The sequence below is a fragment of the Mirounga angustirostris genome, unplaced genomic scaffold, assembly GCF_029215605.1.
Source record: "Mirounga angustirostris isolate CCGP_5_RB_7025 unplaced genomic scaffold, mMirAng1.0.hap1 SCAF_8, whole genome shotgun sequence".
In the NCBI taxonomy this organism is placed as follows: Eukaryota; Metazoa; Chordata; class Mammalia; order Carnivora; family Phocidae; genus Mirounga; species Mirounga angustirostris.
This window is the reverse complement of record NW_026991716.1, coordinates 70,564,814-70,697,307: the sequence shown is the minus strand read 5'-3', so window position 1 is coordinate 70,697,307 and position 132,494 is coordinate 70,564,814. Positions and strand designations below refer to the sequence as shown.

The 132,494-nt window shown below is 35.8% G+C and overlaps 1 protein-coding gene across 6 annotated transcripts; it reads left to right on the top strand.

Moving 5' to 3' along the window:
- Window positions 1-19,705: 19,705 nt before the first annotated feature.
- IBTK (inhibitor of Bruton tyrosine kinase) lies at window positions 19,706-128,903 on the top strand. 6 transcript variants are annotated; one of them, XM_045867158.3, is made up of 29 exons: window positions 19,708-19,898; window positions 29,399-30,104; window positions 36,502-36,598; window positions 37,754-37,878; window positions 49,705-49,815; window positions 51,896-52,066; window positions 55,102-55,219; window positions 55,305-55,485; window positions 55,913-56,036; window positions 57,826-58,003; window positions 60,705-60,879; window positions 62,079-62,678; window positions 63,828-63,914; window positions 72,049-72,131; window positions 72,217-72,254; window positions 72,691-72,787; window positions 79,971-80,072; window positions 82,826-82,943; window positions 86,331-86,391; window positions 86,936-87,057; window positions 88,565-88,677; window positions 92,767-92,915; window positions 94,256-94,419; window positions 95,755-95,847; window positions 96,296-96,439; window positions 115,820-115,954; window positions 125,820-125,891; window positions 126,303-126,435; window positions 127,396-128,903. In XM_045867158.3, exons 2-29 carry the CDS (start codon window positions 29,784-29,786, stop codon window positions 127,525-127,527), a joined length of 4,044 nt encoding a protein of 1,347 aa, XP_045723114.1. In that variant the 5' UTR covers window positions 19,708-19,898; window positions 29,399-29,783; the 3' UTR covers window positions 127,528-128,903. The 6 variants fall into 6 exon arrangements, with proteins under 6 accessions (XP_064453877.1, XP_045723114.1, XP_045723111.1 ...); XM_045867155.3 differs by having other exon boundaries at window positions 60,702-60,879; XM_045867156.3 differs by lacking the exon at window positions 19,708-19,898 and adding an exon at window positions 23,639-24,060 and having other exon boundaries at window positions 60,702-60,879.
- The last annotated feature ends 3,591 nt before the right edge of the window (window positions 128,904-132,494 follow it).

Genomic DNA, 132,494 nt, shown 5'->3' with positions numbered 1-132,494 from the left:
ACAGCCAGACATGAGAAGACCCTCCTCAGAATGTGTCTGCTTATCTCTGTTCTGCTCTTGTTAATGACACGCAACTGCAACAGGCACAGATGCTGGGTGGTAGGCTTTGTGCCCTTACTCCGTTTCAAAATAAAAAAATAAAAATAAAAGCATATCTGTAGTGTCCAAACAGTATTTCCAGACTGTATAGATTTCCATTAAAATTTCATGGATTTTTATGGACATAGTTAAGAGGCAAAAGAACATTTCACCTAATGAGACAGAATTCTAAGGTTCAGAGAACTCTAAGGTGCCCATAATCCCTTATATTACAGTTCTCCTTATTTTTAGGGGGGTTTTTAATGCTTCAGGTACTAAAGAGAAAATGACATGGGGATGAACATAAACAGATATTTGTCTCTTCGCAATCTAGAATCCATGGTCTATAGTTACATTGTTGAGAAAGGCAATATAACTGTATGTTTTTTTAAAAAAAAGGGATAGGGTGATTCCTGTGTGTTAAGGTGAGAAGTGAGAGGAAGGTACATGGGCAGGAACTTGGAAGGGTAGATATTATGGGCTTCACTGGGAAAGAGATCAGAACCTGCTTGGATGCTGTGTTTTGCAAGGAGAGACCAGTGGGAAAGGCCGTGGAAGTGTTGCTGACAATCTGGGTGCTAGGGCTTTGGCACCAGGATTCTACATGAGGTGTCTGGGCTGAACACAGGTAATGGGGAGGGACTACCTGCTAGAAGACAGATTTGCATATCTACGAACCGAGTCATCTGCATTGCCTTTGATTATCTGCAAATTATAGGATGGTAAAATAGCTCAAGGACAATGAAAGGCCCAGTGACCCTATAGAATCAGCTGATTCACCTAGTTTTCCAGTGAAGTCATCCCGTAATCTTTTTTGGTCCATTTCAAAGTCTTCCATAATTTTTCCCTGCATTGGCAATCATGAAAACAAGAGATTGCTTTCAGATGCTGCACAAAATCCTATCCATCCCTAAATTTCTTCATAGATAACTGTAGGAGTTTTTTTCTGATCCTCTCAACTGATTGTGATCTCTCCTTTGTAGCTTCACTATGCCCTTGTCTCTTTCATGGTGGTATTTCACTTTGCTACTAGTGATAATATGTATCTATCTAATTTCCCATAGGGGGTTTTAAGTTGCTTTTTAAAAATCCCCTGCCCTAGCTATCAGAGTGCCTAAAATGTGTCATGTGCTCAATAGATATGTTTCATTGAATTTAATGTAATTCTTATATCCATTTAGCTAGTCCTGATTGGCTCTCTTATAGGTAAAAATGGCAGCTTCCTGCAAAGTGAGATCTTAGGAGCTGAGCTTTATATGGAATCATCTTCCACAGCATTAATATAAATTGAATAACTCCAGGCCATGCTTGCTTTAGATCCAGTCTATTCCCAAATCTTTCTCACAAACTACTAGGAGTGCCTACAAACACTCCCATCACTGGATTTATTAGTGAATTTGGTGAATTAAGACATCATCTCAAAAAGGCTATCTCAGTACTGAAAACCCCACTAGCCATTAGCTCCCACTAATAGATCAGCATAGAATAGTTTGTTAATCTGATAGGTCTCAAAAGAATGGTAAACAAAAGGAAGGGGGTTTCCCCCCCTTTCTTTTAAACAGTAAGTGAATAAATAGAACACCTGTGGTTGGGGATACACTGGATTTGCAATGACTGAAGATGAACAAAAGTCCTTCACAGTCATCCTTATGAGAACTTGCTATTCTTTTCTCCAGAGAAATTAAAAGTTTAGAAACAATATTTCCATGAAAAGTGTGAATGAACAATTTTAAAAACATTTCTAAGGATGCCTCTTATTTTTTGAAGTACAGGTTAGCTCATGATCATCAGCTAATATTTATAGGTTGGTATTACATTGAAATCTTTTTTATGACATTGGATATGTGAACAGATTGAGGGATTCTAAAATACTGCCTTCAAAACTAGAAATGATTGCATTGGGACCCAGAAACTGTTGGCCTCCTTGCATAAAAGACACTTGGTACCAATTATTTATGCACTAAATGTGTCTCGAGTTCCAGATTAAATTATCCACAGTTTTGATTCAATTAGCTTTTGATTCAGTGCCTATGTCTTTAATGACAAAGTTATTCCAGGAAAAGTTGAGCCCTGGAAAAGTTTTACCTAGCTAAGATTCCCCTGAAGGGAGGATGTGAGTCACATAGTACTTACATTGGCAAATAAAACCACAGTGCGTGTCTGCTCCCTGTGGATTTTAATTTGCAGCAACAATAAACTGCAAGTAATGGGCCTTGGGTTAAATGGTTAAATGTAAAGTTCAAATCAGAATTAAGAGATCTTGTCTTGAAAAGGTGAGGTAAATGTCATAGGCCAAATGATCTAAGAAGCCTTACAGAAATGCCTTCCCTCTCACATCTAGATAGTCGGGTTTTATCTCCCACCTCACATATCTTCATATGAATCTGCTCACTTTAATTAGTTCTTTCAACTCAGGTTGTACCTTGTACTCACAACCCCAGAGGAAGGGTCTAGTAATTATGACCAGGAGAAAATTTTTAAGTTGTCAAAGTATGAATTTCTCAGTCAATACCTCCCTTAGGGTATACTTACAGTGCTCAGGCTGCTCCCTCTTTATTTGTTCATTAATTTATTCTTTTATTTTTACATCATTCATGTTTATTAATTCCTTCAATAAACAAACACCTACTGAGAATCCGTGGTGTTTCTTAATGGAGATGATACAGACATTTGGGGCGAAATAGTCCTTTGAGATAATTCTTTGTACAGGATTATCTAATATATTGCAAAACATTTATTATCTCTGGGTCATATCCACAAAGCAGGTCTCAATCCTGAGCAACCTAACCCTACTCCCTCCTTCCATTTCCAAACATCACAGGAGAAGAACCCTGGGTATGACCCACTACCAGAGGATATCAGGATGAATAAAATAAGATTATGGACCTCAAGAAGTTGGTTGCCTTGTGGGAAAAACAAGTAAGCACATACAGTACAGTGTGGTACATGTTATGAGAGAAAGAAATACACAATAATGACACTCAGGGATATTCAAGAAGGTTTCTCAGAGAAGAAAATTCTTGAGCCAAGGCTTTAAGAACAAGTAAAAATTAACTAGATGAAGAAGGCTTCTAGGCATCAGAAGAGGTCCAAAGACCATGCCAACGTTCAGAAAAATGCTTTAGGAAAACTGCAAACAAATTTACCAAGAATATTGCTTGGCACTGGAGCTGGGGAGGTGGTGACTAATTGGACAGGAGGTGAGATTGTAAGAAGGGTGTCATAGGCCAGGCTAAAATATTTAGACTTTATTCTTAGGAATATAGGGAATTGGAAGTGACATGATCCTATTTGAGTTTCAGAAAGATCACCCTGGAAAGGATGCTAGAATGTTGATTAGAGGAAATAAGATGGGGGGACAGGGAAAACCATTTTGAGGATGTTGAAGTAACTCAGAAGAGAAATGAAGGATGTTTCAGTGGACTCCAGTGGCTGCAGTAAGGACTGCCAACACCTTCCAGCCAAAGACCACCAGAAACACACCTTTAGTTGACCACCTTGATTTTATTACTCAGTGCAAAGGTGGAGAACACTCACCATGAGAAACTGAGAGGTGTTTCAGTAAGAGAGTGTTAGAACCCTATTTATCAGATTTGAGCTTTAGTTGGGTAATTTTGGGGAGAGCCTAAGAAAATGGGGATTTACTCACTATCAAAAAGGGCAATTCTATGTCGAGATATATCAATAAATCTTACCTATAGGGAGGGCAGGCTAGAGGGAGGATTGGTAAAAAAAAAAAAAAAAAAAAAAGCAGTCACATTAGCTGGGAGAGGAGGTGTTTGATATTTTGTGGGTTTCAGTGGCCTTGTTTTTGTCTCACTTTATTAAGTTTTACATTGTGTGTAGACTTCATATACTTGGTTGTGAGGGGAGATAATCAAGGTAGTAGTTAAATCTCATTGGTTTGAGTGAGTTTTATTCTTTTTTGGTGAAGAGAGATACTTGATCAAGTTAAACTGAGAAAAAGCACTTAATAGAGTAATGTGAGGGAGGGATTAATGTAATAATCCTGCAGATGTTGGTGAGCACAGTTTTCATGTATGCATTCCATGTGTGGTTTTGGTTTCTTCTATTAACACCTATCAGCCAAGATAAAGGAAAATGCAGAACATGTTAGTTCTATAGTATCTATTTTCCTCTTTCCAGTAGCTACCAATTCCCACTGGGAACCCATATGATCCCAAGAAAATTGATTCCATTTCTAGCTCTAATATGGAACACAGAACTGAGTTTAAACTTTTCAGTCCCTTCAATTTACCTGGCTAGAGTGATTGTTTCATTGGTGGTACCTAACCTAGCACTTTATTGTGAATATTGGGACACATATTTGCTTTTCCTTGCTAGATATGAATGAAGAAGGATTATCTTGAAATTTTACAACCCTAAGTCTTCCAATGGGAAAAAAAATAGGTCACATACCAAGAACTGGGAACAAGAATGACATCAGAATTCTCAATAGCTCTACTGAAAACCACAAGGCAATGGAGCAATGCCTGGCCTGAGCATGAAGACAACTCTGAGGAAGGCAGAGTGAAAAGACAAAAAGAAAGTCAGTCTTGCTCACATCATTTGAGCTGCAAGATCAAGCCTCATTTGAAGGCCATTTTACCTTGGACTTTTCCATCCAAATAACCTTTATTACTTAAACAAGTATAAGTTAATCTTTCTGTTCTTTGTAACCTTGTCTCTAGCCTCACCAAAGTGAAGAGTGAAGAAAGCTGATCCAGGGTTATGACTGAGGTGAGATGTGCAACTAGGTCAAGACAATTAAATGTCTTGGCAAAAGAATGATTAGACTGATCATTCAGTGATTGACTCCATAGCCACAAATGTACCTGGTTGACCTCCACTAAAATTGTCCTTTTCTCTATCTTACTTTCCTAGGGCAAAGTCTGTATTTTCCATACTATTCTCTAATTAAACTCAAATAAAAAGTTATTTATAAGCATTGCATTGTGCTCAATTTTGTGAGAATACAAAAATCTAGGTTCTTGTTTCTATTATTTGTCTATATATCTGATCTTGCCTATTATCTAATATTTGTACTATATAATTTAGTACAAATACAACATTTGTACTAAATACAATGTACTATATAAGACACACACACTATTCACCCATACATTTATTCAACTCTTAGAAGCAAGACAAGGCAAAATATGAAGAAGAGCTCAAGTGAATTTTACAGATGGCAAGTGCAATGGGATTTGAGAGGAAGTAGAAGGCAATCTGTGCTTTTCAGCTAATGTGGGGTGATTAGAGGCAATTCCCCAGGGCTCTCTCTTCTCATTTAATTTAATCCCTTAGCGTTAGAAAGGGCAGCAGGCTGTTTCTGATATGAGCAATGAGGGATCTTTTTACTAGCTCTGTGACCTTGAGAAAGTCACTTAACCCCTTTGAGCATCATCTTTTTCATTTTAAACCTATCAATAAACCCTCCTTCTTTCTCGGGATTGTTGTAGAGAAGCAAAGTCATAATGGGAAACAAAGGATATCAAAATACCTTCTAAACTGGAAGACACCAAAGACAAGTAGGCAATAATAATGATTAATGGTGGAATGGTGGCCCTTGGCAGACTCAGAGCTACCAACTTCCCAGTTCTTTGGTTTTTTTATTTGTCTTGTTTTTTGTTAAAAATTTAAATAATGAATGGTAGTAATTTTAGAAGATGTAAAAGGAACAGTGACAAAGCTATGAAGAAGAAATTGTTATACACATCATAGCATGTGTACCTCTGATGATCCCATCATCTCCATTTGGGGGAGCCCCATTGGGCAATTACATTAGATTTTAGAAAGTGCTTATTTGGCTACATTTTACCCACAAATGTAAAATGGAGATGTAAAATAAAACTGGCTGTTTCTGTTTGAGACCAGATAAAAATTCCATTCAAATGGTTCTGCTCTTGTAAGCTTTATAAATTAACTTCTACAGATTATATCCTAAGTAAATGAGGTACAAAGTCCCAACACCAGCAAAGATCCAAACCTATATACACATTTGATACAAAGCAATAAAAAGGGGAAATTGTGACCATGAGGTCCTTAAAGATCCTGCCCTGGCTGTCTTCCTCCTTCTCCTTTTACTTAGGCCAGGATCATTTCTGTCAGTCTTACTCCTTTTTTTTCAGAACTCCATTTCTCATTGTTTTCTCTTGCTCTCTCCTCTGGTCCTTTGCCTGTCCTCTTGTCCATTCCTGACCTGCTTACAGTATAGGTTAATCGTAAAGCCCTCAACATCCCCTTTGCAGAGCCCTCACTTAAGGTGTGCTTAAAGCAGGAGGGTTTTCCAGGCAGAATTCCTTCCATCTAAGAACCAGTATGCGCCACTCGGGGGGTTTAAAGGGCCAGTGCTGCATATCATCAGTGAGCTATAGAAGAAAAATCTGTGTTCTGGACACAGAAGAACACACAGAGCTCTGGTTTCTTAGGGATTCCAGAACAACAAAAAAAACTCAGAAAGACAGGGTCATTAATAATTGCAAAGCTCCAGTTCTCTCTACTTCTAGGGGTAACCAAGCATCTATAATCAGGCTCATAACAAAGAAATTCTTGAGGAGAATCATATATCCATTTATTAATGTGTAGCCTGATAGTGATTTCTCAGTGGGCTCAGTGTGTAGAGATACATTTTAGCTTTATTTATCACTCCTTAAAATGCCTCAGAAAATTCAGATGCAGTTAGAGTCATTAGAATAAAAATCAAACAGTGTTCAAAGCTGTAAACAACAGAGCCTATATTGACTAGTTTAAGCAGAAAAGGAATGTATTAAGATGTTGGATACCTTACCAGTCTGGAAGAGGGCCTTATCATCAGGCTTACAGGCTACATGGTCTGCAAAAATTAGGCTACTGGGCTTTCTAGCGAAGGCTCTACGCCTCTTGCTTTCTGGATGAAGGAAGGAATCTTGGACTTTTTGCATTGTCAACACTGGATATGGGACTCAACTGCTAGTGCCTTCATCCTAGCTACCTTTGAAACCTGGATGCAAGGGGTGCTTGGCTGGCTCAGTCGGTAAGAGCATCTGACCCTTAACCTGGGGGTTGTGAATTTGAGCCTCACACTGGGTGTAGAGATTCCTTAAAAAAAATCTACATGCCTTTTTAAAAAACTTTATTTCCATTTCTTTACTTTTTAGAAAAACTTTATAATTTGTGATAGAGATTCCTCAGAAAGGCCCTTGTACCTTTTACTTAGTTTCCCTTAATAGTACATTTTACATAACTGTAGCACAAATTCAAATCAAGGAAGTTGATATTGGTACAGTCCATAGAACTTATCTAGATTTTTCCAGTTTTACATGAACTTAATCGTGTATATGTACGTGTATGTCTGTGTGTAGAGGGCTATGCAAATATATGGATTCATGTAACCACCATCACCATCCAGATATGAAACTGGTCCATTGTCACCAAGATCTCCTTTCTGCTACCCTTTTATAGTTATACCTACTTCCTCCTGTCCCTGACCCCTGGCAATCATTAATTTATCTCCGTCTCTATACTTGAGTCATTTCAAGAATGTTATATAAATGGAATCATATATGCTCTTCTGAGATTGGCATTTTTCACTCACTATATTCCCTTCAGATCCTTTCAGGTTATTATGTGTCATCGATAGTTAGTTCCGTTTCATTGTCAAATAGCATTCCCCCAAGGTACAGATAAACCATAGCTTGTTCAACTGTTCATCTATTGAAAGACATTCTCATTGCTTCTAGTTTGGGGCTACCGTAAATAAGGTTGCTATGAATATTCTAGTGTAGATTCTCTGGTCAACTTTTAAAACAATGTCTTCCTCAGGTGAGTTGACTTGATAAGCCCAGGCCAGAGTTTGTGCTCCAGCTTCTCAATAGATCTCCTTTTATCATCATTAGCCCCTACAGGTCATTTTCAGGACAATTTCTAAAATTTACAAAGTAGACAGTAGTATATAATGAACACCCATGTCCATCACTGAGCTTCAACGGTTATCAGCCGTCTGCCATTATTTCCATCCCTACCTCTGCCTACTCTTCCTACCAACACTTGATTATTTTGAAACAAATCCCAGATAATGTCATTTTATCTGTGAATATTTTAATATGTACCTCCAAAAATTAAGAACTCTTTAAAAAAAAAAGATAAAGAAAATGCCAGTATCCCAATGTCTTACTGTGGGTTCTTCCAAAAGCCGATACTGAAACAAAGGCTGGAAGGCAAAGAGTCTATTTCAGAGGGGAGACATTAATAGGGAAGTGAGAAAGAAAAGGGAAGGTTGTAAGTTAGATGTGGGCAGAAGGCTGCTCTGGAAAGCATGAACTCCTCAGCACTTGCAGGCACCCACATGAGCAGGCAGAGGTTTTAGCAGGCAAAGGCATGCAGGTGCTGCTAGCTGAATTCTGTGTAGCATGCACCCAAGGGTAAGGGTGAGGGACTATGGGGCCTAGGAACTGACAGCATATCCTACACAGGCCTAAAAGCAATGAACAAGTGGCAGTCAGTGTCCACATTTCCCCCAGGGTCTCGTAATATTTTATAGTTTATGTGTCCAAATTATGATCCAAATAAAGTCCAAAGAGTGTAATTGATTTATGTTTTTAAGTCTCTTTCCTCCAACTGTGAACAACTATATATCCATCAAGATTACAGCATCGACATTTTTATTATACTTCCTTTATCACTTATCTACCATCCATTCACCATTTTTCCCAAATAATATTACTTGATGTATTTTGTAGTAAATTGTAGGTATCAATTGACATTTAAACCCTTCAGCATAAAAATTATTGCTTGAGTTCATATTGTTTATTGGGTTTTTTTTTGAGATAAATTTTACAAATGCACAAATTTTAAGTGTACATTTGCGGAATTTTGATACTGCTTACACCTGTGTAACCCACACCCCTCTCAAGGTACAGAATATTTCTACCACCTCAGAAAGTCCACTCATATTCTTTCCCAGTCAATTCCCATCCCCAACTCTTCAAAGGCAACCCACTGCTCTGAATTTTTTAACCTAATGTTGTTTACAATGTTCTCTTATTTTTCCTTCTAATGTCGGTAGGATCTATAGCTATGACTACTTAAAACATTTTTTTATTTTAAGTTTTTATTTTAATTCCAGTTAGTTAACGTACAATGTTATATCAGTTTCAGGTGTACAATAGAGTAATTCCACACTTCCATACATCACCCAGTGCTCATCACAACAACTGCACTCCTTAGTCCCCATCACCTATCTCACCCATCCCCTCACCCCTCTTCCCTCTGGTAACCATCAGTTTGTTCTCTATAGTAGAGTCTCTTTCTTGATCTCTCTCTCTCTCTTTTTCCTTTGCTTGTTTGTTTAGTTTCTTAAACTCCACATATGAGTGAAATCATACGGTATTTGTCTTTCTCTGACTGATGTATTTCACTTAGCATTATACTCTCTAGTTCTATCCATGTCATTGCAAATGGCAAGATTTCATGCCATTTTTTATGACTGAATAATATTCCACCATATACATTTACCACTTCTTCTTTATCCATTCATCAGACACTTGGCCTGCTTCCGTATCTTGGCTATTATAAATAATGCTGCTAGGGGTGCATGCATCCCTTTGAATTAAGGTTCTTATGTTCTTGGGGTAGATATCTAGTAGTGCAATTGCTGGATCATAAGGTAGTCCTATTTTTAACTTTATGAGAAACCTCCATACTGTTTTCCACAATGGCTGTACCAGTTTGTGCTCCCACCAATAGAGCAAGAGGGTCCCCCTTTCTCCACATCTCACCAACACCTGTTGTTTCTTGTGTTGTTGATTTTAGATATCCTGACAGGTGTGAGGTGATATCTCCTTAGAGTTTTTTTTTTTTTTTTAAGATTTTATTTATTTATTTGACAGAGAGAGACACAGCGAGAGAGGGAACACAAGCAGGGGGAGTGGGAGAGGGAGAAGCAGGCTCCCCACAGAGCAGGGAGCCCGATGCGGGACTCGATCCCAGGACCCTGGGATCATGACCTGAGCTGAAGGCAGTCACTTAACCAACTGAGCCACCCAGGCGCCCCTCCTTAGAGTTTTGATTTGAATTCCCCTGGTGATAAGTGATGATGAGTATCTTTTCATGTGTCTGTTAGCCATTTGTATGTCTTCTTTGGAGAAATATCTGTTTATATCTTCTGCCTATTTTTTTATTGGGTTATTTGTTTTGTGGGTCTTGAGTTATATCAGTTCTTTATATATTTTGGATGCCAACCCTTTATCAGATATGTCATTTGCAGATATCTTTTCCCAGTCAGTAGGTTGCCTTTAGTTGTTGATTGTTTCCTTCACTATGAAGAAGCTTGTTATTTTGATGTAGTCCCAATAGTATATTTTTGCTTTTATTTCCCTTGCCTCAGGGGACATATCTAAAAGAAGTTGCTACTGGGTGCCTGGGTGGCTCAGTCGTTAAGCGTCTGCCTTCGGCTCAGGTCATGATCCCAGGGTCCTGGGATCGAGTCCAACATCGGGCTCCCTGCTCGGCGGGAAGCCTGCTTCTCCCTCTCCCACTCCCCCTGCTTGTGTTCCTGCTCTCGCTATCTCTCTCTCTGTCAAATAAATAAATAAAATCTTTAAAAAAATAAAATAAAAAAATAAAAAATAAAAGAAGTTGCTACAGCCAGTGTCAAAGAAGTGTGTATCATTCTTGAGGGCCTTTGGGGCCAAAAGGAAGTGATGCAAACATAAAGCTCATGCTGCTTGCTGCACCATGAGTAATAAAGTCCTATCTCTGACCCAGGAATCTCTGTTGGTTGACCAGCATCCATGAAACTGGCAGGCTAACTTGTTAGCTTTGCAAATAGGGTACAATCTCAAACCTTCAAAATTCTTGACAGGCCCCAATTTTCATTTTTTTCTTGACAACTAACTCTAGCGAGGAGTTTATGAATTTTGTTTATCTTTCCAAAGAACAACTTTCAGCTTTGTTGATCTTTCCAAAGAACAACTTCAGCTTTCTTTCCAAAGAACAACTTTCAGCTTTGTTGATCATTCCAAAGAACAACTTCAGCTTTCTTTCCAAAGAACAACTAGCTGATTTTCTCTATTTTTTTAATATTCAATTTAATTGATTTTTGCTCTTTATTTTTTCCTCCTTCTGCCCACTTTGAATTTACTTTGCTCTTTTTCTAGCTTCTTAGTGTGGAAGCTTAGGTCATTGATTTTTTTTTAATCTCTCCTTATTTACTAATATAAGTATTTAAAGCCATAAATTTCTGTATATAAGCACTGCTTTAGCTTCATCATAAAGATGTTGATATGTTATATTTTTATTTTCATTCAGCATGAAATACCTAACTTCCTTTGTGATTCCAATCCTTTAAATTTTATCAAGACTTATTTTAAGATTTACTATATGGTCTATCTTGTTGAATGGACCATGTACACTTGAAAAGAAGATGTATTCTCCAGTCATTGGATGTAGGGACCTATAAACATCAGTGAGGTATTTGTCAGTGTTCTCTAGAGAAACAGAGCCAATAGAACAGAAATATATATATATATAATTGTATATACATACTTATTTATTATAAGAAATTGGCCCGCATGATTACTGAGGATGATAATTCCCAACATCTGCAATTGGCAAGATGGAGACCCAGGAGAGTGAGTGGTGATCAATACAAACCTTGTTTTATGTATGTTTCTGTTTGAAGACTCTTTAATGTATATTGTTGATTCATCAACATTGAACTGGTGGCCAATAACACAACTCATACTTGAACAAAGTTTATTTAACACATGCATTGTTTCCAAAAAGGATATTACAGCCTTGGGCATAGGAACACTAGACTATATTTGAGGGCCATTTCAAAGAGTGAAATCATCAAGATAAGCACACAAATGCAAAAAACATGGCACTAAATAGACCAAGAAAAGATAGATACCTGTTTGCATGACAGCTGAAACAAGGAGGCAGAGCATTGTCTTGTATGAACTCAGCTGGGAACATGCTGGAAGTGTGTGCTGTAGGCGACTCAAGTTTTTCATTGTTCTGTTTATGTCCCTGAATGACTGAAAGCATTGTGAGTACTGACTTTGGAGTTACAAATAAATTTTAGCAAGGGGGCAAATCACAAATATGGAATCTGTGAATATAGGCATATGTTATTTTATTGTACTTTCTTTTACTGCACTTCGCAGACATTGTGTCTTTTACAAACTGAAGGTTTGTGGCAACCATGCAGGTCTATCGGCATCATTTTTTTCCCCAACAGAATTTGTTCACTTTGTGTCTCAGTGTCACATTTTGGTAATTCTTGCAATATTTCAGACTTTATTATTATTAATATGCTTGTTATGGTGATATGTAGTGATCTTTAATGTTATTCTAATAGTTGTTTTTGGACACCATGAACTATACCCATAAAAAATGGTGAAGTTAATTGGTAAATGTTGTGTGTTCTGACTGCTCCATCTGGTTATTCCCTGTAACCCTCTACTTCTTGGGCCTCCCTATTCCTAGAGACACAAATTATTGAAATTAAGCCTGTTAAGAACTCTGAAATGGCCTCTAAGTGTTTAAGTGAAAAGAAGAGTTGAATGCCTTCTCATTTTAAAACAAAGGCTAAAAATGATTAAGCTTAGTGAGAAAGGCAGAGATAGGCCAAACACTAGGTCTTTTGAACCAAAGAGTTAGCTAAGTTGTAAATTCAAAGGAAAAGTTCTTGAAGGAAATGAAAAGTGCTACTCCAGTGAACACACAAATGGTAAGAAGGTGAAACAGCCTTATTACTGGTATAGAGAAAGTCTTAGCGGTCTGGATAGAAGATCCAACCAGCCACAACATTCCCTTCAGCCAAAACGTAATCCAGAGCAAGGCCCTAACTCTCTTCGATTCCATGAAGGCTGAGAGAGGTGAGGAAGTTACAGAAGAAAAGTTTGATGCTAGCAGAGGTTGGTTGGCTCATGAAGTTTAAGGGAAGAAGCGGTCTCTGGAACATCAACGTGAAGGTGAAGCAACAGGTGCTGATGTGGAAGCTGCAGCAAGTTATCCCAAAGATCTAGCTAAGATCATTAATGTAGGCAGCTACACTAAACAAGATTTTCAATGTAGACAAACAGCTTTCTATTGGGAGAAGTCAGTGAGTGGCTTCACAGCTTCAAAGGACAGGCTGACTGTCTTGTTAGGGCTTAATGCAGTTGGTAACTTGAAGCTGAAGCCAGTGTTCATTCACTTAACCAAACTAAAAATCCTAGGGTTCTTAAGAATAATGCTAAATCTCCTCTGCCTGTGCTCTAAAACTGGAATGACGCCTGGATGACAGCACATCTGTTTACTGCATGGTTTACTGAATGTACGTTTTAAGCCCACTGTTGAGACCTAATTCTCAGAAAAATTGATTCTTTCAAAATGTTACTCATTATTAAATCATTAAAATGCTCATTGATAATGCACCTGGTCATCCAAGAGCTTTGATGGACATGTACAATGAGATTCATGTCATTTTCATGCCTGCTAACACAACATTTATTTTGTGGGCCATGGATCAAGGAGTCATTTTGACTTTCAAGTCTTATTATTTAAGAAATACATTTCATATGGCTATAGTTGTCATAGGTAGTGATTCCTCTTATGGATCTGGGTAAAATAAATTGAAAATCTTCTGGAAGGGATTCACCATTCCAGATGCCATGAACATTCATGATTCATGGAAAGAGGTCAAAATAACAACATTAACAGGAGTTTAGAAGAAGTCGATTCCAACCTTCATGGATGATTTTGAGGGGTTCAAGACTTCATTGGGGAAAGTGAACTCAGATGTGGTGGAAATAGCAAGGCAACTAGAATTAGAAGTGGATCCTGAAGATGGGCCTGAATTGCTACCATCTCATGATCAAACTTGATGGGCTGAGGAGTTGCTTTTTATGGATGAGCAAAGAGAGTGGTGTCTTGAGATGGAATCTACTCCTGGTGAAGATGCTGTGAAGTCTGTTCAAATGACAACAGAGGATTTAGAATAGTTTATAAACTTAGTTGATAAAGCAGTGGCAGAGTTTGAGAGGATTGACTTCAATTTTTGAAGAGGTTCTACTGTGGGTAAAATGCTATCAAATAGCATTGCATGCTACAGAGAAATCATTCATGAAAGGACGAGTCAGTTGATTTGGCAAACTTCACTGTTGACTTGTTTTAAGAAATTGCCATAGTCATTCTCACTTTCAGCAAGCACCACCCTGATCAGTCAGCAGCCATCAACACTGAAGCAAGACCATTAACCAGCAAAAAGATTGTGACTTGCTGAAAGATCAGATGATGGTTAGCATATTTTAGCAATAATGCATTTTTAATTTTTTTTTATTTTTTAAAGGAAGTTCTGTGCCCAACATGGGGCTTGAACTTATGACCATGAGATCAAGAGTTGCATGTGTTACCACCTGAGCCAGCCAGGCACCCCAATAAAGTATTTTTTAAATTAAGGTATGTATATAGTTTGTTTTTTTCAGACATAATTTCATTCTTAAAAGACTGCTGTATAGTGTAAAAGCAACTTCTATATGGTCTTGGAAACCAAAAAATTTATTTGACTCACTTTATTGTGATATTTACTTTACTGCAGTAGTCTAGAATTGCAACATCTCTGAGGTGTGCATGTAGTGGAGGTTGACTTTATTTCATCAGGTACTTTCCATTTCTCATATTCTTCCTTCTGCCATGAAATTTTGAGTTTCTATCTGCAGCATTCCCCTCAGACTGAAGAACTTTCTTTAGAAGTTCTGGTGGGGGCAGTTCTGATGGCTACTATTACTCTTAATTTTTCTTTCTCTGAGAATATCTTCATTTGCCTTCTATATTGTGGAAGATTTTCTGGGTTGACAGTTTCTTTCTTTTATTCTTTAAAGGTATTGAGCTATGGTCATCTTCACAGTTCCTGTGTGAACTTCATAGTGTTTTAAATCATTCTTCCTTTACGTAGTATTCCATTTTTCTCTAAATGCTTTCAGATTTCTCTTTATCTTTGGTTTTCAACAATTTGATTATGATGTTTCTAGGCATAGTTATTTTTGTATTTATTCTGCCTGGGGTTTGCGGAGCTTCTTGGATTTGTAAATTTATGTCTCTTAGGATGTTGGCTTTCCTCAAATATTTGGTAACTCTTGCTTTTGTGCTCATCTGTGTACTTGAGATTCTTTTTTTGTTTTGTTTATTTTTGTGCGGTGGCTTGTTGCACACTATCTCTGGTGGGGAGGATTAACACATGTGGCCACCGCCTGCCTTTTCTTTAGATGTATGAGGAAGGGGTGGGGCATGCTGCTGAACAGGAAGAGCTAAGAGCTGGTGTTCTGGGTTTAAGAGCTTCCTGATTGTTCCAGGTTTCACCAGCCACATGGATGCTGGCCTATCAAACTGAAGGTCCTGTATATTCTTCCTATGGATAGATACCCCTGTTGCCATCATGGGTTGGGGGATGGGGAACTTCATTGGCTCACCTGCTCCTGCTGTGAGACTCTAATTACTTTGTGGTTTTGTCTGGACTCCTTCCTGCTCCTGATGGTCACCTCTAGATGTGGAACACTTTTGGTGCTGCTATTACCTTTTGTAGCAGTTCTGTCTTGTTGTTTGGGGCTGTTAGTCCTTCTGTCCAATCGAGCTTCCTATCCATTTTTCAGGGAATTTTCATAAATTCCATCGACAGCTAACCTTCTTGTTTTCCAATGAATTTATGAATTCAATTTTTAAAAATATGTGTTTTCTGCCAGGTCTAGGGGTTTGTGGCATGAAGAGAAGGTTGTATTATGTGCCCACTCTGCCATTTTAAATCAAACTTGCTTTTCTTCTCCTTTTTAAAAAAGGAAGCTGTGGTGTCAACAGCTTGATTTAATTTTATAGTTAGGTAAAGGATGAACACAAGCAATTCCAAGAAAGGAACACTACAAATTCTTAGTCATTGTAAACAGGAGAGAGAGTTTAGGGAGTTCACATTGTCCTGGTTATGAAATGATGCTAAGCTTGCCAAATTCATAGGTTTGCTTTCTCACAGGTTTCCTTGTTTCATGTAGGTTTTGAATTTGTCTTGAATTGCCTTAAAGTTATAGATTCATTGGTGGATTCTTTCAAGCTTATACAGTTCTAAAGTTATATTCAAACACTACCATCTTGTGTGTCATTCCTTTTGTCTCCCCATCCCACCCTCAAATGCTCCCTCACACAAGTACAACCAGAAGGGTGGAGGTATGTCAACTTTTGTTAAGTGCTAAGAGGTCTCCTGAGAGCTTGACAGATATCTCATTTAAACTTCATAAAAACTTTATGCATCAACTATTATTAGTTACATGGTAGAGATGAGGAAACTGAGGCCTACACAGGTTATGTAACTTGCCTAAGGTCTCACATATGAAAAGGAGTAAAATTTTATATTCAGGCGGTATGCCTCTGGAGTCCCTGCTTTTACTGCATCCACACGTAAAATAATAAATTTAAGAATAATACAGTGTGACACAATAATATTAATAAGTTATCAAAGTTAAAGATGAGGGGATAACTGTTAGGAAGGGGCATCAGGGAAGTCTACACAGATTTTTAAGGAGGTAGCCTCCTCTACGTGAGGATTTGAAGGATGATCATTGCACAGGAAGAATGTAGCTGGGACCATATCCCCTGGATCTAATAGTAGAGAAACACCTTATTTGTCTGTTATTTTGCCTGCCCTGTACCCTGCATTCTTTGGGGGAGCTACTCATTACTCTGCTTCAAACATGACTCTCATAGAGGCTGTCAAGCTTTATAACCTTGACTCTGTGCCTAATCTGAGTCAATATGAACCCATCAGGGGCTCTGGAATTTTTGTGCTTAAGGCAGAGGGCACAGCACTGTGTTCCTAATGGAAAAGCTGAGGTGTGTGTCAGAAAGCTGCAGCGAGCCAAGTGTTTTCACATGGAAAATGGTCTGGAGCAGAAAACAGGGCCAAACCATAAGGTTCCAGTCATCTCTAGGCCAGCCGCACTGACCTTCCTACAGTAATAACTATTCTTGCAGAACCTCATTGGGTTTGGGTTTTGATCCAACCATACAAGTTCTAACATTCTTATATTACCAGCTAAAGTAGGGGCAGCACTGCCTATATACAACTTGAATGACAGCACAATATATCTTGATTATGAAGAATAGCACTGTTAATTTATTTTGGAAAAATGGCATTTGGGAGTATTTTAAGCTGTGTTGCTTAAAAACATTTCTGCAGTGCTCTATTCTGGCTTCATCTCAAACTTCCTTCCTGATGCCTGGACCATTCTCCTACTTCTCTCCATTTACATCATTGCAGTCTTCTAAAGCCATCTCTGGATGTATTTCTTACTTTAAGTCTACTTCAGAAATTCTAGTCAATTTTTCTTTTGTGGTAAATTTTGATTTTTTTAAATCAACATTTAATTATCGCAAAGAAAAATAAATTATAAAACTCAGAGATCGAAATTAAGAATCACCCCTAATTCCACCACACCAAGATAATCATTAGTATATTACTCTCTCTTCTTTCTTCTATGGTAAACACATACATGTTTAAAAGCCTCCCAAAATGGCTAATTATGATCTCTTCCTCCCCTAATATCATCTGCAATACATTTTTCATTTAATTGTATTTCATTTGCATTAATTCCTAATCATTTCAATAATTCTTGCAAATAACCAATATATTTGAAGGCATTCAGTTTTTTAGGGAAATTAGGAGCAATTCCACATCTTTTGGACTGGAATGTTCTTTCTTCCCTGTTTCATCTAGTTATTGCCTACTCATTCCTGGGATCATAGTTTGTGTCACTTCTTTGGGAAGTCGGATTAAATTGATAATATTCTTTGTAGTACTTGTATAGGTAGCAATCTATTCTTATGTTTGGGATTATCTGGGCTTGCCATTCTTGTTAAAATGAATGAATGACCGCTTGGAATAATTCCGCTACTATGGAAATACTTTTTTTTTTCTTTTAAGATTTTATTTGTAAGTAATCTCTACACCCAGCAGTAAGTAATCTCTACACTTTTCTGACTCAGCCAGCCAGGTGCTCCTGGAAATACCTTTTGACTTATAAAAGTAAGATTTTTTATTCATGAAGTGCTAGGCACTCCATGTGCTGTATACCTGTATATAATTTTTCACAAATGCAAATGCATCTGTGACCATAGAAGAAAGAAGAGAGAGTAATATACTAATGATTATCTTGGTGTGGTGGAATTAGGGGTGATTCTTAATTTTGATCTCTGAGTTTTATAATTTATTTTTCTTTGCGATAATTAAATGTTGATTTAAAAAATCAACTTACGCATTTTTGCTTCTAAAATACTTTATTGCTTCTATTTTACAAACGAGGAAAGTACATCTTCAGGAAAGCTAATCACTTGCCAAATAAAAGAGATCAATAAAAGATTTGAACTCAGGCCTATGCACTTATATACATTATTATCCTTACTTGCCATTACTGGTTTCTTTGTTCAGTAATATAAAAGTCATCATATATAGCTTATTTTCCAAATCACTTAATTTTTACATTACAAATTGGTTTTTGTTACATCAAAGTAGGCAACAGGGCACCTTGAAAAGGGGCAAAGAAAGAGACCACTGTATTGGGAAGGGCAGCAGGGGAGCTATTCTCCCTTTCCCTTTCCCTAACCAGCTGTATGGCTTTGCGCTTTTATAAAGAAGGCTACAAAGACAGTAAAGCTGAACTGGCGGCCCTTAAGAAGACAGGTATGGTGATTAACGTAACATAATAATAATAAAAAAATAAAAACTCTTTCTAATTGGGAAAAAAAAAAGACACGTAGTCCAACGCTTTCGTTTTATAGATGAGAGAGGCTAAGTGGCTTGTATAATTGACAACGTGGCCGAGTGTACAGCCAAATCCTAACGGCTAGCGTTGTTCTGAGTCAAACTACCCCTCCTTGAACATTTACTGAATGCCTACTGTATGAGGCATTTGGTTGCAGTGATACCCATTTGGTATACTAGTATCGATTTCCTCCTCCTCTTAATACTAATAAGTCCTCTCCCCCGTCCCCGCCCTTTTTTCTTCACTCCAGCACTTTTAAAACCGGCCTTGCATGCGGAGTTAAACGGGGAAAATCGTAGTGCAAGCCCGGCGTCAGACGCTGACTGACGTGACCCTGGTGGGCAGCAGGTCCCCGTAGCAATCTAGGAAGGCAGTGACGCCTTAGGACCAAGGGAGTGACTCTCAGACAACCCGGTGTACGAGCGGGAAGGGAAGGGCGATGCTGCCAACGGGAGAACTTTTCTGTGCAAGTTGCCTACGCATTTGGCTTCTGCTGTATGGTGACCCAAGGCACTCGGCCAGGTCTCCAGCGCTCTCTCTCTCCACCCGGGTTTATCCGGAATTCCAAGTCTGCAGCTGACGTTTCTACCTAGGCCACGGCTGACCCTGAAAGGGACATCTCCACCACCGCTGTTGGCTGAGAGACTTCAGCGGCTGCGTTTCCCCGCCCCCGGCTTGCGCCCGTGGTCAGAAGGCCGGCAGGGTCAAGTTCCCTCAAGGCTCCCGGGAAAGGCCACAGCTTAGGTGTTGCCACGCGAGGCCTCCTGGGCAGACACCAGCCAATCCTCGTGAGGCATACACGAGCCCCAGCCAATCAACGCCTGTCTTATTCCTGGGTTCCGCCCGCACCGGCCTTTTCTCCCTGCCCCCCTTCCCCGTGCCTGTAGTCGCGGCTGAATCTGCAGCCGCCTCCACAGCTGACCCGGGCCTGGGGACCGGCCTCTCCCTGGCACCGTTCGGTTTCTCCAGTTGTCTTCACTGAGGATGAGTCCCTGCGCAGCTGTGTGCTCGTCTCGCGGAGTACACCGGCGCACTTTCATCTAGCGACTGGTGAGGGAGTGCTTTGCGCGGCCTCAACGTGCGGAGTGGGCTGAGGCGACGGTGTCTCTTCAGCCGGGGGAGGGGGACGATGAGACAGTATTCAGTTTCTGGAGGGTGCGGGTGACCGGGACGCCAGTGGCGCGGATGGACCGCGGGGAGGGAACCCAGTGGCTCCGAGGCTGGCGCGCTTGGAGCGAGACGGCGCGTAGCGGGCCGACTGGCCGGGGTCCCGGCGTCCGCCGTCCTGCTGCCTCGCTCAGCTTATGAATGGTCTGTTCGGCGACGCGCTACGTTGCTGTCCTGCCCGACACGCCCTCCAGCGTTGTTGCCTTGCTAGTTTCAGTAGTTGCAGGTGTCACTTCACTTCGAGCTTTGAATTTGAAGCTGTTCGTTATCCCTTCGTTGGGGTCACATAGTTTTACTCCACTATGGGGATACTAACTCTGAAATTCTGTGTGAATTGACCAGTGTGTGAAAAGGGACCGGTTCTTTTTGGGGGTGGGGGGAACAGGATAGAGGCTTTTTAGTATTGTATCACGTTGTCTGGTTTTAAAAAGTTTTAGTTCGGGGCACCTGGGTGGCTCAGTCGTTAAGCGTCTGCCTTCGGCTCAGGTCAGGATCCCAGGGTCCTGGGATCGAGCCCCGCATCGGGCTCCCTGCTCGGCGGGAAGCCTGCTTCTCCCTCTCCCACTCCCCCTGTTTGTGTTCCCTCTCTCACTGTGTCTCTCTGTCAAATAAATAAATAAAATCTTTAAAAAAAAAAAAAAGTTTTAGTTCAACAGCGAAATAGCTAAGCCCGCACATCCTTGACTCCTGTTCTCCAACATAGTTAATAAAACTTCCAAGATATCAGGAAGCAGAAATTGATGTAGCACTCCCCTCGCCCCCCTTCCCCCCATGCTTCGAAGTAGGGCGTTTGAAATTGGAAATGTATTAGAATTACTGAAAGAATGTGACTTTTATGAGTGGTAGTGTTTCTCCACCCATAATGTACCAATTCACATCCTTGCATAGCTACTTCTTGATCTTCTCTTTTTTTCTTTTTTGAATTCCTTGATTTTTACTGGTTTTAGAAACAGATTAGATGAGGGCAGAAAGGTCTGCTTTCCAAAAAGAATTTGTTACAGATATTTGCAGAAACTTTAGTCAAAGCAGAGTTTACCTCAAGAAATTTAAAAAAAATGGCTGTTCCATTATTTAAATTAAAAAAAAAAAAACACTTGTATAGAGGGTTCTTAGGATGCTAAATTCTGTGAAGGAACTTATTACATTCTTTTACTTTCATTATGCTTTAGGACAACAATATAAAGTTCAGTAGACCATAAATGAACTTACCTATCACATAAAGGAGCTCAGTATTACTTGGTTTATTATTATAAATGATATCAAAGTCAGTTTACCATTATTAATAGGTCAGTAATTTTTTGCTACATGTAGAAATGTGCTTGCCCCCTAAAATTTGCGGAATTTTTCTATTGTGAAACTGGGTATTGCACCGATAAAGTATTGAAGTTTCTATCTTTTGTACCAAGAGAGTATTTGAGATAATGTTTGACTAAAATACAATATTGATAAAGCAAAATTACTAATTTCCTAAAGAAGTAAGTGCGTGTGTTTTAAAATTGTTATGTGAACTATTTTCAGGGTTTACAGAAGGAATTAAAAATTTTTTAAACTCAATTATGAGTTATAATTTGTAGCTTTGTGACAGTTAATATAGATACAAGTTTAAAAGGAAGGTATTTTGGTATTATTGCTTATACAAATAAATCTGCTTATGGAATATATATTATTTTGTGAGAAATATGAAGAAATATACATCCCTGTTCCCCCCCGCCCCGAGAACTTAAAATCTTTGTGTAGGCAGGGTACATACTAATGGGGCAAGTTATTATCATCAACTTTGCAGATGGTGAAATAGGATTAGGGAGATACTTGGCCAAGGTTTTAGGTAGTAGGAACCCAATTCTTATGACTACAAATAAGGGTAATTTTTTTATACTACACTATTCTACTTCTCATTTTGAGAGAGCAATTTGGGTAGAATAGAATAGATAGAATCTAGAGTACACTTTTCTGTATTTGTAATTTTGGATAGGCTGCTTAAACTTTCAAGTAAATTTCCTCATTGTAAAATGAAGGTACTCATATATAAAGGGGCAATATGAGGCTGAAATTTGTTGATTGTCCATATCAAAACTTAAATAATTTTTTTTAAAGATTTTATTTATTTATTACAGGGAGAGAGAGAGCATGAGAGGGGAGAGGGTCAGAGGGAGAAGCAGACTCCCTGCTCTGTGGGACTCCATCCCAGGACCCTGGGATCATGACCTGAGCCAAAGGCAGATGCTTAACCGACTGAGCCACCCAGGCGCCCTTTTTTTTTCTTTTAAAGAATTTTCATATCAAAATTTAAAAGATGATAGATACTCTATAACTAACTCATGGACACATTGGCAGTCTTATAAGGGTTTGGGTGAAAAGCATTCTAAACAGAAAGGACTCTAATAAAGTTATGCCTTTTTCTGACCTGTGTACTAATATACTCCTTTCTCTCTCTCTCTCTTTTTTTATACATTTGTTGGGTGCTTGCATACGAATGAACTGTCTCATTTATTTTCAGAACAACTCAGGATATAAATAGTTGTTTCCACTTTTTCTAAGTGAGAGAATTGAAGCTTAGGAAATTGTGATGTGCCTAGGATCATTTAGTTAGTGGTGTGCCTGGGTTCCTACCTCCGGTGTTCTGAATTTAAGAGTCTGAATTTTACATGCCACATGGTCTCCAGGCTTAATTGATATCCTCTTCCTGAAGTCACAGGCTAACCTTAACACATGAAATGTAGATGTTAGGCTTGGATTTGTCAGAGAATGGCACAATCAGATTTGTATTTTAGGAAGATACCTAAACTCCTACCAAGGGTAAGTGGAACAATTATGAGTCGATGTTGAGGGCTCAACCTCTACTGGCTAATGCCTTTGTGGTGGGCCAGTGCCCAAGGTTGAACAATTGCCTATACTGCTACCAGTCAGTTGCCCATCAGCATTTCATATTCATCACATATAAAACAACTTTTCACCTTTAATTTTTATTTGTTGCTTTTTTAAAAGTTTGTTTTGTTTTTCTAATTTCCCAAGTATTTACCCCCTACTCTACCTGTAATCAGGCTAGAAATTTGAGAGTTATCACCACATCTTTTGTCAATTCAAGAGCTTAAATATCTAAATGTGTCTCTGAATTGCTCACTTTCTTTATCCCTAAAGAAAGGCACAGAAAGCTGTTCATCATCTGGCCCATCCTTGTGTATATATTAGGCCTCGCTGTTTTCTTTCTTCTGAATTACTTGGAATTTTCAGAATAGACTAAAATGATTCTAATGCTTTTATTTATATTTATTGTTCGCTCTGCCTTGAATGCCCACCCACCCTGAATTTATCAGGCAAACATGTCCTCATCGTAATGTGGGAAATCTTCCGTATCTCTCTCTTGTCAACTCCCTATTCCTATGAGTCACTTGTTTTATCTTTACCATAGGTTTATAATCACGTTTTTATTACTTGCTTAAATAAAATCAGTCTCCTCTATCAAACTGTGACCCTTTGACGGTAGAGACCATAATAGATAATAAATATTGTTCATTGAATACAGATGTTAAAAGAGCTATAGTTTCACTTCATTATTATCCATGAATCTGTATTTTTATCATGTTATCTAAAATATTTATACCATATTTATTTTGTATTCCCAGTACCTTGTGACCTACTGTGGATGCACTGGAGAAGCGGTGTAGTATAGTAGAAATAGCTTGGACTTTGCTATTAAACAGATCTGTGCTTGAATTCTAACTCCTCTTTTATTGGTGCTATGATTACTTAACCTCTCTGTGATGTAAAATTTCCAGTATGTGTTAGGTGCTTAATAAATATTTCCTTTGCTTTCTTTGCTTTCGGTGAGCATTTGTTGAATGCATAAATAACATTTACACTGGTAATTGGAAATATGGGCCTGGAATTTAGGAAAGATGTGAGGGTAGAAGACGTATTTGGGGATTATGAGCATGTAGGTTACAGTTAAAAGCTAGAAAGAGATTGAAATTATCCAGGGAGAATATGAAGTGGAGAGGAAGAGAAGACTGAAGATGGAACATTGAGAGAACCCCAAAATTTGAAGGTAAGGGGAAGAGATAATGGCTTTGGAAGAAGGGGTGAGAGAGAGCCCATGCTTAAATGCTTCAGTAGTTCCCTATGCTTTCAGTATCCCTTCATAGATACCGTAGGAGAATGCGGTGTTAATGACTAAAAGCAGGGAAGTTAAGTAAGAACTGGAAGTATCTAAAAGTATTTGTAGGTTTGGAGGTCATTTTGGTAACCTTAGTATGTATGGTTTAATTGGAGAAATATGCATGGAAACCAGGTAGCAGAGACAATGAAACTCAAACATGAATTTTGAGATTAAATTTGTTACCCTTTTGTTACTGAAGAAATAATAGTAATAAAAGCTACTGTTTGTTGAATGCCTATTTTGTGCCAGGTACCAGGCTAAGCAATTTCATTTATCATTACAGTAACCCTGTGAAGTTGGTGACATTGTATCCGTTTTCAGATGAAGAAAAGAGAGATTATGTAATTTTTAAAGTTATGTAACTAGTAACAGCCGGCATTGCTATATTTGAATCCAAATATGTAAGACTCTAAGAAACACCAGCTCTTAGTCACTTCCGTATTTATGTTCATAGTATTCTGTATGTTTTTCATATATTATAGTATGCTACCATTTTTACATTCATATTACCCCTTTTTTCCATTTTAATTTTTTTTTTTTTTTTAAAGATTTTATTTATTTATTTATTAAAGAGCGAGCGAGAGAGAGCACATGAGAGGGGGGAGGGTCAGAGGGAGAAGCAGACTCCCTGCCGAGCAGGGAGCCCGATGCGGGACTCGATCCCAGGACTCCAGGATCATGACCTGAGCCGAAGGCAGTCGCTTAACCAACTGAGCCACCCAGGCGCCCCTCCATTTTAATTGTTTATGTATAGTAACAATTAGGGAATTTTCTTTGGTTATACCTTAATTCTTTCATGTAGTGTTTGAGTTATTTGCCAGTAAGTAGTTCTTTTCAGGTATTATGAATACACTGAAAATACAAAAGTGGAAAAATTTTAGAACCTCAAAAGAATGAAATTAACTACAGTTGACTATTTTGCCATGTATCTTGTTTTCCAGTTTTCACATTTTAAATTACTTGAGGCTTTGATACCTTTTTCTTTATGTCAGCTAACTAAGAAACACTTTGTTTTTTATACCAATCAACAGTTTAAGGTGGGGATGAATGTTATAAGGGTTATATCAAATTATAAAACATACAGACTAGTAGATACAACTGGAGCTAGAAAGGATTGGGAATCCTCTAATTCTGTGCTGTCACCTCTAGATGGGGAAGTCATAATAGTGAAGAACTAGTTAGATTTAGGACTTCTGACTCAGTGTGGTTTGAAATGGGAGTTGAAAGTGCAGATTTGCAATGTTTCATATCTATCTATGGTGCACAGAAGTTTCCCCTACACATATAGTGAACTCATATATGTCCCTCTAAGTAGCCGCCTCATAACTTTTTCTTTGTCATTCAAAGTATATATTTAAAACTAGAAATGAAGAAAGTATTTTAGGGAATTTAAGTTTTATTTTTTAAAATTTATTCAATTTATTTAAAACAAACAAACCAGTTCATCCATTTCTTCCCTCTCACCCCCAGTCTGATATAAGAGAGTCATATGCTGTTGGCTTTCCTCTGACTTACTTCACTTGGCATAATGCCCTTGAGGTTCATCTATGTTGTTGCAAATGGCAAGAGTTCATCCTTTTTAATGGCTGAATAATATTCCATTGTGTGTGTGTGTGTGTGTGTGTATGTGTGTATAATATATGTATATATAACTTTTTTATCCGTGTGTCCATTGATGGACACTTAGGTTGTTTCCATAACTTGGCTGTTATAAATAATGCTGCTGTGAATATGGGGGTGCATATATCTTTTCGAGTTAGTGTTTTGTTTTATTTGGATAAATACCTGGAAGTGGACTTGCTGGATCATATGGTAGTTCTATTTTTAATTTTTTGGGGAACCTCCATACTACTTTCCATAGTGGTTATATCAATTTACATTCCCACCAGTAATGTACAGGGGTTCCTTTTTCTCCACATCCTTGCCAACAGTAATTATTTCTTATTTTTTTGATAATAGCCATTCTAAAGGAGAAAGGCGATATATCATTGTGGTTTTGATTTGCATTTCCCTGATGATTAGTGATGTTGAACATTTTTTATGTACCTGTTGGGCATCTGTATGTCTTCTTTGGAAAATCTATGTAGATCTTTGGCCCATTTTTTTAATCAGATGGTTTATTTTTTTGCTCTTGAATTGTATGAATTCTTTGGATGTTTTATATAGGTTAGCCCTTTATTAGATGTATGATTTGCAAAAATTTTTCTCCCATTCTGTAGGTTGCTTTTTCATTTTGTTGATGGTTTCCTTTGCTGTCCAGAAGCTTTTTAATTTGATGTGGTACTACTTGTCTATTTTTGCTTTTGTTGCTTTTGATGTTGTTGTCAGATTAAAAAAATCATCTCCAAGACCTATATCAGGGAGCTTACTGCCTGTGTTTTCTTCTAGGAGTTTTATGGTTTCAGGTCTTACATTTAAGTCTTTAAACCATTTGAGTTAATTTTGGGGTATGGTTTAAGATAAGGGTCCAGTTTCATGCTTTTGCATGTGGCTGTCCAATTTTCCCAACACCATTTATTGAAGAGATTGTCCCCTTGCCATTGTATATTCTTGGTTCCTTTGTTATAAATCATATATGCATGGGTTTATTTCTGGGCTCTCTATTCTGTTCCATTGATCTAGGTGTTTCTTTGTATGCCAGTATCATACTGTTTTATTTACTACAGTTTTGTAATGTAGTTTGAAATCAGGGGGTGTGATGCTTCCACCTTTGTTCTACTTTCTCAAGATTGCTTTGGCTATTTGGGGTCTTTTGTGGTTTTAGGATTGTTTGTTCTATAAAGTATTTATGATCAATACCTTGGAGAAGAGAATTTACATAGAATTTCTATTATAAAAGCTTTAAAATCTAACCATTATGAAATGGATTGACTAGTTATTTAAAATCCAGAGGACTAAAATAAAATAGAATAAAATCCAGAGTACAAAAATATTGAAAGAAAAATAATTAGGAGATGATAAATAAAAAGATGATGGAGAAATAGTCCATCTAGACCACTCTAGATATAAAATTTCTAATATATAGGTGGTTAGTTCTCTAACAGGAAGTAAAAAACCTGAAGAATAGTAGTTTATCAAATAGTTGACAAATTGTATTTCATTTCTCCAGATCTGAACAGGGCAAAGCAGACAGGGTAGCATATTGGAAAAAAGGAAGTTAGAGGCTCTTATATGGTGGCTGAGTTTTCTATATTTTCCGACAGACTCTCTAATCAATATATTAGCATTTATTTATATTTTTTAGATATTTATTTTTGAATAGGTATTCATGCTCATGGTGAAGCATTCAAAAGTGGTTTGTAGTAAAATATAAGTAAGTATGCCTTCCATTTCTGTCTCCACTTATTGGTGCTCTTCTCCAGAGGAACCACTCTTAACCATTTTCTTATGTATTCTTTTAGATATCTTTCATGCATATTCAAGCACAAATGTGTAAATACATATACAATTTTTCCATAAATGGTATTATATATACATCTCATTTTAAAGGACATTGTACAGTGTATCTTGCAGATTATTTCATATCAGAAAAATATATAGCTGCTTCATTCTTTTTGATACATGAATAATATTCTGTTGCATGGACATAATTACTTCTAACTATTTAGTTTTTTTCCACGCTTTACTATTTAAAACAATGACTCATTGGATATTCTTGTACTTATGCCATTTCACACTGGATATGGTTTTCCAAGATAAATCCCTAGAAGTAAAATTGCTTGGGTCAGAAAAAAAAGGTGTATTTTACATTTTCACAACTATACTAAATTGCTCTCCAAAGAGATTGTATGAGTTTATATGCACCAGCAATGGAGTAGAGTATGTATTTTCTTACAATCTTGTCAATACATAGTAACGTCAACCTTTTTGATCTCTGCTATTTTGATAGATAAAAAAATGGTATCTCATTATAGTTTTTTTAAAGTTTTTATTTTAATTCCAGTTAGTTAACATACAGTTTTATTTAAGTTTCACGTGTACAATGTAGTGATTCAACAATTCCACGAATCACCCTTTGCTCATCACAGACAAGTGCACTCCTTAATCCCCATCACTTATTTAACCCATCCCCTCTGCCACCTCCCCTCTGTTTGTTCTCTATAATTAGGAGTCTGTTTCTTGATTTGTCTCTCTCTTTTTTCCCTTTGCTCATTTGTTTTTTTCTTAAATTCCACACATGAGTGAAATCATACGGTATTCGTCTTTCTGTGACTGGCTTCAGCATTATATTCTCTACCTCCATTCATGTTGTTGCATGGTATCTCATTATAATTTTAATTTACATTTCTTTTGAGTGAGGTGTGTCTCTTTTTAAAAATCTGTTTAAATTTCCTTTTTTTTTGAGAAATACCAAATTCTTTGAGTTTTATTCTGTTGGTCTCTTATTTGTAGAGACTATATGTTAAGGAAGCTTTTTCTCCTTTTTTGTCTTAAAATTTTTTTAATGTAGATTTTAAACTGATTAAATTTATTAATATTTTACAACTCTTGAATTTCAGATCATACTTAGAGAGGCCTTTTGTACTTTGAAATTATAAAAAAGAGTCTCCCATGCTCTCTTCTAGTGCTTTTATGGTATTATTTTTATGTTTGTCATTGACCCATCTGGAATTTATATTGGTGTAAGGTATAAAGTAAGTAAAGTACTATTTTTTTTTTTTTCAGGTTGATACCTAGTTGTTTTGATACTTGGTATTTAATTATCATCTCCTCCTATGGTCCTATGGTGAAGGACTTTCCAGGCACAGAGAACATTATCACAGTGCCTGGCTCTTAGTAAAAACTGAATGATGAGAGGGTTGGTTTTTGTGGTGGTGGTGATGAAATGATTTTAGGGGGTAAAGGTTTGAGATGGGATTGCTATAAAGATGGTAGACTTAAGTGTGCTTATATCTTGTGGGGACATAGCTAGTAGAGTGTAAAAATACAAGAGAGAAGGAATGAAGCTTTTGGAAAGAAAGAGGTGGACTCCAGAGTACAAATACAGAGGTTAACTTTAAGCAGAATGGAAAAAAGGAGGTGAAGATGATTAGTATAGTTCTAGGATACTGTGGATGTGAAGGTGAAAAGTTGACATACTTTTATTTATCTTTTTGAAATAGGAATTAGGAGAACTTTATTTATTTTTAGGGGCACTTAAATATAGAGGTAGTTGTAAAGCACTTGAGGAGAACAAGAGGTAGATTTTGTATTTTTTACTTTCTCTTTCTTTCCCTTTTTTTTATAGGTCACCCTTGCAATTATGGATATTTAAAAGGATCAGACAGTGTGGAGGGGGAGTTCCCCTCCTCACTCCCCCTTGGTGCTTGACTCCAGGAATAATTTATAAACTGTGGAAAGTTTTTTTTTTTTTTTTAATAGAGAACTTGCATTTGATATAAACTTTATAGAACTATTTATAATTTTTTGATTTATGTGCCAAAATAAATTGTACAAAGATATATAGTTTTATACTCTTGCCATTGAGGATTTAAATTATAATCCTAAACAGGTCATTTATTCTCTATAAATCTTTCTGAATAGCACCTTTTGTCCTGGCTTTTTTATTTTTAAAAATTAATCTTAACTGACTACTCCGAAGAACTAAACTAAGCAGTATAAAAACAATTAGGATGAATTCTTCCATCCCTGACTGCACATCAAAGTGTCGATCCCTGAAGCATGCTTTGGATGTCCTTTCTGTGGTAACAAAGGGGAATGAAAACCAGATTAAGGCCTTTCTCTCCAGTTATTGTTACAATGCTGCAACTATCAAAGATCCTTTTGGCAGAAATGCCCTCCACCTTGTTTCCTCCTGTGGAAAGAAAGGAGTGTTAGATTGGCTTATTGAGAAAGGAGTGGATCTACTGGTGAAAGACAAGGAATCAGGATGGACAGCTTTGCACAGAAGCATTTTTTATGGACATATTGATTGTGTTTGGTCTCTATTGAAGGTAAGTGTCATTTGTTTATTTAAAACTATTTGTTCTGGCATATGCTTTTCTTAGTCTTTTTCAGACACCCCATTTATTTTCCAAAGATTTGAGTTTGTTCTTAATCAGTTGTTTGATATCTTTTACTATTGTAACTGACTCGTCTTTAGAATTCAAATCCATATATATTTTAATTTAGACTTGTTATGATGTAGAATTTTAAACATATACCAAAGTTTACAATACATAATGGACTGTTGGCTAATTATGTGTTATATATATCCTCACTGCCTTTGTTTATCTCACACTATTTTGAAGTAAATCCCACACATTTTATCATTTAATCCGTATAACCTTTTAGTATTCTTAAGAAAAATGGTTTACTTTTCTTTAACTTTTATTAGCTACTTTAAAAGGGCACTAGTTACTGAAATACAACATTTAAGGACTGTTTTGGATAGTATGCTTATTTCTTGTTTGGCTAGGATAAAGTGTTTATAGTTGTAAAAATAGTAATTAGAATCAGTTTAATTTATTTGAAATTTCCCATCAAGTAGATTCAATCTAGGTTTGTTGTACTGTATAGTCAAATAATGAAATGTTTTGAGATATACCCCAATGTCATTTCACTAATGAATGCACATTAAAAACTCAGAATCAGAAGTCATGAGTTTTAAATTGAATTTTTTTTTTTTTTTTTGTACAGGCATTTTATCATGTTTGTAGAGGACACAGAAAAGAACAAAACACTTCCTGTCCTCAAGGAACTTATGGTCACATTAGGGAGCTTATCTTCAGTGTCTTCATCTATTTTTGAGTTTAAAAAAGTTTACTAATAGTACTGTTAATTCCTCTTACATCTAAAACATTTGATTTAGATGGTTTAATTCTTTACTGTAATCTATTTTATACAGAAAGTTAGGTTGGTAAGAGTTAAAGCATCTTATCAGCTCTACTCTTACCCTTTCCCACATCTAAAACCTCAGCTTTTTTCCAGTTTCTGCTAGAAATTTGGATGACTCCAGTCCTATAAAGCTGGAGAGCATCCTTGGATTTTCTGTTGTCATAGGAGTTGACATTCAGGTGTCAGGATTTGGGGCTTCAGTTTGAAATAGGATCTGATCTGAATTTTGGACCTTCCCTCCCTTTGGGGTTTCATTTCTCTTTAGAAATCCTCATTCTTTCCTCCTTGGATAAGAGAAGCCAGGAAATTTGTGCCTTCAGCCACCTTGCGCTTGACTTGACTGTCTTTTATTATCATCGGAGCCCTATTGATCAATGATAGATATCTAACAGTGGATGCATTGCACTGATAAAATTTTCCCACAAAAACCTTTTCCTATCCATTTAGTATTCATGTCTCAACATGGTATATCCTTTTTTCTTTTGACCTTTCAACATCATTTAATTGGAAGAGCTGCAGTGATTGGAGTGTGCATGTCAGTTCCACTTCTGGACAACTGTAGCATATAAGGTATTATGACAACTATAGCCCTTAAGGTATTATGGTTGGCAGAGAGAGACCATACACAAATATACATTTTATTTTTACTTTTTTAAGATTTTATTTATTTATTTGACAGAGAGAGAGACACAGCGAGAGAGGGAACACAAGCACGGGGGCTGGGAGAGGGGGAAGCAGGCTTCCCACAGAGCGGGGAGCCTGATGTGGGGCTTGATCCCAGGACCCTGGCATCATGACCCGAGCTGAAGGCAGACGCTTAATGACTGAGCCACCCAGGCGCCCCACAAATACACATTTTAAATAAATTGCATTTGATAACAACTTTATAGCTATAAGACTTTTTAATTGCCAAAACAAATTGTACAATAAATATACACCCGCACTGTCAGTTCCTGATTGCCAAAGATAAAAAAAAACAAAAAACAAAAAAACAAAAACACAAAACCTCAGCAGAAACTACTTGTCTACCAAAAGCTGGAGGAGAGACAGCCTATCTTATGCATATCTTCTTTGGCTCCTTGGTTCCATGACAAGATGAGTGGCTGGCAAAGACTGTTTATGCTTGTAGTGTCCTGCTGTTTGTTACTGCTATGCCGTTGTTTTTTCATACTGGTGGTTTACTTACTATTCTGGAAAAACTTGCTTTAATTTTCTTCATTTATAAATAGAACTAACTTAATCATAAGATTGCATGGATTAAATGCTAACCTATTTGTAAAGTATTTGGAACAATTTTTTTTTTTTTTTTTTTTGAGTGCCTGATGTGTGCCAAGCACTAATCTAGGTCCTAGGGATATGTAATGGACACGACAGACAGAATCCTCTTTTTTTGTTTGAGTTTTTATTTTAGTAGAAGGAGATAGACTGAAACCAAATAATTAAATAAACAAATAGGACAATAAATGTTGGTGTATTAGACTTCTTATTTCATAGAAACAGAAGCTAACTAAGGTTCCCCAAGCAAAAGCTATTTTATTAGAGGGATATCAGATACCTCACAGAATAGAACGAGTCATGAATAAGAGTAATACAATTAATTGTCAAATCATGAATAAGATAAATCTCCTCAAACTAAAATAGAAGAGTTATAAACTAAGTAGAACTGATCTGAAGTATCTCCCACCTCCCTGCCCCAGGATAATTAGATAGCCGGACCAGTTTATTAAAACTATTCCTAGTTTATAATGTTAAAACCATGTCATTTGAATATAAGAGAATGCTTATTTTTTTGTTTTCTCTAGTTATGAGGGCATCTAGCCAGTGTATCCAACAGTATTATCAAAGCTTTGAAGAATAGGCTTGAAAGAAGGAGAGTAGAATACATCCCGTCTTACCCCACTAGAAATTATTGTCTCAAGATAGTCTTTTTAAAAAACTTTTTTTATGATGTTAATCACCATACATTACATCATTAGTTTTTGATGTAGTGTTCATGATTCATTGTTTGCGTATAACACCCAGTGCTCCATTCAGTACGTGCCCTCTTTAATACCCATCACCAGGCTAACCCATCCCCCCACCGCCCACCCCTCTAGAACCCTCAGTTTGATGAACCACAAGAGACTATGGACTCTGAGAATCAAGATAGTCTTTTGATTCTGACTTTTTTGGCAGTATACGGGCAGCAATAGTGAGAGAGCCATATTAAACTCATTCAATTTAGCTCATAACCAGTTTGGAAAAATTAGTGTATCAGATACTTCTCTTGAACCACTTCATATAATTTTGGCCTCATCTCTTATTCTAGCCAGTTGTGTACAGGCTTCTAGCAGCTTTGTATAGGTATAAATCTGCAGCTTGTTTCTAGCATCTACTGCTTGCCTCTTTTATGTCCCAAAGCTTGGCATTCATGCATGACCAGCCAAAAGTACAGGAGAGTTAAATCCCTTTTAGAGCAACTCTTTGCTAATGAAGAATGGGAACTGGGGGTAAACCTTTACCCTTTTTATTCCTCAACTGGAGAATTACTCTGTGATATATTGTATAAGGTTCCCAGAATTTCCTGGCAGGATCGTGCACAAGCCTTAGCAATGGCCTACTTGATAACACATCCTTGTATTGGTTTTTCCTCCTTTTATTTACTCTTCTGGTCCTCACTTTCTAGGATCTCTTCCCAAGGAAATTACCTGCATGCCAGTCTTTATCTTACGCTTTGCTTTGGAGGAAGATAGTCAAAGCAAACAAAAACAGTTCTCTGTATTTGCAGACAGACCTATCCAGTAGTGTTATTAGTGGTTTGTAGTGGAATAGCTGTGTCTAAAGTGCATCTGCTCCTTGTTGTGGAGCATTCTCATGAAATGCTCAGGTTTATAAGCCTGGTAATACTTAGATGCTATTTAACAAGGTAATGACTTTACTATTTTGGGGATATGTAAAGAATTGATCTTTAAATAAATAGGATAGACTACACACTGGTCCTGCAACCTTAGACTTTAAGATGAGTATATTAGAAAATGTCAGAGTCTACCATATATCTAGGGAGCTCTAATGGCCAAACAAATGTAGTCTTACGCAGTTGGGGCTACTTAGGATGATGCAAATGTATGTGGTCTTACTTAATAGGGTCCAGTTGGTAAAGTTTAGGAAAATTTATAATTTATAAAAAATAAAAAAATTATAAAAAATTTATAAAACTGGCAAAATAAACTCTCTAGGGATCTCGGTTTCTGGGATCCCATTTGTCACCTTCATAGCTTGGAGCACTTTGTCCTGGAATCTGCCTTCATTTCTCTTAAAAGGTTAAACTCCTGGCTTCTCACATGGATTTATTATATCTAATTTTTTTAAAGTATTAGGTAACATATGACTTTAAATTTATCAAAATCTTAGATCACTTTTTTTTTTTTTTTTTTTTTTTACTGGTTAGCTCGTTTGAGTATTTTTTGCTCATTGACAATTCTTGTGAAATCAAGTATTATAACCATCTGGAACATAATGAACTTAGAATTGGTTTTAGTTTGTTAGGAATCCATTGTTACAAGGTAAGAGGAGATTCTTCTTTCCTAAGTAACCTAAAACAGAAGATTCCAACATGTCACACAGTTTAATAACTTCATAGTTCTCTGCCTGTAACTACCCAAGTGAACTGTGTACAGACAGGCAGTGATGACCTGCACAGATTAAAATAGAGGTAAGTCTAATTATTGAATGTCATATTAAACTATCAGCAAATACAAGAAGTTATTCTTTTTTTTAATTTAATTTTATTATGTTATGTTAATCACCATACATTACATCATTAGTTTTTGATGTAGTGTTCCATGATTCATTGTTTGCATATAACACCCAGTGCTCCATGCAGAACATGCCCTCTTTAATACCATCACCAGGCTAACCCATCCCCCCACCCCCCTCCCCTCTAGAACCCTCAGTTTGTTTCTTAGGGTCCATAGTCTCTCATGGTTCGTCTCCCCATCCGATTTCCCTCCTTCATTTTTCCCTTCCTACTATCTTCATTTTTTTTTTTTTAAAGCATATAATGTATTATTTGTTTCAGAGGTACAAGTCTGTGATTCATCAGTCTTACACAATTCATAGTGCTCATCATAGCACATACCCTCCTCACTGTCACTCAGCCACCCCATCCCTCCCACCCCCCCACCATTCCGGCAACCCTCAGTTTGTCTCCTGAGATTAAGAATTCCTCATATTAGTGAGATCATATGATACATTTCTTTCTCTGATTGACTTATTTCACTTAGCATAATACCCTCTAGTTCCATCCACCCGTTGCAAATGGCAAGATTTCACTTTTTTTTTGATGGCTGCATAATATTCCATCGTATATATTATACCACATCTTCTTTATCCATTCATCTGTTGATGGACATCTTGGCTCTTTCCATACTTTGGCTATAGTGGACACTCCTGCTATAAACGTTGGGGTGCATGTACCCCTTTGGATCACTACATTTGTATCTTTGGGGTAAATACCCAGTAGTGCAATTGCTGGGTCGTAGGGTAGTTCTATTTTCAACTTTTTGAGGAACTGCCATACTGTTTTCCAGAGTGGCTGCACCAGCTTGCATTCTCACCAACAGTGTAGGAGGGTTCCCCTTTCTCCGCATCCTGCCAACATCTGTTGTTTCCTGACTTGTTAATTTTAGCCATTCTGACTGGTGTGAGGTACCAAAAGTTATTCTTGAAAAGGAGAACGTTTTATATTTAAAAACTGTAGTTAAGTAATAACAATATGAATTGAACATTGCTCTCTGTCCCTCCTGCCCCCCTTCCATTATATTTTAAAAGATAGAAAAGTATGGTGATAGGGATAGGGTGTCTAACTGCCTTAAATAAGTGGGACAGAAAATATTCTGTTTCATGTTTGATTTTGAACTGTGAAGATAGATTACTTTAAATTCATCCCTAAAACACATAAACACACATTCTCAGGTTTTTTAAGGATACTATTATTTATATATGATTTATAAGAAGCCATAACTAAACAGTGCTATAAAAAATTTAAGTACAAAGATGAAAACTTATATCACACAAATAGAAATAAAGAACTATAATTGTCTTTAATGTAAATACTGGATATAACAAAGTTCAAGGCAAGAAGAGATGGGCCCTACGTGATCACATTATATTTATAAATACTAAATTCTAATATAAGGACTGCTGTGCCATTACCTTGAAGTTCTTATAGCCCTTAACTGAACTAGACATGGAGCATGGCTTTTTAAATATGTAAAGTGTAGTGCATGCACAGGCACAGACAGACCCAGAGCTAGGTCCTTCTAGGCAGCCAGACTTGCCTTACCATAGAAAATTTTCACATCTAGTTCATTTTGATTTTAAATGTTACTTACTTTATTTCCTCAGGTTTTCTGGTTCTTATTTTAAGAATTAGATATTTGATTTTTCTTAATTCTCTTGTGTGTGTGGAAAAAAATGTGGTGGGCATAGGAGGTAACTTAAAGACTTTTTTCGTATTTTTTTTTTTTTTTTTAGCATGGTGTTAGTCTGTATATTCAAGACAAAGAAGGCTTGTCAGCTTTGGATCTTGTAATGAAGGATAGACCAACTCATGTAGTATTCAAAACTACTGGTAAGAAAATTCCATAAATATATTCCATTAAAGTACAGCTTAGAAAATTTTAATGAAACTTTGTTCTTATTAAAATACCTGAGAAAATTGATTTGTGTGTGGATATCTGCAAAGAACTTTTACCTTGGTGTGTGTTACCTGATAATTTTGGGTTTTTATTCAGAACACTGGTTTATTTTGCATTTTCATTTTCAATCTATACTATGTAAGAGTAAAAACACACCCTAAGTGGGAAGACAGAACTGTAACTACTGTAAAGTAATTAATGTGTGTCCAGAAATTAACATCAATACTTGAGGTAGAGGGGGAAAGGAAGTGATTCTTCTACCCTCACATCCTTCTGATCTTACTTATTTCTCTAATTTGTTTGCCTTTGAACTTGGAAAATGGAAATTGGTGGAAAAGGAGAAGAGTTTTAAATGGGGCCACTCTATAATTTGCATTTAAGTAGTGAGCAAGCTAAGTAAGGACACATTTTTCATTTTTATTTCTACTTTGGATACTGTATTGCAAGTTATAATTATAATTCCATTCAGGGAATTTATATGCCTTCCAAAATAAAAATGAAGACTTAGATCATAACTTAGCTGTGATTAAGTTTTATCCCACTTTAAAATAGTTATTACCCTGATCACGAGTGTGATTTTTGCGTCTATCAGGAGCAAACTGTTGAAGTTAATGTTTCTGTAGGAACAGTAACTAATACCACATTTGTTTCATCTAGAACCCTTATATGTATGTATATAATATATAAATAATATTACTACATATATTATGTATCTCTTAGTAACATTCTGTATTTAAATAACTATAATTATTGTTTTCATGGAAACTAAGTGGATATGGCAGGTGGTATTTTACTCATTTGGCAGTTAAACTAGCTGCTAACGAAACAAGAAACAAGTGTTAGATTCCTAACATTGAGATAGCCCTGTGCTGATTTGGATTTTCTGGTTTCTGTTCCTAGAATTAGATAATATGTTAATAGTTTCATAATGTAAAAGATAATGTTGATATCATCTTTCTAAATATGCTGGTTAAATTAGTTCCTGTAAAGAGTCTGTGTTTGAGGTAAACTGATTAGTATATATATAATTGAATTCAACTGATATTTGTTTTAAAATATAAAAGTATAAAAATTAATTTACATTTTAGATCCTACAGATGTCTACACTTGGGGAGATAATACGAATTTTACCCTGGGTCATGGAAGCCAGAATAGCAAACATCATCCAGAGTTGGTGGATCTGTTCTCCCGGAGTGGGATTTATATCAAGCAGGTATTTTGAAGTACAGTCTGAGTACTTTTAGAGATTAAAAAGAACTTTTGTGTTTGATAGTTTATCTTTTCATGTGGATTATGTTAACTTTGTTGAAGGGATAATAACACTTAGAAATCAACAGAACTTCACGAATTCTGTATTAGATTTTGTGTTAGCTTTAATCATATTTACATTGTGTTAAATACCATAAAACTATGAGATGTTTGTGCAAGCAGTGTTAGAAATTAGAAAGCCCTATAGAGATACTACTTTTAAAGGTAGAGCTCGTATACATTTTCTAGCATTTGTTTTCATTTCACAAAAATTAGAGTTCTTCATATTGTTTCTCAAGTGAATTTGTTGTTGAAACTCAGTGTTACTAGTTTTAGGTGAGCGAACCTGAGTTCTTAAATATAAGTAATTATAAAATTCTAGTTGGTACAATTGAAAAGTTTTGGTCTTTGGTCTTAGTTCATTATGTTGGATGATGTCTTCCACTTCCATAGATTTTGCTACTGTTGACATACTCATCTTTTTCCATAATGCAGTGTGTGTGCGTGTGTGTGTGTGTGTTCATCTGAGCTTAACTAGGTCCTTAGAGTCCTTAAAATGCTCTTCCACCCATTAGCAGCCACTAACGATTGATCACAGTTGGGGCACTTACTTAGAGAAGATTCCTGTTTTCCTTCTCTGAGTTAATCCATGATCTAGTCAACTTTCATGAGCTGAGCTTTTTCAGGAGCAAGGATTTTTAAACAAAAGTGAAAGAATAAATGGTAGCATTGGTAAACCAGAGACGTATTATACCTTCTGGTCCTCAGATATATGTGCGGTAGAGGAAATGAGCATTTTCATCCTTGGTTAGGATGAAATAGTACACTTATGGAGAAAGCTACACTTAAGGCAAGGAAGTGAGAATATTTTGTGAACAGATTAAGGGTATAAGGAATTTTATTTACCACAGAGTGAGGGTTGAAGCAAGCACTGTGGATAGGTTAGGAAAGAAAACTGTAAATAACATTTGGAAAAGAGAAGGCAAGTTTTATGGGAATATTTACTGAGCACCAGTTATATAGAGAGCCCCATTAGTCACTGAAATGGGCTGATTCTATACTGCTATGCAGCAGAAATTATTAATCTCAGCATAATATATTCCAGAGAATTAAGATGAAAAGGCATAATCACTTATCTCCTTAAAAAATTGAGGTTTTAAGGTTGTAACACTTAAACTCTGCTATTGGTTGTTGAATATAAGTCAAATTATAGAATGGCATTCTAATATTGAATATAAAATTGAACAAAATGTATTATTTCTGGCTTCAAAAAATGATTTTTCCTTTACAGATTCTAAGTTTGTATTACAAATATGAATACAATTTTGGGTTTTATTTTTAGGTATTTGTGGTATAGTTAAGTGAGATAATGACTTTTTATATTACTTATGATAAGTATATGTAGTCACAGAACTTACCAAGTAGTTAAAGGATATGTGTAAGTAGAGCTTGTAATTCAGCTTCTAATTTTGTTTTCCATAAGAACTTGTCTTTCTGGAAAATAATTCTGAGATTTCTTTATTTTGTAATCATTTTTTATATTCAAAGTTAGAAATATTTATAGATGACATAAGAAATGTAAATGTACCTTTTTTTAAAAGTAAGAAAAGAGGATTTTTAAATAGTATTAAGATAAAATTAATATACTGAATATTAGATGCTTTGAAAAATAGCAGTGTGGTGTAGAGGTTAAGTATGTACGTACATGCAAACAGGCATACTTTGATTTATTGCACTTCCCTTTATTGGACTTCATAGACACTGTATTTATTACAAATTGAAGGTTTATGTCAGTCCTGCACTGAGTAGGTATTTCATTGCCATTTTTCCAATAGGATTTCCTTACTTTGTAACTCTGTAATTCTCTCAATATTTCAAACTTTTTCATTAGTATTATATAGTTGACCCTTGAAGAAAATGGGGTTTGGGGCACTTGACCCCTCCATGCAGTCAAAAATCCTTGCATAACTTCTGACTCTCCAAAAAATTAACTACTGTTGACTGGAAGTCTTACTGAGAACATAGTCAATTAGCACATACTTATGTGCATTATACACTGTATTCTTAGAATAAGGTAAACCAGAGAAAAGAAAATGTTATTAAGAAAGTTATAGAGAAAAGAGAATACATTTAAAGTATTATACTGTATTTACTGGAAAAAATCTGCATATAAGTGGATGCGCACTAAAGTTCAAACACGTGTTTTTCAGGAGTTAACTGTATTTCTTCTGGTGATCTGTAATCAGTGATCTTTGATATTACTATTGTAATTGTTTTTGGGTACCACAAACTACATCCAATATGAACTTAACTGATAAATGTGTGTGTTCTCACTGCTCCACTGGCCATTGTTCCCCTATCTCTCTACCTCTTCTTGGGCCTCCTTAATTCCTTGAGACACAAATTATTGAAATTAGGCCTGTTAAGAACTCTGAAATGGCCTCTAAGTGTTTAAGTGAAAGGAAGAGTTGAATGCCTCCTCATTTTAAATTAAAAGCTAAAAATGATTAAGCCTAGTGAGAAAGGCAGAGATAGGCCAAACACTAGGTCTTTTGAACCAAAGAGTTAGCTAAGTTGTAAATTCAAAGGAAAAGTTCTTGAAGGAAATGAAAGTGCTACTCCAGTGAACACACAAATGGTAAGAAGGTGAAACAGCCTTATTACTGGTATAGAGAAAGTCTTAGCGGTCTGGATAGAAGATCCAACCAGCCACAACATTCCCTTCAGCCAAAACGTAATCCAGAGCCAGGCCCTAACTCTCTTCGATTCCATGAAGGCTGAGAGAGGTGAGGAAGTTACAGAAGAAAAGTTTGACGCCAGCAGAGGTTGGTTGGCTCATGAAGTTTAAGGGAAGAAGCGGTCTCTGGAACATCAACGTGAAGGTGAAGCAACAGGTGCTGATGTGGAAGCTGCAGCAAGTTATCCCAAAGATCTAGCTAAGATCATTAATGTAGGCAGCTACACTAAACAAGATTTTCAATGTAGACAAACAGCTTTCTATTGGGAGAAGTCAGTGAGTGGCTTCACAGCTTCAAAGGACAGGCTGACTGTCTTGTTAGGGCTTAATGCAGTTGGTAACTTGAAGCTGAAGCCAGTGTTCATTCACTTAACCAAACTAAAAATCCTAGGGTTCTTAAGAATAATGCTAAATCTCCTCTGCCTGTGCTCTAAAACTAGAACAACACCTGGATGACAGCACATCTGTTTACTGCATGGTTTACTGAATATATGTTTTAAGCCCACTGTTGAGACCTAGTGCTCAGAAAAATTGATTCTTTCAAAATGTTACTGCTCATTGATAATGCACCTGGTCACCCAAGAGCTTTGATAGACAGGTACAATGAAATTCATGTTATTTTCATGCCTGCTAACACATTTATTTTGTGGGCCATGGATCAAGGAGTCATTTTAACTTTCAAGTCTTATTATTTAAGAAATACATTTCATATGGCTATAGTTGTCATAGGTAGTGATTCCTCTTATGGATCTGGGCAAAATAAATTGAAAATCTTCTGGAAGGGATTCACCATTCCAGATGCCATGAACATTCATGATTCATGGAAAGAGGTCAAAATAGCAACATTAACAGGAGTTTAGAAGAAGTCGATTCCAGAGGAGCAAGATGGCAGAGGAGTAGGAGACCTAAATTTCATCTGGTCCCAGGAATTCAGCTAGATAGGGATCAAACCATGCTAAACACCTATGAACTCAACAGGAGATCGAAGAAAAGAATAGCGGCAACTCTCTGAACAGAAAAGCGACCACTTTCTGGAAGCAGGGACCCAACAAGCGGCAGATCAGGGGAGACTCCCCTTCCTGCCCCAGGAGGAGGGGCGTGGGAGCGCACCACAGGAATCTGCTGCGTTTGGAGACCATACAGGGTCGTGAGCCAGAGATAGAAATGTTCGGTCACAGACCTGGTGAGCATGGAGTGCGGCCGGAGACTGGGGAGACGGGAGTGATTGCTTTTCTCTGGGGGGTGCACTGAGGAGTAGGGCCCCGAGTTCTTGGCTCCTCCAGGGTGGAGATTGGGAGGCCGCCATTTTCACTCTCGTCTTCCAAAGCTGTACGGAAAGCTTGTAGGGAACAAAAGCTCCCGAGAGCAAACCCGAGCAGATTACTTAGCCCGCCCCGACAAGGGTGGGGCAATTCTGCCTCCGGCAAAGACATTTGAAAACCAGTGCAACAGGCCTCTCCCCCAGAAGATCAGCAGGAATAGCCAGCCAAGACCAAGTTTACCGATCAATGAGAACTGCAGAACTCCAGCACTAGGGGAATACTGCACATAGAATTCATGGCTTTTTCCCATGATCCTTTAGTCCTTCAAAGATAATTTTTAAAATTTTCTTTTTCTTTTTTTTTTTTTGAATTTTTCTTTTACCCTTTTTCAGCCAACATCTTATCCCTTTTTTAAAAAATCTTTTTTATTTTCCATTTCTAGAGTCATATTTTATCCCTTCATAGTAGTTAACTTTATTTTTGGTGTGTATATATATATATATGTTTGGTGTGTATATATATATATGTTATTCTCTCTTTAAAATTTTGGGATACAGTTTCTTCCAACAGACCAAAATATACCCTAAATCTCTAGTGTATGGCTTTGTTCTAGTCTCCTGCCTGATCACATTCTCTTCCTTTTTTTTCTTAAATCCACTTCTTTATTTTTTCAACCAACTTCTTATCTATTCCTTTTGTAAAGTCTTTTATAATTTTCATCTTTACAGTCATATTCCATCCCTTCATCATATTTACCCTTATTTTTGTACATATATAAGTTTTCTTTCTTTAAAATTTTGGGAGGCACTTTCTTCTAACAGACCAAAATATGCCCAAAATCTAGTGTGTGGCACTGATCTATGCACCAGCCTGATCATATTTGATCATATTCTTTTGTTTGTTTTTTTTTTTAACTTTTTCTTTTTCTTTTTTCTTTCTTTCCTCCCCCCTGGTTTCAGGTCTCTTCTGATTTGTTTAGTGTATATTTTTCGGGGGCCGTTGTTACCGTGTTAATATTATGTTCTTTCATTCATCTATTCTCCTCTGGACAAAATGACAAGATGGGAAAAATCACCTCAAAAAAAAGAATGAGGCAGTACCGACTGCCAGGGACCTAATCAATATGGACATTAGTAAGATGTCGGAACTAGAGTTCAGAATGACAATTTTAAAGATACTAGATGGGCTTGAAAAAAGCATGGAAGATATTAGAGAAACCTTTGCTGGAGAAATAAAAGAACTAATCTAACCAAGCTGAAATCAAAAAGGCTACTAAGGAGGTGCAATAAAAAATGGAGGCTCCAACTGCTAGGATAAATAAGGCAGAAGAGAGAATTAGTGATATGGAAGACCAAATGATGGAAAATAAAGAAGCTGAGAAAAAGAGAGATAAACAACTACTGGACCATGAAGGCAGAATTCGAGAGATGAGTGATATCATCAGATGAAACAACATTAGAATAATTGGGATTCCAGAAGAAGAAGAAAGAGAAGGGCAGAAGGTATATTGGAGCAAATTATAGCAGAGAACTTCCCTAATTTGGGGAAGGAAACAGGCATCAAAATCCAGGAGGCACAGATCACCCCCCTCAAAATCAATAAAAGTAGGTCACCAACCCGACATCTAGTAGTAAAACTTACGAGTCTTCAGAGACAAAGAGAAAATCCTGAAAGCAGCTCGGGAGAAGAGATATGTAACCTACAATGGTAGAAACATTAGATTGGCAACAGACCTATCCACAGAGACCTGGCAGGCCAGAAAGGACTGGCAGGATATATTCAGAGCACTAAATGAGAAAAATATGCAACCAAGAATACTATAACCAGCTAGGCTGTCATTGAAAATAGAAGGAGAGATAAAAAACTACCAGGACAAACAAAAACTAAAGGAATTTGCAAACACGAAACCAGCCCTACAAGAAATACTGAAAGGGGTCCTCTAAGCAAAGAGAGAGCCTAAGAGTAACATGAACCAGAAAGGAACACAGACAGTATACAGTAATAGTCACCTAACAGGCCATACAATGGCACTAAATTCATATCTTTCAATAGTTACCCTGAATGTAAATGGACTAAATGCCCCATTCAAAGACACAGGCTATCAGATATGCCAGATAAAAAAACAAGACCCATCGATAATGCTGTCTGCAAGAGACTCATTTTAGACCCAAAGACACCCCCAGATTGAACGTGAGGGGGTGGAAAACCATTGACCATGCTAATGGACACCAAAAGAAAGCTGGGCCGGCAATCCTTATATCAGACAAATTAGATTTTAAACCAAAGACTGTAATAAGAGATGAGGAAGGACACTATATCCTACTTAAAGGGTCTATCCAACAAGAAGATCTAACAATTGTAAATATCTACGCCCCTAACATGGGAGCAGCCAGTTATATAAGGCAATTAATAACAAAAGCAAAGAAACACATTGACAAGAATATAATAATAGTGGGGGACTTTAACACCCCCCTCACTGAAATGGACAGATCATCTAAGCAAAAGATCAACAAGGAAATAAAGACTTTAAATGACACACTGGACCAAATGGACTTCACAGACATATTCAGAATATTTCCACCCCAAAGCAATGGAATACACATTCTTCTCTAGTGCCCATGGAACATTCTCTAGAATAGATCACATCCTAGGTCACAAATCAGGTCTTAACCGGTACCAAAAGATTGGGATCATTCCCTGCCTGTTTTCAGACCACAGTGCTTTAAAACTAGAACTCAGTCACAAGAGGAAAGTCGGAAAGAACTCAAAAACATGGAGGCTAAAGAGCATCCTACTGAAGAATGAATGAGTCAACCTGGAAATTAAAGAAGAATTAAAAAAAATCCAAGGAAACCAATGAAAATGAAAACACAACTATTCAAAATCTTTGGGATGCAGCAAAGGCAGTCCTAAGAGGAAAGTATATAGCAATACAAGCCTTTCTTAAGATCGAGAAAGGTCTCAAATACACAACCTAACCCTACACTAAAGGAGCTGGAGAAAGAACAGCAAATAAAGCCTAAACCCAGCAGGAGAAGAGAAATCATAAAGATCAGAGCAGAAATCAATGAAATAGAAACCGAAAGAAAGTAGAACAGATCAATGAAACTAGGAGCTGGTTCTTTGAAAGAATCAACAAGATTGATAAACCCCTGGCCACACTTATCAAAAAGAAAAGAGAAAGGACCCAAATAAATAAAATCATGAATGAAAGAGGAGAGATCACAACCAACACCAAAGAAATACAAACAATTAGAACGTATTATGAGCAACTCTATGCCAGCAAATTAGATAATCTGGAAGAAATGGATGCATTCCTAGAGATGTATCAACTACCAAAACTGAACCAGGAAGAAATAGAAAACCTGAACAGACCTATAACCACTAAGGAAATTGAAGCAGTCATCAAAAATCTCCCAACAAACAAAAGCCCAGGGCCAGATGGCTTCCCAGGGGAATTCTACCAAACATTTCAAGAAGAATTAATACCTATTCTTCTGAAACTGCTCCAAAAAATAGAAATGGAAGGAAAACTTCCAAACTCATTTTATGAGGCCACCATTACCTTGATCCCCAAACCAGACAAAGACCCCATCAAAAAGGAGAATTACAGACCAATATCCTTGATGAACATGGATGCAAATATTCTCACCAAAATACTCGCCAATAGGATCCAACAGTACATTAAAAGGATTATTCACCACAACCAAGTGGGATTTATCCCTGGGCTGCAAGTTTGGTTCAACATCTGCAAATAAATCAATCTGATACAATACATTAATAAAAGAAAGAACAAGAACCATATGATCCTCTCAATAGATGCAGAAAAAGCATTTGACAAAGTACAGCATCCTTTCTTGATCAAAACTCTTCAGAGTATAGGGATAGAGGGTACATACCTCAATATCATAAAAGCCATCTATGAAAAACCCACAGCAAATATCATTCTCAATGGGGAAAAACTGAGAGCTTTTCCCCTAAGGTCAGGAACACGGCAGGGATGTCCACTATCATCACTGCTATTCAACATAGTATTAGAAGTGCTAGCCACAGCAATCAGACAACAGAAAGAAAGAGAAGGCATCCAAATCGGCAAAGAAGAAGTCAAACTCTCACTCTTTGCAGATGACATGGTACTTTATGTGGAAAACCCAAAAGACTCCACTCCATAACTGCTAGAACTCATACAGGAATTCAGTAAAGTGGCAGGATATAAAATCAATGTACAGAAATCAGTGGCATTCCTATATACCAACAACAAGACAGAAGAAAGAGAAATTAAGGAGTCGATCCCATTTACAATTGCACCCAAAACCACAAGATACCTAGGAATAAATCTAACCTTTGCCAAAGAGGCAAAGGATCTGTACTCAGAAAACTATAAAATACTCATGAAAGAAATTGAGGAAGACACAAAGAAATGGAACAACTTTCTATGCTCATGGATTGGAAGAACAAATACTGTGAAGATGTCAACGCTATCTAGAGCAATCTACACATTTAATGCAATCCTGATCGAAATACCATCCACTTTTTTCAAAGTAATGGAACAAATAATCCTAAAATTTGTATGGAACCAGAAGAGACCCTGAATAGCCAGAGGAATGTTGGAAAAAAAAAAAAAAAGCAAAGCTGGTGGCATCACAATTCCGGACTTCAAGCTCTATTACGAAGCTGTCATCATCAAGAGAGTATGGAACTGGCACAAAAACAGACACATAGATCAATGGAACAGAATAGAGAGCCCAGAAATGGACCCTCAACTCTATGGTCTACTCATCTTTGACAAAGCAGGAAAGAATGTCCAGTGGAAGAAAGACAGTCTCTTCAACAAATGGTGTTGGGAAAATTGGACAGCCACATGCAGAAGAATGAAACTCCTTACACCACACACAAAAATAGACTCCAAATGGTTGAAAGACCTCATCGTGAGACAGGAGTCCATCAAAATCCTAAAGGAGAACACAGGCAGCAACCTCTTCGACCTCAGCCACAGCAACTTCTTCCTAGAAAGATCACCAAAGGCAAGGGGAGCAAGGGCAAAAATGAACTATTGGGACTTCATCAAGATAAAAAGCTTTTGCACAGCAAAAGAAATAGTCAACAAAACCAAAAGACAACTGACAGAATAGGAGAAGATATTTGCAAATGACATATCAGATAAAGGGCTAGTATCCAAAATCTATAAAGAACTCATCAAACTCAACACCCAGAGAACAAAGAATCCTATCAAGAAATGGGCAGAAGACATGAACAGACATTTCTGCAAAGAAGACATCCAAATGGCCAACAGACACATGAAAAAGTGCTCAACATTGCTCGGCATCAGGGAAATCCAAATCAAAACCTCAGTGAGATACCACCTCACACCAGTCAGAATGGCTAAAATTAACAAGTCAGGAAACCACAGGTGTTGGCGGGGATGCGGAGAAAGGGGAACCCTCCTACACTGTTGGTGGGAGCTGGTGCAGCCACTCTGGAAAACAGTATGGAGGTTCCTCAAAAAGTTGAAAATAGAGCTACCATATGATCCAGCAATGGCACTACTGGGTATTTACCCCAAAGATACAAAAGTAGGGATCCGAAAGGGTACGTGCACCCCGATGTTTATAGCAGCAATGTCCACAATAGTCAAACTATGGAAGGAGCCAAGATGTCCTTCAATAGATGAATGGATAAAGAAGATGTGTATATATACAATGGAATATTATACAGCCATCAAAAGGAATGAAATCTTGCCATTTGCAACAATGTGGGTGGAACTAAAGGGTATTATGCTGAGCAAAATAGGTCAATCAGAGAAAGATATGTATCATGATCTCACTGATACGAGGAATTCTTAATCTCAGGAAACAAACTGAGGGTTGCTGGAGTGGTGGGGTTTGTAGGGATGGGGTGGTTGGGTGATAGACATTGGGGATGTTATGTGCTATGGTGAGCACTGTGAATTGTGTAAGACTGTTGAATCACAGACCTGTAGCTCTGAAACAAGTAATACATTATATGTTAAAAAAATATATATATATAGCAGGAAGGGAAAAATGAAGGGGGGGAAATCGGAGGGGGAGATGAACCATGAGAGACTATGGGCTCTGAGAAACAAACTTAGGGTTGTAGAGGGGAGGGGCGTGGGGGGATGGGTTAGCCTAGTGATGGGTATTAAGGAGGCACGTACTGAATGGAGCACTGGGTGTTATATGCAAACAATGAATCATGGAACAGTACCATCAAAAACTAATGATGCAATGTATGGTGATTAACATAATAAAATTTAAACAATTAAAAAAGTGGATTCCAACCTTCATGGATGATTTTGAGGGGTTCAAGACTTCATTGGGGAAAGTGAGTGCAGATGTGGTGGAAATAGCAGGGCAACTAGAATTAGAAGTGGAGCCTGAAGTGGGCCTGAATTGCTACCATCTCATGATCAAACTTGATGGGCTGAGGAGTTGTTTTTCATGGATGAGCAAAGAGAATGGTGTCTTGAGATGGAATCTACTCCTGGTGAACATGCTGTGAAGTCTGTTCAAATGACAACAGAGGATTTAGAATAGTTTATAAACTTAGTTGATAAAGCAGTGGCAGGGTTTGAGAGGATTGATTGCAGTTTTTGAAGAGGTTCTGCTGTGGGTAAAATGCTATTAAATAGCATTGCATGCTACAGAGAAATCATTCATGAAAGGACGAGTCAGTTGATTTGGCAAACTTCACCATTGACTTGTTTTAAGAAATTGCCATAGCCATCCTCACTTTCTGCAAGCATCACCCTGATCAGTCAGCAGCCATCAACACTGAAGCAAGACCATTAACCAGCAAAAAGATTGTGACTTGCTGAAAGATCAGATGATGGTTGGCACTTTCTAGCAATAAAATATTTTAAAAATTAAGATATGTAAATCATTTTTTTTTAAAAGACACAGTGCTATTGCATACTTAACAGACTACAGTATAATTTAAACATAACTTTTATATGCTCTTGGAAACCAAAAATTTATTTGACTCACTTTACTGGGAAATTTCCCCTATTTTAGTGATCTAGAACCAAACCCACATTATCTCTGAGCTATGCCTGTATTTAAAACTGCTGTTGATTTTCTGTTACTTCTTTTTGATGAAGTTCAGTCATTTAAGTACCCTTATCTTTTGGTAAGAGTCTGTGAACATGTAATTCTGTGTCAAGAGGGCATGGAGGGTGTTGGAAAGATGGCAGGTAGAAAAGGAAATGGGAGGAGAGTAAAACTTGAAAACAGAGAATTATTTAAAGTCATGTAATGATATTAGAGATATATTAGACAAAATCAGAGATATTAAAAGGACATATTATCTAGCCATCAATCCCTGTATAGGGGATGTTGTTTTTTTTAAAATACACTTAAGCCATTTCCATTATTTTCTTAAATAACATATATCAGTATTTGTTAATATTTGTGCTTCGTGTTGCACTGCCCAGTTCTTGTTTGGGATTCTATAAAGTTGGAAAACAGCTGGCTACTGCTTTTTGTAGTTGAACATTTGAGATTTTCATGTCCTTTGTTTAGTCTCTTTTGTGGGTAACATATTTCTAATTTCTTTTTTGTTCTTATTCCCATTTGTCAATGTTTGTAGACATGGTTTTAAAATAAAGCGTATATATTTTTAATTTTTATTATAGAACATGTTCAAATTAGAACATATAATAAATCCCCACTTACCCATCATCCAGCTTAAATAGTTAGCAGTAATTTATTTTTTTTATAAAATAAAGGATATTTTATTCAGAGAAATTTAACAATATTCTTTTGTTTTTTCTTAGGTGGTGCTTTGTAAATTTCATTCAGTGTTTCTGTCTCAGAAAGGGCAGGTTTATACCTGTGGTCATGGTCCCGGAGGACGTTTAGGCCATGGAGATGAACAGACATGCTTGGTAATTGAAATGTCATTACACATTTTAGGTAACTTCAGTAAAATTTCCATAACACGGAAACTTCAGTTAATTAAAAAAATATTATTTTTAATCTACTGTAAGCGGAGAGTAATATAACAATTGATAGTAGAGTTAAATAAATTAGTTGGGTCACTTGGGTGGCTTAGTCAGTTAAGCCTCTGACTCTTGGTTTCAGCTCAGGTCCTGCTCTCCGGGTCAGGGAATAGAGCCATGTTATGGGCTCACTGCTCAGCAGGGGCAGTAGGTGAGGGGAAGCAGACTCCCTGTACACTCTCTTTTTCCGTCTCTCTGAAATAAATAAATAAATCTTTTTAAAAAAATCAGTTTCTTGGTATATCATGTTCAAATTAAAGGATTTAGATATACCGAATTCTAAAGCATCAAAGGAAAATTATATTTTGTATTTGGCAAATACTGGGACAGGAGAGCATATAAATAAGCCTTAAAATATTTCCATAGTTGAAATTTTAAAAGTCAGACTATTGTTTTTTTTTTTTAAGATTTATTTATTTGATGGAGAGAGAGAACGCATGTGAGCACAAGTAAGGGGAGTGGCAGAGGGAGAGGGAGAAGCAGACTCCCCATGCAGGGAGCTCAACATGGCTTGATCCCAGGATCCCAAGATTATGACCTGAGCTGAAGGCAGCCACTTAACTGAGTCACCCAGGTGCCCCATAAGTCAGACTAATTACAAAACCCTGGTGTTTTTTTGTTTTTTTTTTTAACTTCTCATCAAAGTATTTGTGGTCTAAAAGTTGAGCCAGGGGACGCCTGAGTGACTCAGTCAGTTAAGCCTCTGAATCTTGGTTTCAGCTCAGGTCATGATCTCACGGATTGTGAGATTTAGCCCTGTGTAGGGCTCTGCACTCAGTGGGGAGTCTGCTTGAAGATTCTTTCCCTCTGCCCCTCCCCCTTCTTGCGTGTGTGTGCTCTCTCTAAATAAATAAATCTTAAAAAAAAATTTAAAAAGTTGAGCCCGTATTTTCATTGTATAATCACAAAATTGAGTCTTACGGCACTGAAACTTAGTGCTAATTGGAAGAAACCTAATAATTAGTGCATTCAGTAAAGTTGCCTCAGTAGGTTTTTTTTAAGGTAAATTTTTTTTGACAGGATTACTGGTATATTTATCTATTAAAGGGTGCTTTAAAAAGAAGGGACAGCTATGACAACACCCATTTCTCATGGGTTCATTATGTTCTAGGCATCAGTGATGCTTTTCAAGCAGTATCATTACCTTGACTTAAGCCTCACAGCAACCCTTTGAGATTATAGACATTATTTTCATTTTATGCAGTGTCAGACTGTTGTTTTTTATACTTACCAACTCATTTACTCCTCACACCTGTATTTTCCTGTATTTTTATTTATTTTTTTCAATACATCAGTGAATACTTTGGCTGAAGAGCTCCCTTTATTTATACCAACCAAATTTGCACTTGGTGTATGATAAGGGCTCAAAAATCACTTGTTGGATTGAATTATTTTACTGAAATGTCCATACTGGGGTTTTGTATTTTACTCATAAACTAATGTCCATATCCTGTTAAACTCACTTATCCCTTGCTAAATTGTAGAGTTTACCCATGATAGATCAGCCATTTATTAGTCATGTCATTTGGATATAGTATCACCAGACTCTATTTGTATTTTTATATAAATGGTTAATATATTATAGGATGTGAGGGTGATCTGGTTGCGACATCTGTCACTCCATTGATCGCCAGGGTTGATTCAGCTGATCTGGCTGGCTAGGCAGGTGTCCCCTTCCTCCCTCACCTCTCCATGTGCGTCCCTCCCGAAGCTGCGCGCTCCGTTGAAGAGGACGGCCGTCCCTGATAGAGGAGGACCATTCTTGGGTCAGGGGTATACGAATAGCTGCGCTCCCCTGTGAGAACCTCCAAACAAGCTCTCAAGTCCATTTGTAGGAGAATGCAGGGTAGTCAAGTTTCCAAGACTCCAGACACATCCAGATGAGGCACTGCACGTGGTAGTCTGCCTTTCTTTAAGAAGAAAAAAAAAAAAGAAAAAATATATTAAAGTTAATTTTATTTTGTAGATCCCTAGGCTTGTGGAAGGACTGAGTGGTCATAATTGTTCCCAAGTGGCAGCTGCTAAGGATCATACTGTTGTACTGACTGAAGATGGATGTGTTTATACTTTTGGTCTGAATATTTTTCATCAATTAGGAATTATTCCTCCACCTTCCAGTTGTAATGTACCCAGACAGGTAAGCTTCCTTTTTAAAACAAGGTGACTATTTGCTATAAAACCTGTATGGACAAAAAGATGGAAGGTATTGATATGCAATTTATTTTACTTATATTTGATGGTATATACTTTATTTTTCACAGGAGACATTAAGCATTGTACAAATTAGCATTTGTTTGGAGTAAAAGAGAAGGCACTTAGGAAATTAGGCCCCAAAGTGCTTTAGTTTCAGCTTTTTAAGTATTTATAAGCAGAGGGGGATCCACATTTTTGCGGTTTGAAACAAATAATTTTGAGTCCCTCCTTAAGAAAAAATATGAAGTTATAAATGCAAAATGGCCATGGAAGTGAGTTACCCAGAACACTAAGCTTGCTGGCCTCATGGAAAATCTTCCTCTGCACCGAAAATATACATGGCAAGTTTATGTCAGGGGACATGGGCCCAAAAGCCACTGTTTATTCTAATTTCCCCCTCCCATTTGCACAGCCACTACCAGAAGGTACTCTTTACTCAAGAGTACTTCACAGACCTAGTTCAAAGAACTAGGACTGGTGCTCTAAATTAATATGTTGCTAGAATCATCACTCAATAACAAATGAGTTTTCAGCTCATAAAATTTTGTATTTCAGAGGTGAAGTTTCTTTACTGGTTTAATCTCCTGGATTTAAGATTATTACTAGATATACATTTTTTATTAATAAACTTTTAAATCTAATGCTTTTCCATTCTGGATGACTAATGAATCAATAGGAATTACTGAGAAGTTGTTAGAGGTAATCTCCAATCTGTGGTACTTTTTGGTTGGAAGATCCATTTTCTACAGACGTGGACTTCGTGGATATTTAATCATAGATTTCTTTACAAATGATAGATTTTATTCCTGTATTTATTCTTATTGTGTGGCTATCTTGGAGCTTTAGGTTGATATGGACATATTCAGTATTCTCAGTTACTTTTGCATCCCCAGGAGCCATTTGGCAATGTGCAGAGACATTTTTAGTTGTCACAACTGGGGGTGGGAGCGGAAATCGTGCTACTGACATCTAGTAGGTAGAGTCCAGGGATGCTGCTAAAACTACAGTTTACAGGGTAGTCCCCTACAACAAGGATTCATCTGGCTGAAAATGTCAGTAGTGCCACTGTTGGGAGACCCTGAATATGTCCAGTATTTTTTCTTTTCTTTCTTTTTTTTTCATTTTCTTTTATTTTTTTAATCCCCATCACTTGTTTCATTCATTCCCCAACCTACCTCCCCTGTGGTGACCATTAGTTTGTTCTCTACAGTTAAGGGTCTCTTTCTTGATTTGTTTTTGTCGCTCTCTTTTTTTCCTTTGCTCTTTTTTTTTATTAAATTCCACATATGAGTGAGATCATATGGTATTTGTCTTTCTCTGACTTTTTTTTTTTTTTCCCTCGGCATTGTACTCTAGCTCCATCCATGTTGTTGCAAATGACAAGATTTCATTCTTTTTTATGGCTGAATAATATTCCATTGGGGTGTGTGTGTGTGTGTGTGTGTGTGTTTGTGTGTACACACATCTTTATCCATTCATTTATTGATTGGCACTTGGCTGTTTCCATAGTTTGGTTATTGTAAATAATGCTACAATAAACATAGGGGTGCATGTATACCTTTAAATTAGTGTTTTTGTGTTTTCTGGGTAAATACCCAGTAGTATAATTCCTAGCTCATAGGCTAGTTCTATTTTTAATTTTTTGAGAAACCTCAACACTGTTTTCCACAGTAGCTGCAATAGTTTGCATTCCTGCCAGCAGTGCAGGAGGGTTCCCCTTTCTCCACATCTTTGCCCGCACTTGTTGTGTTTTTTATTTTAGCCATTCTGTCAGGTGTGAGGTAGGTATCTTATTATAGTTTTGATTTGTATTTCCCTGATGATGAACATCTTTTTATGTGTCTCTTGGCCATCTGTATGTCTTCTTTGGAGATATGTCTGTTCATGTCTTCTGCCCATATTTTAATTGGATTATTTGTTTTTTGGGTATTAAGTTGTATGAGGTCTTTATATATTTTGGATACTACACCTTTATTGGATATGTCATTTGCAAATATCTTCTTCCATTCCATAGGTTGCCCTTTAGTTTTGTTAATTGTTTCCTTCGCTGTGTAGAAACTTTTTGTTTTGATGTGGTTTATTTCTGCTTTTGTTTCCCTTGCCTCAGGAAACATATCGAGAAAAAAGTTGCTACAGCCAGTGTCAGATACTTTACTGCCTGTGTTCTCTTCAAGGATCTTTGTGGTTTCAGGTCTCACATTTAGGTCTTTAATCCATTTTGAATTTATTTTGTGTATGGTGAGAGAAAGTGGTCCAGTTTCTTTCTTTTGTATGTTGCTGTCCAGTTTTCCCAGTACCATTCATTGAAGAGACTGTCTTTTTCCCATTGTAAACATTCATTCCTCCTTTGTTGAAGATTAATTAACCATGTAATTGTGGGTTTATTTCTGGATTTTCTGTTCTGTTCCATTGATCTATGTATCTGTTTTTGTGCTAATACCATACTGTTCTCATTATTACTGTTTTATAATATAACGATATCTGGAATTATGATAACTCCAGTTTTGGTTTTCTTTTTTGAGATTGCTTTGGCTATTCCTGGGGTGCAAGGGTGGTTCAATATTACTACAAGAATCAGTGTGATATGTTATATCAATAGGAGTCATCTGGCTGAAAATGTCAATAGTGCCACTGTTGAGAGACCCTGAATATGTCAAATTTAAAAGTACTGTATTTTCTGATAGAATGAGAATGCCGGGCTTTACATATTGCTTGTTGACAGGTTGGATGATTTGGTTTTTCTATCAGGTCAATTTTTTATATGTTAAATCTGCTGATTTAAAGTGGCTACATCAAAGTATCTTGTGTTCTGAGAAGAGTTGGATTCTCAGTGTTAGTGCTAAGATCTATTAGTGAATTCTGCCCTTACTGGTAGTTAGTATGTGATATATTTGCTACTCTGGTCTACTGGATCTTTTAAAAATTGTACAAGTTCTTAATAATATAATAAACTGCTGTCTTGCTTGTCTTTTTGAATAGATGCAGGCAAAATATCTGAAAGGAAGGACAATCATTGGAGTAGCAGCAGGCAGGTTTCATACGGTGCTGTGGACTAGAGAAGCTGTTTACACTATGGGGCTAAATGGTGGACAACTGGGTAAGAAATCTTGATGACAATATCTGAAAAATAAATTGAATTTTTAAGATGGATATTTTGTGATTTATTTGTGTAATTTTTTTAGGTTATTTGCCAGATCCCAATGGAGAAAAGTATGTAACTGCTCCTCGTCAAGTCTCTGCCCTTCATCATAAGGATATCACTTTGTCTTTGGTTGCTGCAAGTGATGGGGCCACAGTCTGTGTTACCACAAGGGGAGATATTTACTTACTTACAGACTATCAGTGCAAGAAGATGGCTTCTAAGTATGTGTATTTTTGTAAAGAAATACAACCTTAATAATAATTCAGTTCTTCCAGCAAAACTGAGTATCAGCTTTATGCTATGCTCTGGAGTGTCAGATGGAGAAAACTGGGCAGAGAAAATTTAAAACTGAAAGGGAAAGTCAAAAGTAGAGTAAACGTGTGCATTCTTAAGTGGGGCTTTAGGTGTCGCAAGTGTGTATATGTATGGGTAGTGGCATTTGGGAGGGAAGGACTTGCTATAAAAAGAAACAGCCATTATATAAGGGAAACTTACAGAAAGGAGGGACTAAGGTTATCAAAGGCCAAATCGTCTTACTTCACCTTTCACATATATCACCCTAGATTATTGTTTGATTAGTAATTTCTTTAAAATTGAGCATGTGTATTTTAGAAAACATATTAATGAAGAATTTTCTTTTTGACCTAGACAACTAAACTTGAAAAAAGTTCTTGTTTCTGGGGGGCGTATGGAATACAAGGTTGATCCTGAAAATTTGAAAGAAAATGGAGGTCAAAAAATTTGCATTCTTGCAATGGATGGAGCTGGAAGGGTGAGTGTATATTTATGTAGAAGTATATTAAAGTAATTTTGTTGTGAGTTGATAGCTATAAGGGACCTGATAATGTGAACATGTGTTACTATGATAATGATTCCTATTGACTTTGTTTCTCTACTTATTTTTGACATCCAGTACTAATTAGTATGGAGCTGGTATTTCAAAGAAAGTTTGATGACATTTAACTAATGTTGCACAGTACAGCTTTGTTAAACTGTAGCTTAAAATTTCATTTACTGTGCTTAAAATGGAAATAAGGGATTTTGATATATTATTTGATATGTATACTGAGTACTGATGAAGATATCGAATTGCATAGATAGGAGATATTTTATATAACTGCTACTTAAAAAAATAAAAAGCTAAACAGGCGATATTAAAAATTTGTTGCGTAATTAGAAAATTTTTCCCAGATTTAGTTTTAAACAAATGTAGACATAATGTGTATTTTTAGAGACTATAGCTGCATTCCTAGATCACTGTAGGAAGAATCTCTAATCTCTTTCCATTTAAGTAGAGTTCAATTTTGTTCCCTATGCAAATATATCAGTACATTTCTCTAATGAAATTGTTAAATTAAAAATATAACTTAGTAACACAAAGAGTTTTACACTGTAGCTAGAAAAACACAGATTGCCTTCTGCTTTTTGCTTGTCAAATAGGAACATACAACGAGATTGTTTTCTGAGGTTTATAAAGTGCTATAAAATTTGACATTTTGGAAATTGAAGAATTAATCATAAAGCTCCACCTACTGGTACTTAACAGGTATAAATCTGTAGTCAATCATTTTAATATGGGGAACTATATTAGAATTAGAACTCTAATTTTGTACTAATGGAAGGAAGCAGTGGCATGGGATTACATAAAATAGTATAAAAAACATTTGACTCTAGGATGTGTTTCATTTATATTAATATGGATCTAGTGTATACCTCTGGATCATTACTTTCTGGAAAATTAGAATCTTACTATGAAAACCAGTCTCTGAAGGAATCAATCAGTATAGTCTTTTTTTTTTTTTTTATGTAACTTTTGAGTGATCTTGGCAGATACCATTTTGTGTTTTAGTTTTCTTAAATATGAGGGGAATTGAACTTTTAAAAATCATCAGTGTTAATTTTTCAAATGAAATCTTTCTTGGAATGCAAATATATGAAGCAGACAAGAGTTACTGTTCTGGATAAAACTGGATTGGGAAACTCAACACCATACCTCTCATTCTCTCCATCCCTGAGCAGCAGGTTCTAAGTCATTTCTCAGGAATTCTAAGATTTGCAGAAGCACTTGGAAGCCATTGAACTCTATTAAGATTTTTCTGTCTGTAAGATTTTGTTTTAGTTATATAATTGGGTTATTCATACATCTCTTTTTTTTTTCTTGAGAGTTAAAGTTTGGATTTTCAATAGGGTGATTTTTCATTCTTCTTGCAAACAGATGGTATTACAAGTCTGATATCTAAGTTTTAGCTTTCATATTTTTGTTTTCCTTTAGCATTGTAGCAGATAGATTTGAGAAAAACAAGTAATATTGAATATTACTTCTTAAGAGGAATGTCTTTGAAATATTTTTAATGCTTCATATTTGCTTGATGTACTTTTAATGAAAGATACAGTTCTTTAAAAATAAATTGATTTTTATAGTATCTTTTCCTGTGAAAGAATGAACATGGAAACATTAATCAGAGCTTTTGTTTTAGAGATATTATCTTGCAATTTCCCTTTTTGGTTGTTCAGATGATGTATGGGAATATATATTCTAATGTAATTTGGGCTTATTTTAGGTATTTTGTTGGAGATCAGTCAGCAGTTCTGTGAAGCAGTGTCGATGGGCCTATCCACGCCAGGTCTTCATTTCTGACATTGCTTTAAATAGAAAAGACATTTTATTTGTCACACAAGATGGGGAAGGATTTAGAGGGAAATGGTTTGAAGAAAAAAAAAAGAATTCTGAAAAGAAAGGTGAGTTCATATATGTGAATAGTGCATAAAGTACTTTTCAGTTAACCTTTAATTTCACAAGTGTTTCTCATTAGGTTTGACAAGTGTTGGTAGGTTTTTACCCTTAAGTCTCCTATTTTGATTTTGGTTTGCGTGTGTGCGCGGGTAAACAGTGATTTCAATTCACTTAAGTTTGGTTTTCAAACATTTATCTGTCTCAGTATATCCTGAGGTCATGGTGCATTCCTATCAGTAATAGTAGATGACTACTTGGCTCTAGGGCCAGGGAAGTATAAAGTTTAAAGAAAAACTTCCCAGATGCTTTTAAACCATCTTCCAAGCTCTATTTTTTCTCTTCTTCCCTAAATTGAGAATTAAGTGGCTTATACTATATATATATATTTTCCCGCCACTTGTATGTTTAAAATTAAAGTTTTAAAAGGTACATTTCATGGCTTAAAGGGAAATTACGGGAAGAATGAAGTTTTTATATTAATGAGAATTTTAAAAAATAAAAGTAGTTGAATTAAGCGGTTGCTAAATAGAGATGTTTTATTTCATTACTTGATGAATATAAAGGATAGCTTTAATTAAGGTGCCACCATTGAAAATAGAAGTTATTCATTATATAGTTCATTCTTAATTTTATCTGATTATAAATTTATACATTTTTGAATTACTTGAATTGTTTTTTAACTTAGGTTACCAACTTTTTTCTTTCATCCATAATTATTATCTGTTGATTTTTCTTCTGGAAAAACTAGAATTCATTTACCTATTCATAGTTCATTGGTCCCACCCTAGCCCTACTCACATGGACTACCGCAAAAAATAAGTTTTCCTTATTTGTACTCTTCTTATCTGTTCTTAATGGATTATCAGAATGATCTTTTCAGATCAGATTCTAATATTCCTGTGTTTAAAACTCTTTAATGGTTTCCTCACTTCCTGAACATTGTCCTGAAAGCTCCTGCTCTGACCCTTGTCTGTGTCTCTGAACTCCCTTTCATTTACCACTCTCCAGTCACATTGACCTTCAGGTTTTCAATTTTGTTTAGTAGTCCCAGGGCTTTTCCTAATTTTTCACATCTGAGCTTTATCTATACTTCATCAGAGATATTTTCACAGATCCCTCAATCTAAATTGAAGTACCCTGTTTCACTTTTCATATTCCCTTTGTATTTTCATGATGCAAGTCATTTTTGCTTGTTTTTATGGATTTATCTTTGTGATTAATTTTTCTAATGCTTATCTCCTATCAGACTCTAAGATGGCAAGGACCTTGACTGTTTCACTGTATCCTTAGCATTCAGTATATTTCCTGACACATAGTAGTCCCTCATTAAGTCATCTGTTAAATGAATAAATCAGTTATTGTATGCTAAGACATATATAAGGAACATTTATAATTATTCAGAAAATTATAAACATATTCTTCAAAATCATAAAGCCACAGCGAAGTGATTAATGATTTGTTGTATTTTTTCTTTCTTCTAGATTATGCAAGTTGTGTAAACATTTAAAGTAGATTTACTAGGTGTCAGATAATAGGGCTACGCTTTATTGATAGCAACATATATGTAAGATAGGCCCGTTTTCAGACATTCGTAAGTTTGTAGGGACAATAGACATATACATAACTATTTACAGTTTACAAATACTAATATGCATATGTTAGGTTTTTTGAGAGTGTAGAAATTGCAATAACTGAGTGTTTGGGGGAAGATTAGTGAAGCCCCATAAGACTGAAATACAGTGAATTTTAGAGAGTAAACAAAATGCAGGTTTGACTTGTAAATGTTGGAAGTTTTGGAATAGTATCTTAATCATATTTAGTGGTCTAAAACTGAATTCATGATCTCATGCTCCCACATTTGCTTTTTAATGTTTCCTATCTAAGTAAATGGTTACCTTTGACACCTCACATCCCCCCACCCCTACAGCTGATCAGTCACCAAGTTTTGTCACTTCTATCTCCCGATATTTCTGAAATCTTTCCACTTTTCTCCACTTTTATTGCTACAACTTCAGTGTATATTATTTATTCTTTTTTTGGACTCTTATTAAAGTTTCCTAAATGAGCTCTTTGTCTTTATTTTTAATTACTTTCAACATTCTTCCTGTTGCAGCCACAATCATTTCTTTGCATGCAAATTTCATACTTTTGTTTCATAGCCTTAATCCAACTTGTAATGATATAATCATTTGTTTAAATGTCTGTCTTCTCTGCTAGATTGTGTACTCCGAGATGGTAGGGACATGCCTGTCTTGTTCACTACTGTATCATTAGGGACAGACTGATGATCACTGTATCACAGTAGGACAGTGTGGTCACTCAGATATTTGGAAACAAATGAACATGCAAATTATGAAAATGCCCAAATTTACATATTTTTAATGCAAGCTGAGGAATTTTAGAAGCCAGTATAACACTGATTTGCTTTTTAGAAAGAACTTTGGTTGCAGTGTGGAAGATGGTTTGTTGAAAGGGATAAAATCATGGATAATTGAGAATTGACTAACCAGAATTTCCTGTATAATAAATACCTGTACATAGGGTGCAAAATATGTTGAAGAGAGAGAGGATATAGTTCTTCAAAAGGACTTATATATGAAAGATATTTCCGTGTTTTAATTGTTTTTCTATTTTCTTTACTACTAAACCATTTTAAGAGTTTCAGTAAAGCCTCCATTAATGGAAGTTTATTTTTCTTTTTAGCAGAGATTTTATCAAATCTTCATAATTCCTCATCAGATGTGTCTTGTGTCTCTGATATAAATAGTGTATATGAAAGAATTCGACTTGAGAAACTTACTTTTGCCCATAGAGCTGTTAGTGTCAGCACAGATCCAAGTGGATGCAACTTTGCAATCCTGCAGTCAGATCCTAAAACAAGGTACACTTGTGTATATTAAATTTCATTTTTGGAAGGAATAATCACTGGGCTTTCTTTTGTTTTCAGTAGCTTCTGGAGCAAATTTAATTGAAATGCTTTTGCCAAGACTTGTAGAGGCTTTAGACATAAAATAATGTTACCTGGATAACTCAAAGGTGGAATTTGTTATAGTGGGAATAATAAGTGTTTCTCTTAGTTTGTAAACTGATATTTATTGAAAACATTGAAGATATATATGCACAAAATTTATATCTTAGTACTTTATGATGTACTCTAGGTTCTCAGATTCTGAGAAATATAAATATTAAATAGTTTGCAAAAACTTCTAACACTTGAAATTAACAAAAGAAGAGATAGTATAGAGTGATCTGTAGGGTAGTGTGAATCTCAGTGCCAATCTTCTCTAAGTCACATTAGTAGAGAGATGACAGGTTAAGATAAATATCATGGGTTCTATTAGAAAGAAGTCCCAGAAGTAGGCTGACCATCCCTACTGGTTTGCCTAGGTCTGTCCCATATTTAGCACCCAAACTCTCATCTGCTGGGAAGGCTCTCAATCCAGGGCAAACTAGGAGGATTGTTTTCGGTACCTGGAAGGGTGAATGTGGATTGGGAAGGTGTGATAACCATCTAAGAGTACTGAAAGAACCAGTGTTACGGACTGATTGTATGTCTGTATTTGTATTTATCTTTATTTTACTTCCTGAGTTTCTAACCTATTCTGGTATTTGACCTGAAGTATATTTGGTTTGGAAGTTCTTTGTATATTTGGTTTTCTTCACTTAAAGTAAAAGGATAAAGGATAAAATAAAAGGATACAAAAAGGTTGAGAACTGTACTCTTTTTTTGGATGTTTTTAGTTTTATAGTCATTTCTGTTTAGTCATTTAAAAAATTTCTATGAAATGGTCATTTGAATTCATATTCTAGTGTTTCCTTGTAGAAATAAAAAACACTGCTTTCAAAGGAAAACTTAAATCTTGTCATTTTAGTTTAGGAGAAAAATATAAAAAGGAATAAAAACATTTTGAAGTATGATACCGTATCTAAGACTTTGCAATATTCTTATATTTTAGGAAACGCCAGGTTTAAAATCTAATAAGTTTAATAACTAAAAAAGAAATTGTACTTTAAAAGGAGAATTGACTAGGGATGCTTTTTTTTTCATGAAAGTAAAAATGATTTTTGTTTCATTTCTAGCCTTTATGAAATTCCAGCTGTATCGTCATCATCCTTTTTTGAAGAGTTTGGCAAACTCTTAAGGGAAACAGATGAAACGGACAATATACATGATGTGACATTTCAAGTTGGCAATAGAATTTTCCCTGCACATAAATATATTTTGGCAGTGCATTCTGACTTTTTTCAGAAATTGTTTCTTTCAGATGGGACCTCTTTAGACTTTACAGATGTTTACCGGAAAGATGAAGATTCTGCAGGATGCCATCTCTTTGTGGTAGAGAAGGTTCATCCTGACTTGTTTGAGTACCTTTTACAATTTATATACACAGATACTTGTGATTTTTTAATTCATGGCTTCACACCAAGAATAAACTTTAACAAAAAGCCAGAAGAATATCAGGGCACTATGAATTCTCATTCAAATAAAATGAATTGCCATGAAGATAATCAGAAGTCAGCATTTGAAGTTTACAGAAGTAATCAAGCTCAAACAGTTAATGAAAAGCAGAAAAGCAAACCAAAATCTTCCAATAAAAGGAAAAGTATTGGGGAAGATGATCCTGTAAGAATGTTGCAAAATGTTGCAAAGAAATTTGGTTTCAGTAATTTGAGTAGTAGGTATGGCTCCTCCTTAATATCTATTCTTGAACCTCATTATGTCCTTTTAAAAATTTTTCTCTTTTTCTTTGCTAATCCTCTTCTCCCCTCCCTCAACTCCTTCCTTTTTGGATATGTTTTTTCTCCAATTTCTGCTAAAACTATCTCTGTAGGACTCCCTGGATTAAAACTGTGGAGGCTGTTAGTGGGTTTGAACTCTCCATGGTGTTTGTGTAACAGGGATCTGGAGTGGTAGGCAGTGTGGTATACTGGAAAGAGTACTGTCTTTGAAGTTAGACCTATATATGCCTCTTAGCTCTACAATGACTAGCTGGGGCAGATTTCTTAAGTTTCTTTGAGCTTCAGTTTCTCAGTATATAAAAGGGAGGGATAATAGTGATCTCAGATTGTTGGTGTAGTTCTGCCATATAGCATGTGTAAAGTGCCTAAGACAGATTTGTCATATAAACCAGAATCTTTGGAATTCTCTCTTTTTTTAAGGTATGTATGTTGCTTGTGGCGGTATAACCTAATATGTGGGTTAGGAGCAGAGGAGGAGCATGTATCAGGTTTCCTATTAAAAACACTGAGGGGCTTTGTGCTATGGCTTTGATATGTTTTTTGTCAGTAATTATATTTAATGTGCAGTTGACCCTTGAAAAACATGGATTTGAACTGTGCAGATTCACTTGTATTAAGATTGTTTTGTGATAAATTCAGTACAGTACTGTAAAAGTATTTTCTTTTCTTTATGATTTTAATAACATTTTCTTTAGCTTCTTTTATTGTAAAAACACAATATATAATGCATATAACATACAAAGTGTAAGCATACAGATCTACTATTTTATGTTATTGGGAAGGCTTCCAGTCAACAGTGGGGTATTAGTTAAGTTTTGGGGGAGTCAAAATTATATGCAGATTTCAATTCTGGGGGGGTGGCCAGGGCGTAGTGGTGTCTCTAACTCCTGCACTGTTCAAGGATCAACTGTACTTTGAAGTAAAATTGAAGGAGAATATATGGTACTCCTTTAACACAGAGTAGAGTTTGTTGAGATACTTTCCTAGGCGATATAAATTATATAATTATGTTCAGATGTAAGGTAATTTGTTGGATTTCTGTTGTTTGTTTTGGTCCATCAACTGCTAATTTTTATCTATTCTTTGTAGGTTAGATGGAGTCAAATTTGAAAATGGAAAAATTAATGTTATTGAGAAGAAACCTGGTACTAAATCAAAACTAAATCAGAAAAAATGGTAAGTTAGAAATGAAGCTAAACTTCTCATCTCTAGATTTTGAGACCTAAGTGTGAAAACAGAGCTCTTCTTACTGACATATGAAGCAAAATATATGAATTGATACCCTTTTATCTTTACTAGTCATCATTTCTAGAAATGTTGGAGAGATGTTGAGGTAAATGGATGAAATATTAACTGCTCAATGAGACATTGAAACAGTTCGTTTTTAAATTATTTTCTAATGAGGGGGCGGAGCAAGATGGCAGAGGAGTAGGAGACCTGAATCTCGTCTCCTCTCAGGAATTTAGCTGGATAGGGATCAAACCATTCTGAACACCTACAAACTCAACAGGAGATCGAAGAAAAGAATAGCAACAACTCTCTCATCAGAAAAGCGACCACTTTCTGGAAGGTAGGACGTGCGGAGAAGTGAATCCGAGGCGATATTCGGGAGGATAGACGGCGGGGGAGGGGCCTCCGTCGGCCGCTTCTGGCAAATGATAGAGCCATGGAGCACAAAATCGGAACTTCTAAAAGTCTGCTCTGCTGAGGGACGTCACTCTGGTGGCTAAGCAGGGGGTGGAACCCTCCGGGACAGTGTGGTCTCAGGACCCTCAGGGTCACAGAAAGACCGGGGGTGCCTGAGTGTGGCAGAGCTCCCAGGTAACGGAGCAGGGAAGCCGGCTGCAGAGGCGGAGCCCAGGCGCGGGCTCTCAGCTCGGGGTTGCCATAAACCGTGATCCACGGCACAGTCGGGCCCCTGCTCCTCCAGCAGGGACCCAACAAGCGGCAGATCCGGGGAGACTCACCTTCCTCCCCCAGGAGGAGCCGCGCGGGAGTGCACCGCAGGGATCTGCTGGGTTTGGAGACTCCACCCGGGGTCGGGTGCCAGAGATAGAAACGCGTGGTCACAGGCCAGGTGAGCACGGAGTGCGGCCAGAGACCGGAGAGATGGGAGTGACTGACGGCTTTTCTCTGGGGGCTCACTGAGGAGCAGGGCCCGAGTTCTCGGCTCCTCCGGGGCAGAGATTGGGAGGCTGCCATTTTCACTCTCCGCCTCCAAAGCTGTACGGAAAGCTCGCAGGGAACAAAAGCTCCGGAGAGCAAACCTGAGCAGATTACTTAGCTGGGAGGGGGCAAGGGCGGGGCAATTCCGCCTCCGGCAAAGACATTTGGAAACCACTGCAACAGGCCCCTCCCCCAGAAGATCAGCGAGAACAGCCAGCCAAGACCAAGTTTACCGATCAATGAGAACGGCAGAACTCCAGCGCTGGGGGAGTACTGCACATAGAGTTCATGGCTTTTTTTACCATGATTCTTTAGTCTTTCAAAGTTAATTTTTTTTAACTGTCTTTTTTTCTTTTGAATTTTTTTTTCTCTTTTTCAACCAACATCTTATCAGTCCCTTTTTTTGAAAAACATTTTTATTTTTCATTTTTAGAGTCATATTCTATCCCTTCATAGTAGTTACCCGTATTTTTGGCATATATATATAAGTTGTTCTCTCTTTAAAATTTTGAGATAGTTTCTTCTAACAGATTAAAATATACCCTAAATCTCTAGTATATGGTTTTTTCTACTCCCCTGCCTGATCACATTCTCTCCCTTTTTTTTTTCTTTTTTCTTTTTTTAAATCCTCTTCTTTCTTTTTTCAAACAACTTCTTATCAATTCCTTTTATAAAATTTTTTTTATAATTTCCATCTTTACAATCATATTCCATCCCTTCATCATATCAACCCTTATTTTTGTACATATATAAGTTTTTCCTTCTTTAAAATTTTGGGAGGCACTTTCTTCTAAAAGACCAAAATACACCCCAAATCTAGTGTGTGGCACTGATCTATATACCAGCCTGATCATATTTGATCACATTCTGGTTTTTTGTTGTTGTTGTTGTTTTGTTTTGTTTGTTTTTATCTTTATCTTTTTCTTTTTCTTTTTTTTCTGTTTCTTTTTTCTCTTTCCGTTTCTTTTTCCACCGCTTCAGGTCTTTTCTGATTTGTTTAGAGTATATTTTCTGGGGACGTTACTCTGCTAGCATTTTGTTCTCTCATTAATCTATTCTCCTCTGCACAAAATGACAAGATGGAAAAAATCACCTCAACAAAAAGAACCAAGAGGTAGTACCGACTGCCAGGGACCTACTCAATACGGACATTAGTACGATGTCAGATCTAGAGTTCAGAATCATCATTTTAAAGATACTAGCTGGGCTTGAAAAAAATATGGAAGTTATTAGAGAAACCCTTTCTGGAGAAGTAAAAGAACTAAAATCTAACCAAGTAGAAATCAAAAAGGCTATTAATGAGGTGCAATCAAAAATGGGGGCGCTAACTGCTAGGATAAATGAGGCAGAAGAGAGAATCAGTGATATAGAAGACCAAATGATGGAAAATAAAGAAGCTGAGAAAAAGAGAGAGAAACAACTACTGGATCAGGAGGGCAGAATTCGAGAGATAAACGATACCATAAGACGAAACAACATTAGAATAATTGGGATCCCAGAAGAAGAAGAAAGAGAGAGAGGGGCAGAAGGTATAATGGAGCAAATTATAGCAGAGAACTTCCCTAATTTGGGGAAGGAAACAGACATCAAAATCCAGGAAGCACAGAGAACCCCTCTCAAAATCAATAAAAATAGGTCAACACCCCGACATCTAATAGTAAAATTTACGAGTCTCAGAGATAAAGAGAAAATCCTGAAAGCAGCTCGGGAGAAGAGATCTGTAACCTACAATGGTAGAAACATTAGATTGGCAACAGACCTATCCACAGAGACCTGGCAGGCCAGAAAGGACTGGCAGGATATATTCAGAGCACTAAATGAGAAAAATATGCAGCCAAGAATACTACATGCAGCTAGGCTGTCATTGAAAATTGAAGGAGAGATAAAAAGCTTCCAGGACAAACAAAAACTAAAGGAATTTGCGAACACAAAACCAGCCGTACAAGAAATCTTGAAAGGGGTCCTCTAAGCAAAGAGAGACCCTAAAAGCAACATAGACCAGAAAGGAACACAGACAATATACGGTAACAGTCACCTAACAGCCAATACAATGGCACTAAATTCCTATCTTTCAATAGTTACCCTGAATGTAAATGGGCTCAATGCCCCAATCAAAAGACACAGGCTATCAGACTGGATTAAAAAACAAGACCCATCGATATGCTGTCTGCAAGAGACTCATTTTAGACCCAAAGACACCCCCAGATTGAAAGTGAGGGGGTGGAAAACCATTGACCATGCTAATGGACACCAAAAGAAAGCTGGGCCGGCAGTCCTTATATCAGACAAATTAGATTTTAAACCAAAGACTGTATAAGAGATGAGGAAGGACACTATATCCTACTTAAAGGGTCTATCCAACAAGAACATCTAACAATTGTAAATATCTATGCCCCTAACATGGGAGCTGCCAATTATATAAGCCAATTAATAACAAAAGCAAAGAAACACATCAACAACAATACAATAATAGTGGGGGACTTTAACACCCCCCTCACTGAAATGGACAGATCGTCTAAGCAAAAGATCAACAAAGAAAGAAAGACTTTAAATGACACACTGGACCAAATGGACTTCACAGACATATTCAGAACATTCCATCCCAAAGCAACGGAATACACATTCTTCTCTAGTGCCCATGGAACATTTTCCAGAATCGATTACATCCTAGGTCATAAATCAGGTCTCAACCGGTACCAAAAGATTGGGATCATTCCCTGCCTATTTTCAGACCACAATGCTTTGAAACTAGAACTCAGTCACAAGAGGAAAGTCGGAAAGAACTCAAAAACATGGAGGCTAAAGAGCATCCTACTGAAGAATGAATGGGTCAACCAGGAAATTAAAGAAGAATTAAAAAAAATACATGGAAACCAATGAAAATGAAAACACAACTATTCAAAATCTTTGGGATGCAGCAAAGGCAGTCCTAAGAGGAAAGTATATAGCAATACAAGCCTTTCTCAAGAAACAAGAAAGGTCTCAAGTACACAACCTAACCCTCCACCTAAAGGAGCTGGAGAAAGAACAGCAAATAAAGCCTAAACCCAGCAGGAGAAGAGAAATCATAAAGATCAGAGCAGAAATCAGTGAAATAGAAACCGAAAGAACAGTAGAACAGATCAACGAAACTAGGAGCTGGTTCTTTGAAAGAATTAACAAGATTGATAAACCCCTGGCCAGACTTATCAAAAAGAAAAGAGAAATGACCCAAATCAACAAAATCATGAATGAAAGAGGAGAGATCACAACCAACACCAAAGAAATACAAACAATTATAAGAACATATTATGAGCAACTCTATGCCAGCAAATTAGATAACCTGGAAGAGATGGATGCATTCCTAGAGATGTATCAACTACCAAAACTGAACCAGGAAGAAATAGAAAACCTGAACAGACCTATAACCACTAAGGAAATTGAAGCAGTCATCAAAAATCTCCCAACAAACAAAAGCCCAGGGCCAGATGGCTTCCCAGGGGAATTCTACCAAACATTTCAAGAAGAATTAATACCTATTCTTCTGAAACTGCTCCAAAAAATAGAAATGGAAGGAAAACTTCCAAACTCATTTTATGAGGCCACCGTTACCTTGATCCCAAAACCAGACAAAGACCCCATCCAAAAGGAGAATTACAGACCAATAACCCTGATGAACATGGATGCAAAAATTCTCACCAAAATACTCGCCAATAGGATCCAACAGTACATTAAAAGGATTATTCACCACAACCAAGTGGGATTTATCCCTGGCCTGCAAGGTTGGTTCAACATCCGCAAATCAATCAATGTGATACAATACATTAACAAAAGAAAGAACAAGAACCATATGATCCTCTCAATACATGCAGAAAAAGCTTTTGACAAAGTACAGCATCCTTTCTTGATCAAAACTCTTCAGAGTATAGGCATAGAGTGTACATACCTCAATATCATAAAAGCCATCTATGAAAAACCTACAGCGAATATCATTCTCAATGGGGAAAAACTGAGAGCTTTCCCCCTAAGGTCAGGAATGCGGTAGGGATGTCCACTGTCACCACTGCTATTCAACATAGTATTGGAAGTTCTAGCCACAGCAATCAGACAACAAAAAGAAAGAGAAGGCATCCAAATCGGCAGAGAAGAAGTCAAACTCTCACTCTTTGCAGATGATATGATACTTTATGTGGAAAACCCCAAAGACGCCACTCCATAACTGCTAGAACTCATACAGGAATTCAGTAAAGTGGCAGGATATAAAATCAATGTACAGAAATCAGTGGCATTCCTATACACCAACAACAGGACAGAAGAAAGAGAAATTAAGAAGTCGATCCCATTTACAATTGCACCCAAAACCATAACATACCTAGGAATAATTCTAACCAAAGAGACAAAGGATCTGTACTCAGAAAACTATAAAATACTCATGAAAGAAATTGAGGAAGACACAAAGAAATGGAAAAACGTTCCATGCTCATGGATTGGAAGAACAAATATTGTGAAGATGTCAATGCTACCTAGAGCAGTCTACACATTCAATGCAATCCCCATCAAAATACCACCCACTGTTTTCAAAGAAATGGAACAAATCATCCTAAAATTTGTATGGAACCAGAAAAGACCCTGCATAGCCAGAAGAATGTTGAAAAAGAAAAGCTAAGCTGGCGGCATCACAGTTCCGGACTTCCAGCTCTATTACAAAGCTGTCATCATCAAGACTGTATGGTACCGGCACAAAAACAGACACATAGATCAATGGAACACAATAGAGAGCCCAGAAACGGACCCTCAACTCTATGGTCAACTCATCTTTGACAAAGCAGGAAAGAATGACCAATGGAACAAAGACAGTCTCTTCAACAAATGGTGTTGGGAAAATTGGATAGCCACATTCAGAAGAATGAAACTGGACCATTTCCTTACACCACACACAAAAATAGACTCCAAATGGTTGAAAGACCTCAATGTGAGACAGGAGTGCATCAAAATCCTAAAGGAGAACACAGGCAGCAACCTCTTCGACCTCAGCCAAAGCAACTTCTTCCTAGAAACATGGCCAAAGGCAAGGGAAGCAAGGACAAAAATGAACTATTGGGACTTCATCAAGATAAAAACTTTTGCAAAGCAAAGGAAACAGTCAACAAAACCAAAAGACAACCGACAGAATGGGAGAAGATATTTGCAAATGACGTATCACATAAAGGGCTAGTATCCAAAATCTATAAAGAACTCATCAAACTCAACACCCAAAGAACAAAGAATCCAATCAAGAAATGGGCAGAAGACATGAACAGACATTTTTCCAAAGACATCCAAATGGCCAACAGACACTTGAAAAAGTGCTCAGTATTGCTCGGCATCAGGGAAATCCAAATCAAAACCTCAATGAGATACCACCTCACACCAGTCAGAATGGCTAAAATTAACAAGTCAGGAAATGACAGGTGTTGGCGGGGATTCGGAGAAAGGGGAACCCTCCTATACTGTTGGTGGGATTGCAAGCTGGTGCAGCCACTCTGGAAAACAGTATGGAGGTTCCTCAAAAAGTTGAAAATAGAGCTACCATATGATCCAGCAATGGCACTACTGGGTATTTACCCCAAAGATACAAAAGTAGGGATCCAAAAGGGTACGTGCACCCTGATGTTTATAGCAGCAATGTGCACAATAGCCAAACTGTGGAAAGAGCCAAGATGTCCATCGACAGATGAATGGATAAAGAAGAGGTGGTATATATATACAATGGAATATTATACAGCCATCAAAAGGAACAAGATCTTGCCATTTGCAACAACGTGGATAGATCTGGAGGGTATTATGTTGAGCGAAATAAGTCAAACAGAGAAAGACATGTATCATATGATCTCACTGATACGAGGAATTCTTAATCGCAGGAAAGAAACTGAGGGTTGCTGGATTGGGGGGTGGGGTGGGAGGGATGGGATGACTGGGTGATAGACACTGGGGAGGGTATGTGCTCTGGTAAGTGCTGTGAATTGTGCAAGACTGTTGAATCTCAGATCTGTACCTCTGAAACAAATAATGCAATATATGTTAAGAAAAAAAAAAAGAAGAAGAAGAAGAAGATAGCAGGAGGGGAAGAATGAAGCGGGGGAAATTGGAGGGTTAGATGAACCATGAGAGATGATGGACTCTGAAAAACAAACTGAGGGTTCTAGAGGGGAGGAGGGTGGGAGGATGGGTTAGCCTGGTGGTGGGTATTGAGGAGGGCACATTCTGCATGGAGCACTGGGTGTTATGCACAAACAATGAATCATGGAACACTACATCTAAAACTAATGATATAATGTATGGGGATTAACATAAGAATAAAAAAATAAATTATTTTCTAATGAAATAAATTTTTTTTTTTTAAAGATTTTATTTATTTTACAGAGAGAGAGATAGCTAGAGAAGGAACACAAGCAGGGGGAGTGGGAGAGGAAGAGGCAGGCTTCCTGCTGAGCAGGGAGCCCGATATTGGACTCGATCGCAGGACCCTGGGATCATGACGTGAGCTGAAGGCAGATGCCCAACGACTGAGCCACCCAGGCGCCCCTAATGAAAAAATTTTTAATTTTTATTTTTCCTTGCCCAAATTTTGTATTTTTCAATATGTAGGAAATGATGTTAACCCAAAACCAAACTAATTATGCCTCTTCATCATTATGATGATTTCCTTTAATATAAGCTTTTTCAGTAATAAATATACTATTCTAAATATGTCATTAAAAATTTTTGGTTTTAGGTGGGGAAAAGTTTTGGAGAAAGAAACTGGAGATATCTAGACTTGTGCTTTAGCAAAGAATAGGTTGTAAAAAGAAGTAAATTAAAGACCTTTGACTATGATGTCACTTAGTATTATATTATTAACACCTGGTCTGTAATGCAAAAGGAAAATTAGAAGAAAGACTTTTTTTGAATATTTATCTGTATTCAATTCCTTTTAAATATTATCTTTATTGTAAGGCCCTTACTATCTTTCCTCAAGTGGAAGGAGATGAAGTATTTTATTTGTATGTTTACTCTCAAGTTGTTTGTTCTCTGCTCTCTTTAAGAGAAAATCAACTTAAGCCAAATCCTATAATAAATTTTCTATTTGCTAAATATGTAAAGAAATCACTCTCACTTCAATTAAAAAAAAAAATTTTTTTTTCAGTTCATTTCTATGTGATGTGACCATGAAATCAGTGGACGGAAAGGAATTTCCTTGTCATAAGTGTGTTCTTTGTGCTAGACTTGGTAGGTATACTTTTTATTAGTTGCTGATTTATTTGTTTTAGTATTGTTTCACTGTTCTAATGAATTGTACTTTTTCTTCTTCCAGAATATTTTCATAGTATGCTGAGTAGCTCATGGATTGAGGTAAGATTTAAGTTGAAGCCACATGGCTGGTAATCACACTTTTTTTATTTTTGGGAAATTACATACTAAAGAAATCAGAATGGGAACCTGATATTTTAACTCCGTTTTATTTTTGTTTTAAACTTTATTTATGCTCTAGCCTTCTGGAAAATAGCAACATTTAGAAAATTGTTACAGAAAAGCTTCTTAGGTCAGAATTTCCCTTTTATTATTGGGATATGTGTTTGGAATACCAGTGTGATTGGTTTTTGTTTCAATTTTTCTTGATTCTCCATGTTATAAGGCATTTTAAAATTAAATGTATGTCATTTTAGATTTGTGTTTAATAAATGTTCTTTTGCATTTGATGTGATTCCTATTCAGAGTTTTCTATTCCAGTCAGAATGCAGTAGTTTTTTGTAGTTTAAAATTAATTATTTTACTTTATTTTATTTAGGCTTCCACTTGTACAGCTCTGGAAATGCCAATACATTCTGACATACTGAAAGTTATTTTGGACTACCTCTATAGTGATGAAGCTGTGGTGATAAAAGGTATTAATAAGAGGACGTTTTAGATATTTAAGATATAATTGAGTAATGGCAAAATCAACATGAATCATAATATCTACTCTAATTGAAATAAGCCATCAACAGAGGCTTAATTTAGAATCAGCAATAGGGATGTTTACTAATATTAAAGGAGTGGAAAAAAAATCTTCAATACCTATGTGAAAATGAACTCTGTAAGGATTATATATCATGGTTGAGATTAGATTTAACAGTTTCATACCCAGCTATTTCTGTGATTGAGATGAGGAACTGACAATAGGGAATAGTTTTGACAAATACTTTACAAAAGTCTTTTTCTTGTTTGTTTTCCCCTTTGTGATAGTATCTCTGAAGTAAAAGAAAGACTAAGAATTGGATCAAAATTTATGGAGAGATTGCATTTATATACTTTTTCAAGTAATACACCAATGTTTTAATTACAAATTGTCTTCAGTCAGGCCTGGTGGGCTACTGTGTTTAATTGTATGTGTATACTACATTCTTTTTATCCATTCATCCATCAGTGGACATTTAGGCTGTTCTATATCCTCACTGTTGTTAATTATGCTTCAGTGAACATGGGAGTACAGGTATGTCTTCAAGATCCTGATTTCAGTTCCTTTGGCTAAATATCCAGAAGTGGGATTGCTATATCATATGGTAGTTCTATTTTAATTTTTGGAGGAACCTCCATACTGTTTTCCATAGTGGCTATAGCATTTTACACTCCCACCAACAGTGCACACAAATGTTCCCTTTTCTGCACATCCTTGCTAACACTTACCTTTTGTATTATTAATAATAGCTCTTCTTACAGGTGTAAGGTGACATCTCATTGTGGTATTGATTTGCATTTTCCTGGTAATTAATTACATTGAGCACCTTTTCATGTACCTGTTGGCCATTTGTATGTCTTTTCTGGAGAAATATCTATTTAGCTCTTTTGCCCATTTTTTAGTTGAGTTATTTGTTTTCTTTGCTATTGATTTATAGGAATTCCTTATATATTTTGGATATTAATCTCTTATCTAATGTGGTTTGTAAATATTTTCTCCCATTCCAAAGTTTGCCTTTTCGTTTTGTTGTTTCCCTTTGCTTTGCAGAAACTTTGTAGTTTCATGTAATCCCACTTGCTTATTTTGCTTTTTGTTGCATGTGGTTTTGATGTCATTCAAAAAATCATTGGCAAGGCTAGAATCTTTACCCTGTTTTCTTCTAGGAGTTGTACAGTTTCAGGTCTTTTGTTGACATCTTTAATCCATTTTGAGTTGACTTTAGTATATAGTGTAGATCCAGTTTCATTTTCTTGCATGAGGATGTTCAGTTTTCCTAACACTCTTTATTGAAGAGGCCATCCTTTCCCTATTTTGTATTCTTTATACCCTTGTTGAAGATTAATTGACTGTAAAATGAGGGTTTATGTCTGGGCTTTCTATTCAGTTCCATTGGTATATATGTCTGCTTTTAATGGCAATACGTTAATGTTTGATTACTGTAGCTTTGTAACATAATTTGAAGTCAGGAAGTGTGATGTTTATAGCCTTGTTCTTCTTTCTCAAGATTACTGTGGCTATTTAGGGTTTTTTTGGTTCCATATAAATTTTAGGATTGCTCTTTCTATTTCTGTGTAAAATGCCATTGGAATTTAGATGGGATTTTATTGAATCTGTAGATTGTTTTGGGTAGAGTGGACATTTTAACAGTATTCCTTTAATCCATGAACATGAGATATCTTTCCATTTATTTTTGTCTTCAATTTCTTTCATCAGTGTTTTATAGTTTTTAGAGTACAGATCTTTTATCTCCTTGGTTAAATTTATTCCTGAGTGTTTTATTCTTTTTGATATAATTGTGAAAGAGATTGTTTTCTTAATTACTTTTTGGATAGCTCATTGCTTGTGCCTAGAAAAGCAACTGATTTTTATGTTGATTTTGTATCCTGCAACTTTACTGAATTTGTATATTACTTCTAATAGATTTTTGATGGTGCATTTAGGGTTTCCTAGAATAAGATCTTGTCATCTGCAGAGACCGTTTTACTTCTTCCTTTTCTATTTGGATGACTTTTCTTTCTTTCTTTCTTTCTTTTTTTTTTTTTTTTGCCTCATTACTCTTGCTAGGACTTCCAGTACTATGTTGAGTAGGAGTGGCATGAGTGGGCATCCTTGTCTCGTTTCTGATCTTAAACAAATAACTTTCAGGTTTTTACTGTTGAATATGGTGTTAGTTTTGGACTTGTCATAGATGGCCTTTATTATGTTGAGGTACATTCCTTCTCTACCTAATTTGTTGAAAGTTTTTATCATGAATGGATGTTGAATTTTGTCTTACGCATTTTCTGCATGTACCAAAATAATCATATGATTTTTGTTCTTTATTCTGTTAAGATAGTATCACATTCGTTGATTTGCATGTATTGACCTTGCATCCAGGCATAAATCCCACTTGATCATGGTGTATGATCTTCTTAACATGCTATTGAATTTAGTTTATTAGTATTTTATTAAGGATTTTTGCAGGTATGTTCATCAGGGATATTGTACTGTAATTTTCTTTTCTGATAGTGTCCTTGACTCCTTTTGATATCAGGATAATCATGGCCTCATAAAATAAGTTTGGAAGTGTTCCCTCTTCTTCAGTTTTTTTTTGGACAAGTTTGAGGAGGATTGATGTTAATTCTTCTTTAAATGTTTGGTAGAATTCATCCATGAAGCCATCTGGTCTAGGGCTTTTCTTTTTTGGGAGATTTTTGATTATGGATTCAGTCTCCTTACTCTTATTGGTCTATTCAGACTTTGTTTCCTCATGATTTAGTCTTGGTAGATCATGTTTTTAGGAATTCATCTCTTTCTTTTAGTTTATCCAATTTGTCAGCTTACAGTTATTGATAGTAGTCTCTTATAATTTGCATTTCTCTGATATCACTTGCAATGTCTCCTCTTTCATTTAGAATTTTATTTTGGGGGGATCTTTTTTCTTATTCTACTTAGGGGTTTGTTAATTTTATCTTTTCAAACAACCAACTCCTAGTTTTGTAGACCTTTTTTGCTTTTTCTAGTGTCTCTAGGTCATATGTTTCTGCTCAGTCTTTTTTTTTTTTTTAAAGATTTTATTTATTTGAGAGAGAAAGAGAGCATGAGTGGGGGGGGGGGGCAGGGGCAGAGGGAGAGGGACAAGCAGACTCCCTGCTGAGTGCAGAGCCCAATGCAGGCTTCAGTCCCAGGACTTTGGATCATGACCTGAGCTGAAGTCAGATGCTTAACCAGCTGAGCCACCCAGGCTCCCCCCTCTGCTCAATCTTTATTATTTTCTTCCTTCTGCTGACTTTGGGCTTTGTTTCTTCTTCTTCTTTTTTTTTTTTTTAAAGATTTTATTTATTTATTTGACAGAGAGAGAGATAGTGAGAGCAGGAACACAAGCAGGGGGAATGGGAGAGGGAGAAGCAGGCTTCTTGCCGAGCAGGGAGCCCGATGTGGGACTCGATCCCAGGACCCTGGGATCATGACCTGAGCCGAAGGCAGACGCTTAACAACTAAGCCACCCAGGCGCCCTGTTTCTTCTTTTTGTAGTTCCTTGTTGTGTAAAAACCCTCAGTTGTTCTTTCAAGGTCTTTCTTTTTTGTTAAGGCATTTATCAGTATTTACTTCTTGTTAGAAGTTCTTTTGCTGCATCCCATAGGTTTTGGTATATTGTATTTCCATTTTCATTTGTCTCAAGATATTTTTTGCTTTCTCTTTGATTTCTTCTTTGACTTACTGTATTAATTTCCACATATTTACACTTTTTCCTATTTTCGTCCTGTTATTCTAGTTTTATGCCACTGTAGTTGGAGAAGATACTTGGTATCATTCAGTCTTAAGTTGTTAAGGCTTGTTTTGTGGCCTCATATATATCTATCCTGAGGAATGTTTTATGTGCGCTGAGAAGAATATATATTTTGCTGTTGTGAATGGAATGTTCGGTATATATGTTAGGTTCATTTGGTTTGTAGTGTTGGTCAAGTCTGATGTTTCCTGGTTGATTTTCTGTCTCCATGGTCTGTCCATATTTGAACATGAATATCCATATTCAAGTTCTCTTATTACTGTACTGATGACTATTTCTGCCTTCAGTTTATATATTTTATGTATTTAGGTGCTTCAGTGTTGTATGCTTGTTGTATGTATATGTACAACTGTTATGTCCTATTGATGTATTGACCCCTTTATTATAATGACCTCTTTGTCTCTTCTATTTCTTACTGAAGCCTATTTTGTCTGATAGAAGTATAGCCACTCCACCTCTCCTTCAGTTACCATTTGCATGGAATATTTTTTTCCGTCCTTTCACTTTCAGCCTATGTGTTTTCTTAAAGGTAAAATGAGTCTCTTGTAGGCAGTATATAATTGAATCTTGTTTCTTTATCCATTCAGCCACTTTGTCTTCCGATTAGAGAATTTAATCCATTTAATTATTGATAGGTAAGGACTTAATGCCATTTTGTCCGTCGTTTTCTGACTTTTATAGTACCTTCTTTCTCTCTTATTGTCTTCCTTTGTGATTGAATGATGTTTTGGTAGTGATATGCTTTGATTCCTTTCTCTGTATCTTTTGTGTATTTACTGCAGGTTTTTCCTTTGTGGTTACCATGAGGCTTACATATAACATATGTAACAGTGTGCATATAACAGTCTGTTTTATTTATTTATTTTTTTAAAGATTTTATTTATTTATTTGAGAGAGAGAGAATGAGAGAGAGCAAGCACATGAGAGGGGGGAGGGTCAGAGGGAGAAGCAGACTCCCTGCCGAGCAGGGAGCCCGATGTGGGACTGGATCCCGGGACTCCAGGATCACGACCTGAGCCGAAGGCAGTCGCTTAACCAACTGAGCCACCCAGGCGCCCCAATATAACAGTCTGTTTTAAACTAATCACGACTTAATTTCCATTGCATACAAAACCTCTACATTTTACTTCTCCCCACTCTGCCATTATTTCTTAAAATGTTCTTTATGCCCTTTTTTTCTTTTCTCCTGCAACTCCCATATGTATCTTGATACGCTAGATGGTGATCCATCGGTCTCTTAAGCCCTGTTAATTTGTATTCATTGTTTTTTCTTTCTGTTCTTTAGGTTGGATAGTTTCAATTGACCTATAATTTCTGTGTCTTCATTGATGTTCTTGATTTCAAGAGACATTATCCTCATACTTTCTTTTAAATTTAAGACATGATTTCCTTTAATTCTTTGGACATATTTAAAATAGCTGATTTAAACTCTAATAGTTCAACATCTTGGCTTCCTCAGGGACAGTTTCTCTTAGTTGCTTTTTTCCTATATATGGGCCATACTTACATGTTTTTTTCATCTTTCATAATTTTTCATATATTTTAAATAATATAATGTGGTAACTCTTGAAATCAGATTCTCCTCCCTCCCCAGGGTTTATTGTTTGTGCTATTTGTTTATTGACTTTTCTGAACTAATTAATTCTGTAAAATCTCTATTCTTTGTCTTGTGTGACCACTAAAGTTTCTGCTGGGTTAGCTTAGTGGTCAGCTAATAATTAGAAATTTCCTTAAATGCCTAAAATCAATAGATTCCCAGCCTTTGCCATAGAGTTCTTTGTGTATGTTGGGGCATGCCTTCATTTCTCAAGCAGGCAATTTATGACTCTGCTTTAGCTCTTACTGTCTGCTTTAGTACAGCCTCATGTCCAGCCAAAGGTAAAAATTTAGGACCTTAAGTTTTTCCTTGGCATGTATATAGTTGTCTATATGCACGTGGCCTTCTAGATTCACAACAGTGTGTTGGAACTTTTCAGAACCCCCTATGGACATCCATATTAGTCAGCTGGAACTGCCATAACAAAATACTGTAGATTAGGTGGCTTAAAGAACAGAAATTCATTTTTTCATAGTTCTGGAGGTTAGAAGTCTCAGATTAGGGTTTGACAAGGTTGGTTTCTGGTGAGGACTTTCTTTTTGGCTTATACATGCATGCCTTCTTGTTATGTCCTCACATGACCTTTCCTCTATGCGTGTGTGCATGTGTGTGTGTGTGTTTAGGGAGCGGGGAGGAGGGAGGGAAATAGACAGATACCTTTTTGATACCTCTTTTCTTAGAAGGACCCTAATCGTATTGGACCAGGGCTCTACCCTTCTATAACTTCATTTATCCTTAATTACTTCCTGAGAGGCCCTATCTCCAAATACAGCCACACTGGAAATTAGGGCTTCAACATGTGAATTTTCAGGGAACACAAACATCCAGTCATAACATCTCTTTTCCTACCTTTTTGAAATTTTTATTTATTTATTTTTAAGAGATTGTATTTATTTGAGAGAGAGAGGGCACAAGCAGGGGGAGTGGCAGGCAGAGGGAGAGAGAAAAGCAGGCACCCCACTGAGCAGGGAGCCTGATATGGGGCTTGATCTCAGGACCCCAGGATCATGACCTGAGCTGAATGAGATGCTTAACCGACTGAGCCACACAGGTGCCCCCTACCTTTTTTTTTTAAAAAAACTGTTTTGATCTGCTTGTTTGCTCCATCTGTTATTATTGTCTTAGTCAGCTTCAATGTTAAACAGTTGCTATTGATTGTTTTTAATAAATGCCCTGAGAGAAGAGGCTATTCAGACCAGTAAAGCTTTGAGTCAGGTCAAAATAAAGACAAGCCCTGCTAGTGGGATTTCCAGGGAACTGCTAGGCAGGTCAAATAATGACAGTTCTTTGATAATGTTGCTTCATAACTCTCTGCCTCCTTCAATGGCTGTAGTTGTTCGTTTCCACTGTGACGGCAGGGTTATTGGTTTTTAAGACTACTGTGGAGGAGGGAAGAGGAGGATTTAAATAGAAAAAGCTACAGTGTCCCGTTACTCACTGTTCCTAGTAAGATTCAGCCATTTTTCTTGAGTCAACATTCCTCAAATTATTGCAAGCCTTTGGCTATTTTCTCGAATTTTGAAAAAGTTGATTTTGACAATTTTATGTCCTAGTGTGAACCAGGACATTTTGATGTGTTTCTTTCCAGCTTTCTACTTAAAATAAAGGTAGAAAATTCTCACGTTATTACTATTTATCATAGTTGCCATTGCAGCATTTAGAAAATAGTCATAATTATCTTTCTTTGTTTCTTAATTACTTAGAACTTTTTTCATAGGTATAATGTTTACAAAGTAATAGTTTTGCTTGTTTTCTTTTTTTTAGAATCTCAAAATGTGGATTTTGTGTGTAGTGTTCTTGTGGTGGCTGATCAGCTTCTTATAACTCGATTGAAAGGGATTTGTGAAGTAGCATTAACTGAGAAACGTGAGTATTTTTGAATTTGAATATTACAGTGTTTTCAGGTTGGTACAGGATTATTCATTGATTTTATTATTCCATTTGTGGTAAAATGCACCATTGTTTTTCTGAATCATGAAAAATGTTAAAACATTTAAGCTATTTTGTGTCATTGTAAGCACATTTCTTATGTCACATGTGTTAATATGTGAAAATATGTACATCTTATAATCGAAATATGTTAAGTTTTTGAAATGTAAAACGAATAATGAAGATGATAGGAAATTTATTTTGAAATTTCAAAGATGAGTGTTTGAAAGAAATTTTTTTCCTTTTGCCCTGGTCTTGGCTAGAAGTCTGTGTTTAGCTACCTGTTACTGCTGGAATTTTTATATAATTGTCTCATTTATGTATTTGATCAAAACACATCTCTTTTCTCTTAAACTCTTCTTTCTCTGTTCATTATTTCATTTAATGAATACTTCATTTTTTTTTTTTAAGATTTTATTTATTTATTTGTCAGAGAGCGAGAGAGAGCACAAGCAGGGGGAGCAGCAGGCTCCCCACTGAGCAGAGAGCCCATTGTGGGACTTGATCCCAGGACCCTAGGATCATGACCTGAGCTGAAGGCAGACACTTAACCGACTGAGGCACCCAGGCATCCCTGAATACTTCATTATTTCAGTTAATTGCATTGCTTTCTTTTTGAACATTCAACTTTTGAAACCCAAAGCTATCTTTTATGTTGTTTTGTTCTTTACATCCACATTCTTTCAGTTGCCAGAACTGATGCATCTTAACTACATTTCCCCCTCCTTTTTATTGTCACTATGCTAGTTGAGGTCACTGATATCTGTCCCTTCTGTGTAGTGTCACAGGAATCTTAAGTCCTCTTTCTCTCTACTTCTCTTTTTTTAATCTTTCTGTTGGAAGTAATTATGTCTTCCTCTCTTGAGGTATTTTTAATTGCTTACTCTAGGGTAAAGATTAAGTTTTCTTAGCCTGATATAAAAGATTCTTATTTTATCTTTGTTCATCTTCATTGTCACATTTCCACTTTAGGAAGTATGAAGGGATTTCCTGTCAGAATTTTCTAATTTGTACTTGCTGATAGTTTGTCTTAGCTATAGTGTCTTATTTACTTACTTTTCTTGAGCTTTATGGGATATCTTTTTGGTTATCAAAAAGAACAACAGTTCTAATCTTTTAAGCTAGAAAATGGAAATGTTTGTTGCATCCTTTATTTTAATATAACAGGAGTAAAGTATACATATTGGAGATATTTTCAGCTGCTCAACTGACTTTTCCTGGCACTGCTTGTATATTCTTTTTTGGCCCATGCTGCACAACTGTCCTATAAATGAATATCTTGATCATCCTAGAACCTAGCAAGAGAAGGGTTCAACAGAAGTCTGGTCTCTCAGTATTGGGCAGTCCTTGTTCTCAGCTGAACAACTCTTAAAATTTTTGTATGATCCATTTTTGTGAAATGGGAGACTTTGGTTTCATAATTAGTTGAAACTTTAGGTTTGGTTAGGAGTGGGACAAAGACCACTCTTGACTGCAGTTATACCTTTTGACAGAGTTACAAGGAAGAAAGAAAAACAAATGTGGAGTAAGCCAGATATAGAAAACAGTTGTGTCCCTCTCTTGGTTAGAACTCACAGTAAATCAAGAATGGAGGGGTTTGGGAAGCCAAAGTTATAAGCTAGGTAGGTAGAATATTCTGAGATGGTCTCTAGCAAAATAGGACACTTCATATATAAAGCTACTAGGATTGTAATAAAATCCAGAATCTTTTATACAGTATGCCAGATTCTGCACCGGCATGAATAATAATACAGTCATATTTAAATGTAATTATGTTCCAAATATATAGTGTGTGTATTTGTTTATATAAATATACTCACATAAATTCTGATGGATTACTCAATGTAAATATACTCAAATATATTTTATAGACTGATTTCATCAGTTTCTCTTAGTCTTTTTTTAAAATTACCCTTAACATTACCCTTGACTTTTTAAAATTTATTTTTAAGCATATTTTATTTTTTAATTTTTTTAAGTTATCTCTATTCCCAACATGAGGCTCAGTGCCACCCCAAGATCAAGAATTGCAGGCACTACTGACTGAGCCAGCCAGGTGCCCCTAGTTTCTCTTAGTCTTAAGATCTTTTTAGTTTTGTAGAAGAGAGAATAACTATTCTGTGCTATATAACTGAAAAGGAAAGTTGTTTATCGATGGAAGTTAAAACTATTCTAAAAATGTTAGGTGGAAGATTGTCAATTCTTACATATTTGCTTTTAGATGACACTATAACACATCATCTGTATTTTCTTTTGGTGTGCTTATTTCTCCTCATAACCAATCATTTAAAATTACTTTGGCACCGTGGGAGGAAAATAGCATTCTAAATTTGCCTTAGTATAAGTTATTTTGGCAAGAAACTACTTTCAGTTTTCCTTGTTCTTTTTTTTTTTTAAAGATTTTATTTATTTATTTGACAGAGATAGCGAGAGCAGGAACACAAGCAGGGGGAGTGGGAGAGGGAGAAGCAGGCCTCCCGCTGAGCAGGGAGCCCGATGTGGGACTCGATCCCAGGAATCTGGGATCATGACCTGAGCCGAAGGCAGACGCTTAACGACTGAGCCACCCAGGCGCCCCCCTCAGTTTTCCTTGTTCTTAATGTTCAAAGCCGACAACTTTAAAAATAAGTATATTGTATTTGCTGTAGTAACATGACTTTCATCTCATTTTGAGTATCTTTTCTTTGTAGTTACCCTTAAGAATGCTGCTATGGTACTGGAATTTGCAGCAATGTATAATGCTGAACAATTGAAACTGTCTTGTTTACAGTTTATAGGACTGAATATGGCCTCTTTACTTGAAGCAAGGTAGGTTGGGTGCATACATTATATGACTGTTGCAAAAGCAATTACTTATGTATAATAGCAGATCTGTTAGTAATTTAAAAAGGCATAATGATAAATTACAGCTTTGTAGAAAATAAAAATGTAAGGGGATTCAGTCATTCTATCAGTATTTGAGTGCCTAATATATGTCAGCCACTGCTAAGATACAACAGTGAACAAAACAGACAAAATCCTTGACCTTAGTGGAGAGCTTCCATTCTTGGAAATTTGTGGGAAAATGTTATTACAAGTATTTTCTTTATATGTATGCATATCTCTTTGCTTGTTTAGGCTGATTTACAGTTATAATTGTTACCTAGGCTTTTGGAAACTATAATACTAATTAAGATAGCACATAATTATTTCACATGTAAGCATGTGAAAAATTTGTTACTAGTTGATTTCCTTTTCTCTTTGTATTTTTCTCTTTGAATATTTCTTATATGACATATTGCTTCTTTAGTCAAACTTAGGCTGCAGCTGATGGCCTGAAAAATTTAGTTGGTTTAGTTTGTTGCAAGCTGGTGTGAATATTCAAGTCTTACTATGTTGAAATCAATGAGTAATGATTCTTAGAAAAATGACACTTTATATAAAACAATTGGCTAAACATATACACCCTATTTTATAAGCTAGTATTTCATACTGTTGATGTTTACTTGGATTGAAAAAATTTGATAAATGGTAATAACTTAGAAATCGTAGGTATTTTAGAATTAGAGGGGGTGTTTTTTTTTTTTTTAAAGATTTTATTTATTTATTTCAGAGAGAGAGAATGAGAGAGAGCACATGAGAGGGGGGAGGGTCAGAGGGAGAAGCAGACTCCCCGCTGAGCAGGGAGCCCGATGTGGGACTCGATTCAGGGACTCCAGGATCATGACCTGAGCCGAAGGCAGTCGCTTAACCAACTGAGCCACCCAGGCGCCCGAGGGAGTGTTTTCAACTGTCTCAGTGGAATCGTTTAATGAAATAAATTTACAGACTTATTTTTTAATATAAGGTCAAATTTTTATTACTATAAAGTCAGTGGTGAGAAAAATGAGTGTTTTGGTGAACACAAGTTTTAGATGAGAGTTCTTCATGTCACTTGGCATTTTTGAAGCTTCAGTATTATTTATTTCTGTATTTTGTTTTAGTCATAATAATGATAACTAATACTATGTGCCAGGGAGCATTCTAAAAGTGTTATGCAGATCTCAATTGATTTTCATGGAAACCTTCTGATGAAGTAGATTCTTTTTATATCCTCATATTACAGATGAGAAAACCCAGGAACCCTTTTTTTGCAAAGAATCAAAATCTTGATCCATATAATTTATTATAAATGGTAACAGATTTTTGCTGTCTCACCTTTCAAAGTCAGGATAATCTTTAATGAAACTAATTCTAAAATATGATTGAAATAAAAGTGTTCTGATTTTTAGAGGTGAATCACTAACAGATTATTAATAATTGCTACATAGGGTTCAATTCAGAGGAAATTCTTTTGGCAATATAATGCTTTGTTATTTTGTGAAAATGCTTTTCAAATGCAAATTAATATGGGATATTAGACGATGTGATTTTATTTTATTTCTTTTCAAAAAGATCTTATTTATTTATTTGAGAGAGAGAGAGCGCGCACGCACACAAGTGGGGGGAGGAGCAGAGGGAGAAGCAGACTCCCCGCTGATCAGGGAGCCTGACATGGGTCTCAATCCCAGGACCCTGAGATCATGACCTGAGCCAGAGGCAGAGGCTTAACCAACTGAGCCACCCAGGCACCCTTAGACAATGTGATTTAAAATGCCTCTGATATTTTAGTATCAGAACCTGGCTAGGGTTTCAGAATAAATTTCTTTGCTGATGTTACATTAATAATTGTAATCAAAGCAGTTTTGTTTTTGTTTTTGTTTTTGTTTTTTACTTTGCTTTGCCAAATTAAGCTCATTCAGTTTGTCAGATAAGAATCAACCAAAATGCAAAACAAGCACCAAATCTAAAATATGATATTGGAAAATGATGTGTCTTAGTACCATTGTTCAGTTGTTATGTTGTGACAAGTGTATCATGTGAATCATTAAAAATGGCACGTGCTGTGGTGATGTCTACTTGTATAATTTTACATGAGCAGGTATGCGTAACTTGCATTAAAACAAAGATTTGTACAAATTTAACCATTCCTTATCAAATATGTTTCCTAGGAGTGTAAATAAATATGTACAGAGATGTTAAAAAAGGAGAGCTGCACCAAAACTGATATAACATCACAGGTTAATTATCATCAAAATGTTAAAAACTGGTATGGTACAGATTTGAATAGGCAAGTTGTTTTGCATTTGTAAAAATAGTTTAAAATATATTTTAGAATGTAAGCTTTGATTTAAGTTTTCACTGATGCCTTAAAAGTATCTCTTTGGAACTTGAGAGTTCCTTGAAATTTACTTTGAATACATCTGATCTAGTCCAAACCATTATTTTATGCGTCATGAACATATTAAAGTCCAGAGAGGTAAAGTGAGTTGCTCAAAGTCATGCAGCTAACTGGTAGCATTGATAGTTCTAGATAGAATTAAGGTATTGTGATAGGCCATTGTTCTATCAATATAGTGCTCCTTCTGTAGCTAAAGATTGGAAAGTTGGAAAATGAATACATGGTCCCTGATTTACCATGGTTTGACTTAGGATTTTTCAACTTTATAGTGGTGTGAAAGTGATACACATTTAGTACAAACTGTACATCGAATTTTGAATTTTGATCTTTTCCCCATGCTAGTGATAAATAGTACGATACTCTCTGATGATCCTGGGCAGTGGCAGTAAGCCACAGTTCCCAGTGACATACAGGAACACAAGGGTGTAAACAACTGACACACTTGTTTTTTACTTTCAATACAGTAATTAATAAATTACATAAGATATTCAACACTTTATTATAAAATAGGCTTTGTATTAGATGATTTTTCCCAACTGTAGGCTAATGTATGTGTTCTGAGCATGTTTAAGGTAGTTTAGGCTAAGCTGTGATGTTCAGTAAGTGGGTATATTTAAATATATTTTTGACTTAAGAGATTTTTAACTTTTGATGGATTTATTGGGATGTCAAGGAAGAACTTTAGTTGCTATTTTGCTACAATATAAATAAGTGATAGAAAAATCTTTTTTAAGAGTTGAGTTTTATTGAAGATGTTTGTCTATATATATTGCTGTTTATTTGAAATATACAACTATACATACTTCCAAAAAGAATTTGTAGCAGCCGGCATATTAATGATTTAAAAAATAACTGTTACTTATTCAGCAATGTAAAATGTCTCTACATATTTGAAAATCTTGATGAGTATTAAGTTACTTAAGTCTTAAGATGGAATTTTGTATCTTGATTTTTAGGTCTCTTGATGTTTTAAGTGATGGTGTTTTGAAGGATCTTTCTGTGTTTTATAGAAAAATGGTAAGGTTTATGTTTTTTTTAATAATATGATCAAACTAAAGTAGTACTGTTAGGTCAGACTTCTCAATGGAATAATTTCCTATTGAATTCTAATATATTAGGATCTTTTAAAAATGAGGATGTAAATTTTTTTACAGATCCCAGATTAGTATGATAATCAAAATTGAAAATATTTAATGATAAAATTATCTAATTCCTTTATAAATGAAAGTTATTGAAAGCTTTTTGAGTCTTTCATTACCAAAGGTCAGGACAGTACAAAAACATGGATTCATATGATCCCTAAGAAATGGATTAATTTGTATTTGATAATAAAGTAGAGCTTTTTTTAAAAGTTTTTTTTTGACAGTTTTTTAGAATAAATGAATGAATCTAATTAGTTTTTCCCATTGGTGTAAACTTAGGAAGTCATTAGGCATTCTAGACTTTTCCTTGTTAACGTCACCACATACCAATATAAACAAGTGGGATATACCTATTTTTTTTAAAAGTCTTTACACATTTTGTATTTAACAAGGGACACCTTTTTTTTTTTTTTTAATAGATTCCAGCAATGGATAGAAGAGTCATTACACCATATCAAGATGGACCAGATATTAGCTATTTGGAAGTAGAAGATGGAGATATCTTTTTGAAAGAAGAAATAAATTTGGAACAAAATTATTCGTAAGCATTGTTTCTCTTTTTTTTAAATTTTATTTATTTATTTGACAGAGAGAGACAGCAAGAGAGGGAACACAAGCAGGGGGAGTGGGAGAGGGAGAAGCAGGCTTCCTGCTGAGCAGCGAGCCCAACGTGGGGCTCGATCCCAGGGCCCTGGGATCATGACCTGAGCTGAGGGCAGATGCTTAACCATCTGAGCCACCCAGGGGCCCCTCTTTTTTTTTCTTTCCTTCCCTCCTCCCCTTCTGTCCCCCTCCCCAATCTTTTACACTATTAACAGTTTTATGCTGAAAGAGAAAAATTGGAGAATCCTGACATAAGAAGTATGTACTTATGTTTATTCTTAGCCTTATTATAAGAGGGTAAGTGCATAATTATTTGCAGATGTAACAAAATTAACTGTAAATATAAAAGGAACACAACCTTTAAATTAACATGTGTGGTTGAATTTATCTTAGCTACCTTCCCAAACCCTGCTGAAATTATAATAAATAAGAAAGGCATATTGCAGTAGAGAGAACAGGAAAGGAGAAAACAGCAGTTCGGAGATGTACAGTTTTGGAAGTTGGAAAGCGGTTACGGAGAGTAATGACTTAGAAAAAAACTAAAACAGAATTCCAGAAAGCCTTAAGAATTAGAGATAGCAAGTTTCAGAGTGAGTGGTTAGATTTGGAAAAGAGCATTTTTAAATATTCTTTCAAAGAGCACTGACCTCTTTCTGAACCACATTCACCCAGATGATTGCCCCTCCCATCCATCTTGACAGAAAGATTTGCCCTCTGGAGAGTTTGAACTTAAGAGGAGTGCATCGCCACTGTGGATTTTTTTCTGTAGAGAACCTGACTGGTTCAAGAGATAGGACCTATAGTGACTGACATTGGAGAATCCCGCAACAAAATATCCCAAGTTCTCCATTATCTCCCTTTGTGTGGCCAACCATTTAGCAAGCCCTGTTTAGAATTTCCAGTCTGTGTCTTAGGCTCACTTATCAACTGGTTACAGAATTACTTTCCTTCTACTTGATAAATGACTTGTTAAAATCTTTGGGCATTCAAGTAATTTACTATATATATATATATATATATATATACACACACACACACACATACATACATACACATATACACATACATACTATGTATACTAACTGTGTAGCTCACTGAGAAACTGGTCTTGGGTTCCAGAGGTTTTTTTAACGCCTTTTCTAGAGTTTGTTAGCATTTAGGTTACTTGAAGTTTCTGATATCTGATTATTTTACTTTTCAAAGTATTTTCCTATATATTATCTTATTTCTAACTTTCACAGAAATAGTAGAGTTAGAACAAGTTGAATTTCAGTGAAACGGAGTAATTTGCTCTGGGCCACATAGATAAATGCAACTAGAGCATGTGTATTTTTTGTGTTCTCTGACTAAAATGCTATATATATTCTTTTGCTCAAAATACATAGTTCTGTTGTTAATCTGTAACTTATTTCTAAAAAATCAATTTTATATTTGCTTTTTCCTAGGGAAAGTATGTTCAAGAAGGCAAAAACAAAAGCAAAAAAGAAGTCACGTAAGCGTTCAGATAGTTCTGGAGGTTATAACCTTTCAGATGTTATTCAGAGTCCACCATCTACAGGTTAGTGAAAGTGTCTTAGGATATATTTCCTGATCTAATCTTTCATGTCTCTGTTCTCTAATTGATTTAACATGTATTAAATACTATTGTATGCCACTTGCGAGGCCTACTGTAATAGAAAATAGTCTTTGTCTTAGGAGGCTACAGAAAATGATAGTATATTGTAATAAATATTCTAATTGAAATTTGCTTTGGGAGCACAAAAGAAGAGCCCATATTAGTCTGAGAAGATCAGGGAAGACTTTTAGAGGAAAATAATACATGAGTTGCATCTTGAAGAATGAGGGAGGAGTTGGCCAGTATGCTCCCAAGACTAGAGGCACTAGAAAGAACTGCACATTTTTTATGCCTATGGTTCTGCATGACTCAGCCATATAGGGTATGTGCAGATAGGTGGTAGTTGAAAACTGGTCAGATTTTGGAGGCATTTTATGACAAACTAAGGAATTTGAATTTTATTCTGAAGGCTATGGTAGTTGATGGATATATAATTTTTTTGAGGGAGAGATGGGGGAGGGGCAGAGGGAGAGGGAGAGAGAGAATCCCAAGCCGACTCCACGGCCAGCATGAAGATTGACAACGGGGTTTGATCTCACCCTGAGATCATGACCTGAGCTGAAATCAAGAGTCAGACACTCCACCAGCTGAGCCACCCATGCACCCTAGTTGATGGATATTTAAGGCGTATGATGTGAGTGGATAAAATTTATGTTTTTAGAAAGACCACTCTGTCTAGTGGCATAGAGGATTAGAGATATACAAAATATGACAGAGATACTGTTATCACATGGATTCGTTTCATTTATATCAGTAATCCAATGCACATGCCATTCATGTGCATTAGGACGTTATAATCCAGTAAAATACTACAATACATTTCATCTCTCTGCATTATGTGAGCTGTTTGAAAGTAAAGGTTAGGGGCGCCTGGATGGCTCAGTCGTTAAGCATCTGCCTCGGTTCAGGTCACGATTCCAGGGTCCCGGGGTCAAGCCCCTATCAGGCTCTCTGCTCAGCAGGAAGCCTGCTTCTCCCTCTCCCACTCCCGCTGCTTGTATTCCCTTTCTCCCTGTCTTTCTCTCTGTCAAATAAATAAATAAAATCTTTAAAAAAAAAGAAAAAGAAAGTAAAGGTTATGTAGTTTTTCTAAAATTTTTTGTTTAATTTGAAAATCTTTTACTGAAAAGATGAAGAAAAATGAAAATCTGTATTCCCTTCTTTCAGATTTACTGTTAACCTCTTACCACATTTACTTTTTCATACAGACTTTCTGTTGCATGCTCTCTTCCCTCATCCTCCAAACATTCTATATATTTTTTATAGATCCACTTGGAAGTTGTAGGCATGACATTTTAATGTGAATTAATATTAATATGAATCTCCTAAGAATAAGGATATTCTTCTACATAACCACAGTATCGTTATCACATCTACAATATCATCACATCTAAGACATTAATTCACTAATATTATCTAGTATTATAGTCTCTATCCATATTTCCCTGATTGTCCAAGAATGTTTTTATAGGCTTTTGTGTTTTAACCTTAAAAAAGACCTAGTATCCTATGAAGATAGACATTACCTTTGTTTATTAATGTCTCCTTAGTCTCTTTTAACTAGAGTAGCACCTTTCACACCTTTTTGTTTTGTTTCCAAAAGTTCAGGCCAGTGGTATAGACTGTTCCACATTTATCTGATTAGATCCAGATTAAACTATCTAAATTTTAGTAGTTTCTTGCAGTGAAAATATGGAAATGTGACCATAAAATAATGAGACTACAGTATGGCTTTAAGAAATTTTATGTGTGTCTATAGCAGTAAGACAAACAGGTGCAATTTCTGTCAGCAGTATTTTCATACAAGTGCACACTGTTTGTGTCCCTGTTGGAGGGGGGAGTTGTCTGTCATTCAGGGTAAAGAATGTCTTTTTATGTTTAACACAATCTACAAATTAGGTACTTGATGTGTTTGGTAATGCTCAAAGGATAAATCATGTCAAGAATAGTTACTTTAGATAATACAAAGATATATAAAAGATAATATACCTAAATTGATTGATGAAGCACTAAAGATAGGTCTTTCACATTTACTACACCTCTTGATTCCTGTTTTAGGATCTTTCAAAATTTAAAATTCTGTGATTTTGTGTTCTCTGTGTTACATGAGTTACCTCTAGTCCTTAGAAGGACACATGGAAAGATGAATAAACGGATAGACAGTCATGAAACTAGTGATTTCCCAGTCGCCTAAAAGACTTAGGGAAAAAGCAAATATTTGGTTTTATTTATTTATTTGAGAGACCATGAGTGGGGATGGGGGAGCGTGAAACAGAGGGAGAAGAACAAACAGACTCTATGCTGAGCACGGAGCCTGACGTGGGGCTGGATATGAGGACCCTGAGATCATGACCTGAGCTGAAACTGAGAGTCTTACGGCTTGACCAACTGAGCCACCCAGGCACCCTTATTTGGTTTGCTTTAAGTAGTGGTATTATTAGCACATGTGTTAGAATCTTAGCATTTCATAGCTGGAAGAGACAATAATGAGCTAGTTTATGTCTCTTCTTTTAAACCTGAGGAAACAAGCTCAGAAAACTTCAGTGATTTGAGGTAGTGCCAGACAGAAATAGAATTTATTTTTTCAATTCCAGTTCTGTGTTCTTTGTGCTGTACCACTCTTTTTGTGGCCAAAGCAGATAATGATTTAAAGGTCAAATTTAAACTGGGGACCAAAAAGACCTGTTTTGGAAGTAAATTTATTTTTGTTGATCCTTAACATTAGACAAAAGACATTCTGTGAAAATGATTTATACTAAAAATAATTGTTGGCCACTTTAAAGATTGTCTTTATTCATTAGATTTATTTCTAATTGACTTTTGGGAGCATTCTGGCATTAAATATACTTAGATAAAAATTTGCTGGGTGCCTGGGTGGCAGAGTCCGTTAAGCATCTGATTCTTAGTTTCCGCTCAGGTTGTGATCTTGGGATCATGAGATCCAGCCCTGCGTCCTGCTCCATGCTCAGTGTGGAGTCTGCTTGGGATTCTCTCCCTGTGCTCCTCCCGCTCATGTTCTCACTCTTTCTAAAATGAATAAATAAATCTTCAAAAAAAAATTTGCTGCTCTTAAAAATATTTAAAAGATTGCGGGGGTGCTGAATGTTGTTCCCAAACTATTTTAGCAGTGACAGCAACAAAAGAGGCATATATCTTGTCAAAGTGATTTACTTTAAAGAAAACACACTTCTTTATATGAGAGATGGTATTTTTTTTTATTTTTAAGTCATTTGTAAAACTTTTAGTTACAGCTCATATATGTGGGGGTTTTTTGCTACCTCATTTAGATTCTACTAAAATTGAAATATGTGAAAATAAACACATGAACTTAAAAGTTTATTGTTTTCTCTATATTTGAAATGATTCTGATGTACTAATGAATATGGATACCAGGTATGGCAGGGAGACAGGTATTTAGGTTGCCTAGGAGAAGAAATGGTATGTACATTTCTAACAACCCTTTTGCTTTAGGTGGTAAGCTAATTAAAATAGCTTTCAATCCACAGATTTTTTTTTTTTTTTGCAGAAGTATAAACCCTCACACAGGCCACAGTTGGCTTTAGCATAGCCTCTGCTACTGGGCCAGTCTGTTGACTGGAGTAGAAAGGCTATAATGTTAATCCCACACAGAATGGGGCCAGTCCCCCTGTGCATGGGTGCAGAGAACTTGGTACAGAGAGATGAGAAAGGGGAGGGTCTGAAGTTTTTTAATTTTTTCTTTTTTATGGAGAGGAAGTTCTGAATCACTTCTTAAAGCAGATCCAAAGAAGTGTCTTCCTTAGGTTCATTGCATAATTGCTGTGTAATCGAAATGGCTAAAACTGTTGTTTTAAAGTCTCCTCCATTTCATTTTTTTACTTTGATTTTTTCATCAGTTAACTTGAATTGTCAAGATTTGATACAGTCAGTATAATATAAATGTTTTTAAGTCTCTGGATAAATGGAAGTTTTTAGCTCTATTTAGTTCACTGAATGTAATACACATGTTTAATGTATATGTGTTTAAATATTTTTAAAAATTTTACCTTTCAGGACTGTTAAAGTCTGGTAAGACCAATTCTGTGGAATCTCTTCCAGAACTGTTGACATCAGACTCTGAAGGAAGCTATGCAGGAGTGGGTAGTCCTAGAGATTTACAGTCCCCTGATTTCACAGCAGGATTTCAGTCAGATAAACTTGAGGTTTGTTTTTATTTATTAATGAACTGTTTTCTTCAAATTTTAGATCTATAGACAATTTATCTTTAGTTTTTTATTTTTTTTTTGCTCTAACTTTAAAATACTCTCCTGGCTGGTTTATAAAAAAAATATAATAATATGTGTAGTATTAGTTTTCTCAAATTTGCATTATGTTTCTAGTTTTAAAGATTTTAATGGCAGTTTGAGCCTTTTATGACATATTTCTAATCCTCTTTCTGCAATTGAAATATAATGGTGATGTAAAATATAGCAACACTGTATAGACATATGGAGAAATATATTTATAGCTAAATTACTTGAAATTTATTTTGCAAAATGTCAGTTAACACCAGCTAAAAACTGTCAAAGGAAACTGATTTTGAAAGTAAGCCTAACTTCAAATTCTGCATAGTCTCTTTCCTCTATCATGTTACTAGGAGCAATACAATCTAGAATGGAGTTCTCCTATTCTAGCACAATTGACATTAAGCTACAGAATTTCTAGTCTGGTTAAACTCTGGGGAGGCCATTTTTTAGACATGTCTTATTCCATAATTGTTAATCTATAGGAAAGGAAAGTGTCTAACTTATTAGATACTGTCATTTTTCTCTAACTCCTAGTCCTCCACAGAACTATTAGAACTTTGAGAAATTCATGAGACAATGGAAAATTTACCCATTCTTCTTGGTCTTCTAGGCCTCAAGGATTTTTTTTAATGCGGTTCTATAAAATTTATTTTTATTATTTTTTTTATGTAGGATAGAAATTTGGGGGCAATTCATATTAGCCTCAGGTGGGTGTAGAAGACAACTGAGGTTAAAAAGGAAGATTAAGGGCATGCTGTGAATGTCTGGCAATAAGAATCTATCCTGGCTATGGAAATAGCCATTTTAATAACTTCTTTGATCTATTGTAATGGCAATTGTTTTAGGGTTCCTTTTGAACTGTCAATATTATTTAACTTTAATTTTATTCAGAGTGAATTATATGACATTAAAACAAAAAGTCTGGCATAAACAAAAGTCATGGACATTAATTTTAAAGTTATTGATTCATATCTCATTTGAACAACTTTATTAACATTTTTAATACTCATGTTAATAGGGATTTAATATGCAAACTTATTCCCCTAAAAATTATTCCCGAAGTTCATGATAATTGGGTTATAAGTTCTGAGAATTGGTTAAGGCACTAAACTAGAAAAATGCTGGATGATTATTGTTATAAGATTTTATGCTTTAATATATTTAACCAATGTTAAGTACCAACTATACGTCAGCTACTATGCCAGGTGCCTATTACTCATTTTTTAATTTTTTCTTTTTTTTTTTTTAATCTCCAGGGGAAAATTAAACCATATGTTAATGGTACACCTCCTACATATTCTAGGGAAGATTTAAAACCATGGGAAAAATCACCAGTACTTAACATATCTGTTCCACAGACCATTCCCAGTAACAGAATTGATACTACAAGCTCTTCCACTTGGGTTGCTGGCTCTTTCAGGTAGGATTTTCATTTTGTTCTGTACCTATTCGAGAAATATTATTCATTTTCAGTCCAATGGAAATTTTTAATGAAGCACATTTAAAAAGTATTAATGTAAATTTCTAATACATAGAAAATTACCTAAATGCATACAGATTAGTAGCCAGCTAAAATAAGCACTTTTTTTCCCCAGACAGAATTTAGTTCCCTTTGTACTGTCATTTGTGAAAATTGGTAAATACTATATAACACACACATACCTATATCTAGATATGTATTGACTTAATAGCTATTTTTTTGATGGTATATATTAATTAAAACTCCCATTCAGGAAGACTATTTTGTCAGTTGTAAGCTTACTTTTTGTTTTTAGCACATTAAAGGGTATTTAAGATTTCACAAAATGTATTGTTATTCAGTTATTTTTCAGAGGACATTCATTTAATGTTACACTGTGCTTTGATTTGCCTGTATTAAATCCATATTTTTCTTTTGTTTAGAAAAGTCCATTTTTAAGTGGAAGGAGTAGATATAATCAGAATGCAGTACTTTTAGAGTGTTTATTGAGCTTGTGTTTCATCTTTATATACCTACTATGGTTTATCATAGGCTAAAACTGCTGACTTACCAATTATATTTATGTAATTATTTATTTTGAAATGTGCTGTATTTTGCAAAGTTGGGAGACCAGATTATGATGTGCCAGTTTATGTTGCTTCATATTCTAAAAGTAGTTTAGAAATCCGTCTCAAATTTTTTGCCTTTTTAAGTCAACATGTTTGTGGGAATACTGAGAAGCATCTTCTAATCACTAGATTATTTTATTAAATGTGTTTTAAGAATAATTCGCTTGGTGTAAAGTCAGCAAAATAGATTGGCTATTTCTAAAGATTGTAGAATTTTTTTTCTCATTATTGTGTAACCCCCCAGGTAGGTTTCTAATATTATCGAGCACTCCCAAGCTTTACTGTTAAATTTTTGTTGTTAACATTAGACAGTAGTAAGAATTTTGTTAAAAATAGAATATAATTTGCAAGTTCTATTCATCTTAAAGGATAAAAATTTAAGCAGAACTTTGATTACTTCTGCCTGAGTTAGAAAAGAATCATTTTATTGCTTGGCTTTTTTTTTGAGAGCTTCAGTTATGACTTTGGATGCATTTTAGTTGTTTTATGTATATATAAAAGTAGCCTTCATTCAGAGTATCCTTTTTGAATTTGGCCATAGCTGACAAACCTTAAATTAGCCTCTCATTATCAATCTTATATATAGTTTACAGTTTCAGTGAAGTTTGGGGGTTGGACTTTATGGATCAATAACTGTGTTGTAAAGTACCTTTTATATGTATTTTAGTCTTGTCAGCCCTCCGGTCATGGATCTCAGAACCATCATGCAAATTGAAGAAAGCAGACAAAAATGTGGAGCTACACCAAAGACAAATTTGGGGTCGGTTAAAAAATCATAAAAAAGGAAAGATGGTGTTGTTTTATAGTTCTGTTCTAAAGAATTGGAAAGGCCTACTGGACTTTGTTTTTCTACATTTGATATTAAATTCAAATTATAAGCTCTTTCCTTGGTACTCTAGCCTTCCTAACATTTCTTAAATATATGCTAAAGATTGAGTTGGGTTGGTAGTCCAGCTCTTGTGGAATATGGTGTTGTCAGAAATTGGCCTCTAAAATGATCATTGTGGACTATTTCTGATGCAAGTGTCATGTAAATATATTAGGCTCATTTGTAGCTATTATTTGATCATTGATAGTGTAAACTGTTATTGTCACTGTTGAATCTTGTGGCCATTTTGATCCAAAGTAGTAAAATCATATCAAATAAACAGCAATATAATTACCTGTAACCTTCATTAGAAATTAATGCTAATTCATTTAATTTCTAGCAAAATGATTTCTCATGGCGTTAAACTTTCTCAGAAGCAACGAAAAATGATTGCAATGACTACCAAAGAAAACAATTCAGGAACGAATAGCATGGAAACAGCTTTAACTGCTCCTTCAAAAACTCCAAAACCAGCGAATGCATGGTATGCTTTAAATTTTATTAAAATAAACAGAGATCTGTGCATTAGCTTTTAAGGTAGTTCTTGGCTTCTGGGTCCCCCTCCCATCTTTTCAAATATTTCATTCCTCTCTTCGCTTTTAAGTTAAAAACTAGACCTTGTGAAGTAATTTTTTTTTTATTTTGACATTTACATCATGGTTTCCAAAATTTTTTGTACATAGATACAATTTCTTCTTGGTAGTCTTTCCTTTTTTTTCTTCTTTTAAAGATTTTTATTTGGGAAAGAGTGAGAGAGCACAAGCCAGGGGAGGGGCAGAGGGAGAAGCAGACTTCACTGAACAGGGAGCCTGATGTGGGGCTTGATCATACCTGAGCCGAAGGCAGATGCTTAACCAACTGAGCCACCAAGGCGCCCCACTTCTTGGATTCTAATTAGTGTGTATTGCTAAAGTAATTTAAGCAAACAGTCTTTTTTTTTTTTTTTTTTACCACCTTACTTTGTCCTTTTGGATACATCATTAATATGTTGTTATAATCATGGCTTTCATTGTCACTTTTAAGCAGGGGTATTTACTTGCTGTAAGTTTTCTCCATTAGATTTTACCTAAAATGGCAGCATTAATAGGAACAATCTCTAAAAAGGTCACCTAGCAATTTGAGGTATATAAAATAGGTTGTACTTCCTGCTTCCCTTCTAGCCTCCCTTTTCTTTGTAGTTTATATCATAATAACTAAAAAGCAATTCTAGAGGAAAAGTATATGGATAGTGTGAAGGGCAAGAAAGAGATTCATTGAACTCCATTTTCTCAGAAGGACTGAAGAGGGTCTTGGAGGCTACCCTTTGTTGGAGGGAATCCTTTCATTGCTTCTTTTATTATTATTATTTTTCTTTTTTTTTGAGGGTGGGGAGGGGCAGAAGGAGAGGGAGAAAGAAATTTTTTTTTTTTTTTTAAGGATTATATTTATTTGAGAGAGAGAGAGAGAGCACATGAGAGGAGGGAGGGTCAGAGGGAGAAGCAGACTCATGCGGGACTCGATCCAGGGACTCCAGGATCATGACCTGAGCCGAAGGCAGTCGCTTAACCAACTGAGCCACCAGGCGCCCGGGAGAAAGAGAATCTTAAGCTCCAGACACAGGACTCAATCTCATAACCCTGAGATCATGACCTGAGCTGAAATCAAAAGTTGGATGCTTACCCCAGTGAGCCACCCAGGTGCCCCCCCCCTTATTGCTTCTAATGCCACATTTCCTACTTGTAAGAGAATAGTTTTCCCAATTAAAATGTAAATTATTTTGAAGCTAGTGGCAACTCATTTTGAGTGCTGAGGGGACTAAATTAATGTCTGTCAGAGCTACTTGTCACAGAAAACAAAGTAGAGGTGGGAAAACCCAGATAAAAAAGATAAAATTTGAGAGAATTAGTTTAGTAGAATGTTTTAATTCATCAGTATTTGTTGCATACCTTGTATATATGAGATAGTGTTTGGTAGACTGATTTGGTCATTGCCTCTGTAGGGTTTGTGAGATAGCTGTTTCAACATTAAATTGTGTTTTCCCTAAAGAAAAGTATGGAGGAGACACAAAAAAGTTCTTGGATCAGCTCTCAAGATGCTAAATATACTGCAATTTCAGAGAATTAACAAGCCTATGAGGAAGCTTTGGGCTTAGTAGTATAGTTTTAGCCATGCCATTAATCAGTTTCATTATTTAAAAACAAAAAGTAGAGGAGGATCCCAGGGAAGAAGGTGGATTAGGAGGACTCTAAGCTCACTTTGTCCCATGATGCAACACACACATCATTGTAAATAACCCAGAAAATTATCCAGAGACTGGCAGAACAAACTCTACAACTAAATTTAGAGAAGAGGCCACATCAAAGAGTGTAAGAAAGCCAGAGATAATGGGGAGCTTAAATGGACTTCACTGGAGGGAGGGACTTGAGGGTGCAGAGAGGGGAGACAGACTGTCACACCAAGGAGCCTGCATGGGGAAAACGAATCCCCATAACATTTGGCTTTGAAAACTAGAGGGATGGAATTTTGTAAGTTCTTACAACCACCAAGACTTAAAACATGGAGTTTTAAAAATCAGCGGGCTTGGTTCTGGGAGAGCCTTTAGGGCTATAGGAAAAAGAGTATGTGTACTTAAAGAGACAGCACAACAAACAGCCCACTGACCTACAGCATAGAAACAGCAGTTTGAAAAACCCCTGGAGCATATGGAAGGGAGAATAATTTACTAATCTCAGAGCATATTCCAGAGGGACAGAGATCATTGGGAGACTCCTCCAGGAACAGAGGAGCTGGCAGGTGCCATTTCCCCAGCCCACTTCTGTGCCTCGGGGATCTGCCCCCTCCAGCCACGCTTGCCTTAGTCCGGCACTGCAGGTTTCCACCCCCCAAAAGACCAGCAAAGCCTTGCCAATACCACATCTCCTGACAGTGCACTTTGCAGGGCCTTTCTTGCAGAAGACCAGCAGGCACCTTGTTAAAACTGTGCATCCCACCCCTTCATGCATTGCAGACAGGCCCAGCTGGCCTTCCTTGTGTTGGAGGCACATCCCCCTAGCAGGGGACTGGCATGCAAAACTTGTAGGCACTGTGTGCCCTGTTCACTCACACTTGCAGATTGGCCCTGGCCAACTTTGGTCAGCGACAGCCCATCCCCTCTAGCAGAGGACTGGTATGCATTTGTTAAAACTGCACCCAGCCCACGTATTTTGTTGATCAGCCCAGATGGCCATGGTCCTTGCAGAGGCTCATCCCTTCTCCCAGAGGACCTACTGCATGCCCCACCCCTGATCATGTTGTAGATCCACCCCCACCAATACACTTTTGGCCGGAGCCCATTCAGACCAGGGCCACAAGCTTGGCATTGTGCAAGCAGCCCTGACAGGGGCCAACACCACTCCAAAGTGACTTCTACCCTAGGGAGAGGAAAAGATAACCACACAAACCAATTAAACTATAGCCCCAACAGTGGGCTAGGGGCAGACAGCTGGTCTGATAGCAGGCCCCTCCCACCAACAAAAGCATCTCAGGGGACAACACAGGGAAAGTGTAGTTTGGTGCTACTGCATCTCGGGCAAAAGCCTGGTTTGACTCAATTCAAGCCCAACATGGCCCCAGACTGGTCCAGTAGCACCACAGGGATCAAACATTGCTCACAGTAGGCAAAGTGAGGCACTGCAGATAACTGGACTGAAGCAAAAAGTAGTTGGGCCACAATAGCAGGGCACATGCAACACACATAGAAAACACCCCTGAAGCGCCACATTCTGGTAAACAGGTGACACTGCCGGGCACTACATGGCATCTTCTTCATAAGGTTACTTCTTTCAAGAGTAGATGTAGCCAACTTTTCCTGAGGCATAGAAACACAGAAAGCTAGATAAAATGAGAAAGAGGAATATGTTCCATATGAAAGAACCAAGACAAAACCATAGCAAGAGACCTAAGCAAAAGAGATAAATAATATGCCTGATAGAGAATTTAAAGTAATCATCATAATCATTGTACTTGAAAGAGTGGAGGACATCAGTGAGACCCTTAACAAAGAGATTAAAAAGAAGAACCAGTCAGAGATGAAGAACACAATAAATGAAATTAAAAATACACTAGATGGAATAAAGAGCAGATTAAAGGAAGCGGAACGAATCAGTGACCTGGAGGACAAAGTTACATAAAGTAATAAAGCTGAGCAGGTAAGAGAAAGAAAATTACGCAAAATGAGAACAAACTTAGGTAACTCCATGACTCCATCAAGCGTAATAACATTCACATTATAGGGATCCCTGAAGAATAGAGGGAAAACAGGCAGAAAATTTATGTGAAGAAATAACATCTGAAAACTTCCCAAATCTGGGGAAGGAAACAAATTCAGATCCAGTAGGTACAGAGAGCCCCCAACAAAATCAACTCAAGGAAGTCCATACCAAGACACATAGTAATAAAAATGGCAAAAAGCAGTGATAAAGAACTTTAAAAGCAGTAAGAAAAAAGAAGACAGTTACATACAAGGGAAACCCCATAAGGCTATCAGTGGATTTTTTAGCAGAAACTTTACAGGCCAGAAGGGATTGGCATGATACATTCAAAGTGCTGAAAGGAAAAGAACTGCAGCCAGGAATACTCTATCCAATAAGGCTTTCATTCAGAATAGGAGAGAGAAAAAGTTTCCCAAACACAAGTTAAAGAAGTTCATGACTACTAAACCAGCCCTACAAGAAATGTTAAAGGGGACTCTTTGAGTGGAAAGACCCTAAGTAAGAAAAGTAAGAAGCACAAAAGCAGTAAAAATAAGTGTACCTGTAAAAAAAAACAACAACAAAAAACAAACAGTGAAGGGACTCACAAAATAAAAGTATGTAAAGTAGGACACCATACACCTAAATTGTGATGGGAAGAGGAGTTAAATGGGTTCAACTTAAGTGACCATCAAGTTCATATAGACTGGTATATGCAGAAGATATATACAAACCTAATGGTAACCGCAAATTAAAAACCAGTAATAGACATTATATGTTAAAAAAAAAAAAGAAGCTAGCAGAAACGGAAAAATGAAGCGGGGGGGAGATCGGAGGGGGAGACGAACCATGAGAGACTATGGACTCAGAAACAAACTGAGAGTTTTAGAGGGGAGGGGGATGGGCTAGCCTGGTGATGGGTATTAAAGAGGGCACATACTGAATGGAGCACTAGGTGTTATATGCAAAAAATGAATCGTGGAACACTGCATCAAAAACTAATGATGTATGGTGATTAACATAAAATAAAAAAATAAAAAACAGTAATAGATATGCAAAAAAACAAAGAGAAAGGAATCCAAAAAATCACAGAAGAAAGCCAACTTATGGTGAAAGAAGAGAGCAATGGAAGAAAGAAACAGAAAACTATAAAAACAACCACAAAAGAAGTAACAAAAAGGCAATAAATACATACCTATCGAAAATCACTTTGAATGTAAATGTACTAAATGCTCCAATCAAAAGACATAGTGTGAAAGAATGGATTAAAAAAACAAGACCCATCCATATGCCTTTAAGAGACTCCATTTCAGACCTAAAGACACCCGCAGACTGAAAGTGAGGGGATGGAGACACATACAAATGAATGTGAATAGAAAGCCGGGGTAGGAATACTTAATACTGGACAAAATAGACTTTAAAACAAAGGTTGTAACAACAGACAAAGAAAGATGCTCTAGAGTCATAAAGGGGATGATCCAACAAGAGGATATAACAATTGTAAATATCTATGCACCCAACATTGGGACACTGAAATACATTAAACAGTTAATAGCAAACATAAAGGAACTACTCGATAGTAATACAATAATAGGGAACTTTAACACCCCACTTACATCAATCAGATCATCTAAACAAAATCAACCAGGAAACAGTGGCTTTGAATGACACGTTGGACCAGATGGATTTAATACATATATTCAGAACATTCCATTCTAAAATACACATTCTTTTCAAATGCACATGGGACATTTTCCAAAATAGATCACATATTAGACCACAAAACAGGTCTCAACAAACTCAGAAAGATTGAAGTCATACTATGCATTTTTTCTGACCACAATGCTATGAAACTAGGAATCAACCACAATAAAAAAATCTGGAGGGTGCCTGGGTGGCACAGTCAGATAAGTATCTGACTCTTGGTTTCGGTTCAGGTTATGATCTCAGGGTTGTGAGATCGAGCCCCATCTCGCTGAGGGCGGAGTCTGCTTAAGACTCTTCTCCCTCTGCCCCTCTCCCCTGCTTGTGTTCTCTCTCAAATCTTTAAAGAAAAAAAAAATCTGGAAAGAGGACAAATACATGGAGGTTAAATAATATGCTAGTAAACAATGAATGGGTTAACTCAAGAAATCAAAGAAGGCATCAAAAAACACATGGGGACAAATAAAAATGAAAACATAATGGTCCAAAATCTTTGGGCTGCAGCAGAAGCAGTTCTAAGAGAAGTTTATAGCAATACAGGCCTACGTTATGAAGCAAGAAATGTCTCAAACTACCTAACCTCACACCTGAAGGAGCTAGAAAGAGAAGAACAAACAAAACCCCAAACCTACTGTAGAAGGCAGGAAATAATAGAGATTAGAGCAGAAATAAATGATAAACTAAAAAACAATAGAACAGGTCAATGAAACCAGGAGCTGGTTCTTTGTAAAGATCAAAAAAATTAATAAATTTGTAGCCAGACTGATCCTCCCCATCCCCCCCAAAAGAGAGAGAGGACTCAAACAAAATCAAATGAAAGAGGAGGAATAACAACTGACACCACAGAAATACAAAGAATTGTAAGAGAATATTATGAAAGATTATATGCCAACAAATTAGACAACCTAAAAGAAATGGATAAATTCCTAGAAACGTATAACCTATCAAAACTGAATCAGGAAGAAATAGAATATATGAACTGATCGACTACTAGCAATGAAATTGAATCAGTAATCAAAAACTCCCAATGAAAAAGTCCAGAACCAGATGGCTTCACATGTGAATTCTACCAAATATTTAAAGAAGAGTTAATATCTATTCTTTTCAAACTTTTCCAAAAAAATAGAGGAGGAAGAAATCTCCAAATTCATTCTATGAGGCCAGCATTACCCTGATACCAAAATCAGATAAAGACAGAACCCCCCCCTCCAAAAAAAACCCCAAAAAACTTCAGGCCAGTATCTCTGATGAACAGAGATTCAAAAATCCTCAACAAAATATTGGCAAACTGAATCCCAACAATACAGTAAGAATATCATTCACCAAGATCAAGTGGGATTTATTCCTGGGATGCAAGGGTGGTTCAGTATTCACAAATCAATCAATGTGATACATTACATTAACAAGAGAAAGGAAAAAAAAAACCCATATGATCATTTCAGTAGATACAGAACAAGCATTTGACAAAGTACAACTACCATTCATAATAAAAACCCTCAACAAAGTAGATTTAGAGGGAACATACCTCAACTTAATGAAGTCCACATATGAAAAACCCACAGCTAACATCATACTCAATGATGAAAAACTGAGAGCTTTTCCCCTAAGATAAGGAACAAGACAAAGGTGTCCACTCTCACCATTTTCATTCAATATAGTACTGGAAGTCCTGGCTACAGCAATCAGATAAGAAAAAGAAATAAAAGGCATCCAAATTGGAAAAGTAAAACTGTCACTATTTGAGGACATGATACTATATATAGAAAACCCTAAAGACTCCACCAAAAACTATTAGAATAAATAAGTTACATACAAAATTAATATACAGAAATTTGTCACCTTTCTATACACTAATAATGAACTGTCAGAAAATTTAAGAACATGATACTCTCTACAATTGCATTGAAAAGAATAAAACACCTAGAAATAAATTTAACCAAGTAGGTGAAAGAACTGAAAACTATAACTGATGAAGTAAATTGAAGATAACACAAACAGAAAGGTACACCGTGCTTATGGATTGGAAGAATTAGTATTTTTATTTATTTATTTTTAAAGATTTTATTTATTTGACAGACACAGCAAGAGAGGGAACACAAGCAGGGGGAGTGCAAGAGGGAGAAGCAGGCTTCCCGCGGAGCAGGGAGCCCGATGGGGGGCTCGATCCTGGGACCCTGGGATCATGACCTGAGCCGAAGGCAGACGCTTAACAACTGAGCCACCCAGGCGCCCGAATTAGTATTTTTTAAATGTCCATATTACTAAGAATAATGTACAGATTCAGTGCTATCCCTATCAAAATAATAAGGGCATTTTTCACAGGACTAGAGCAAATACTCCTAAAAGTTTATATGAAACCACAAAATACCCTGAAGAGCCAAAGCAATCTTGAGAAAGAACAAAGATAGAGGTATCACACTCCCTGATTTCAAACTATTACAAAGCTATAATAATCAAAACAGTATGGTACTGGCACAAAAACAGACACATAGATGAATGTAACAGAATAGATTCCATAAATCTATGTTTATATGGTCAATCTTTGACAAAGGAGGCAAGAGCATATAATGGGGAAAGAACATGTTTCTTCAATAAATGGTATTGGGAAAACTGGGTCATTATACCACATACAAAAAAAGCCCTCAAAATGGGTTAAAAATTTAAATTTAAGACCAGAAATCATAAAACTACTAGAAGAAAACATAGGTGGTAAGCTCTTGGATATTGGCCTGAGCAACTTTTTTTTTTTTTTTTTTTTTTAAGATTTATTTGAGAGAGAGTGTGTGCACGCACACAAGTCAGGGGAGGGGCAAAGGGAGAGGGAGAGAATCTCAAGCAGACTCTGCTGCTCTGAGCACAGAGCCGAACACAGGGCTTAATCTTACGACCTTGAGATCATGACCTGAGCTGAAACCAAGAGTCAGACACTCAACCAACTGAGCCACCCAGGGACCCCTGAGCAACATATTTTTTTGAAATGTCTCCTCTGACAAGGGCATCAAAAGCAAAAATAAACAAATGAGACTACGTTAAACTAATAAGCCTTTGCAGAGTAAAGAAAACCAACAGAACAAAAAGGCAACCTACCAACTGGGAACAGATATTTGCAAATGATGTGATTGATAAGGATTTAATATCCAAATTATATAAAGAACTCATACAACTCAATGTCAAACAAAAAACCCCAACCCAATTTAAAAAATGGTCTGGGGACCCGAATATACATTTTTCCAAAGAAGACATAGAGGTAGCCAACAGACACATGAAAAGATGTTCAGCATCACTAATCATCTGAGAAATGCGAATTAAAACCACAATGAGCTATCACCACACACCTGTCAGAGTGGCTGTTGTCAAAAAGACAATAATAACGTGTTGGTGAGGATATAGAGAAAAGGGAACTCTCATGCACTTGGTGGAATGCCAAATGATGCAGCCATTATGAAAAACGGTATGGAGGTTTCTCACAAAATTAGAAATAGAGCTACCATATGATCCTGCAATTCTACTTCTGGTATTTATATGGAGAAAATGAAACACTAATTTGAAAAGATAAATATAGAATATGTTCATTGCAGCTTTATTTATAATAGCCACGATATAGATGCAACTAAGTACCATTGATGGATGAAAGGATAAAGATGTGGTATATATACATACAGTGGAATAGGAGCCATTAAAAAGAATGAAATATTAAAAAAAAAAAGTAAAAGAATGAAATCTTGCCATTTGCAGTAAGATCGATGAACCTAGACGGTATTATGCTAGGTGAAATAAGGAAGAGAAAGACAAATACTGTAGGATTTTCCTTATATGTAGAATCTGAAAAACAAATGAACAAAACAGAAACAGACTCATACATACAAAGAACAGTCTGGTAGTTACCAGAGGGGAGAAGGGGAAGGGGATTAAAAAGTCAGAAGAACACCCTTCTGGTCATAAAATAAATAAGACACATAGATATAACGTGTAGCATAGAGAATATAGTTAATAATGTGTAACAGCTTTGGGGACAGACGGTAGCTAGATTTATGGTGGGTGATCAATTCACAATGTATATAAATGTTGAGTCACTATGTTGCATACCTGAAACTAATATAATGTATGGCAGCTATACTTTAGTAAAATTAAAAAATACAAACTAATCAATAGTGGTTTTATGTATCTTAGGACACCAAGTAAATTTAATTATAATTTTATTCTGAATTATCAAAGTGAGTTGTAAAATTATTTATGTCCTTATGATTTCTTGGTAGTATTTTTGGTATCTGAAGGATCTTTAAAAGTGCATTTCTGCTAAATTCTCCTGCTATATATACTTCTATTTGTACTCATGAAACAGTGGGCTGAGGTAACTTAGTAAAATATATGTAGTGCCAGTGTGTATATAAAAATAATTATATATATATATAAAATAAGGATATAAAATATTTACTATACTTTGGTTATGGAAATTTTATGTTAATGGCACAAATCAAGGTATTTGTTAGAAATCTTTAAAACATGTTTATATAAAATGGTTGATGTTTGGAATTCATGAATTTTGACCCATATTTAGTGTAAATGGAAATAATCATTTGATTCTTGAATACTTTTTACACATAGGGTATAAATACATGCAGTATATGCTTGAAGAAATTAAAAAATGGAATAGATTTATTTTCCTGAAAATATCCCATGTAAATGTTGGTCTAAAGAAAGTTGGTAGAATTTAAACTTTACTATTCTATGAATAAATTAGAAAATTAAGATTAAATTAGCATTTTAATCTGATTTACAAATTGTATGTATAGAGTATATTCAATACTGTAGTGATTTAAGTTTTTAAAGCTATTTCCCAAAGGTGCATCTTCATCATTCTGAAGAATCCTCTAACACAATTTTATTTCCGTAGAAGATGTTTTTATGCTATGTTTATCTTAATATTAAGGTTAAGATACAGCTCATTAGGAAATCACAAATTAGCTCTATAAGTCTCCTTCCGATTGTGGGAAGGATTTTCACTAGTTTGTTTGCAGATTCACTCACCTAGTTTATATGACTCATAATACATAGTTGTACTCCTGCTGTCTACAGTTAAATGTGGCAGTGTGTATTAAAGAGAATTGGTTCTTGCATTAGAATGAAGTTCTGATCAGCTGAACTTAAATCTAATGTGAAACACCGAGTGTATATGGAATTTGGTCACTATTCATTATCACCTGTTTTAATTGGAGAAATAATACATTTCTCACCAGTCATCTTGAGTGGAAGAATGCACAATCTTTGTGGCCTGGCTTGATGTATGAATATAAATTCTTCCAAATTCCATGTAGAGGTAACCTATAAATTATATACTAATTCAATTATTTAACTTTTTAGAGCTGGACATTTTATTTATTAAAGCTAAAATTCCAGGGCTGCTTTAGCTGAGAAACAAAATCTCAATTAATTTTTTATGTGGTTACAAATGTCTACAAATGCTTCTTCATAAAGCTACTGTGGTTTCTAAGATGCTAAGATGCCAGAGTCTGAGTTTAGAAAGCAAAATCATGGGAAATCAGACACTTTCAAATTATGGCATGATCAGTAGAAAGAATAGAACTCATTTAAAGAAATCTGGTAAGTCATTTTATAGGTAACCACTGTGCATGATTAATGAACATGTGAGTTTAAGGTATTTTATTTATTCCTAAGAAGATTATCAGTAGCTTTTTAAAAAAGTTTTGAGTTTTACCACATCTAGAAGTATCATTTACTATATCTCAGTGTCCCTAAATTATTACTAGGATCAATCTGACAGCTTGTGCTTTACAGATCATTGTGAAATTTCTGTATTTAGAAACATGAATACTTACAGAGACATTGAATGGATTCTCAGGCAAGAACATTTGCCAGCAGTGTTCTCAAATTGCTAATGTTATACTGTACACCATAGTTACCTTGTTTGCTAATAGAAACCTTTAGGCATGTGTGCTTTTGGGAAGAGGAAGGAGTTGTTAAGGAAATGGGGAATGATTCTTCTGTATATGTGTTTAACTTTTTATGTATGTATGTGTTTTGGGAAAAATTTTGTGGTCAAGTCCTAGGTAAGTTCCTTTTGAAGAAATATTTTTAGCATGAATACCTAGGTAGGTCATATTTCTGATAGAAATCTATAAGGAAAATTGCTCTGATATAAGGTTTTACTTAGAGCAAATGACTTTATGTGGACAGCAGTATATACTGTGATTAACCCAGGGTTCTGGAGTGAGCCTTGTTTGAGTTTAAATCATGGATCTGTTACTTGGTAGCAATATAAACTTAGATCAGTTATTTAATCTTTCTCTTACTTTCCTTATCCATAAATAGAGCTAAAAACAGTACCTATTTCACAGGGGTATTATGAAGCTGAAACGGAGTTAAAGCATGAAACATTTAGCACAGCACCTTCAACATTGTCTAATCAAATATATAATGATAGGCATTTATATTTTAATAAATTGTAACTTGATTTGTAATACGGCCACATGATTAACTCATTTCCTTAACATGTATTAAATTTTTGGTGAACTTTTCTTTTTTCTTAGAAAAATCTTATGTGAGATGTTTTGTATTGATTGATCTAATCTTTACTGAGCGAGTAGAAATTTGGTAAAAATTTTTTGTTTTGTTATGAATTTTTTGTTTTGTTTTGCTTAGCTCATAACAAGACATACTGTGAATCATCAGTATCTTCTTCCTATTTGTGTTATCTTTAGCACTTCATAAGAAGTGTCGTGATTTCTTACTGAAGGCAGTGGTATACTAGATAAAGGATGAGTTCTGTGATCATTAAGAACTGGATTTGGATCCCAGTTCTGCCTTCTCTCTGGTGATCCCTGAACTTTGGTTTTACTCTTCTTTTAAACAAAAGGAGATGATAAAAATACTTATCTTTTAGGATTGTTACTGTAAGAATTAAATGACGTGATGCCTGTTAAAGTGTTTTGCAGATATGGTTTGGTAATTAGGTCAGCGTTAGGTACAAATGAGCTATTCAGACAAAATCCAGGATTTTAGAAAGCCTTGCTCTTTTATGGGATATCTCAAGTAATTTATGAATGTAATTTAGGTATGGACTTCATGATTTCTTGCCAGTATGAATGTAACTTTTTGGGGAATTATCCTGTTAGCATTTGTGTTCACTTAGTAACATGACCACTTTGTTCTCTGAGTAAAGAAAAATAGAAAAAAAAAAAGGCATGGAAATTATTTACATATTATTATTGCTTATAATTCTGATTCTCTAATGTTAAGGATTCTGAAAATGATGCTAAGGATATGGTGCAGATCTAGTGTATTAAATAACTAATAACTAAAGGTTATCTTTTAAAATTACTTTTTCTGGGGACGCCTGGGTGGCTCAGTTGGTTGAGCATCTGCTTTCGGCTCAGGTCATGATCCCAGGGTCCTGGGATCAAGTCCCGCATCGGGCTCCCTACTCAGCGAGGAGCCTGCTTCTCTCTCTCCCTCTGCTGCTCCTCCTGCTTGTGCTCTCTCTCTTTCTCTCTGATAAATAGAAAAATTAATTTTATTTTTTTTAAATATTTTAAGACTTTAGAAGGAAAGAGATACTAAGCCTTTTATAACTGATTATATGTCTTCATGTCAGAACTTTTGTTCTCATTGTCTTTTTTTCTCTTAAATCACAATAAGTTTTGTTAAATGCTATGAAAATCATGGATAGTAAGACTTAACATAGCATTTCTCTGTATTGGGTACTATTTTAAGTATTCTTTCATAAATTAACATTTGATCCTCATAACAACCATGATGATGCAGATGGTATTAGTATCCTGTTATTGATGAGGAAACTGAAACACAAAGGTTAACTTCTCACGGTCAGCTAAAATTTGAACCCAGTCAGTCTAGCAACAGAGCTTATGTGCCTAACCCTATTATCCTACAAATTGTTTTTGCATTGATTGTAAAATAAAACATTGTTGAATTAAGAGATTGATATCATAAAATCTGAATATGAAATCTTTGAAAGCTAAATTAGTCTGAATAGATGATTTTTAATTGTTTGCCTGTTTTTTCGTATTAGTCTAAAATACATTCTACTTTTAACTAAACCTATGTTGGGTGTGATTAATTTTGTGTATTTAGATCAACCTAATTTTTATTTCCTCTGTTTTATCAATGTAAAATTAGGTTTACATTTTAAGTAACTTTTTATTAAAACAATATACACTTAGAAGTACAGTTATCAGGGGCGCCTGGGTGGCTCAGTCGTTAAGCATCTGCCTTTGGCTCAGGTCATGATCCCAGGGTCCTGGGATCGAGCCCCACATCGGGCTCCCTGCTCAGCGGGAAGCCTGCTTCTCCCTCTCCCCCTCCCTCTGCTTGTGTTCCCTCTCTTGCTGTGTCTCTCTCTGTCAAATAAATAAAATCTTTAAAAAAAAAAATTTAAAAAGTACAGTTATCAAAACTGTATAGGTTGAATTTTCACAAACTGAACACATCCTGTGCAACCAGCCCTCAAATCAAGAAGTAACATTACCAGCATCTTGAGTCCCCTCCTGCCACCCTTCTATGTCCCCTCCCCCTGCACCAACCCACTATCTTTTTTATCATCCACTATCCTGACTTCTCTTTCCATAGATTTTCTTTTAATGTATATAAATAGAATTGTGTCTGGCTTCCTTTGTTCAACATATTTATGAAACTCAGTCATATTTTGATGAGTACTAATTTCTACTGTGTAAATATACTGCAACTAATCTATTCATTCAGTTTTTGTTAGCATTTGAATATCTTCGTTGTTTTACTATTAAGATAGTGTTGCTATAGATGTTCTAGTTCATGTCTTTGGTGAAGTACATTTGTATTTCTATTGGGTATATAACTAGGAATAACTGGGTTATAGGATATGCATATATTCATTTTTGGTGGCTATCACAAAACATTCTCATCAGTGGTATATGAGTTGTGCTTTCTCCACCTCTACCAAAACTTGGCATTTTTCAACTTTAATTTAGTCATTTGGGAAGGAGTTCAGATTTCCTTTTCTATACTGTTTTTTTTTTTTTAAGTAACTTTATCAAGGTATAATTTACATATGGTAAATGCACTAATTTTATGTATAGGAGTTTTGACAAATGTATACATCTGTGTATTCACCACCCCAATGAAAATAAAAAGAAATATTTCTGTCATCCGAATACCTTTTCTCAGTCTCCACCTATGCCACCATTGATGAAATTTCTGTCACTATAACTTAGTTCTTGCCTGCTCTCAAATTTTGTATAAATGACATATAAGTACAGTAATGTTCTATTTTATGTCTGGCTTTCTGTCATTCAATTTAAAGTTTTGGAGCTTCATCCATGTTGTTGCATTTATCCCATAATTTCTTCCTTTTTTGTTGAGAAATACTGGGTTTCCATTATATTTTTATGAAAAAAGTTATTAAAGTCATAATAGACATGTTTTTAATTTCTCTTGGGTAAATAATTAGGAGTGGAATTGCTGGATCATATGTTAAGTGAATGTTAGACTTTATAAGAAAAGCACCAGACAGTGTTCCAGAATGGTCATGTTTTATATTTTTGCCAGCAGTGTGTGAGAGTTCCTGTTGTTACATATCCTTTCCAATACTTGGCACACTTAATCTTTTTCATTTTAGCTACTAGTAGGTGTGGTTTATTTTACATTTCTTAAGGGCCTATTGGCCATTTTTATATATTTGGGATGCATGTTCAGATCTTTGCCTTTTACTGGTCATATTTTGGATCATAGGCCTTTTCCATAAGATTTTTCTACTTTATCCTGTTAATGTATGTTTTATATTGATTTTTTTTTTTTTATTGTTAGGCCAACCTTGCGTTCCTGGAAAAAACTTTACTTGGTCATTGTTTATTATCTTTTTAATAAATTGCTGAGCATTACCATTATCCCAAAGTTTTCTTTAGAAAGTTCTCTTTTATCCTGGCCCCCTCCTCCATACCAATGTCAACCACTGTTTTGATTTTTCTTTTTTGACCACAGATTAGTTTTGCCTCTTCTAGAACTTTGTATAATGAGAATGAAACATAATGTAGTTTCTTCTCTCTGGCTTCTTTCATTCAGCATGTCTTTCAAATTTATCTGGATTGTGTTTACCAATGATTTATTCCTTTTTATTACTCAGTAGTATTCCAAGGTATGAATATACAATTTGTGTTTATTCCTATTGAATAGTTTTTGGCAATTATGAATAAAACTGCTGTTAACATTCTTGTTTGAGCCTTTTCAGAGACATATTTTAATTTCTCTTGGATAAATACTAGGGACAATTGTTGGATTATACAGATATAATATATGTTTACTTATTAAGAAACTGCCAGACCTATTAACATAGTATTAGTACCATTTTATCCTCCCACCAACAATGTATGAGAGCATTGGTTATTTTATATTCTTGCCAATATGTGATATTGTCAATTAATTTTACCCATTCTGGTGGGTGTATAGCAACCTCTCATTGTGGTTTTGTGTTTCCCTGATGAATAATGAGCACTATTTTATGTGCTTATTGATCATTAGCATATCTTTCTTTGTGAAGTATCTATTGAAATCATTTTTGCTTGCTCTTTGAAATTGCCTTTTATTACTGTGTTTTTTAGTTTTGAGTTCTAGGAGTTCTTTTAAAAAAAAAAGATTTTATTTATTTGAGAGAGGGAGAATAAGCAGTGGGGAGAGGGATAAGCAGGCTCCCCACTGAGCTGGGAGCCTCACGCAGGGCTCAATCCCAGGACCCTGGGACCATGACCTGAGCTGAAGGCAGATGCTTAGCTGACTGAGCCACCCAGGCACCCCTCTAGGAGTTCTTTTTACAGTCTGGATACAAGTCATTTGTCAAATACATGTTTTGCAGATATTTTCTGTTTTCTTAACAGTGTCTTCTGATCAGAAGTTTTAATTTTGGTTAAGTCTAATTCACCATTTCTTTATTTGATATTTATTCCTGTATAAGTCCTAGAAACCTTTGCCTACCACCAAGTTATGAAGATAGAGTTTTGTTTTCTTCTAGGATATTTAACTTTTACATTAGGTTTGTGATCCACCTTGAATTAATTTTGGGATATGGTGTGAGATAAAGGTAAAGGTATTTTTCTTCTATAAACATTTGTTTATTATAGATGAAATACTTTTACACTGAATTGTTTTGGGAATTTAGTTATTTAAATTAAAATGACTATAGATGTGAAGATCTATATTTGAGCTCTCTGTTCTTTTCCACTGATCTGTTCGTTAATCCTTATGTCAGTACCACTCTATCTTGATTACTCTGACTTGTTTTATCTTCTTCCAACTTTGTATTTCTTTAAGAATACTTTGGCTAGCAGCAACTTCTTCCTAGACACATCATCAAAAGCAAGGGAAGCAAGGGCAAAAATGAACTATTGGGACTTCATCAAGATAAAAAGCTTCTGCACAGCAAAGGAAACAGTCAACAAAACCAAAGACAACCGACAGAATGGGAGAAGATATTTGCAAATGACATATCAGATAAAGGGCTAGTAACCAAAATCTATAAAGAACTTTTCAAACTTAATACCCAGAGAACAAATAATCCAGTCAAGAAATGGGCAGAAGACATGAACAGACATTTCTGCAAAGAAGACATCCAAATGGCCAATAGACACGTGAAAAAATGCTCAACATCACTCGGCATCAGGGAAATACAAATGAAAGCCACAATGAGATACCACCTCACACCAGTCAGCATGGCTAAAATTAACAAGTCAGGAAACGACAGATGTTGGCGAGGATGCGGAGAAAGGGGAACCCTCCTACACTGTTGGTGGGAATGCAAGCTGGTGCAGCCACTCTGGAAAACAGTATGGAGGTTCCTCAAAAAGTTGAAAATAGAGCTACCATATGATCCAGCAATGGCACTACTGGGTATTTATCCCAAAGATACAAATGTAGTGATCTGAAGGGGCATGTGCACCCCAATTTTATAGCAGCAATGTCCACAATAGCTAAACTATGGAAAGAGCCTAGATGTCTATTAACAGATGAATGGATAAAGAAGATGTGGTGTATATATACACAGTGGAATATTACACAGCCATCAAAAATGAAATCTTGCCATTTGCAACGATGTGGATGGAACTAGAGGGTATTATGCAAAGCGAAATAAGTCAATCATGAGAAAGACAAGTATCATATGCTCTCACTGATATGAGGAATTTGAGAAATAAAGCAGAGGATCGTAGGGGAAGGGAGGGAAAAATGAAACAAGATGAAACCAGAGAGGGAGACAAACCATAAGAGACTATTAATCTCAGGAAACAAACTGAGGGTTTCCGGAGTGGAGGGGGTGGGAGGGATGGGGTGGCTGGGTGATGGACATTGGGAGGGTATGTGCTATGATGAGCACTGTGAATTGTGTAAGACTGATGAATCACAGACCTGTACCCCTGAAACAAATAATACATTTTATGTTAATTAAAAAAAAAAGAATACTTTGGCTTAGGTTTTTTGTATTCCCATAAAATTTTAGAATCAATTTGTCAATTTCTACAATTAAAACTAGTGGTATTAATTCAATTTTTCAAATAGAGATAGGTCTATATATATTATTTTATATTTTTGTTTTCTTTTATAAATATTTTTTTAAAGATTTATTTCAGAGAGAGTGTGTGCCTGAGGGGGGGGGAGGGGCAGAGGGAGAGGGGAAGCAGAATCCCCACTGAGCACAGGGCTTGATACCATAACCCCAGAGATCATACCCTGAACCAAAATCATACGCTTAACCAACTGAGCCGCCCAGGCGCCCCTAATAAATTGTTTTTTCAAGATATTTGTCCATTTTATCTAAGTTGTCAAATTTATTTACATAAAGTTACTTATAATTTTTATTATCTTTTTAATTCCAATGGTATCTTATATTAGTTATCTGTTGCTTTGTAACAGATTATCCCTAAACAATGGCTTAAAACAATCAGTGTTTGTTGTCTTATAGTTCCTTTAGGTCAGGCTTCACTGAATTATTGCTTATGGGTGCTCCTGGCTCAAGTCTCCCACACTGCTGTAATCAAGGTTCAGCCAGGACTGTAATCGTTTCTGATCCTGACTTGGAGAGGATCCTTGTCCAAGTTCACCCACATAGAATACTGGATCAATAGCTTTTTTTCCTACCTTTCATCAGATTAAAGATGTTCCACTGTCTTTTGACTTTCCTTGTTTCTAATAAGCTAGGTGTTTTCATACTGTGTTGTATTTCTTTCAAGATGCTTTCAAGATTTTCTTTTGATCTTTGGTTTTTAGCAGCTTGCTCATTATATACCTAAGTATGGTTTTCTTTAGATCAATCTTCTTTGGAGTTTGCTGAAATCTTTATATCTTCCACCAGATTTGGGGAATGCTTGGCTATTGTTTCTTTAAATATTTTTGTCTGCCATATTTCTAACCTCTCCTTCTGGTCCTCCCAGTTACACTTACAGTAGACGTTTTGATATTATCTGATAAGTCCCCGTGGCAGATTTTTTTTTCAATCTTTTCTTCCTTCTGTTCAGTTTTAAAAGTTCTGTTGATTTATCTTCAGTTTTACTGATTCTCTTCTGGCTGTTAAATCAATCCAGTGAATTTTGTTTTTTAAATATTGTATTAAAAGTTCTTGAATTTCTATTTTGTTCTTTTTCATAGTTTCTTTTCCCTGAGCTTATTTTTCAGTTTATTCTGAGCATTTTTTTATTGTTGCCTGAGACATCGTTTTAACACTTGTTTTTAATATCATTGCTAATTTCAACATCTGGGTTATCTTCAGTGTTGGTCTCCATTGTTTTTTAATCACATCATTTTGATTCACAACTAACAGCAAGAATCCAACATCACATTAAAAACTATATATCATCACTGTAAAATTTTTGTATACATTCTCTCCCTTTTCTCCTTGTGATTTCTAGCAGTGACCTTTTAAAAAATGGATGTTTTAACACGATCTCTGTTGTCTTTTGCAGGGCATCTTCTCTGCATTCAGTTTCATCCAAGTCATTCCGGGATTTCTTAGAAGAAAAAAAATCTATTACTGGAGATCATGTCAAAAAAGTTTGTTTTAAAGGAATAGAAAATTCCCCGGCTCCAAAAGTTGAAAGGTAATAAGTTAAACATTTTTTTACTTTAAAAAGTTCTGTATTGGTTTTACTTCTGAAAAAATCTTTAAAAATTTATCAGGCAGAGTTTTACACATTCTTTTACATTCAAAATTAACATGTCTGTTTTTTTGTAGCTTTATTGTGGTATAATTGTCTTATAGTAAACTGTATAAATCTGAAGTGTACAATTTGATGTTTTGGCATATATATGCACCTGTGAACCCATTACCACCTACATTCAAGACAATGACTATAACAATCATTCTCAGAAGTTTCCTCATGTCCCTTGGTAATCTCTTCCTCCCTTCCCCATTTACTCTCTATGCAGATACTAATCCTCATGTCAGTAGAGACTATGTTGTATATTCTAGTTTTACACCTATAGGATCATTTAGTCTGTACTTTTAAAAATTCTGTTTTACTCAGTATAGTTTTTGATTCATCCAAGTTGCTATGTGTATCATTAGTTCATTCCACTTTATTGCTGAGTAGTATTTCATTGTTATAAAGCAACCCATATATCTGAATCTGTTGATGGACCTTTAGGTGTTTCCAGTTTTTTCTCTAGCTGTTTCTGATACTAGTTTTTAAAGTTCAATGTATTTTAAAAGATGTTTCATATTTTAAATGCCTACATGGAACATGAAAATCTAAACATAATTTAAAAGCAATTTTCTAATAAAAATAGCTTTTCTGCCATGTTATGTAAATTCTCTTAATCAATGTACAAAAAGGATCATTCTTGGAGCATTAGATAGTCCAGTGTTGGAAGAAAGAACTGTGTTTCAAGTTGGTTGGCTAAATGGATTTTTTTTTCTTATTTCTGCTAATATGACGTCTCCCAAAGATATTAAACCCTAAAGTATTTTAGACAAAACAAAAATGTAATTAAAAATGTCAGCTGTGACCAGATTAATATTGTTTTACATAATGATAAAGCTTTTTTAACACTATTTGTTAAACCTTTTCCCCCTAAACCGTTTTTAATGTGAAATCTTATGTCTAATTCCAGTATTATCAAACAGGTTAGTATAAATTTCTGTGATTGTACCAAGAAGAGGGTTCTGGGAACCATACTATAGTTTAACCTCATCATATCTGCCCTGTAAGCAACTCCGGAGGAACTGTCAGTCTTCTAACAACAACATTGGAAATTATTGGTTTAGATGAATTCTTTAAACATTTTCGTCGTTGATATTGTGACTGGCTGCCTTATTATAACATACATTTGGGACCAAAGATCTTGAGCCATTTACTTACAATATGGAAAATCGGAGATCAGAAAGAATCTGAAGAAATCATTTGGTCTATCTCCCTATCTTTGTGAAAACTTTTATAAGTGGAACACTATAAAAGTCTTAAATGTAACTCTAACATATCAAATAGATAAACTTGTTATATGCTTACTTATGAAAAAGTGAGAATATTAAGGCTGGTTTGTTAGGATCATAATTACAGAACTGGATGTGATGCAAGACATTTGTAGTCTTAAAATTGACAAATATTTAGAGTTAGTGATAAAATTAACATAGCCCCTGCCCATAGAGAACACAGTCCAAAAGAGAAGAGAAACCTTACACAAGTAATTAAGTATATAAAAATCAGCCTCAACATTTATTTCAGCATTTAATTGTCTAATATTAAGAAAATTCTGACTGAAATAGTTACGATTTAAGATTCTCTCAGAGCATACTTCATTTAAACAGAGATGGCAGAAGAAATTTTCTTCTTGAATTGATATAGAAATGAATTAACCTGGCAACAGAAGTTAACATGCCAGTGATCATCGATGTATTAAACGTATTTAAATGCATTTTTTTTTATTAGTTTCAAAATGTATTTCGGAAAAAAAGTACTAACAAAGTTTGGTGAACATTTTATGATACAATGAAAATGACTGAACCTAAACAATGTAAAACTATTCAGTGTTTTGTAAGTTGTATTCTTAAAGATGTTGAGGGAAGGGCATTTTATTCCATTCCTAAGTGACAGGTAGGTTTTTAAGTGTTGTTAAATTCTCACAGTAAAAATGTTTATTTTCAACTGCATTTGAGTGCCACTGTACACATACACATGCATTTATGTTTATCTATTTCTTTTATGAATGTGTCTATTATGTACATAATTCTAAAAAATTTTTTAAAGTCTGTACATCTCATTATGTTTTTTGATTCCAAATTTTTTTTTAGAAATTTAAAAAAAAATTGTTATACTCTAATGATCCTGCATCTATTACAATATTTTTAAAAATTGAATATAGTCTTTTTATTGATATAAGAGAAACATAAGAATACCACTGGTTTTTGTAAGTTGTGTGATAAGTGATATAGACCAGGCTTTTAAATAGAAAACATGTAACTTCCTTATTTTCTTACTGTGAAACAAATCTGCATCTATTTTTATTCATTTTTTCCCTTTCTTGTTTTGCACTGGAAGAGTTATTTTTCCTATCTATGGTTAATATTTATACCTGTGCTGGTATCTTCATTCCTTTCCACTTTAAATGCCTTAAGCTATTAATTATCCCTCTCTTTTCTTGTGGATATTCAGCCTTGTCCTTTTAGATGGATACCTCCCATCTGGTTTTGTATATGTGTTAGATCTCTCTCATGTGATCTGGGTGAGGTAATGAATCCCTCAGTCATCTCCCACACTTCCTTCTAACAGTTGTCCTATCATTACCAATCCCCTACTCCCTTCACAGCCAGATTTCTTAAAAGAGCTGTCGGCTCCCAGTCACTTCTTAATCCAGTCTGGCTTCTAGTCCCATTACTAAACTGAAATAGTTCAAGCTAAGTTCAGCAGTGATCTCCATATTGCCAAAACCATGAACTTTTTATGTGACTCATTCTACTTGAAGTTCAATTACAGGTCATCTTCTCACTTCACTTTGTATTCTTTCTACACCATTTCATGAGCTTCTATTTTCAGTTATCAGCTATACACTAAAGCCTCAAAAATTATATTGCCTGCCCACAACTATCATCTGAGCTTCAGACATACTCAGGTGTCTTCTTCATAACTCCTTCCTACTTGGATGTTCAGAAGTACTTTAACTTTGTCTAAAACCAAACAATGTTTTCCTCAAACCCCTTTCATAAAATCGAACAAAAATACAAAACAGCCCATTCTTCCTGGATTTTTTCTTCCTGATTTACCCAAAGTAAACAAAAATATGAATTCAAAAAATATATGCACCCCTATGTTTATTGCATTATTATTTTTTACAATAGCCAAGATATGGAAGCAACATAAGTGTCTGTCAATAGATTAATGGATAAAGAAGATAGAGAGAGAGACAGTGTGTGTGTGTGTGTGTGTGTGTGTGTGTGTGAGATGGAATATTACTTAGTCATAAAGAATTAGATCTTGCCATTTGTGAGAACATGGATGGACCTAGAGGGTACTATGCTAAGTGAAGTAAGTCAGAGAAAGACAAATACCATATAATTTCACTTTTAAGTGGAGTCTAATAAAACAGAAACAGAAGAAACAAGCAAAACATTTATGTCTATAAATACAGAGAATGGGTAGGTGGTTGCCAGAGGGGAAGGGGTTGGAAGGATGGGCAAAATAGATGAAGGGGATTAAGAGCTACAAACTTCCAGTTATAAAATAAATAAGTCATGCGGATGAAAAGTACAGCATAGGGAATATAGTCAACAATATGTAATAACGTTGTATGGTGATAGATGGTGATTACACTTGTGGTTACCATAGCATAATGTATAGAATTGTTAATCACTCTTGTACACCTAAAACAAATACGACATTGTATGTCAATTCTACTTCAATTAAAAAATGCATATATGAAATCCAGTTCTTCATGAGAAGAATGGAATATTCTATGGGTAGTTGGAAACAAAAAAGTATATCATGATGCTTAGTTTAAAGAATAAAGTTCTCTTTAAAACCCATTCTTTCTGAGTTTTCTTCCTTGTTAAATGGCATTTGCAAGTCTTTAATATTCCATTTTCCCGACCAATATTCAGTCTATCATCAGGACATGCCAGTTTTAGCTCTTAAATATTCCTCAAATCATATATTAAATTTTATCTCCACTGTTTTTACCCTCATTCAGATTACTGTGATCTTTCACCTGGGCCACCTGAGTAGCCTCCTAACTGGTCTTGGCATAACCTATCTTCCTCTCCTCCAATATACTGAGCCAGTTATGTTCTTTTTTGAAATGGCAGATCTTACTGTTCTTAGGGTAAAAGATAGAATTCTTATCTGGGCTTTAAGGCCTGCATAGTCTGTTTTCTTCCAACCTCTTATCTTTTTAATATCTCTGGATTCTCATTATCTTCTTCTCTCAGTTTCTCAAATGCCATTTACTTCTTGCCACTTACCTCCCCTTTGACTAGTTGACTGATTCTTCTTTCAGTCTCTATTCAGTCATATTCTTTGGAGAAGTCAGACTTCCCTTAGTGGGTCAGTTTTCTATGATATGTTCCCATAGCAATTCTCACTCCTCACACTTTTCACAGATTAGTGTGATTCTTTGTTTGATGTTTTCAACTACAAGTATTTTAATATCTGTGTATCTAACATATGTTCAGTGAAAGCATAGGAGAAGAGAGTCATCTCAGTGAGAGATTGATCTCTGCTCCTCACTGAATTACCAATGCTTAGAATATTTTCATTGAGAACAAGATGAATAAATGAGGTAAAATTGTAGCTGTTTCAGGTAACATTTGTTTCTAATGAGTAAGTTATAGTGTATGCCTTAGGTGTGTAAATTGTAAGGCATGAATATTAAGTTCATTTCTGTAATATTTTTACATTTTAAATACTAACACTATAGATTGAAATTTTATTTTCTTTGGATAAGTCTGTCTTACCATATTGAAGATCTGTGGTTTCATAGTTGATCACTAGAGTGTGCTATAACATTAAGGCTCTTAATTGTGAAAAGTGGCTTCTGCTATTATACTGGTTTGGAAATTGTAAAGGAGTGTATAATAGTATACAGTATTATACAGGAGTATTATAATGGTATACACTATAATACAGGAGTATTATAAAGGAGTGTATAATAGTGTCATGCCATCCATAGCTTGGCTATTTGGTAAGTGGAAGTAAATGTTTTAAATAGCTGTATATTATCACTGATCACTGTGTAATATATGATGACTGAGAATGGAAACAGCTTGACTTTCATTTTTAATTTTATTACAGAAAATGTGAAATCATAAATGAGTTTTAAAAAGGAAATAATAAAACAAAGTAAAATAGTAATTCACCAAATTACATATGCACAACATTCTGCTAGCCTCTATTAGATGTATACATAAAAGTGTTAAATACAGGCCTAGTCCCTTAAATGTGTTTGAAATATCTAGTTGGTAAGTCTAAATGAGCACACATGAAAGTTAAATGAAAAGTCAAGAGTGAAATTGCAATACAGTGTAACAGTATTAAGTCACAAGCAGTATATGATTTAAATGCCAGCTGAGTGGTTCAGAGAGGGGAAAAAATGACTGGATTGGAATTGTCAGGAAAAACTCAATTGAAGAAGGGCCTGAGTAATAGTTCATAAACACTTTTCTTATTCAGTGCCAAATATTTGGTCATTATATGTATGGTCATATAAATAGTATTAGAAAAATACTGATCTATTGCCACAAGCTTTTGAACATAGGATGAGATTTTTAAGAGAGGAGAAGTATAATAGAGGCAGTGTAAATAGAAGTAATAGAATTATAGCTAGAAGACAAATGCTGTGGTCCTTTAGAGAATTTGTGTGGCAAGTGTAATGGAGTTCATCTTAGGAAATTCCTCAAATCTTATATTCTTGTTTTAATTGTAGAAATTGTGATTTTTTTTTCTCTCAAGGCTAGGGAAATCCAGGAATGGCAATGTTATTTGGGGATGTTAAAATGCAGAAAAGAGGGATTTGTGGAATTTATGTGTTTATTGTTACTTATGTGTTCTTTTTCATTTTCATGTGTTTTCTTTCATTTTCCTTCCACTTAAGCACCCCTTTATGTAATTCTGGACAGAAACTGATCTTGTGTTTCTTACTGTTAAGGAAAACTACTTGTGAGACAAAAATTATATCAGCTCTAAACTTACATAAAAATCTTTGTAATTAAGCTAATACTGAATTCCTTAAAAAAGTTAAAAGTCGATGGAACGAGTAAGAAGTAATTTAGTTATTCTCAAAGCCTAAATTTGGTAAGATTAATGTTGTTCATTTTGAACAAAAATCACTGAAAGAGGATTTTATTTTTGCCAGCCTTTTAATGTTGCTTTTATTTTCAGAAGGCCAATTTTTATACAGATTGTTTATTGAGATGTCTGTTTCTGTGTTGCAAATACCTGTATTTATTATCTGAAAGCTTAGTATGTTTTTGGTATTTGTTTAATCATAGCTCTATGTAATAGTTTTACTTCATTCTAAGATGAAATTTGCATGGACTTTCAGTTGTTTGGATAAATTTATAACTAATGAGATTATCCACTGAAAAATCATTAATGGAAAGACTTGAGATTACAATCTTATAAAACAGATTTGAGTTTCAGTCTAACACAGTAGCCCTCTGTGAACCTTTCTGAACCAGATTCATCACATCTGAAATAAGAACAATAATGTCTATCATAAGGCTTATATCTGACAGCGTATATGGAAGTACTTTATAAATTATAAAATGTTATACAGGTAAGTTGTTATACTTAAGCTCTGATTGCTCAACTGTGATTTTACAAGGCCTATATAAGATACTTTAGTTCTGATATTCAGTTTGTTTTAGCCAGTACCATACCATTTTCACAGACAGCTTGTAGCTGCTGCTTCTTACTTATTAACGATTGATTCTACAATATTTTTCCGTTTCTTTGACAGTGTCAAAATTTTTAGCCAATCCCAGATACCAGGGAGGGATTTTTGAGCACCACTCAAGTCATTCATTTAACTTTTATGTGTGCTCATTTAGACTTACCAACTAGATATTTCAAACACATTTAAGGGACTAGGCCTGTATTTAACACTTTTATGTATACACCTAATAGAGGCTAGCATATTATGCTTTAGTGCCCTAGAAGGCCTCTAATCTCTAGCCTCGGACTGACTTTAAGACCTTTTTTTTTTTCATCTTTTCTTTTCTCTTTTCTTTCTTTTCTCTTTCTTGCCCTTCGCCTTCCTTTCCCCTTCTTCCCCTTCCTTTTCCTTCCTTCCTTCCTTCCTTCCTAGGACTTTTCAAGGAACTTAACCATGGGAATTTGCATTTAGTCTCTAAGGTAGCTCTCTCTTCCGTCAGAATGTAGAATTTTTTTCCATTTATTTTATAGTTATTCTAGTCTAGATTCTCTTCATCTTGTAACATTTATTCCAGTAACTTTCTAGTTCATCTCCTTAGCTTCATTTTTCTCTTGGCTACAAGTCTTCTACTTCATCCTGGAGACTTCTCTTATTTTGGATGTCATAGGTCAAGCATCCAGGAGATTTCAAGTCCTAGAACTTAAAACTAAGAACATATAACTATACTATTTTCACTTCATTCAGTACCTAACATCTAGAAGAAAAAAGTTACCAGTAATTCAGAGGAATGAGGAACTTAAAAAAAAAAAAAAACCTGCTTTTATCTCATATTTAAAATCCTTTGGCTTTCTGATTCTGTTATTTATTCTTTAAATCTGTTTTTACAAACAACTGTGTTCCAGGTGTTCTGTTGGACACATGAATGAGGTACAGTGCTGTACCTTGAGAGACTAGTCTAGCAGTTAAGACAGATGTGCAAACAATAACAACACGGTGTGGGAAGCTCTGTAATAGTAGTTGAAGTGCTGTAGGAGCAGAGAGAAGGTGATATTTGAACCAGTCCTTAAAGAATAAGAAAACATTTGTAGTGGAATGTATTCTAAACTAAGGGAAATAATAGAAATAAAGGCAGGTTTGTGATAATGGAAAACATACTGTCTTCTGAGTGAAAAAGATCTGCTTTGAGTTCTGTTTCTGCTACTTCCCAACCTGTGAGTCAGGCAGTTATATATATATATATAATATTCTTTGAGTCTAAATTCCCTAATCACTAATGTAAATAATACATGCTTTATAGAGTATTGCAAAGATTAAATGAGGTAATATATATGAAAATACTCTCAATAAATTTATTTGTCCATACATCAAGTCTAAACGTTTTAGCTTTCAGTGCACTTTGTACTCTGGCCCTACTGGCTCATTTTAATTTTATTTCTCTTTTAATCTCTTCCAAATCATTCTATTTATTGAAAAGAACAGCCTGTCTTTACTTAAGCCACCAAAGTCTTTTACTATTTCATGTATATGTACAACCAAAAACCCTACTTCAGTGCCACTCTCCTCAGCTTTAATGCCATTTCTTCAGTGAAGCCAACAGCATATGCCCTCATGTCAATTTCTCCTGTGAATCCATACTACTTTATGCAAATTGGTATAAGTATCAATTGTTTTATCTCCCATTGTTTTATCATTCTTTATAAATAGATTTTTAAATCTCTCTCCTCAGAGTTTTTAGAGGGGAAGGGACTGAATTTTGTTTTTGTTTTTATGTTCAGTTAGCCAGTGTATAGTATATCATTAGTTTTTGATGTAGTGTTCATTGATTCAATACTTGTGTATAACACCCAGTGCTTATCACAACACGTGCCCTCCTCAATACCCATCACCCTGCTACCCCATCCCCCCGCTGCCCCTCCCCTCTGAAACCCTCAGTTTGTTTACCGGAGTCTATAGTCTCTCAGGGTTCATCTCCCTCTCTGATTTCTCCCCTTTCAGTTTTCCCTCCTGAAGGGACTGAGTTTTAATCAGCCTGATTTTCAGCACCATAGTGCTACACATACCTAGTAACTCCACAAATGATCCATAAATGAATCAGGAAGTCAATATTTTAGACCCGGTTTGTTCATTCTTTGACTTTCTGTTAAACCTGACTAAGCCTAGTTTGCTCATTCCTGAAAGAGGGCATTTGATTAATCCAGATAATTTCTAGGTACTTTTCTAGCTGTAAAATTCCACAATTAGGCCAGTCTCTGTAGTACCTTTTTAATTTTTTCCCTTACAGGAATACTTCCTAACCCCTCATCCTACACCTCTTTTATTGTCTTCTCCATGAGGCCCTCTCAAATGACCAAATCTTTTTTGATTTTTATAGTCCTTGTTAGATAGTGTCTTAAATTATTTTCTGCTATACTTCAAATTATATATTGTTTCCTCATTTTGTGAGTTCTTAGAACATAGAAATTATATCTTATATTACCAACCTATAATTTCTGGCTTAGCAAAATATTTACTATATTAGTTGCTCATAAAATTTGGCTGCTAATTATCCAGTTTGTATGTATTTTGAAACATAGTGCTAATTTTTCACTTTTATTCATAAACTTACTAATGTAAAACTTTATATACAAAGCTTTCTGTATTTCCTAATGTATGCTTGATAATAGTAAATGGTTATATGAATATTATTAGAAGAAACAGACCATTTCTTGCAAGATCTTCCTCTATGGTATTTTATACACAGGATTTTTAAAAAAAGATTTTTATTTATTTATTTGAGAGAGCCCGTGTACACACACAAACAGGTAGGGGCAGAGGGAGAGGGAGAAGCAGACTCCCCCCACTGAGCAGGGAGCCCGGATGCGGGGCTCGATCCCAGGACCCTTAGATCCCAGACTCTTAGATCTGAAGGCAGACGCTTAACTGACTGAACCACCTAGGCACAGATTTTTTTTTTTACTTACAATTTTAAAGGTGAGTCTGACTGCACACATTAACTTGTATCCTGAGTCAGGACTTGTAATTCTTCCTCTGTATTTCTGTTATAAACACTTTTACTAATATTAGTAGAAGTTTTAATCTCCAATTTTGGCATTTGTTTTGCAGATGCTCGACTCATGGTACCCCAGGACCAGAAGGCAACCATATTTCAGATTTACCACTTGTAGACAGTCACAAGTAAGGCTAATTGATTAGCTTTGGAGCCTCCAAAGCTAGGCTATTGTTTAGCAGTGAAAGATAATATTAAAAATTGGGAGTAGAATATTGAATAGAATGAGCTTTCTGACTACTGTCTGCTCCACAGTTTGAGTTACTTTTCTGTTTGGTTATATCATTTCTGCTCCATCCATCCTTTTGGTGTTTTCTAAAGTTTTCTCTACAACACTGATCCAAATAAAATATTAGCTCTCCTTTCCTCTGTTTTTCACCTCACCATTCTGTAAAGAGAATGCAAAAGCTTCCAAGTCCCTTTATATTGTAGGTCACTGGGGAAAAAAAAATGTAACACTGTTGAAGAATATTTCAGAGGAGAATTTATATGCAAAAATTTAGAAAGATGAATGAGAACTCATGTTACTATTCTTTCAGTCCCTGGCTGTCTTCTTCATTGACTGCTCCTTCCATGGTAGCCCCAGTCACTTTTGCATCTATTGTAGAAGAAGAACTACAGCAGGAAGCAGCTCTTATCAGAAGTCGAGAAAAACCCTTGGCTTTGATTCAGGTAAGTAATGTGCCTTTATGGACTTAATTTAGAGAAGAACTATACTACATTTCATCTTAAGAAAATTATGTTTATTTTGATCACAGAGGTGCATATATTTATTACATTAAAATGTTATATAAAACTAAACTGAAGCACTCAATAGTATTAATTGAAGGAATTCAGGATAATTAATTTAGACTAAATTGTCACCAGGGTAATTTTTTTTTTTTTAGCACTGGTGATGCTTTGGACTCTTTTAGTTTTTAAAAGTGATCAGTGGGGCACCTGGGTGGCTCAGTCCGTTAAGCATGTGACTCTTGATTTTGGCTCAGGTCATGATCTCAGGGTCATGAGATTGAGCCCCCTTTCTGGCTCCACACTGGGCAGTGGAGCTTGTTTAAGATTCTCTCTCTCCCTCTCCCCCTCCCACCATACTTGTGCGTGCTCTCTAAAATAAATAAATAAATAAATATTAAAAAGAATAAAAGTGATCAATAATGAACTCGGCATTATCTAGTGCTTCTGTATCAGTAAGTGTTCTTAGGTTGTAAGCCACAGATACCAACTTTGGCTAACTTACAGAAAAGAGAAATTATTAGAGGGATATTAAAATTCCACAGATTTAGTTGAAGGACCAGGGACCCAGGCTTGGAAACAGATGAGACCCATAGTTGCCCTGAAGAGTTAGAAGACTTGTAGAGCAGAAAGTATCTCACTGAAGTTATTGGAATGAATGGATTCCAACAACTATTTTCAGGGTTTTTTTCTTTCTGCACAAGATTAAAATTTAAGAGAGGGCGGGTATCTGATTATTCTTCAGGCTTTAAGCCTTCTACTTGCCATGGGGATAGCAGGATACCTAATTTAATTCTGCTGCATTGTATTCATAGAAAGTGGGACTTCTGCAAAAGGAAACTGGAAAGCTAATACAATCCTGCTAAAAGATTAAAGCAAGTTTTTTTTTCACCCTTTTTTCAGATTGAAGAGCATGCGATACAAGATTTATTGGTTTTCTATGAGGCATTTGGCAACCCTGATGAGTTTGTCATTGTTGAAAGGACACCACAGGGACCACTAGCAGTACCTATGTGGAATAAGCATGGATGCTAATTTGCTGTGGAATTGAAATGCATTTTTCATAAATCATGATTGTTAAAAAGCAGAGTTATGGAAAAGAGTTCTTACAAATTTGGTAACATCGTTCTAGATAGAATAAGAAAGGATCTAATTTCTTTAGTGCAGTTTAGGTATATAATGTTTGTATGATTAAAAACAAATGCCACAGAATTGTGATTTCAGTAACTTTTTATGTAAAACTGTGAGAGGAAAAACTTACTAGGTTAAAAATTTAAGTAGAATTATTTCTCCTGAACAGTCTGAAAAGGAAAACATGAGTGACTGAAGTATAAAATTTAAGTGTGAGGCATTGAAAATAACTTTCCATTTGAGAATTTGGGATAAATAATTTAGAAGATATTGCCAAATATCTGTTGTCACTTTTTTTTTTTTAATGATATTGATGAGCTTAAAGTAGGAGCATCAGCCATTACTTCTGATCCATTAATGGCCAAAATTTTATGTTTGCAATATAGTTGTTTTCATTCTTGCGTCTTTTTTGATCAGGCCATCAATGTTCCAGATCTGTTTAAAGCATGGACCGCTCAAATGCTGTATTATTTCAATTTGTATGCATATTTTGCTTTAAACTACAGAGTACAGTGAAAAGAGAATGTGAATACTATTCTGAAGCTTTTGTCCAAGATAATGGTTCCTTTATTAAATTTGGAGTCATTGTGTGTTGGTTTTTTGGTGGGGAGGGAAGATCTTATAAAAGCCTGATTATGAGAGAATCAATTTATCAAAATATTAAAATTTTCCAAAATAAATGCTTAATTATACATACAAGAATTGAATAGTTTTGAAGACCCTTTACAATATTATGTAATCAGAAGTTCTGTGAGCCTGAGTTATATGAATAGGCATAAACATTGTTCTCTTTACAGTATGCTATTTGGTTTTGAGTGGTTAAATTTTTTAAAAACAAATGTTAAATCTGTGCTCCAGTAAACTAGACAAATTGGGAAGGTTAATGTTCTAGTTTCTGAAACATAATCCTAGGGGAACATATAGGCAATTCACTGCTGTAATTCAGGTGATTGAAATATGGCTGAAACTAACTTAATACTTGAGGCTTAGCTCTACCTAAATTTGTAAGCAAATGTGCAATAATAAATAATCTTGATCCATTTTACTGTTAATGTGTATTTGATATCTTATATTGACAACCAGCATAGGAGGAATTACTAATTATTCCTCCTGATCTACTATATTATAGCCGGTATTGTTTGCGTTGATGCTGTGTGTTCATTCCTTCACCACTTAAAAAAGGCAGTTTTCCTAAGATGTGTCTGTGATAAGTTTTATATTGTGTTTAAATTGAGAAGAAATGATTTTATAATGTTTTAATGAAGTTGCAGTAAAGAGGCCTTCTGAATTGCTTTATTTCATATGAAGCTTTGATTCTTAATGCATATTGGAATCTTTAACATTTAAAGATGCTACAAAGTGATGGTTTTCACAGTGCACTCCATGTTGCCTGGGAAGCACCCTAAAGAGCCTTTGTTGGATGGGATGTGAAGGAGGGACAAGGGCTGACTGAGTCTGTGGGGCTTTAGGCCTTTACAAACCTCCATTAGAGCGTTGCCCTTTATGGTCCATTTTATATAGTTAGGTGTTCCCAATAAAATTTCATTGGGAAAAAAAATTCTTTTGCTAGTAAAAGGAAAGATAAGCATGCTATACACTATAACTTTTCATAAACAATTCCATGAAGATAGTAACCAAATACTTTACCGCCAAAAAGCCCAGGAAAGTGATGGTTTTTTTTTTTCCCCTAACAATATTATTCTGCCTGTAATAATTAGTTCATCTTTAATCCCTTGACTTCAAGACTTAATAGAATTGAAGAAAATCTAGAAATTGTCAATTTAAAGGATCAGGGGAGTGAAAAGGTTTTTAAGATTGACCAAAACAATCATAGAACAAACATCATATCATGTTTGCTCATGATAAGGGTGTTAATAGCTGTTTCATAAAATTTTAGATCTGAAGAAGCCCAATAGATTAACCTTGCATATTGTCTTCATTAAAAAAAAAAAAAAGAAAGAAAGTGAACTCCAGAGAAAGTGTCTAAGGAGAATGAAGTGTCTTTTCTGATTCCCCTAGAGCCGTGCCTTTTAGAAATTGCTAATTGTCTATAGCAATTTAACCAAGACTGAGGACATATAAAAAAGCACTTAGAAAAGATAAATGTAACCAGAAGCTTCCAGAATTGTCCATTTAAGAGAGCTTTTCAGAAGAAACTTAAACAACCTTCCACCAAAGAATTGGGGACAAGTGATCCAAGACTTATGGTACTGCTTATGTGTATCTTTTTTGGTTGAAGTGATGCTCAATTATGTAAGATATACCAGAACAACCTGGTCTTCCCTACACACATAACCATCAAACTGTATCTTAGTCTTTACGTATTTTTTGTTTATGTCTCTCTACTTGGCTGCTTGGCTGGCATTTCATTTGTGTCAAAACTGAATTCTTGATACCCCCAAACTTCCTGATCTTTTTTATTTCCTTATCTCTTATGTTGTCATTCTTCTAAGTCATTTGGGCTGAACTTTTGGATTCTACTTTATCTCTTTCCCCGTTTGCCCCCACATTTATTGGTTGTCCAGCGCCTATCGTTTAACCTTTTCCATTTCATTCTCATTACTACTACTGTGTTTTATGTCCTTTTTTCTTTCTAAAAATTCTCAGACCTTTTGGTCTCAGGACCAAAGGTTTATACTGATAAAAAATTATTGAGAACTCCAAAGAGCTTTTGTTTATATGTGTTACATCTATTTTTATTTAATGTATTCAAAATTAGAACTGTAAAAATTCAGTTCCTTTAGGGGCGCCTGGGTGGCTCAGTTGGTTATGTGACTGCCTTCGGCTCAGGTCATGATCCCGGGGTCCCGGGATCGAGTCCCACATCGGGCTCCCAGCTCAGCAGGAAGCCTGCTTCTCCCTCTCCCCCTCCCCCTGCTTGTGTTCCTGCTCTCGCTGTCTCTGTCTCTGTCAAATAAATAAAATCTTTAAAAAAAAAAAATTCAGTTCCTTTAGAATTCATAAACCATCATATGTTAAATAACATTTTTAATAAAAATGTAACTATTTTATAAAACAAAATTAAGATTGGGATCATTTTATATTTTTATATATAAAAACATATAACTCGGTATTGCAGGTTTAGGTCTTTGCTGTCTGGGTTAATAGAGGACTCCTAGATTATCCTATAGCTGCTGCTTCTTTTTTTTTTTTTTTTAATTTTTATTTATTTGAGACAGAATGAGAGAGAGAGAGCACATGAGAGGGGGGAGGGTCAGAGGCAGAAGCAGGCTCCCCGCCGAGCTGGGAGCCCGATGCGGGACTCGATCCAGGGACTCGATCCAGGGACTCCAGGATCATGACCCAAGCCGAAGGCAGTCGCTTAACCAACTGAGCCACCCAGGCGCCCTATCCTAGCTGCTTCTGCATTCAATCTGTTGCAGTGTCACCTTGTCATATAGTATCTGGGAACTTGAGAGACTGAGATAGAAAATGGCAAATGACAAGTTATGAAAATGGTTTTGATCTCACTAACTCCTGAAAGGTTGAGAACATGGTAAAGAACCACTTCTTTAATCCCTTAGCTGTTATCCCTTTTTCCATCTGCCTGGTCCAATCCATTAAACTTGTTAATTCCCAAACTAATAGCCCAAAAGCATACATAGGTCTTGTCTGTGCTTTGAAAATTTAAAACTTCAGTAACTCCCTCTACACTTTGAGTAAGTTCATATTTCCTCGGTTTGGCCTTCAAGTGATTTTTTCCCCCATCTCTACCTGTGGTGGTAGAGCCAAACTTAGCCTGATACTTCTCCCAAATAGATTTTGCTTTGTTCATGCAGATTCTCTGCATAAATATTTCTTTCTCTTCACCTACTGAAATTCTCTTTATCCATGGTTAAGGCAACCCAATTCTATTTACTTCATCAACTTTTTCCTGTTGTTTTTTTTTTTTTTCTCCTCATAGCTTCTCAAAAGAAAAAAACAGTAGTATACACGGATCGACTGTGTTCCCATTTCCTTTTAACACTTTATGCCTTACAGGGTACTTGTCATATTCTGCCATTACTTCTGTTTTCCTATTAATCTTTATCTTTCACTAAATTACTTATACTTTGAAGGCACAGACTAAGCATTCCTTACTTTCTTTTTTGTGTTTTATTTAAAATCTTGAACCATAACACAGGTAAGTGCAAAAGACAAAAATATTCAGCTCAGTGATTTACCAGTAAGTCAAGAAATGGACCATTAACAGCACCTCAAAAGAGATACTGGATTTTATTTGCTTATAATTGAGGATTTTTGCTTCTGTAATTCATGAGAGATATTGGTCTGTGGTTTTCTTTGTTCTCTTTTTTTTGGCTTTAGAATCAGTGTAATAATGGCCTCATAGAATGGGTTGAGTATTCCTCCTCTTTTCTGGAACTGTTTATAAATAATTGGTATTTCTTATTTAAATGTTTGCTAGCATTAACAACTGAAGCCACTGGATGTGGGCTTTTCTTTGTGTGAAAATATTCAGTGTCTTTCTATTTCTGTACAGGTTGCAGGCTTACTGAGATGTTTTTTAATATCTTCTTGAGTCAGTTTCAGTATGTTTCTAGAACTTTATCTAACTTGTCTAGTTTGTTGGCATAAGGTTCTTCACAGTATTTCTAATCCTTTTAATCTCTGTAAGATTGGTGGTGAGGTCTCCACTTTCATTCTGGATTTTGGTTCTGTGTTTTCTCTTTTTTTTTTTTCCCTGATCATGTTAATTTTGTTGATCTATTCAAAGAATCAACTTTGGGGTTCATTGATTTTTTTCCCCCTATTTTTTTCCAATTGGTTTTAACCCTTATCTTCATTATTTCCTTTTTTCTGCTTGCTTTAGCTTTTACTGTTCTTTTTCTAGATGTTTAAACCTAGATTATTGATTTAAGAGTTTTTCCAAA

Excerpts from the sequence above, each read along its gene's own strand:
- IBTK (XM_045867155.3), top strand. The coding sequence starts at position 29,784 with ATGAATTCTTCCATCCCTGACTGCACATCAAAGTGTCGATCCCTGAAG. Across the intron at positions 36,599-37,753 it reads TGTAGTATTCAAAACTACTG|ATCCTACAGATGTCTACACT; the intron begins GTAAGAAAATTC and ends TTTACATTTTAG. Across the intron at positions 125,892-126,302 it reads CCACTTGTAGACAGTCACAA|TCCCTGGCTGTCTTCTTCAT; the intron begins GTAAGGCTAATT and ends CTATTCTTTCAG.